The 132,476-nt window shown below is 41.5% G+C and overlaps 10 protein-coding genes across 10 annotated transcripts; 5 read left to right on the forward strand and 5 right to left on the reverse strand.

Annotated features, from left to right (window-relative positions):
• Nucleotides 1-1,578: 1,578 nt before the first annotated feature.
• Nucleotides 1,579-4,117, forward strand: ndufb11 (NADH:ubiquinone oxidoreductase subunit B11). Its single transcript, XM_033969667.2, has 3 exons — nucleotides 1,579-1,794; nucleotides 2,265-2,395; nucleotides 3,929-4,117. Exons 1-3 carry the CDS (start codon nucleotides 1,624-1,626, stop codon nucleotides 4,053-4,055), a joined length of 429 nt encoding a protein of 142 aa, XP_033825558.1. The 5' UTR covers nucleotides 1,579-1,623; the 3' UTR covers nucleotides 4,056-4,117.
• Nucleotides 4,118-5,989: 1,872 nt separating this feature from the next.
• Nucleotides 5,990-27,176, forward strand: rtel1 (regulator of telomere elongation helicase 1). The gene is made up of 34 exons (XM_055223374.1): nucleotides 5,990-6,128; nucleotides 6,399-6,597; nucleotides 7,365-7,458; nucleotides 8,689-8,770; nucleotides 9,070-9,130; nucleotides 10,464-10,539; nucleotides 10,608-10,692; nucleotides 11,618-11,683; nucleotides 12,179-12,335; nucleotides 12,422-12,460; nucleotides 12,534-12,609; nucleotides 12,693-12,790; nucleotides 15,628-15,683; nucleotides 16,045-16,116; nucleotides 16,866-16,944; nucleotides 17,086-17,218; nucleotides 18,169-18,282; nucleotides 18,773-18,813; nucleotides 18,891-18,976; nucleotides 19,055-19,132; nucleotides 19,203-19,280; nucleotides 19,787-19,933; nucleotides 22,546-22,661; nucleotides 22,906-23,029; nucleotides 23,094-23,286; nucleotides 23,375-23,529; nucleotides 24,290-24,385; nucleotides 24,634-24,841; nucleotides 24,935-25,069; nucleotides 25,251-25,337; nucleotides 25,668-25,787; nucleotides 25,865-26,053; nucleotides 26,130-26,252; nucleotides 26,901-27,176. Exons 1-34 carry the CDS (start codon nucleotides 6,027-6,029, stop codon nucleotides 26,963-26,965), a joined length of 3,630 nt encoding a protein of 1,209 aa, XP_055079349.1. The 5' UTR covers nucleotides 5,990-6,026; the 3' UTR covers nucleotides 26,966-27,176.
• Nucleotides 27,177-27,635: 459 nt separating this feature from the next.
• On the reverse strand, nucleotides 27,636-31,588 carry icmt (isoprenylcysteine carboxyl methyltransferase). Its single transcript, XM_033969470.2, has 5 exons — nucleotides 31,329-31,588; nucleotides 30,887-30,975; nucleotides 29,187-29,356; nucleotides 28,672-28,889; nucleotides 27,636-28,471 (listed from the first exon to the last, which is right to left on the reverse strand). Exons 1-5 carry the CDS (start codon nucleotides 31,545-31,547, stop codon nucleotides 28,292-28,294), a joined length of 876 nt encoding a protein of 291 aa, XP_033825361.1. The 5' UTR covers nucleotides 31,548-31,588; the 3' UTR covers nucleotides 27,636-28,291.
• Nucleotides 31,589-31,775: 187 nt separating this feature from the next.
• On the forward strand, nucleotides 31,776-38,084 carry LOC117373423 (60S ribosomal protein L22). The gene is made up of 4 exons (XM_033969445.2): nucleotides 31,776-31,813; nucleotides 32,210-32,320; nucleotides 32,425-32,549; nucleotides 37,912-38,084. The coding sequence occupies exons 1-4, from the start codon at nucleotides 31,802-31,804 to the stop codon at nucleotides 38,054-38,056; spliced, it is 393 nt and encodes a 130-aa protein (XP_033825336.2). The 5' UTR covers nucleotides 31,776-31,801; the 3' UTR covers nucleotides 38,057-38,084.
• Nucleotides 38,085-38,944: 860 nt separating this feature from the next.
• LOC117373433 (solute carrier family 2, facilitated glucose transporter member 1-like) lies at nucleotides 38,945-53,490 on the forward strand. The gene is made up of 10 exons (XM_033969459.2): nucleotides 38,945-39,025; nucleotides 41,772-41,864; nucleotides 42,156-42,316; nucleotides 42,474-42,714; nucleotides 43,116-43,278; nucleotides 44,152-44,339; nucleotides 44,876-44,980; nucleotides 49,890-49,991; nucleotides 50,575-50,778; nucleotides 53,143-53,490. The coding sequence occupies exons 1-10, from the start codon at nucleotides 39,008-39,010 to the stop codon at nucleotides 53,341-53,343; spliced, it is 1,476 nt and encodes a 491-aa protein (XP_033825350.1). The 5' UTR covers nucleotides 38,945-39,007; the 3' UTR covers nucleotides 53,344-53,490.
• Nucleotides 53,491-61,725: 8,235 nt separating this feature from the next.
• On the reverse strand, nucleotides 61,726-71,947 carry mthfr (methylenetetrahydrofolate reductase (NAD(P)H)). Its single transcript, XM_033969475.2, has 12 exons — nucleotides 71,794-71,947; nucleotides 70,440-70,698; nucleotides 69,664-69,902; nucleotides 69,464-69,574; nucleotides 68,052-68,245; nucleotides 66,979-67,229; nucleotides 66,726-66,860; nucleotides 66,385-66,565; nucleotides 64,198-64,380; nucleotides 63,409-63,510; nucleotides 62,724-62,843; nucleotides 61,726-62,037 (listed from the first exon to the last, which is right to left on the reverse strand). Exons 2-12 carry the CDS (start codon nucleotides 70,682-70,684, stop codon nucleotides 61,777-61,779), a joined length of 2,022 nt encoding a protein of 673 aa, XP_033825366.1. The 5' UTR covers nucleotides 70,685-70,698; nucleotides 71,794-71,947; the 3' UTR covers nucleotides 61,726-61,776.
• Nucleotides 71,948-72,387: 440 nt separating this feature from the next.
• clcn6 (chloride channel 6) lies at nucleotides 72,388-107,005 on the forward strand. The gene is made up of 23 exons (XM_033969474.2): nucleotides 72,388-72,477; nucleotides 73,406-73,462; nucleotides 73,582-73,647; nucleotides 74,952-75,017; nucleotides 75,090-75,156; nucleotides 75,821-75,927; nucleotides 76,850-76,976; nucleotides 77,319-77,386; nucleotides 80,586-80,644; nucleotides 80,969-81,101; nucleotides 81,190-81,303; nucleotides 82,118-82,284; nucleotides 82,579-82,687; nucleotides 82,966-83,089; nucleotides 84,931-85,084; nucleotides 86,562-86,718; nucleotides 87,018-87,124; nucleotides 87,620-87,806; nucleotides 88,152-88,309; nucleotides 89,303-89,459; nucleotides 90,583-90,690; nucleotides 92,730-92,855; nucleotides 105,898-107,005. The coding sequence occupies exons 1-23, from the start codon at nucleotides 72,403-72,405 to the stop codon at nucleotides 105,976-105,978; spliced, it is 2,574 nt and encodes an 857-aa protein (XP_033825365.1). The 5' UTR covers nucleotides 72,388-72,402; the 3' UTR covers nucleotides 105,979-107,005.
• Nucleotides 107,006-108,003: 998 nt separating this feature from the next.
• On the reverse strand, nucleotides 108,004-111,070 carry nppa (natriuretic peptide A). Its single transcript, XM_033969787.2, has 3 exons — nucleotides 110,957-111,070; nucleotides 108,894-109,137; nucleotides 108,004-108,175 (listed from the first exon to the last, which is right to left on the reverse strand). Exons 1-3 carry the CDS (start codon nucleotides 111,068-111,070, stop codon nucleotides 108,171-108,173), a joined length of 363 nt encoding a protein of 120 aa, XP_033825678.1. The 3' UTR covers nucleotides 108,004-108,170.
• A 3,530-nt stretch (nucleotides 111,071-114,600) lies between these two features.
• On the reverse strand, nucleotides 114,601-115,748 carry LOC117373758 (brain natriuretic peptide-like). Its single transcript, XM_033969858.2, has 3 exons — nucleotides 115,578-115,748; nucleotides 115,093-115,438; nucleotides 114,601-114,794 (listed from the first exon to the last, which is right to left on the reverse strand). The coding sequence occupies exons 1-3, from the start codon at nucleotides 115,689-115,691 to the stop codon at nucleotides 114,778-114,780; spliced, it is 477 nt and encodes a 158-aa protein (XP_033825749.2). The 5' UTR covers nucleotides 115,692-115,748; the 3' UTR covers nucleotides 114,601-114,777.
• A 1,939-nt stretch (nucleotides 115,749-117,687) lies between these two features.
• nppal (natriuretic peptide A-like) lies at nucleotides 117,688-119,064 on the reverse strand. Its single transcript, XM_033969860.2, has 2 exons — nucleotides 118,944-119,064; nucleotides 117,688-118,023 (listed from the first exon to the last, which is right to left on the reverse strand). The coding sequence occupies exons 1-2, from the start codon at nucleotides 119,022-119,024 to the stop codon at nucleotides 117,730-117,732; spliced, it is 375 nt and encodes a 124-aa protein (XP_033825751.1). The 5' UTR covers nucleotides 119,025-119,064; the 3' UTR covers nucleotides 117,688-117,729.
• Nucleotides 119,065-132,476: the final 13,412 nt, after the last annotated feature.

A 132,476-nucleotide genomic window follows, 5' to 3' on the forward strand; every position in this document is an offset into this window, starting at 1 on the left:
AAATGTATGGGCTCTTGGTGGTGGCGTTAGTAGTAGTAGTAGTGCCTCTAGGAATAGGACTGCTGCTGCGTAAATGACAAGGCTGCATCACCAATGGTAAGACGAGCCCATGAAGGAGCACTGAAATTACCCTGTCAGAGCTGTAACCTCCTGTGGTTCTCCACATCAAAGTCTGTAGCTCAGTGAACTCAACTCGGAGCTATGGAAGACGGAAGACTCGAGTCGCCCTCCTTACGCACAGGCTGAGGTACGTTCCCATAGTCTGGACACAGCCTGACACGAGTGCATCACTGGGGAGTCGTTGTCTAAGGCAAGGAGGAGCACACGACTTCAATGTTAAGGTGTGCAGTTACATCAATCATGAATCAGTACCAAACATTTCCGCGCTGTGCACCCTTGCCTCTGCGCAGTACTCGGTGTTCGGTGCGCTGGCCTCGGGAAGGTGAGCTTGGCTGGTCAATGAACCAGCAGGGCTTGGAGCAGGGCTGCTCCAGGAGGAAAACATGGACTAACACGAAATATGCCTAATTTAAATTTTATTCGTCCAAATGTAACATCTATTGTAGGCTATGCAATTTATACGTCTGGCCACGTGTTCCATCCTATCGCTGCCACTCAGCACCTTTACGCATGGAGGATAGATTACTCCGTGACAATGACAGCAGAAGAGCATCAGACAGACTGCTTAAGTAGGTGCTATTAAACGTATGATTTATTTACTGAAGGTGTTGGCTTTGATCAACGACAGAGAGCTGTTTCTTGCTGTGTGCATAGCTGTAGACTATGGGCACGTACCTCAGTCTGTGCGTGAGGAGGGCAACTCGAGTCATCCGACCGTCTCCCATAACACCGAGTTGAGTTCACTCACACACAGACTTTGATGTGGAGGACCACAGGAGCTTACAGCGCTGACGCGGTCCTTTGAGTTCTCCCTCATGAGCTCATCTTACCATTGGTGACGTAATTTACGCAGCAGCTGTCCACTCCTAGATGCAGTACTACTACTGCTGCTGCTACTAGAGGTGGGGAAAGTCATGCCAACATTAGTAGCAGAACCTAAATCTCGCCATACAAACGCGCAAAAGTGGATAGATCCCCCATTGTTCGCATAGTTCCTCGTTTTACATATCACTATTTCATGATAATTTCTTATCACGTAATGTCATGATAACTTTATATCACGTTTTAACACGAATTTATCACGTAATTTAGTCCTACCATCATATAATTTCATGATAGTATCATGATAGAATTGTATCTTCAGTGTCTCAAAACTCGTGAAACCGTAAATTTCTGTTTTGTACTTGTAAAATTACAAAGCTTTAAGCATAAAACGAAATTTGTAACTATAAAACGATATTTGTAAGTGTAAACGATATTTTTAAGTATAACACGATATTTGTAAGTGTAAAACAATATTTGGAAGTGTAGAAAATAAATATTTTTTGTGTACAAATCAACATTTACACATTCAAACGTTTTGGAACAATTGTACCTTCATATTAAAAGCCCTTTTCAGTCTAGATGAAACACAGCACCCCGTGAACGCAACTGCAACATGTTGAACCGGATGTACAAAATCTTCATTTCCGGGCCAGTGTTCCATTCCCAAACACAAGCGCCATGTTGACCCGAGTGTGGCGGTTCGGGCCCTGTTTTCCCCGGTTGCTCCGCCAAACGCCGAACCGATGTGTGTCCCAGTCAAAGCCCAGCGGAGCGGGCTCGGCCGCGGTCACGGAGACCCATGCGCCCGCGGCCAGCGCTTCGCACGGAGAGGTCAGCCCGTACGTGAAGGTGAGTCCTGCCCACGGTCCGGTCGCAGCCAGCGCAGTCGTGCTATGCACCTTACGCGATAACAGCTACGGTTGGATGCAATACTGATTCCCGCTCTGGTTGTTTTTAAATGTGTGGCATCACGGGCCCAAACATTCTCTGCCCTATAAGCTGCCTCTTCCCCGAGGGTCCCGAGGGTTTCATAGGTCAGCTAAGGTATCTCCAGATCAGGTCAGACTCATAATACCAGCTGATGGTTCTTCAAGGCCTGGTCCTGGAGATATATGTCAGGAATGCTATCCCAAACATAGTTTCCTATTACCTAAATAAAGTCCAGCGTTTACGGTATAATAATAGTGCCTACCTGCTGCTGTTTGTATATTTCCTCAATCTGCAGTGATTTGCAATGTGCATCAAATTATCAACGAAGGTGAAGTTGTGCTATTATTGGAGAATAATATCATTGAAACCATAAATATTGCTTTCTGTAGAATCCGGACTTCCATGGCTTCTCATCTGACCCTGTAGTGGATGAGTGGAACATGAGGATTGGCTTCTTCTTGGGCATCTCTGTTGCCCTGGTGATTGGAGGAACTTTCATCCACTATTTACCAGACCATGGGTAATTGTCTTTGTAAACATGTAGTAGTATTAGCAGTAGTTTTTCATTAGCTATAGTTTTAGATTAAAATTTAACATTATATTAATATTTTCCAACTTGTCCTCTCTACTACTGATCCTGTATCCATACTAAGTTGCTACATACTACATCCATACTACAGTTACTTAAGGGTGCACAAGTAACTTTTCTGATGAAGGGTCTGCCAGCTTTGTCTTCACAGGGAGATAGGCTATTATTGCTTTTCCTGGAATTTTACACAATATGACATCAAACTTGCATATCTCCATGGAGACAAGCTCAAGTCAAGTTACCAAGACTGCAATCCCCCACCAGAAACATTACATAGTGCATGCACTGCATGGTCCTTAAGTACATCTTTAGGTATTTTTCACTTAAGAGAGATTTGGCTTAGAAGCTCTTAACAAAAAATCTTTTGGCTTAGTTAAATAAGCAACAGAGTCAGTCTCTTGTGACATGGTTTAGACCTGTTTGGTAGGTTGATTTGGTCAGTACAATTCTTTATCAAGGTCACTTGATTTGGCTCGAATTGGTTTAATTGGTTACTTACTAAATCATTTATAGTTTTGCACCTGTGTACATAGGCATGGCAAGATAACAAATTTTGAAGTGCGATATATTGCTGAAGTAAATATAGATAATAAATTATATTATTGAAACCAAACCGTAAAGCAAAATGATCCCACAAAAAGTATTCTATTGTACAAAATTGTTAAAAATAGGAACTGCAATAAATAAATAAATAACAGAATGCAACACTTAAGCAGTTAGTTTGTGTCTATATTGAGTCATGGAAGTTCATAATTCGACTTTCTACAGCTCAAATCTCATCGCAGTACAGAAAATGAACCAAATATTTCCCACTAGAACAAAGAAAATATCCCCACAATAAATACTGACCCCCAAAAATTATTGTTCCATCTGTTATGTATTGAACAATAAGTCGAAATAGCATTTATCGTGAGATGCCTATGTGTACACCTGCTCTTAGGTCCAACATTTAGTAGGTAGGGAGTCCATCACCTGCTTGTCACCATGTGATCAGTGTTATTGCTTTACCTGGAATGTTCCACAAGGCAACATTAAAATGTCCATCTTGCATTTATTAAATTACAGGTGTTTTACTGCTCAAATATACCTTGAAAAAGATGTAGTCTTTGTGTGATCTCTCCAGAGAGATGATCTAGGCTATAACTTGGAGGAGTCACCTTCTTGTCTCCATGGCTACCATACTGTGGAACTTTTTAGGCAAATCAATAACTTCTCCATGGAAATGGACAGGTGGCTGTCAAAAAGTTATATAGTACATATTAAGGTAAAGAAATGTTTTCTTCCATGTCTGCTGCTTTCATTGTCTCCTCCACTGCCTGGTAGATTTGGCCTCTACTCCATTGCCTCTCTCTCCTCCAAAACGATGTAGTCTTTATTTATACTACAACAACTTTAAAAAAAAAAACAACACACCAAATACCATAATTGTTGATGATTTGAGGTAATTGTTTGTCCTCTCTTCAGAATGCGGCAGTGGGCCCGGCGCGAGGCTGAGAGGGTCATTCAACAGAGAGAGAGGGATGGCCTCCCTTTGATTGGAGAGAACTACTATGACCCCAGCAAGATCATCCTGCCTGCCAAAGAACAATGATCTCAATTTCACTGTATTTAATTTGTTGTATTGTCCATTTAAGTAAAAGATTAAATATATCAGTTTGGGTTGTGTAGTTGTATGTTGTGTATTGACAAATCAACGTTTATATCGGTTACATTGGCTACATTACAGTGTAGCATGGCCACGAGAAGATAAATCCTCACTTCCGTCCCCCAAGCTACAATGAATTAACTTTTCTCAACACTGGTTGAAACCTTTTAATGAAGATTATTTATTATAATTGTTGCCATTTCTAGATCTTTAGTTGAAAATACTGTCAGCTAAAGAAAGTTTGACATAGCTTAACATCATTTCAGACAGATACTGTATTGTAAGTCTATGATCAAATCAAAGTCAGAAACTCGCACCTGAATTATGTGTTTTAGATCATCAAAGTTAACAAACAACTTAAAGCTCCTATAATACACATAATTTACTCTTGTCAGCTTTGGACACGCTTGGAGTTGTGTTTTGTTTCATTAACACTTGTTTGAGTAATCTTTTATTTTTAAGTCTGTCTCCAAGCTCAAAGTGCTGTGGTGGTAGTGGTGGTTTTCAAGTTAAGAGCTACCTTTAGCCTTTTTGTTCAGTAGAGATTGGCAGTTCCCGGGCTGAAATGATCCAAATAATTTTAGTGAAGGTGTATGGAGTTTAAAAATGTACATAAATTAGAGAAAATTCATTATTACAATGATAAAATACAGAACACAACATAAGAACACATAGAATGCCAGGGGGGAGGCATACATAGAAAGGGTTAAACAGTTTCACTGTTACATTACACAAAGATGTTTAAAGATATGCAGCCTTCATATGTTAATACTTTATAGCTTTATTTCTTTAAACTTTTGGAGATATTGGATATGTGTAATTCTAATTGTTTAATTAAAACAGGAAATGCTCAAATTTTAGTAAAAAGTTAGGGTCAGTATGGTATTTTTTTAATTTTAAGCAGTCTTTCCAAAAAGATTTTGTAATAGTGCATTTCCAAAATAGATGACTGAAGTTTCGGTGTATTCCTAGTTTAAAAACAGAGAGGAGAACTTCCTGTATTACCACATGACATCACAAGGTGAAATAGAGTGTTTTCAGTTTAAAAGAAAAATTCAACGTAAATATGCTGGGTTTGTGTGTTAAACGTGTGAATGAAATAAAACACAACCCTGGGTATGCATTTGATGAGGAAACAACATTATAACAAAGATCTGAAAATAACGTAACATGAACCCTTTAAACGGGGGAACATATAAAAATAAAATTATATAAATTAAACCATTAAAATAAAAGGAAACAAGTGGGTAAAACTTAAAAATCACATAATTTGAAGCTACTTTTTTTTTTTTTTTTTTTTTTTTAAATTTAACGTTCTTATTACAAAACACGTAGAGGAAATAACATACAAACAATCAAACATGGGGAACACAGCTTCTGTAAGACACAAAAAAGGAGCACACCATATCTAGACCATAAAAACAAAATTAAAACAAAAGGACCTGAGACATCGAATACAAAATTTTCTTGGCACAGACAGATTGAAGAAATTTCAAGGAGAAGTAAAATAGTTTAAATTCATTCATAAAATGTTACAACAATGAATATGGTATTAAGCCAATAAGAACACAATATTCATATTGTCAATTACATTTCTATTCATTTGAAACTATATAACATATACAGTAATGATAATGTACAAAGGTATTGGATTTTCATACACCCTTAAACGCTGCACGTTACTGCGCCTGCGCACTATGCATAAACGAAAACCCGCGACTTGTGTGTTTGGTAATAGTTTGGGGCGATTCTTTTCAGTATGTTCTGACCAGTAAAACCGCTCCCTGCTTCACGTGTGCTTATAGACCCGTGTGAAACGGACTGAAGTGGACTCAGACGGACTGAAGTGGACTGAGGCGGGCTGAAGTGAACCTAGGCGGTCTGAAGTGGACTGGAGTTACCCGAGCCCGCGGCATCATGTCGGAGCTAAATGTGCACGGCGTCACTGTGAGGTTTCCCTTCACTCCGTACGACTGTCAGCGGGACTACATGAGCCGAGTCATCGAGTGTCTGCAGCAAGTGAGCCCCCCACGGACACACACACACACACAAACAAGACAAACACAGCCTCCTGGACCAAATATATAACCTCAGCAACCTGAACATGTTCCAAAGTAAAGCATAAAACTCAATGTTAAATCTCCATGGAGACAATACTTAAAAGAGAGAGAAATGAGAGAAATCAGGGGAGAGATATTATGGACATGAACTTAATGAATAGACTTATACCTGAAAAGTTACATAGAGCAGGTTTAAGACCATTGTGGACTGGTGTATGTGCTCTTACAGAAAAAGAATGGCATTCTGGAGAGCCCCACTGGCACAGGCAAAACCCTGTGTCTGCTCTGTGCCACCCTGGCCTGGAGGGAGCACTTTAAGGACACCATCTCTGCCCGGAAGATCGCAGACCAGCTGAAGGGGGCCGAAATGTTCCCCAACACTCCACTGGCATCCTGGGGCAACGCAGCCACTGATGGAGACTCCACCAGTAAGTCCTGCTCCTTCAAATACTGTGATTGTGAACAGTTGAAAGCATGTCTTAGGATTCATCCCAGTCCAGCTCAGAACGAATACAACTGTGGATTTTCTGTTAAAATTATTGAATATTTAGTGTGATGGTATGTAAATGGAATACAAACATGAGGAAAAATTAACCATATAAGTATAGCAAACAATGAAGTTAAATCTGTCAACTAGACAAATCTTGTAGGAGTGAAGACGTTTCGCTGCTCAACCATATAAGTGTTTATGATCTGAAACAGAAAAAAATACCAGTATGAATGTCTACTCTCCCGTTAAGATGCTTGATTTTAAACAAAAAAAAGTGAAGGGGGCTTACGGGAAAACTGCTATAAGTTTGCTTACTAATGTCAGCTTGTGCCTTGGAATGGCGCTCAAACTGATGATTCCGACTGGTGAACTCGGAGATGATGGAAGGGCACCCACTGCACATTTCTTTAGATTATGGTTTAACCTAAGTAAATTCAGCTGGAACGCTATGAGGTTGTAACTCGTAATATTCAAATGGGAAATAACCCACCTACCCCAGTTTCCTGGAACGCAGCATAAAGTGTTATTTGAGAGAGATTTTTGAGTTCCAACTAAGTCAGTTCTTCATGGTCAGTCTAAGTTGACTAACAGAGCTTCCGACAAAGCAGTGCTCACAGTTAGCTTTACCCCCCTGTTCTCCATTTGAAATGATTATCAAATTCTTGAATGTTGTGAACATGACTCATTTGTCTTTTTCATCCCCAGCTTACTATACAGATATTCCCAAGATCATCTATGCATCACGAACCCACTCACAGCTGGCACAAGTCATCAGTGAGTTAAAGAACACCACATATAGGTAAGTACAGACAAAGCAGTGCATAGTGGAATTGTGTAGATGAGACTACTTTGAGATTTTTGCAGCTATGTTTGTGACTTTATTGAACCCTGAGGGACATCATTGGGACTCAAACATACAGTATAAATGCCATTCTTGATCACAAAAAACAAATAAAAGCAAAACTATGTGCCTTTTCCCCCCCACACACACAACCAACAAAAGTTAAAGGTGCACTATGCAACCTTTTTGATTGTTTCCATGGAAATGTACTTGCCTGGAGTGTTACTCAAGGCATGTAAACTCTATGGCATTAAGCATATCTATTTTGTTTATTCAGCCAGAGGTGTTCTTATTGCTAACAAATCCGTTCAAAAGAAGCATTGTTATTGTGAGCAGGCTCGCCTCTACAGAACAAGAGCCCCATTTATAAAGCTTGCTTACGCTCTACGCATTGTATAGGCGCCCTCTGCACCAGACACACAATTTATATTAAGTGCAGCACTTTGGTTATCTCTACGACAGCTAGGATCCTGGCAGAATAAGAGCACCTGATATGTGTCTGATGTGTTGCATCCTTAAATTCTGTTCTAACTGCACTGTTCTGTGCCTGGGTGTTGATGTGCTTGTCCCTTGGCTTCAGACGCAGGGTTTTCTAAATTTGGAGTTTCCTACGCAATCCTTCCTAAATTGCAGCCACTGACCTGTAACCTTACTGGGTGACTTTACCTGCTTATCTCTATGGAGATATTTTAGATTTTTAAAAATCCATTACTGTGGAAGATTCCAGGAATAACATCTCCAAGGAGACAGGCAGGTGGTGGATCCTCAACCAGAAGTTATGTAGTGCGCCTTTAATTAAAAATGTGTCATGGTAAGAATATGCAGATTTGTGTTTGTACAAGTAAAATGTAAGTAAATGTATAATTATATAAAGTCAAGCTGTACAAATAAGAGCCCATGAACATGACAAAAGGTCAAATGACGGTGAGAGAGATGAACTCATGACATTTAAATCGTACTCAGCTTCTATTGGTTGTATTGTTTCATAAAGTCACTTTATTGGCTGTATTGTTTCATAAAGTCACTTTCTTATTGTTGCTGTGCTTTATATAATATTTGCTGCGCATGTTTCCCTTTTATCAGTTGTAGATCTTTATAATGTGTAAATATGAGGGGCAGATAAAACATTATTATTAGCAGTATTTCGGTCTCCAGATAAAGAATGTCTGCTCTGTTTGTGCTGTCCAGGCCCAAAGTGTGTGTGCTGGGATCCAGAGAGCAGCTGTGTGTCAACCCCGAAGTGATGCGTCAAGAGAGCAACCATGTCAAGGTGCCCCACCCCAAAGCCTTTTTTGATGCTTTGCAGCTGATCCCAACATTCCTGGGGGTGTGATGCTAACTGTGGGCTTTGCTCTGTCTAAAGCTGTTAGACTTTGAACACCTGGCTTTAATCAGGGCAGTCCTGTGTGATGTTACATAGCAATTGGAATTGCAGTGGCAACTGGAGGTAGCACACACTTGGTTTGTGTTTTTGAACACAAAGCTGCAAATGTTTGCATTAAAATCACCAAATATTAATATTTAACTCTAACACACTTTAAGTGTTTATTTTTTCTTTTAACTTTCCAGGTTCACATGTGCCGAGCAAAAGTTTCTACCAGGTCCTGTGTCTACTACAATAATGTTGAAGGTATCACTGACACTTTTGATTAGTCTAATTTCGAATGTGTCTTTCAAGTGTGGATTGATACTTGCCTGGGAAATCCAGAAATCTCTCTGTATTTTTTATACAGATTGATATCCGTCTCGTCCCCATGTCCTCCTTTGTGTCTCAAGCCCGGTCAAACGGGATTGTGCAATCAGATCCTTTTTTTTTTTTTTTTTTTTTGTGACACATGGAGATCAAAGAAAGGTACACTTTGAATGAGATCATTGGTCACATGATTTGCAAATAAAATCAAATGTCTCTCACTTTAGATCAGGGGTCCCCAACCTTTTTTGCACCACAGACCGGAATAATATAGGTTTTATCTTCACAGACCAGCCATCTACGCATGGCAGATAAATATGGCAAAAATAAGTTAAGTGCAAAAAAAATACAACTCACTATATCGCTGAATCAGTGGGAGCCCTGCACTTGTTTCTTCTTTCCTTCTTGTTAACGTTTGTTTCTTTCAATAAACTCTAAAGGCTTATCTTTTAATCCCAGGTGCTTAGTCACAATGTGCCAAAGCAGTTTTGAAGGTTTCATTGCCTCGTTTGCTTTTCCTTGGCAGAGCGGACTCTGAGAGAGAAGTGTGAGAGTCACCTGTAGCGACAAACCCATATTTTAAGTAGGACTCCTGGTATTGTCTGTTAAATTTAACTTCCTTTTTCTTGGAGGGTGTAGGCTCCTCTTCTGGCTCCTCAGTTGTCCTTTTCCCCTTTGCAAAAAAGCTCTCCAAAGACTTTTGTTTTTGGCACATTTTTGGCTACCTTTGTACGATGTATTATACGTGATACGTCATCATGGAGGACAAGAGCATAACTAGCACAGACGTACTATACCTGCCATTGTATCAAACGGATTCTGATTCCTATCAGGATTTTCATTATATATGTTTGGACAAGCTTATTAGCGTGTCATGGGGAACGGGTGAAAGTTACGTCGGAGAAGATGCGGTCACTGATAAAGTATTTGCTGTTTTTGTGCGGCTGCAAATGCGTAACAGGCCGGTACTGGTCCCTGGCCTGGTGGTTGGGGACCACTGCCTTAGATGATCAGAGTTTGATTCTGCAGAAATCTGCAATGTTTTTCAGCCTCCTGTGATATTTTGTTGCTACTTTATTATTTCTGATATGGACCCTGATTGGCTAATCCACCTGTCAATCACGCCCATTTGAAACAGATTCATTGTTGACCAGACTCACATCTTCTTAAAGTACTGAAGTGTCTATTCTGGATCCCAGGCAAGATTGATAGACAGTTGCATTATTATTTTTGAAACTTGATCTTAAAGTTTGTCTTGACTTATTAATGTTAGAAAAAAGCACTGACTGCAACCTGACGAACTCCATTTTGGACGTGGAAGACCTGGTGAAATATGGCTCTAAGCAGAGGTAGGTCTAGTGCATGTGTGTTATGTCAGAGCAGTGCAGTCTTTGAGAGGCCTATTTGTGCTCTTCAGAGTTTGCCCCTATTACCTGTCCCGCACCCTCAAGCAGCAGGCCGACATCATCTTCATGCCCTACAACTACCTGCTGGACCCCAAGGTAAAAAAAATTACCTACAAGTCACATTTTGTAATTAATTAAATGTCCATGTGATTTTGGTGCATGCGGGCTAAGGTCAATCACGAAACAATGAACTGAATCTTTGTTGGCGCTTGTAACAGTGTGCAGGGGTGCCCACAAGATTTTTTGGAAGGTACGCACGAGGTGACAGGCCCTCCATGCGCATCTGTGTGCATGCACAGCTCAAAGCATGCACACCCTCATATATGTGCTTGCAAAATAGTCACATACATCTAGTTTAACTTTTTTCCTGGTTATCCCTACGATTCGGTGCCTTTCCTCCAGGCTCACCCCTCCGTCTCTCCTCTGCTCCCAGTTTGCACACTTCCATTTTACACCTGACACACGGGAGACGAGGACAGCGAGAGAAAGGAGACGCGGACCTCCATCTGATGTCCGCGGCATTTAGTTTTGTATCCCAAAGAGCTGTTGCTCAGTTTTGTGGTTTACTGAATAACATCATCTTCTCACTTTGTTTAGGATTTCCCACTCTCAAAACTAATGAAAACATTTTATTACACGGGGCGGTGGATGCATCCTGACTGTCCTGAACGCATTCATTGAGATTGGTGACAGGTCCACGTTGCACTGACAGACAGGAGGGAGCGAAAGACATAGACTGGTTATTGAATGTGCGCACTTGTTTTGTAGGGTTATTATCATGGCACCCACGACTGGTGTTTGGGTGACACTGGGAGAGTAGGCTGCTCCCTGCTTCAAAAATCACTCTGCATGCACATTTAAAACAGACTGATTCATGATTTCTCCCCTTCTGTAGCATCTGACCAGGCCAAACCACTGTTTTTCATATCTTTCTGCTTTTTCTTAACTGTTTGCATTTTGTTGAAAAGATGTACTCAATATATATTAAAAATATGCTCCGGCACATTTGTTTGTCTTCCAGAGTCGCAGGGCACACAATATTGAGCTTAGTAAAGCTGTAGTCATCTTTGATGAAGCACATAATGTGGTAAGTCTCTATATTTCTTTTAATTCTCCTTCCAGTCAGATCAACTTCTGGAATAATTTCACTAGGCATTTTTCTCATCGTTATCCAATAGTATGGTTTCATGTGGCACGGTGGCTGAGTGGCTAGCACTCACGGTTCACAGCAAGAAGGTTCTGGGTTTCATCATTTCTGTGCAGAGTTTGCATGTTCTCTCTCTGGGTGGGTTTCCTCCGGGTTCCCCCATCAACCTAAAAAATGCACAATAGGTCAAATCATCCAATGAAGGTCCTCCTGATAAAGACTACCGGTAGTTTAAGATTATGGAGCACTGCACTGCAGTGCTCACTACTCCGGAGGTGCCCCAGTGGCATTGAAGGATGGGCGAATTGCAGAGGACAAATTTCCCTACGTGAACAGCAAAATGTTTTCAAAGTGCTTCTTTAATTCTATTGTAATAGTGGATCTTTGACGATAATAAATCAAGTACTGTGGGTGTTACTTGACTGTGTCCTACAGGAGAGGACATGTGAGGAGTCCACATCCTTTGACCTGACCCCGTACGACATGGCCTCTGCTATCACTGCGGTGGACCGGCTGCTGGTGGAGCAAACCAAAGAGGTGAGCCGCGGGGATGGCCCCTCAGAGAGCTTCAGCGCAGACTTGCTCAGCACAGGTCAGACTTTACATGGGTTTTATGCTGAGGTGCCACCACACACTGCACACACTGCTGACACTCTGCTTCTGTCTGGGCTCCAACAGGTCTAAAGATGGATATCACCACCATAGCCAAAATCAAACGTGAGCATGTCATCACAGTATGATTCCCATGTTGGCCTATAGGTGTGCTCATCATGTGCTTTATCTCCTGCAGAAATCCTTCTCGACCTGGAGGCTGCCATAGACTCATATGAAATCCCCAGTGGGAAGGGCGTCACTAAACCTGGCATGTATGTACAGTCAGTGTAGTATAAAGTCACTGATACAAAGTACACAGTCCTGTCATCTGTTTTTGTGTGTCCCATGTGCTCAGCTTCATCTATGAGCTGCTGGAGAGGGCTCACTTAAACTATAATACAAAGACCCCTGTGTATGAAGCGCTGGAGCAGATGACAAGCTACCTGACTGGACGTGAGTCTGTCTCACCTATTTAGACTCCAGGTCATTTCCTATTTCACACATATAAAGGAGCAGAAACATAAAGGTTGTATTTCATCTTCTGTTCATTTAAAGCTACAGTATATCACTTTTCTTCTAAGGGGTTATGCTTTTCTTGGAAAGTTTAACAATATTTTAATATATAACATACCTTTAAAAAATGCCTTCTGACTGTGTATGGGCTCGCCTCTGACCTGTAATTTGGCCTGGTGGTGTCATCTGCTTGTCTCAATGGCAATAGATAATTTTAATTTTAATTCATTAATTAACCATTACATTTATATAGCGCCTTTCAAGGCACAAAAAGCGCTTTACAGAGCATTATTCATTCACTCATTGGTGGTAAGCTACGATTATAGCAATAGCTGCCCCAGACTGACAGAAGGAAGGCTGTCAATCTTCACCAAACCTCACCAGGCTCAGCCCTGCTTAGTTTTTGAGATCTGATGAGGTCAGGCTTTAACAAGCCTACTGGCTTGGCCACAATAATGTGGAAAATTCAAGGCAAAGCAATCCAAGTTGTAATCAGTGAAGCTCCTCCATGTTTTTAAAGCCAAAAAATATAGTCCCTCCAACGTGTTCTGGGTCTTTACCAGAGTTTCCTCTAGGTGGGACGTGCCCAGAACACCACGAATGCCTCCAGATCCACAAAGCACATGTGGACGTGTTTTTGGAAAACTCTCTTGAACCCTTGAGCACCCAATGAAGCGTATAGAGCTGGTCCAGTGTTCCGCAACCAGCAAGAAAACCGCATTGCTTCTCCTGAATCTGAGGTTTGACCATCGGTCGGATTCTCCTCTTCAGTACCCTAGAATAGACCTTACTTGCGAGGCAGAGGAGTGCAATTCCCCTGTAGCTGGAACACACCTTCTGGTCCGCCTTCTTAAACAGAGGGACCACTGCTGGTTTGCCAGTCCAGAGGTACTGTTCCAGACTGCCACGTGATGTTGCAGAGATGTGTCAGCCAAGACGGCCCCACAACATCCAGAGACTTGAGATACTTGGGACGGATCTCATCCACCCCCGAAGCCTTGCCACCGAGAAGCTTGCCAACCACCTCATTGACATGAGCTTGGGTAATGGATGAGTCTGCTTCCGAGTCCTCAGTCTCTATTTCCTCCTCGGAAGACGTCAGGTTCAGCAGCTCTCTGCTCACACTATAAACAATGTTGGTGAAGCACTGCTTCCCCCTCCTAGGGTGTCGGACGGTTTGCCAAAATAGCGTTGAGGCCGACTGACAGTCCTCCTCCATGGCCTCCACAAATTCCTCCCACCCGAGTTTTTGCCTCTGCGACTGCACGAGCTACCTGTCAGCTGCCTCCAGCTCCTTCAGCTGTCCCACAAGCCAACAAGGCTCAATAGGACTCCTTCAGCCTGACAGCATCCCTTTCCCTGGCATCCACCACTAGGTTCAGGGATTGCTGCCGCGACAGGCACCAGTGACCTTGCGACCAGAGCTTCGAGCTCAATGTCCCCAGCCTCCCCCGGGATCTGAGATAAGCGCTGCAGGAGGTGTGAGTTGAAGGCCCTGCTGAGAGAGGGTGGTGCCAGACGTTCCCAACAGACCCTCACGGTATTCTTAAGTCTGCCAGGTCTGTCAGACTTTTTCCTCTACCAGCAGATCCAACTCACAACCAGGTGGTGATCAGTTGACAGCTCTGCCCCTCTCTTCGCCCGAATATCCAAGACACCCGGCCGAAGGTCAAATGATACAACAACAAAGTCAGTCATAGGGTGTCCTGGTGCTATGTGCACTGACTGACATCCTTGTGCATGGACATGGTGTTCGTTATGGACAAATTGTGACTAGCACAGAAGTCCAATAACAAAACCCCACTCGGGTTCAGATCAGGGAAGGCGTTCTTCCCGATCACCCCTCTCCAGGTGTCACTGGCTTCCAAGAAGAGTTGAGACCTGTCCCGACCCAAAGGTGCAAGGACCCTCTCATTCACCAGGGTAAACTCCAACATGTGGTGGCTGAGCTGTGGGGCAGTAAGGAAGCCCACACCAGCTTGCCGCCTGTCCCCGAGGGCAACGAAAGAAGTGGAGGGTCCAACCCCTCTTGAGTTGGGCTCACGTCCTCACACACCTTGGACTCCGGTAACAACTATATCTAGCCAGTGTCAGTATCACACCTCCTACACGAGCTCAGGCTTCTTCCCCCCCAGCGAGGTGACATTCCACGTCACGTGTGAACTAGGTCATTGACTGCTGCAGAGTCCTCTTTGCACCTGACCCCTATGGACCCCTCGATGAGTGGTGAGCCCACAGGAGGATGGACCCATGTGGTCCTTTCGGGCTGAGCCCAGCCAGCCCTGGCTTATGCCAGAAGCCCCAACCTCAGGCCTGGCGCTAGGGTGGGGCCCTTTTCTGCGTCATACCGGACAACGTCACAATGCTTGTTTTGTCACTATTCCTAGAGGTATTGTGAATTGTCTGACCTGCCACCTAGGACCTGTTTGCCATGGGAGACCCTACCAGGGGCTCAATGCCCCGGGTAAGCAAACTTCCCCACCACGATAAGCTGTCAGTTCAAGCGGGAACATACCAGACTTGTTGTTCTGAATTTCTTCAAACCTCCTTCACCTATGCACCTTAACAAAATTTGTCTCAATCTGATGCTGTTTTTAACATGGTTAAATCTGATCAACTTATCCACCTTAATTGTGTAGGGTAGTTTAAAGAGCATAAATAATTTATTACATAAACCTTTTTAATACTTTTGAATACACTACAACAAAACCACCTCAGTATCCAGAGTGTAAACCGGTCAGGATGCTCAGTCCCTCAATCCATCTCTGTCTCTTCAGAGCAGGGACTCTTCCTGAACACCACCGGGCTGCAGAAGTTGGCTGACATCATTCAGGTATTGCACTTTGCTACACAATATATAGCGATATCTATAGCGATATCTTTATCTGTGAATATGAATTTGCCATAAAATAATTTATTTTTACATAACATGGATTAGTGAGTTTGCTCTAGCAGACTCCACAGCTTGTATAAAACATCCATAATATTGTAATATTTTATTAGTAAAATGAAAATGGGCCTTACTACTGAAAAATTAAAGCAAAGGGTACTCAGTTAAGATGCAAAGACAATTGAATTTAGTGGTTAGTTCCACATTATTTTATATGGGATTGATCTGAAAAGGTAGATATTTTCATTCAGTGTCCTATTTATGTAAATTGTACAAATTTTATTTTCTAATTCCATTTTTATAGCTTGTGTTTTGTGGTGAACCAGCTGAGAAAGACCAGCAGCTGCTGATGCAAGCCAATACTGCACATTTTAAGGTTTGCTCTGCCCTTTTTTGGGCACACTGTCTCATTTGATATTTCTTCATGTTTACAACTTTAAACATTGTAGATGCAGACTGACAACATCAAATATACACTGTCTGGCCAAAAAAAAAGGTCACCACCAAAAGACAAGGTCACTCTTAATATTTTGTTGGACTGCCTTTGATTACAGAACTCATTCGCTATGGCATTGTTTTGATAAGCTTCTGCAATGTCACAAGATTTATTTCCATCCAGTATTGCAATAATTTTTCACCAAGATCTTGCTTTGATGATGGTAGAGTCTGACCGCTGCGTAAAGCCTTCTCCAGCACATTCCAAAGATTCTCTGGGGTTAAGGTCTGGACTCTGTGGTGGCCAATCCATGTATGAAAATGATGTTTCATGCTCCCTGAACCACTCTTTCGCAATTTGAGCTCGATGAATCCTGGCATTGTCATTTTGTGATATACCCGTGCCACGAGGGAAGAAAAACTCCATTGATGGAATAACCTGGTCATTCAGTATATTCAGGTAGTCAGCTGAGCTCATTCTTTGAGCACATATTGTTGCTGAACCTAGACCTGACTCATACCTATTTGCTTAGTTAAATCCAGGTGGTGACTTTTTTTTTTGACCAGGCTGTGATGATGATGCGAGATGTATAGAATTATGTAGTAAAGATTAAAAAAAAACATTGTACATAGTCAGGAAAATAAAGTGTGAAAGTGTTCTTTATTGTCTTTACCACTTTCATTCTCCAGGTTCATATTCATCAAGACATTTCCCAAAAGAGAAAGCAGCCTACAGATCTCTGGACCTCCTCTACATCAAAGAAACAAGGTGAGAAGGCCCTCTTCAGCCTCTGTGTCCTTCTATAGTAGGTTCTCACCCTCTGTGTGTGTGTCCCCAGAACATCCCTCTATAGAAGGTCATCCTCAGCCTCTTTTCTTTGTCTCCATGTGTCTCCATGTGACTCCATAGGTAACATATTGAGCTACTGGTGCTTCTCTCCGGGCTTCAGCATGCAGGAGCTGGTCAATCAGGGCGTCCGCTGCATCATTTTGACCAGTGGGACTCTTTCACCTCTGTCCTCCTTCACCTCCGAAATGAGAATGTGAGTTACTACATGTTACTCAGTGTTTATTTTGTCTGAATTATTTTATTTTTTTAAATTTTATTTTAAAATTATTTTTATTAGTAGTATTAGCGGCTATAACTATAAGTGCATATGACAGATTAGACTACTAATTTCACTAAAATGTAGTTAATATAAAAAGTTTATAAATGTTCATAAACTGTTACCTCGCAATCACAATGTTACCAAGGGCCAAAACTTGTATTGCACTTGATTAGAACACCTTTATTTTGGTAAATTAATGTTTTAAACTGAATTTTTTTGTACTTTTTTTTTTTTTTCTCAAACTGACACATAACTGATGTAAACCTATGCTAAATATTTGCCCTTAGGTATTATCTCACCAAACCAAAGAATATTTAGAAATACATGAAAACCTGTTATATTTGCTGAAAGGCACCTGGCTGCTCACTAATGTACAGGTTTTGACACTGTCTTGGTACTAGAAACATGCATTTGTGTCTATAGAGGTGTTAATGAAATGTTGCCACAGTATGGCTTTAAACCCCTCTATCTTGCGTTTATTCAATGTAGCTGATTTTATTGTTCCAAAGAAACATGCGTTCCAACTATGATCGGACATATAACTTGGCCCAGTATCTATGGAGATGGACAATCTTAATGTCCAGGTAAAGCATTAGCATCTTGGAGATGAGCAGGTGGTGGGACCTCCACCAGAAAAATCACATAGTACACCAACAAACACAAGCAGAGAATCAACACAACAATATGTCAATATCAGCAAAATTCTGAGTCCGTTTTTAACACAATTGTGAAATCACTCTTTGACTAGTGACATTGTAAAACCAGCAACAAGGGTCAGTAAGCTCAAATATTGACATTAAGCCCTACTTAGATAAATCTTGATAATATTTCTGTATAAATTATTGAATTCTTCTGAGAGCTGAGTGCTGAGTGCTCATGTTTAGAGACTTCCCCATTCACCTGGAGAACGGTCATGTGATTGAGAGAGACCAGATCTTTGTGAGTGTAATCGAGAGAGGCCCTGATGGAGTGCAGCTGACCTCTGCGTTTGACAGGAGGTGAGTCTCCTCCTTATTTTACCTTTGGACAGGTGTCCCATACATTGTTCATCATACCTTTGGACAGGATGCAGGGATTATTAAGAAAATACTATGTCCTTTACAGTCTTCATTGTGCATAAAAATGACCATGAAACGTGATGTGCCGTTGTAATTGCTGTAATTAATTTTAGTTGGGCAGCATGGTGGTGCTGCACGTCACAGCAAAAAGGTTCCGGATTCAGCTCTCATGCTGCACAGGGCCTTTCTGTGTGGAGTTTGCATGCTCAATCTGTGTCTTTGTGGGCTTCCTCTGCCTCTAAATACACGTACAATACAACTCTCCCAAACATGAGATATCAAATTTCAGAATAAATGGATTATCATGTTATTTCTATTTTGTAATCATGCTGCTTAACAGTTAAACGATAATAATGCTTTTTTAAAGCAACAAATGAATTAATGAACGAAATCTTTATGTCCACACCTAACGGTACATTTTTTGTGCTAGATTTCTGCCTGAAAACATGGCGTCGTTGGGTAGCACTGTAGGTAAGAGATTTTATAACACAACAGATTGATTCGTCTCTTTATTAATGGTGGATCTGCCCTTTTTTATTTTCCTGCAGCTAATTTGAGTCGAGTCGTTCCCCATGGTCTCCTTGTGTTTTTTCCTTCTTACCCACTAATGGAAAAAACTCTTGAATTTTGGAGAGTATGTTCTAATATTAAATGTAACATCTTTTTTTCATCAAGTTTACTTTTTCATAAACAATCGTGAGTGTTTCTCCAGGAGAAGGGCCAGGCCGACCGTATTGAGCACGTGAAGCCCATGTTTGTGGAGCCCAAGGGCAAAGGCACCTTCACAGAGGTACTGGGATAGATCCAATCTGCTGTCTCTGGATTAGTTGGTGTAACTCTGTCTAAACACTACCCTGCAGGTTATTGAAGGCTACTACAACAAAGTGGACAATCCAGTGTCAAAGGGAGGGAGCTTTTTTGCCGTGTGTCGGGGAAAGGTGGGTGTTCTCTTCTTTCTGTTGTATACTTGGGCCTTTACTTGCTACTTTTGAAGTTGGTCATTGCTCACTGTAAATGCAAAATGCTTACTTGTGGATATGTTTTAGCCTAAAAAGCAACGGTTCTACTTGTATCCAATGTGGTAATTCTGCAACTCAAGGCTGAAAATTAATGGTTGCATTTTAGAAGGCATGTTTTTCTTCTTTCGGTCAGGGACACTTCCAAACTCTTTCTGGACTTTGCATGAAAGGACTTTAGACAAAACAATACATGTACTCATGAGTTGAAAATCAGACAACAAGTAAAAAGTTTAAAAGCCTTTATTTCATCTTGGCTATTGAAGTTAAAAACACAAATATGAAATAGAATTGTCAAAACTGTAGAAAGTCACAAAGGTATATAAACCTAAATTTTACACAACTGTATGACTTCTACATTTCTAATCGATGTAAAACTGAACATCCAAGTCCATCCCAGTGTGCTGAGCTGTGTGTTGCTCCTCCAGGCCAGTGAAGGTCTGGACTTCGCAGACTCGTACGGCCGAGGGGTGATCATCACTGGTCTGCCCTTTCCTCCAAAGATGGACCCTCGCATCATTCTCAAGATGCAGTTTCTGGACGAGATGTGCCGCAAGAAAACTCCTGGTGTCAAGGTTAGTGATATGTGCCTCAAAAAGTTAGAGTGGGCTGTAGGACTGGGCAATATGGAAAGGAAAAAAAGAACCAGAAACCATTTTTCTCGATTTTTGATTTGATTTTCTTCCAATTGTTGAGAACATAGACATATGGACTTCAGGCATAGAGAGCAGGGTGTCAGGATCAGTAAAAATTGACCACTGGCCAATAATTCTGGAGAAATCTACATTTAAAATTTAGAGTGAGTGTGTACAAAATTGTAATGATATGGTATTTTGTGTTTAGCTCAGAGTTGACACCTTTTTTTGTTTTTGTAACTTTTTATGTGTCGTTAATGTAATGTTTTGTATGTAAAGTTGATAAGTTGACATAAATTGTGAACGTGCACTGCTTCAGTCACTGGTCTGTTTTGGAGACCGGCTCAAGTGAGTTGACAGTGCTGTTATTTTGCTCTTGTTTTGGTGCAGGTTATGGCATACAGTAGCCCCTATGTTCAGAAAATGAAGAACTAGAAGACATTTGGCATGTTTCCTTACACTAGAACACTACAATATTTTAAGACTAATAGCATGTGCACATTAGCAGAAACAAGTGCGCATGCGCAGTGTCTGTGCGCAAAATTAGGTCTTAAGTTTCACTCATAAATGGATTGGAACTTCCTGTAACTTGGATTATTATAATAAGCACCAGACCTGTCAATTAAAATGTGCATGTCTTATCAAGATTCACCAAAGTTTAGATCATGATCTATCGGTCTTTCGATTTTTGGCACAGCCCTAGTGGGCTGTTTGTCATTTGTTCCTCATACTTCAGATGTAAACTACTACTGAAGCCACAGCTGCCCCTGAGCTGAATCAGGAAAACATGGTTAACAGTCTGCGCTGCTGTCTCCTGAACCATCACTCACTCTCACTCGATCTCACAACACATTTGCACAAGCAAGGTGTCTTACTCAGAGACACAACAGCAGTAGGTGTTGAATAGAGTAGGACTGAAATGTTGCCTTATGCGGTAATAACAGGGCTCCAGACTAACGATTTAAGTTGGGTGCTGCTTATTTAAGCCATTGTAATATATTCTCCTTAAATTGTTTCAACAATATGGGCTAAATAAATAACCTGGTTAGTTACTTTTAGCCACATATACAATTTATCTACAATCTGTTGGAAGTTGTTTATTTGATCAAATAACATTAAGAATTACCTTCTCTTTAAGTTAAAACAGAATGAGTTGGAAGCCTATAAATTTAATAAAGAGCTACTAAATAAATATTGGCTTCAAAAACTAGTCAGTCACAGGTGCTCTTTACAGTTCAACTATTGAAATCGAAAGTAAGATGGCTCATTCTGCACCTAATAGTGATCTTTGATGTCTTTTCCAATCTAAATATATTTTTTTTACTTCGCGCAACAGCAGCCTGATTTAAGTAACTAAACACTGTGTAGAGGATCTGCAGGTTTGATGCTTCTCTTTTAAAGGTAAATACTGTGTTTCATCCAGCAATGGATGAAAAAGCTAAACTTATGAGTTCTGTGGTGTGTATTAAGCTCTGCACAAGAGCTTTAGCAGTCTGATCAGATTGAGTAAATTAACACTTATTTCGTTTAGTTGTCAATTAAACAATTTAAATGTGTTTAAATGTTATATAACTTGTATTTATAATTGGAAGAGAGGACATTGCCGCGGGAGTGTAATTTTGGATGGGGGGGCATTTTTTTTTATTTTCCAAGGAATGCAGATTTTGCCTGTGTTATTAGCCTCCCTACTTAATAGCCATTCAGCCTATGTATTTTTGTGTATATGACAAAGTGAAGGTACAAAAAAAAACTTTGACTCGCGACGCGAGCAAGCTCAGCCTCTCTTTATCACACATGACACACGAGCACGTGTTAGAGTAAAATAATGAAACTGGCCCTCTACATGTGGAAATAATCACACTGCTGACCACATTTGCAACCTCCTGAGCCTAACACATCCATGTCATGGATGCCCACTAGCAGAATCTGCGCTACAGCATCACTGACACTGCCTGACGTCTTTACATATGTCTGTGTCCAGCCCATAAAGGCAAGCGACGCAAGTCCAAACTTTTAGGGATCCACGTTGTTGTTTGTTCCTGTTAATCCAGTCCGGGGTTGTTCTTTTGCCAAAAATCCTCCACAAAATAAGAGGTTTGCGTGCCGCATTTGAATGTGCTGCATATGAGCGCACCTCATTGCATTCAGGTTTGGTTTACCAGCAGCTTAACCTTCAGGCAAACAATTATTGCAGAAACAATTAAAAAAAGTAAAAATGTAAATGTATTTAAATACAAAATGTGAACTTTTAGAATTTATTTTGATCTTATTTTTGTTACGAATAGATCTAGTTTTGCTCAAGGGCCTTCTTGCAGCTCCCTAACTCTTCATCTCCCCTAGTTCCCGCAATTTTGCATGAGAAGGAAGTGATGAGGATCTGACAGGTGCAAAATTTTAGGCACATGTGCACCCCAAAGTGGTTGCACTCTGGAGCTATGTAATATAAGATTTAAATTGTGTTGGGCGTTATAGGGAATATACATACATTATTGTTCAGCTTGCATTGAAAGGCCTCCTCTCTGTTGATCTCAATGTCCCTGTGTTTGGAGCAGTATCTGACGGGACAGGAGTGGTACCGACAGCAGGCGTTCCGGGCAGTGAACCAGGCTGTGGGAAGAGTCATCCGCCACAAGGAGGACTACGGAGCCATTTTTCTCTGTGATGAGAGGTTTATAGATCTCAATCTCCATATATCTTTTTTAATTACTTTGTGATACTCAACTTTAAAGATAAGTGTGAACTGTACTTTCAAGTTACAATTTGAATAGTTCCACTTTTTAATGGCTTTAAGAACAATGATTGGAGAATAAAGTAAATAAAGCAACCAAACATGCTTTTGTCATGTGTCATGTACAGTATAGGATGGTTATGCTATAAAGTATTCAGATAGTTGCAATTTTCTCTTTTTCCAGGTTTAAAGGTGCTAATGCCATCGCCCAGCTGCCTAAGTGGGTACGGCCATACGTACGCCCGTATATAGCTTTTGGAAGTGTGGTTCGGGATGTGTCGCAGTTTTTCCGTGTGGCACAGAAAATAGTAAGTGTGTGATAGGAATGATCATAAACAATGACCCTCTAAATGTTTGGTTTACTCTGTGTAGAGACCTTCTGTACAAAGGAAGCTCACAGTCCTGCCTGAGGCCACAGCATATGTAGCAAACACTTGCTCCAGCACAGTTCAGGGAGCACAGGGTCCACACAGAGCACAAGGCACACAGGACACACTGGGCTGGCAGCCACAGAAAGCCAAAGCTTTGGATGCTCACATACCCAGTCTGAAGAGGAAGAGGCTGGGTGAGTCCTTAGGGCTTTACAGCTGTCATGTGAAGTCAATATTTCATGTGAAGTCAATATTTGTTGCCACTCTTCTGTGTGTGTGTAGATGACCCCAGTGGGTCGAATGGGTTGGCCAAAATCTGCATCAATTATGAGTCCGGAGCACCAGAGATCCACAGGAGGCCCACCTCTCTGCTGGATGCCCTGGAACAAGACCAACTCGGAGGGCAAGGTGATGAGTCCTGGGTGGGCGAGGAGAAGGTATGCAAGTCACTAATGGGAAGGCTTTGCAGTTAGGCTTTGTCTTAAATATCTCTTGTTATCCGGAGTGTTACTCCGCAGACATGCATGCTGCACTTTACTGGAGTTGGGGCGTGTTGTGTCTGTTAACTTTCTCTCACACGCAATATTACAGTTAGGGGTGGGATGTGATAATCTGGGTCACACCAGATTATCTGATTCAATCTGGAATGGCTCTCTGAAAGTGATCAGAAAATGTGGAACTCATGAGAATGATTTTAATCTGATTGGTTGAAGCGTCACAACAACCAAACAAGCCAAAAATTTGAACTTTGGTTAAATTCTGTTGATTTTTACATAATAATAATAATAATAATAATAATAAATTATGCACTCCAGTTCACAATTTTGTCCTCACCATTTTTTATTCACTTTAATATTTTTGCTGCCATTGTAGCACTGCTTTTTGGAATTACAGCTTCTCAAGGAATGAAAATTGCCACAACAACCCCCTTTTTGTCAAATCACAATGCAAACACAGGGAAAAAAGTCTCATGAACGTTTCTCACATGTGCACAAGTGTGTCAGTTTTGTCTTGTGAGACCTTGTCCCATCCCTATTATAACTACTGGAAATCAGGTTAAATCTGCTTTTCTGTTGCTCTGTTTTTTACACTGTTTGGATTATTTTGTGCATGTATTAGCCTTATTACCACAAACATTGGGCAACAGAATCGGTTTTCTGTTGTGTGAGTTCAGCTCCAACTGGGTTCTGTGTGTAGGCAAGCAGACTGTCCACTCTGTCACTGCAGTACGACAAGAGGATCGACGAAGAACTCAGAGGAGGAAAGCGCAAAATCAAACTAGTCCACGAACAGGTTTGTACAAAGCATTGTTCATGTGAGCTCGCCATCTTTGGGAAATAGTCTTTTATGAGTGAAGTGTAGGAAAAAAATTAACACAAAATATCTGTTAAAAAATTGAGTGACTGGTAGAGAAGAACATGACTAGCAATCCTCTCTGTCCGCAGTTGTTTACATGTTAACATTTTTACACAATAACTGTGGCTTCAAGGTACCTGCACAAATGCTAGTACAAAATATGAACATGTCTTTTTTTTGTGCAGAAAAGAAGCACCTCTGACACTTGTGAGAAAGGCAAAGCCAGCAGAGCCAAGGGTTTTCTGGCTGAAATGAAGAAGACTCTGAGCCAGGTGCACTTTGAGCGAATCATCCAGGCTCTGCAGACCTACAAGAAGACGGATGACCTGGACACACTGCTGGTGGAAACGTCTGTGTTGGCTGAGGATGCCAACACTCACACTCTTCTGTGTGGTAATAATTTGCTCATTTCTGTTGTACTGCGAGACTGTTGATGTGCGACCCATAAACACAAGCGCTGGCTGTTGTTATTTGTTGGTGCTACAGGTCTTTACCAGTTTGTCCGTCCTCATCACAAGCAGAGGTTTGATGACCAATGCAGGCAGTGCACAGGACAAAGCTGTGGCTTCAAACCAGACCACTCTCTGTCAAAAGAGGACAAGAAAGCACTTATTCAACAAGGTCAGGGAGGTTTGATCATTGTTTTTATTCATTGCCTGGCTCTCCATGTGGCTTTCTCATAGTTTACTATTGCTCCAAAGATACTTGAGTTCCTCTAGTGCATTATTGGCCCAACATGGCCCGGTGGGTAAGCTTTTACAGCAGGAGATAAAGTTGTACTTTTCTTTCTCTCTTGCTGCAGAAAATGGCTTGTGTCCTGTTCCCTTGTCCACCTGCAGCCTGCTGAACACACAGCACCTGAACCAGGGAGGAGCACACCTCAGCCCAGGTCTGAACTCACAGCCTGCCCCTCCACACCTCACAACCTACCCCTCCGCGCCTCACAGCCTGCCCCTCCAGAGCTCACAGCGTTCACGTTACTTCAAAATTTGTTTTGACAGAGAAGACCTTGAACTTTGCGCTAATTTGGTTTCATGTAATGCTCCTGTAATTCCATAGATATTAATCAGGACAAAACATTTTCTTTTAAACAGTGTAAGTACCATAATAATTCTTAGCTACCCTCCACCTTTGGCAGATTGAACCTGTTCAAAAGTGTGCTGCTGTAGTAAATGCATGTATCTCCACTGCTGCCATGGTGACCTCCTCTCTTGTCTAGCAATGACTGCGCAGTCGTCCTCATGCAGCCATATTAGCACCCAGCAGCAGCTCAGCACCCAGCTGCTGAACCAGGGACAGGAGCACCTCAAATGTGGAAGTCTGATTCCCTCACAAACTGGTATATTCAGTATCACACTTCCTCTACTGTATTAACTTAAAAAAATGATACTTCATTTTACAGTATTTTTGTCTTAGCTCCTGCTCCGAAGACTGAAATCCACGCCACATTCTTGGCAGATTTGAAGAAGGCTTTGGGAGCTGAGAAATCTGCTCAGTTCTTCCAAGCCATCCGCAGCTACAAGCAAACTGACAACTACGAGCAACTGGTGAGCGTGGTGGTGAGCCTGCTGACCGAGAGGGACGAGGACTTCCACCTCCTTGCCAGTATGTCTCTGTAAAGTGCTTGTGCTCGGTCTAAATTCAGAGGACTCAAATCTAATGCTTTTTATTGTTTTTAAAGGATTTAGAATGTTCCTCCGGTCTCACCATGTTGCACAGTATAAAGACATGCTGGACTCACTGATAGGTCAGACCAAAGTTCCCAGTGAACTCTGTGTATTAAAAGAACAACCTGCAGACAGTGGTGAGTCATTTTTCTTCCTTTCTCGCCATACCAGAAACTCAGTATTTAATGTAAAAATGAATGTTAAGTCATTATACTTCTAATATGGAGATAACATAAGAGACAACCATGATGCTAAAACATTTAAGTAATGTCTTTTTGGACCGAAGTTGACATCAGCAGGGAATTTGAACATGCATTTTTAAGTATCTCAAGGGTAAGGCACAGAGAGACAAGAAAGTGAACTAAATTTATGACTGAAATGTAGATCACTTGTGCCCACTCTAATTCTGACCAGTTAACAGTATATCGCCCCCTACCTATCCATGTTCAACAGAAAGAGGCAGTTTTACTCCATGGGCTGTTGTTGTTTTTTAGGTTAGATGCATGTTTAACACCGACTGCTTTTTTTCTGCCTGTCTCTACTAGCGGAAATTTGCCATGTCATTTTTCAAACTATCAATACGGCTATGTGAGAGTTTCAGTATTGCAGAAGTTGTCAAATTAAACCTGTATTAACATTTTTGGCACATGTCGGGGCGAGGGCCTCTTTTACTGCTTGTGGCTTTCTTTTTTTGGTTGAAATTGACTTTCCATATTGATCTCTCTCTCTCTCGCTCTCTTTTTAAGTCACTGAGTTATTGAAGTTGAATTTTTTTTTTTTTCCAGCACCACCTTCAGTGAAGACTCAAAGCAAGATCTCTACTTTCTTCTCACGTAGTCAAAGAAAGTGATGTGCGTTTGAACATGCAATGGTCGGACTTCTAAACAGAGATTTTAATTATGCCTCTTCCTCCACGTCAGACTGACAGGGACCAGTGAAACTTGTGCACATTCTAAGCACCACAATGGAAGTGAATGGAAGAATTGGATTATGTAATTTATGGTTTGTTTTATCAATGTTTAATTTAAAGCATTTTTATGAAAATAAATTGTTGAGTATTTAAATGTTTTGTGTTGGCTCTGTGGAACAAAGCTTCTTCTATTCTGTCCTTTATTACTCTGAACCTTCAGTCTTAACTTGGACCTGTGCAATCTTTGATTTGTAGGGCACACAGATAGCGGTATTTCATATCTGCTCAGATCCAGGAAACATCGATCTAGGATATTGGTTCAGACCATAAATTGATGTAATAAGACTATTGACTGTGACGTTGGTCTATACGGATTCATAATGCTGTTTATCAGCCAAGTGGTCCGACTAAGCCAAACTCAACATCTGGAGATGGGTCCCTGGAGGCCCATCACTCCTGATGGGTTGCCCGAGCATGGAAAGATGGGTCAAATTTTATGAATAAATTTATAAAGACTATGTTAACCTTAATACTTGCAAAGCTGGATCAGTGCATCTCATCATTTTTCATGCTTGTGTTAAATTCTAGAGGTAGACAATTTGGAACGTATGAAAAGTTGTTTGTTTTTTTATTCATATCTTATAATAAGGAACATTAAAAATGTATGTAAACCTAGATTGTAAGCAAGCCAGCGACCCTCAGATATCTTGCTTATATAAATACAGCACTTTATCTTTCATACAACAGGAAAAAATGGTCACCATTTTGAATGAGCTCACCATACAACAGCAAAGGGTCCCCTTAAAACTGGAATGACGCAAACTGAGTGCATCCATCTGGACTCTGGATCAACACATAGTCAAACTGGAGACTGTCTTTGGAATCTGGCTGTGGTTTGGTACACCCTCACACAATGTCCCAATCCTCACCTCCTCACACACACACACACACACACATGCACACACATGCACACACAGCAGACAGACTCCAGTGAAGTGAAGTGGACATGACCTGAGAGCCACAGAGGCTAGAGCTACAAGTCTGAAGTGTGCACTTGTATAACTGACTTTCTCTAAAGGACAAAGACAAAGACAAAACTATAGAAGTCCTTTGTCAAAGCTGTGGTCTCCCAGCTACTCCGGTCCTTTGCTACAGGCAGCTGTAGAGATGCTCAGTGTGCTCTGCAGTGCACCACTATAGTCTGTGGAACATGAGCTCAGACATGCAAAGTGCACAAGTGATGTGTCCGTGTAGAGCCAGGAGGCATTAGTTCACACGGATGCCTGAGATGAAGGGCAGTCCTGTGGGCACCTTCTTCTTGTACTCCACATAATCCTCAGCAAAGAAGTGAATCAGGGACAGCTCCTCCTCCTCAATGCGCTCCCGAAAGAAGCGCCAGCTAGCTATTGTGTAGCCCACGATACACACTGGGTTACAGAGAATCACCTGCAGCAACACAAACGAAGCAGTTATTTAGACATGCTCCATATTGAAATTCATGGCAAAGAGGAAGAACGGCAGCTAGCAACCAAAACATGGACAGTAGGTCATTTCACATCTCATAACTCATTTTCATCAAGAAACTTTGACATAAGGGTTCCTTGGGGCTTCTATCAACATGCTGATGAAGAACACTGCAAACTGACCTGCGTGCCTATACTCCAGTAGAACCAGCCTACATAGGAGGGGTGTCTGAAGAAGGCGTAGACCCCACTGGTGACCAGGACATGGCTTTGGGCTTTCTCATTCTGGACAATGTGGTTGAAGTTGGAGCCAGCAGTCAACATAGCAGCTTTCCTCAGCGCTTCACCACACAGCACCATGAACAGCCCCACCACACTGATCCAGGTCAGCTGCTTCAGCTCTGAAGACAATCAGTGCAAGTACAAGCACTTCAATATGGGTGAAATTTAACTAAGCTACAATAGATCATCTCACAGAATTAAGCACAGGATCGTGTCTGAAATAAATATTCAAGAAGTACATGCACATTTTCTTTGTCAGCAATTGGCTGCACAAACATGCCATATCAAGCAATTAGTGAAATTGAAAATAAACCCAGTCAAACCAACATTTTGACAGTTTTGGAGTTTCCATCCCACTGAAAAAATGATGGGTTCACATGATGTTATGATGTTATGATGTAGAGAGCACTCTGTACCTGGGACAGTGAGCTTCTCCACAGTGAACTCGAGCCATGAGGAGAGAGCAGCCAAGCTGTACTCCAGGCTGTGGTTAAGCAGAAATGAGTCCAGAGACAGGCTGCGAGGGTTAATCAGGGCTGTCACCAGATACTCCGAGTAGTGGAAGAAGGACAGAGAGCACATGTACCTGTGGGAAACAACAGTGCCGATAGATCTGATTTTTTTTCACACACATGTCAAATACACTGCCTGGCCAAAAAAAAAGGTCACACACTAATGTTTCTTTGGACCGCCTTTAGCTTTGATTACGGCACGCATTCACTGTGGCATTGTTCAATAAGCTTTTGCAATGTCACAAGATTTTTTTCTATCCAGTGTTGCATACATTTTTCACCAAGATCTTGCATTGATGATGGTAGAGTCTGACCACTGCACAAAGCTTTCTCCAGCACATCCCAAAGATTCTCAATGGGGTTTAAGTCTGGACTCCTGGAGTCTCATACTCCCCGAACCACTTTTTCACAAATTGAGCGCAATGAATCCTGGCATTGTCATCCTGGAATATGCCCGTGCATACCTGGTCATTCAGTATATTCAGATAGTCAGCTGACCTCTTTTTTTTTTAGCACATACTGTTGCTGAACCTAGGCCTGACCAACTGGAGGAGGCTCGTACCCATTTGCTTAGTTAAATCCAGGACTTTTTTTTTGGCTGGGCAGGGTACATCATAGACTATTTTCACATTTTATAGTTTGATGATGTCAGTTTCAGATGGAGGGCATGGGTCTATATAACTCTATGGTAGATTCACTGTTTTTCAAAGAAATATTCAAACTTATGATCAACAAATGCTGAACCTTAGTATTTATTTGAGCTTGGCTACACAAGCTTATCATATTGTGCGCTCTGCTGAGAAGGTGATTGGCTGCAGCCTCCCATCTCTCCAGGACTTGGGGGCAAGCAGGTTGGAACACAGCTGACCCTTCTGACCTACTTGATAGCTTTTGCACTGTTGTTCTGCCCATACTTTATACTTTGTATTTGAAATAATTTTTATACCTTATTTTAAGGCATGCCCTTTTTTTAATTTTATCATAGTTTATACTATTGTTATTATTTGTTTGATGTTGCACCATAGCGCCAGAGCAGTTCCTAGTTTGTGAATTTTGTTCATTGACAATGGCAATAAAACAGATTCTAGTATTAATCTTACAGCTTAAAGTAATTTCAACTGTCAATCACATCTTTGAGGTTCAATAATGGCACCACTTTCTGAAGCTATTGTGTCATTTAAGCAGGAAATGTAAATTTTTGTGTCAGTTTTTGTTTCTTGTGGATAGGCTCACTAATTAGAGATATTAATCATAAACCAGGCCAATATATTTGGAATCTGACAGTTGGGTCAGAATTCTATAGTGGAATTTCCTGTTTCTCTTCTAGCTCAATTCTATGGTATGTTTATTGACTTCAATGTCATACTCCCAGATGGGGGAAAGATCACGTTTTTCCACCTGATTACGTTGTACATTTTACTTACCATGGACTATCTAAAAGGCAAATTCACAAATGTTTAACTAGATGATATGTGTTAGTGAACAGACCCATTAACGTCTTGTACTACAAAAACTTAAATTAAACAATATTCATTTTAGATGCTCCCATAATATCTTGGCCAATAGACTGTCGTCTATCTGAATCCCAGCAATATGATTCTTACCAGCCAAAGTGGGTCCAGCTGGTTTCAGAGAGACTTATAATCAGACCAGAACCAAACACCAGTCCCAAGAAGGAGGCCCTCAGAGCAACCTGGGGAAAACTCACATTTTATACACGTATAACATCAATTTGACGCAATGCAAATAAATAATAATATACATTTAAAAAAGAAGTATTACACGTGAAGTTAACAAGACATTAAAACCACTCAAGCACAGCAGAAGAAAGTGCAGCTCCAGTTTAGGTTCTATATTGGGATGGCCTCACCTCAAAGGGATTTAAAGATTACAGCAGATAAACAGCTCTCCATCAGCTCCTGTTTCTGACCGATCAATACTGAACACAGTTACACTGCACACGAACAGTGTAAGACAGTTTGTATTCAGTGAGCCCCGCATAAACGCCAGAGTTCGGCCGTACAGAGGTGTTGACAGTGAGCTTACCTTATACAGAGGTCCCCTGTACGTGACGAGCAGGAGGCCATTGATCAGCGCTACATGCAGACAAATGGCAATTTTCCCAGGAGTTTCCGTGAGATAGTCAAAGACCCAATCTATATGTCCAAAAAAGGTTCGGATAAGCGGGATTGTGACTACGCTGAGTCCTAAAACAAAGGCTTTCACACTAACTCTTCCTTCCAGTACCAACTTGCTGCCTGCCATGATGAACCTCCTGTCCAACGGGACTCTCGCGGTACTATGGCCAGGGGACGCAAACCTCGCGAGAGCTGTCACTCCGAAGCAAAACAATAACAGTTTAGATTAAATAGTGGGAGTATATTTTTAAGAATCTTATTAAAGCAGAGATATTGGAATTACTTAATTACTTTGTGTTAAAAACACACTTTTATTTATCACAGCCCGACAATGAGTTGCGCATGCGCGATACGCTCTGCCTCTCTGCCCGACTCTCCGCCATGGCGCCTGTTGTAAGTACGAAGCACGAGCGCGTGTTCACCAAATTACTTACTTTCCTTAGCCCTAACTTTACGAACAACTCATCACTATTAAAGGGGGTAGACATGGGGCTCTACGCGAATGTGCATTGTGCCGAGTTAGCTCTTTGTCACAAAATATAGCTTCACAATAAGGGTTGGATTTGTAGCTTATGGCTAACTGCTTAGCAGTAGCTTAAGAACAGTAGATAAAAACAATCGAGTTTGCCCCACGTCAGCTGCAGTGCACCCACACAGCAGATCCTCTGCACCCACACGCTCAGACATTAGATCCTCTGCACACACAGAGATCCTCTGCACTCATACACACCGACACACTGTAGTAGTTGATCTCGTGGTAGTTCTCGTGGCTGACTTGCGTTTCTGCAGCAGAGGAAACCGAACGTGGGTAAAGGCGGTAAGAAGAAGAAGCAGCTTCTAAAGTTCACTCTGGACTGCACTCATCCTGTGGAGGATGGCATTATGGACGCCGCCAACTTTGTAAGCGTCCTGACATCTCTGAGCACTTCATTCTCATAAACATTAACTGAGGTTTGTTATAACAGTACCATGTTCTTACCCTGTCAAACGCTTGTCTGTTCTAGGAGCAGTTCCTTCAAGAGCGCATCAAAGTGAATGGGAAGGCGGGGAACCTGGGTGGAGGAGTGGTGTCCATCGAGCGAAGCAAAAGTAAAATCACAGTGTCTTCTGAGGTGCCCTTCTCCAAGAGGTAAGCCTCAGGATCTGCTCAGTACTCTGTCAGCCTACACGTACTCTGAATCTGATATGCAGGACAGATCTGGACATTTTATTTTATTGCTCATGTCACTGTCTTTGTTATAAATGTAATTTTGATTTCAAAATAATGAAAAAAACGTACAGACTAAGGCAATAAAGCAATATAATTCTGCGCAAGATTTAAATTTGGCCATACTGTAAATATCCATATAATGTAATCCTTTGACAATAGAGCTGTGCTGTGGTTCAGTCCATATTGTTTCCCCAGCTGTCTTAGTTCTTCCTCTCACCCAGAGCACAGAGCTGCAGCCTGGTGTGTGCCCGTGTCACAGGCTGCTCCTTCTTTATGTTGGATTTTTTAATCAGGAACGGGCATCACCAAAACAGGCCTGACATTTCATTTTGAAATTTTTGTAAGGATGCATTTCACATAAAACTGATTGATGTATATATCTTAGATCAAGATATGAAGCTTATATGAGGCAAAAGATGGAGTGGTAGAGGGACATAGAGGTGCTGTGAAGAGGTTTTATATCATGATATGTGTTACAACAAAACATACAGAACTCATTAAAGGGGGAATGGATATTTTGCTAAATCTTTCTGCAATGTTATGTTCCCACATCATCCCCATCGAGTATTTTGGCAATCTCTCCCGGGCCCTATTCGAACCTTCCTTACAATCATCCATGCTTCCACATGACAATTCACCATAAATGATACAAAACTGTACACAGCAACTTGATAAACATGATGCGATGTGCAGTAGTTTCATTAGTGGGATGCATGCCGATAGTGTTGTGATGGTGAAGGTGAAATGACTGAATAAATGAACACAGAGCGCAAAGGGAGAGGAAATGAAACAAAACTTATAAAACATGTTAATAAGCTGTTTTTAGCAAATGTAGTATTTTCAAAACAATAAAAGTTAACATTGTGTGCTAAATATGTTATATGTTAGCAGTTGGTACTCCATAGAATTAAAATACCCCCTATTTAAACAACAGACTCCTTTGTAATATTATGGGACTGAAGTCGTCACAATGAAGATGTTTATTTTAAACATTTGGAGTACAATTGTCAAGTGAAAGTGACCACACACTGCTAAAGGATGTAGCTTGGATGAGTCAAACCTTACCATAAAAGTCTGCAATGGATCTGCACGCGGTGATTGCAAATCGCAGTATATTGTCCCCGTGGAGTGACTGGTGTCTTCCTTGGAAAAGCTTGGTGCTCACTGGAGCATCAGCCATGCTCCAAGCCACAGTCAGAGACAGGAGTCACCGCAACGTGATCTTCACCCAAATTCTGCACTTCTAGCTTTGCTTTGCTTCTCTGTTCTAAATGTGGGATGTCTGCACACAATCGCAGTTTATAGTTTTATGTGCTTTTTGCGGAGACCTTTTACAACTCGGGCCTTTGTTATGGGCCTGTGGACGCATTCACAATGAGAGAGCCCCTACTTTACGCATTGATTTTTTAAAATCTAGCCTTATCCCTCTCAGACATTAAATTGGTTTTCCACAAATACCAGTACATAGCTGGACAGCATGTTTTTATAACTTTGTTTTTACTCATACCTAGAACAAAATGTAGTCACCATTTTGTCACTATTGGCTGAAGTATATGTTGAATGAATCCAAATGAGTCTTTCACTTCGCTCTGTCACCTGCCCTACATTACTTGTCTCATTAACACAGTGTCAGCACAACGCATTGAGAGAGCTGAGAAGAAGGAAAACAAATCACATGAGACACAAGTGTAAATATCACAGCAATGAAAGCCAGGAATCTCTTCATGTCTAAAGAAATAATGACGCAAACAGAATATTCTGACGAGATCACCATGATTCTGGATGCTGCAAAGACATTCTTGAAAGTGGAGTCTGACCAAATGTCAAATTGAAAGAGGACAGAAAGGCAGTAAGTCAGGGCACCACTCACAGCATCATGAGTCTCTCTCTGTCCCACAGTGTCTAGGGGGAGCCGGGTGAATACATCAGGAAAGGCTCTTCTAAGCCTCACTCACTCTGCTCTGTTGTTTCGGTTTGAGTATTTCCTCTGGAAGGCCTTCTGTCACATTTATCTATCTTGTCTATAGCTTCATTAAAAAAATGGCATTTCATCCAGGGGTGTGGCTTAGCGTTCCATGTCAGTCAAAGTTAACTAACCGCTGCTTACTGTATTTTTTTGAGTTAAGTTCATAATGAGCAGATGTAATTACAGTAAATATCAAGGTTTTGCAACATTGACAGTATTTTTGTCATCTTTTAAATACAGCTAACTAATATGATAGCTTTATTTATGATTTTATTTTGTCTATAAAATTATAACTGTTTTGCCAATATCCAAATTTACCTGTTCCTAAACCTAACCGTAATCCTTCCATCCATCCATTTTCTTCTGCTTATCTGGGGTCGCGGGGGCAGCAGTCTGAGCAGGGACTCCCAGACTTCCCTCACCCCAGACACGTCCTCCAGCTCCTCCGGTGGGACCCCAAGGTGTTCCCAGGCCAGCCAAGAGACATAGTCTCTTCAGCGTGTCCTGGGTCTTCCCCGGGGCCTCCTCCTGGTGGGACATGCCCGGGACACCTCCACCAGGAGGCGTCCAGGAAGCATCCTGAACAGATGCCCAAGCCACCTCAGCTGGCTCCTCTCGACATGGTGGAGCAGCAGCTCTACTCTGAGCTCCTTCCACGTGACTGAGCTCCTCACCCTATCTCTAAGGGTGCACCCAGCCACCCTGCCAAGGAACCATTTTGGCCACTTGTATCTGCGATCTTGTCCTTTTGGTCATTACCCAGAGCTCATGACCATAGTTGAGGGTAGGAACGTAGATTGACCGGTAAATCGAGAGCTTTGCCTTTGGACTCGGCTCCTTCTTTACCACAATGGACCAATACAGCGACTGCATCACTGCAGACACTGCACTAATCCGCCTGTCAATCTTGCGCTCCATCCTTCCCTCACTCGTGAACAAGACCCCGAGATACTTGAATTCCTCCACTTGAGGCAGAGGCTCCCCACCCACCCGAAGAGGGCAAGCCACCTTTTTCCAATCAAGAACTATGGCCTCGGATTTGGAGGAGCTGATTCTCATCCCAGCTGTTTCACACTCAGCTGCAAAACCGCACTGCTCCTCTTGAACCCGAGGTTTGACTATCGGTCGAATTCTCCTCTCCAGTACCCTGGAATAAACCTTACTGGGAACATTGAGTGTGATTCCCCTGTGGCTGAATCACACCCTCCGGTCCCCCTTCTTATACAGAGGGACCACCACCCCAGTCTGCAAATCCAGCGGTACTGTCCCCGACTGCCATATCAGCCAAGACAGCCCCACAACATCCAGAGACGTGAGATACTGAGGGCGGATCTCGTCCATCCCCGGAGCCTTGCCACCGAGGAGCTTGCCAACCACCTCAGTGACTTCAGCCAGGGTGATTGTCTCTGTCTCTGCTTCCTCCTCGGAAGACGTGACTGCGGGATTGAGGAGATCCTCAAAGTATTCCTTCCACCGTCCGACAGCATCCCCAGTAAGCCAGTAAGTCAAGGTCAGCAGCTCTCTGCCCGCACTGTAAACAGTGTTGGTGAAGCACTGCTTCCCCCTCCTGAGGCATCGGACGGTTTGCCAGAATCTCTTTGAGGCTGTCTGATAGTCCTCCAACATGGCCTCCCCAAAGTCCTCCCAACCCTGAGTTTTTTCCTCGGCGACTGTGCGAGCTGCGGCACGCTTAACCTGCCGGTACTCGTCAGCTGTCTCAGGAGTCCCACGAACCAACAAGGCTCGATAGGACTCCTCCTTCAGCCTGACATTCCTTACGTCCGGTGTCCATCACAGGGTTCGGGGGTTGCCGCCGCTACAAGCACCGCAGACCTTACGACCAAAGCTACGAGCAGCCACATCGACAAGATGGTCCACTCGGAAACCATGTCCGAGTGGATCAGCGACCGCAGCACAGATGAATAGGAAACGGTGTTTAAAAGACGGTTGCCATGGCTGCAATAGAAAGTTAAATGCCACACCCTGACAAAATGTTTAGTGAGTCCTCTACATCTAGTTCCTTAACTAGCCACTTGCACAGTCTCCATGAAAACAGGAAAAACAACCTTACTTGTGCCCGTTGAACTTTATCTGCTGCACTTATCCGTTAAAATCCCATGATATGTTTAAAACTGGAGCCACAAGAGCAGCCAATCAATCCATGGATTTTGTAGACCAGGGGTCGGCAACCTTTAATACCCAAAGAGCCATCTGGACCCGGTTTCCACGGAAAGAAAACACTGGGAGCCACAAATACTTTTTTATATCTAAAATGAAGATAACACTGTATATATTGTTTTTTTACCTTTATGCTTTGTATAAACAACTATGGTATTTGCAAAATGTCAGCATAAATATTTATTTTACCTGGTTAATGGGACTTCTGTTCCAAAACCTCTGAACAGTGTCTACAGATCGGGGGCTCACTTTCATCTTTACGCAGGACTGTTAGCATGTCTCTTGGATGTGAGTGACGTTTGTTTTTAACATAGTTCAGTTCATAGTTGCTCATAGACATATCTGATTTTCTGCACTATTTTACTCCTGTTTTTAAAATCCATGAATAGGTTCTGAAATCTTAATGAATGACTTTCATATATTCTCGATTTGTGAACGGCTTCCCATGCCTGATAATTTCCAGAGTGTCCAAAAAATGTGCCTATATAGTTGAATTTGCAGACTTCATCCACTTCTTGAGTCGATTTTTCCTTTTTGATGACTCAAACATCAGCATCAGTTCCAAAACAGCTTTTTTTCTCTCTTCTCCTTCTAGATATTTTTCAGCTAAGGCTGTGTTTATTTTGGAAATGTCTTGCAATAAATGCACAGAATTTTGACAGGTATACAAGCTTCTGCGAGTGATGCTTATTTTGAGTAATGAAAAATGAAATATAATTTTATTTTAAAATTTCAAGATCACAATCTTCCAGTTTAGAACTACAATTAAAAGAACTAACACAAATAAGACTTCAATTAAATACTTATAATTTATTTTCACAAGCCACACGGAGTTGCAGTATAAGGGTGAAAGAGCCATATGCAGCTCCGGAGCTGCGGGTTGTCGACCCCTGTTCCAGACAGATTGCGTTAAAGAGGAGCTGCCACTGGCCTGGATGCACACACCCACTGTAAAGAAAAAAAAGTCCATTCTACATTTGCGTTACAAGGGTCTAAAGCAGGTCCAAACATCTAAATGTGAAAATGTTAGTTATGCTTGCTTATTGACCAAAACCATTGCCTCATGATGTGTTAGTCTAAGTGTAGTACTTGTACAGTGTGCTCTCAGCTTCTCTAAACTGCATGCCTTGTCCACAGATACTTGAAGTACCTGACCAAGAAGTATCTGAAGAAAAACAACCTTCGGGATTGGCTCAGAGTCGTGGCCAACACAAAGGAAAGCTACGAGCTACGCTACTTCCAGATCAACCAGGATGAGGAGGAGGAGGAGGATGAGGATTAAATATTTCTTAATAAAATTCTGTTTACACTAGATGCTGTCTTTTGTGTTCTCTCAAAGCACTCCCAATGTACAGATGCGACTGTGTATGCAAGCTAGCAATGAACCATACCAAGATTATTATGCATGTTCCATTTATAATGTATAAAATATTCAAGTATGTTGGGTTTCTGATGGCTATAAATTTATTTATTTTTTTTCAAAAATACAGTATTTTTGTCATTCTGAGAAAAATGTCATTACCTTCACACAACAAAAAAGGCTTTTTAATGAAAAATTAAATGCGTGCATACACAACATTTATTAACCTTCAAAGATGTACAAGAAAATATAATTATGCTTGTATTTCATTTTTTAGCATGTTTAATCCACTTTTTAGATGTGAAACACCATGAGTCTTTAATTTTTATGTGTTGAAAAGTTATCAATTTTTTGACTTGAAATGATATTCCACATTTACTATTGCAAATACATTTTGATGGTGTGATTTTTTTTTTTTTTTTTTTAAATATGTACAATTGCTGACTGGAAATGACTCCATACACACTTAAGCATTTTTATTTAGGCATGAAAAATGTTTGAAAGGGCAGAGACCTGCTCTAATCCAACAACTGAAGAGCTAAAACCCATAACGGGTTTTCTGTAGGTGCTCTCCATGGGTACCCTCTGTTGGTGCTCTGGCTGTTCTCTGTGGCTGCTCCTCCTCTGGGTGCACTTCGTGGGTGCTCCTCTTCCATGTCCACTTTGTGGGTCGTCTCTCTGGATGCTCTCCCTAGGTGCCCCTCCTCGGCCTCAAATGGTCCTGAGCAGATCCACTTAGCCATGCTGACGTTGCTAAGAGGATTAAGCGGCAGGTGAATGGAGATGTTTACACAGAGCTCCTGCCTGTGCGCTGAATGAAGCCTGATTCAGGGGGACCTTCAAAGGGACCACTGCAGACACCAAACCGGAGCCATGGAGGGCCTTGAGCAGGTACTCCCTTTACTCATGCTGTCCAGACACTACAGACATACTACATAACCCTGGTTCACTGAAAGTCCAAACTAGAGCTCTTAAACTCGATTGCTAAAAGTAGTCTTTGTATGTAAAGGCATTTTAAAGGTTCACCACTGAGTAACTTCTGGTCAGGGGTCTGCCATTTGCTTGTCTCGATGGAGACAAATGTTTCACAGTGTGTCATTAAAAGTATATCTTTCCTTTATTGTCCAATTAGCTTCATTAGGGCTTCACATTTTAGTCATTTAGAGTTAGACCTGTGCTTTTGTGTCAGACTTGTTTCAGCTGCCCTCTGCTGGCTTCCTCAGAATCTGCCATAAGTGGAACAACAACAGCTCATGTCCAATTTCTGCCCACTGCACCAAGTGCCATATGGACTGATGCTAAGATCATAGGCACAAGGATCAGGGAGGTCATAGAGATCTGAAAACATGCTCTGACATCTGCCTATATCTATATATAATGTGTGTGTGTATGTGTATGTGTATATATATATATATATATATATATATATATATATATATATATATATATATATATATATATATATATATATAGCATCTCCTGACTATGCATACAACCCCACGCCATGGGCACTAACACACCCCCATACCATCACAGACGCTGGCTTTTGAATCCAGATGGTCCTTTTCCTCTTTGGTCCGCAGGAAGACGTCCATGATTTCCAGAAACAATTTGAAATGTGGACTTGTCAGACCACAGCACATATCTATAAAAAAATACACATTTCATTACTATTACATAATAAAATCAGCTCATCATTAACATTAGCAGTTAAATACAATAAAATGGCCCCATGTCCAATATGTGGTGTCCTACAGTCCATCCAGTATAAAAAAATCATTATGTGCATGTTTTTACAGTTTAACAGAACTGTACAGATGAACTAGACTGATATCGACACCTTTGATTATCTAAAATGTGCTTTTTCAAATTTCCAGTAAAATTATTCAAATCTACAGACATTTTCAGAGTCTGGAGCTGATTCCACTGATGGTTTGAAATTAACAGAATGTATGAGCAAAGGCTGAGAATCTTTTTGGAACTATGCAATTACAGTTCACAGAGACCAAGTGGATCGGGTAGTTTGTTTTTTCAATGTAGGTGGAGCTGCATTATTAATCATTTTGAAAAACTGAATTGTCAAAAACTGAACATTTTGTATTTACTTAGGATATTACAGTGGTGATAGTGAAGGGGTATCGAGTGCCTTTATAGATGGATGTGAGAGGTTTGAGTGCGCTCTCATTGGCCTGAGACCAGCAGGACCCACAGTAAGTCATGTGTGGGATAATCATAGCATTGAAATATGTGAAAGCAGCTTCGACTGTCAAGCTGTTCCTCATGTGTCTTAGGGAAGATATTGTATCGGACTGAGTTGCGTTGTTTGTTTATGTGTTTTTTGAAAGACAAAGTCTGGTCCAAATGACCTCATAACATCATGTGACTCTTCTGAAGAGTGCAACCTAAACTGTGAAGGTATTACACATTAATACAGGTCGGTTAGGTATACTTAAATTAGGTCACCACCTTCATGAAGATATTGTTTTGCCTTGAATGTTCAACAATGTGGTATTATTTATCTAGTATTACATGTGATTTTATTGTTCAAAAAACACTTGAAAAACGTTTGTTGTTGGTGCAGTGTCTGTGGACCCTCCTGATCTCTGCACATAGAAATGTCACACTCAGCCTGGAAACCTTCTTGTTGTGTTCACCTCTCAGTGGTCCTTCCCTTATACCCCAAACATCCACCTTCCAACTTTTACATGTCCTACATGAGATAGGCGAAGACTAGAAATAAAACTAGAGGAACCATGGATTCTGTTGTGGTGGCTTATGACCACAGGGAGAGCAATATTCTAACAGAGAATAATATAAATTATGTAATGTTTACTTATCAAAGACAAATATTAATTAATAATGGCAGTTTTGACTTCCCATTAATGTAGGGAACTCCAGCTGTGTCCATGAGGACCTGAATTATGGAACGAATATTTACCTCAATAATGTTAATACTATTGTAGAATAAACTGTAGTAGCCCGAGAGTTGAAGAGAAGAGGCATGACGCTGGAGTTTGAACGAAGGAGAAGTTTATTTACCATTAGTATAGAGCCCAGCATCCAGAAACATGTAGAAAAAGAAACACATAATAGTGTTGTCCATTTCAGTCTAGTGCAGTCTAGTTTTTACAGCAAATTTGCTGTATGATTATTCTGGTTGTTATTTTCACCTCTTTGCACTGTATTATTATTAATTGTGCTGTATAAATAAAGTGGCTTGGCTTGGCTATTCAATTTACTCCACATTCATAAATATAAATGAGGATTTTTATTAGCGAAATTGGAAAAAATTAAATCTTGAACATTGACATTAGATAAAGGTCAAATTCAACAAAGTCAAATCAACATAAAGTAGATTGATATACTCTCCCTATTCATGTATTTCAGTCAATTTCTTCCTGATTTGAAGGACTTTGTCTGGACCCAGTGAGGACTTTTCCCAATTCAAAAGATAATATTTTGAATTTAATTGGTTAATTGCTATGATGACGAAAATGGTTGCCATAGCTTGAAACTCATTAATTAGTTTGTTGTTGACTAGAATGTTACTGTCAGACTGGATGTTTGTTTTTATACACCTGACAGTTGTATTGTAGTTGACCTGTGCAGGCTTCAGCAGTGACAGTGTGCTCCACAGGTAACCCCCGCTCTGCTGTTGTCTGTGAGTGCCGCTGTCATGGGCTCACTGCAGTTTGGATACAACACCGGAGTCATCAATGCGCCTCAGAAAGTCAGTACTATTGTTACACTTTTACACACTCACACCCACTCCCCTTTGAAATACAAGGAAAGATGTAGGATTACACAAAGCACCAAACCATGTCTCTCTGAGACAAGTACTAGATCTGTTTTTAGCAGGCCTATCGGAGGATATTTATTTCTTAAATTATTAGCCATAGTAAATGGGTAAAGTGAGCTTATCATCAAACATGCATGAGGTGGTCTAATATGTCTCAAACACATTAATCCTATGAAAGGAAAAAGATGGCATAGTACTAAAAATTACCCTGTGCTATTTCAGATCATCGAGGACTTCTACAGTGAGACGTGGAGCAGACGCTTCACTAAGCCTATATCTCAGCCCACCCTTACTGCCCTCTGGTCCCTCTCTGTGGCCATCTTCCCAGTAGGAGGCATGATTGGCTCCTTCTCTGTCGGGCTCTTCGTCAACCGCTTTGGCAGGTAGGCTCTGTCTCTTCAATTAGGCTCCATATGAGTGTGTAGGACCTCCCCAGAAGCCCCTCCCATCAGGTCCATCTCCACAGACCCTTCCTCAAGTCCCATGTGAGTGTGAAGGCCCCTAAAATGCGTGTCCCCTGATGTACGTGTTTGTGTGCAGGAAAAACTCCATGCTCGGGGCAAACATCCTGGCAGTGCTGTCTGCAGTGCTGATGGGTTTCTCACAGCTGGCCGGGTCCTTCGAGATGCTCATAGTGGGCCGCTTCATTGTGGGTGTATTCTGTGGACTGTGTACAGGCTTCGTGCCCATGTATGTGGAAGAGATCTCCCCGACCTCTCTACGCGGAGCCCTGGGGACGCTACACCAGCTGGGGGTGGTGCTGGGCATCCTGCTGGCCCAGGTACAGGCCTCACACTCCTGACATTCAGACTTACACAGCACTGGGTGAGCCTTTTTCACAAACCTACTGTGCATAGTGACAAGGACTCAGAGACAAGCTGAACCTCTGAATCTGAATTGTCAAGGACAGAAGTGCCTCGTGTGTAGTAGTGTGCTCATGGCTCAGGCCTCCTCCTCAAGTGCAGTGATTAGCCCTTTGGCAACCCCAAAATTGTGAACCGAGGTCATCCAATTAGAGCCTCATTAATTAGATTACATTAAGCCGATAAGGATCTGATCAATCGGCAGTTGCTGGTCACGTACTAACTAGACTAGGAATCTACTAGACAATGTGAATGAAAGTAAATAAAGTATTTTGCTGTTGTTTGGTCATGCATCTCTGACTGAGTGTGTGTTTTGCAGATCTTGGGCATAGAGTGGCTCCTGGGCGGCTCTTCGCTCTGGCCTCTGCTTCTGTCCTTCACGGTGCTACCTGCACTGCTGCAGTGTGCCCTGCTGCCCTTCTGCCCCGAGAGCCCCCGATATCTGTTTATCAACTGTGGCCAGGAAAGCGAGGCCCATGAAGGTATCAACACCACATTGCCACACCACCACACCGGCACCCCTCGACAGCTCACGGGACTAGGGTTAGAGAAGAAGCCCATGGGAGAAGGGAACAAGGGCTGTTCCTGAAATGCAAAGTACTTTGCCTTGACTCTTAAGTCACTTCCTCTGAAGTCAGTTCCTTCCACTCCACGGAAAGTGTCCTGCCTCAGCCCAAACAGACGGGTAACAGAACAGTGATGATCTCAATGCCTTACCACAGCCAGATCCCATCAGGGCAAGCAAGACGCCTTGCATTTAAGAAACAGCCAAGGGTCATTTGGTCATGAAAATGTAAGTCATGATGTGAGAATCTCAGTCAGAGGACAGGAGCCACTCTTGCTAGTGTTCAATAAATTAGCTCAGTCTGTACTGTAGGACTGATTGTGCAGGAGTATGACAAACACACTGTAAAATGTGTGAATGTGGTGTAAGAGTGAATACAGTAACCCAAAAAACTTTTACACCCTCTTTAAGTTCTTACATTTTATCATGGTTTATAGTGTCATTCTAACTTGATTAAAAGTTTACACAAAATGAACATACACTGCAAATTTTACATAAAATAAACATAGAATTCTAGTCAGTTTTGTGAAAAAATATAAATAAATAAATAAAATGAAGAACTACGGGCTAAAGGGTATGAGCGATGGGGTCTAGAGAACTAAAGAGGAGTGTAAGTGGGAGGAGGGGCAGGGTCTGGAGCTGTGATGTCACAGGCCTCTCTTTTAGTCCACAAATGTGCAAATTAACTGAACTAAACTGACAAAAGGACTGGGAACGGTTAGACAGTGCTTAAAACACCCGTCACATTAAGCTCAGACTGTGAGGTGTCCATGTGTACTTTTGTGCCCAGTTCTGGTGAAGCTGCGTGGCACAGAGGAGGTGGGTGAGGACCTACAGGAGATGAGGGAGGAGAGCCAGAGAATGCAGAGGGAGAGGAGCGTGTCCATCCCAGAGCTGCTGCGCTCGGCCCAGTACAGACAGCCCCTGATAGTGGCCGTCTTGCTGCAGTTGTCCCAGCAGCTGTCTGGCATCAACGCGGTCAGTCCAACCCACTACTACATAATAATACTACAACATACTACCCTCTGTACTACACAACAATACTACATACTATCCAATGTACTACCTACTGTACGTGATGTGACTTTAAAGAATGCATATGTGCCAGAGACAGATAAATCAAGGTGGGTAGTAATGACTGAAGAGTACTTTTTATACTTTACTAATGTTATTTTGAAATAACAGTACTCTTGCACTATGTAACTTTTTGTACCCTGCTTGTCTCCATAGAAATGTTATTCCTTTGCCTGGAATGTTCCATAGTATGGCTTTACATGTATCACTGTTCATGGAGACTAGCATGTGGAAACTCAAAGCACTAACATAAAAAAATTACAGGGTGCACCTTTAAATAAGTTAGCTACTCCACCCACCTCTGCAGATAAAAATTATTAACTGACAGAGAGAACCAACCAGGCTATTCAGGATAGAAGCTTTACACCTCAGAGGAGAAGAACATGGCCGAAGGGTCATGTTGTCAAGTTTTGAACCATAACCTAGCTGTTTGTGGGCAGGTGTTCTACTACTCCACTGGGATTTTCGAGAGGGCAGGGGTCTCTCAGCCTGTGTATGCCACCATTGGAGCAGGAGTGGTCAACACAGCTTTCACCGTCATCTCTGTAAGTACCACATGCACAGGAATAGATCCACTGCATTAGATAAAAAGGAAGGCTTGAAGTTTTCTAATATTCTGAAATGCTTTGTTTCTGCTGTGCGAAGAGCAGTTTGTGCAAAAGATCTGTTGGAAGTTTTAGAAATGTTACCAAAAAATAGCACAATCAAGAGTTCTGACATCAACTACTTCCCCACAAAAAACTATGCCTGTTTCACCACCGAAGGCTCTCCACCTATCCTCCCTCGTCTTTCATCTAAATGCCCCCTGTTCCACCTCCTCGACCCTCACCTGGTCCTTCACCCCCTGCTCACCCTTTCCTTTCTTCCCCCAGAGCTGTTATCACCAGAAGTTAGGACACACAGGGCCTCTGTTGTCCCAGGACATACAGTCATGATAAAGATACAGTGGGGCAAAAAAGTATTTAATCAGCCACCAATTGTGCAAGTTTTCCCACTTAAAAAGATGAGAGAGGCCTGTAATTTTTATCATAGGTACACTTCAACTATGTGAGACAAAATGGGGGGAAAGAATCCAGGAAGTCACATTGTAGGATTTTTAATGAATTAATTGGCAAATTCCTCAGTAAAATAAGCATTTGGTCACCTACAAATAAGCAAGATGGCTCTCACAGACCTGTAACTTCTTCTTTAAGCAGCTACTCTGTTCTCCACTCGTTACCTGTATTAGTGGCAACTGTTGGAACTCGTTATCAGTATAAAAGATACCCATCCACAACCTCAAACAGTCAGAATCCAAACTCCATTATGGCCAAGACCAAAGAGCTGTCAAAGGACACCAGAAACAAAATTGTATACCTGCACCAGGATGGGATGACTGAATCTGAATCACAACTTGGTGTGAAGAAATCAATTGTGGGAGCAAGTTATTAGAAAATGGAAGACATACAAGACCACTGATAATCTCCCTCAATCTGGGGCTCCACGCAAGATCTCACCCCGTTGGGTCAAAATGATCACAAGAACGGTGAGCAAAAATCCCAGAAATACACAGGGGGACCTAGTGAATGACCTGCAGAAAGCTAGGACTAAAGTAACAAAGGCTACCATCAGTAACACGCTACGCCGCCAGGGACTCAAATCCTGCAGTGCCAGACGTGTCCACTTGCTTAAGCCAGTACACGTCCAGGCCCGTCTGAAGTTTGCTAGAGAGCATTTGGATGATCCAGAAGAGGATTGAGAGAATGTCATGTGGTCAGATGAAACCAAAATAGAACTTTTTGGTAAAAACTCAACTTGTCGTGTTTGGAGGAGAAAGAATGCTGAGTTGCATCCAAAGAACACCATAATTACTGTGAAGCATGGGGGTGGAAACAACATGCTTTGGAACTGTCTTTCTGCAAAGAGACCAGGACAACTGATCCATGTAAAGGAAAGAATGAGGGTCATGTTTCGTGAGATTTTGAGTGAAAGCCGCCTTCTATCAGCAAGGGCACTGAAGATTAAACGTAGCTTGGTCTTTCAGCATGACAATGATCCCAAACACACCGCCCAGGCAATGAAGGAGTGGCTTCGTAAGAAGTATGTCAAGGTCTTGGAGTGGCCTAGCCAGTCTCCAGATCTCAACCCCATAGAAAATCTTTGGAGGGAGTTAAGAGTCTGTGTTGCCCACCAACAGCCCCAAAACATCACTGCTCTAGAGGAAATCCGCATGGAGGAATGGGCCAAACTACCAGCAACAGTGTGTGAAAACCTTGTGGAGACTTATGGAAAATGTTTGACCTCTGTCATTGCTAACAAAGGTTTTATAACAAAGTATTGAGATGAACTTTTGTTATTGACCAAATACTTATTTTCCATCATAATTTGCAAATACATTCATTAAAAATCAGACAATGAGATTTTCTAGATTCTTTTTCTCATTTTGTCTCTCACAGTTGAAATGTATCTATGATGAAAATTACAGGCCTCTCTCATTTTTTTTACGTGGGATAACTTGCACAATTGGTGGCTGACTAAATACTTTTTTGCCCCACTGTAATATCATGCTGAGGCACTGTGATGGAGTTACATCTGCAGTTACCCCACATAAGACTGTCCAATCAGAGAAATTTAGTTCACATTCCCTGTAAGAAGATAACATCCAGTCCTACTGAAACTAATCTGAAACTTGCTATGCTCAATGTCAGATGATTATGTAAGAAATTATTTTTAATTAATGATGTTATTTCTTATCTTAATCTTGACTTTATGTTTTTAACTGAAACATGGCTTAACAAAAACACAGGTAATGCAATTGTAGTGGAATCAACTCCACCCAACTTCAAATTTGAATCTGAAACACAAGCAAACAAAAAGGGTGGAGGTGTGTGTGCGCGTTTTCTTTTTAGAGATAACTTAGTAACTCACTGGTTGTCATTTGAGGTATTTTCATGTTGTCGTTTGGAGTGTTGAGTATGTTTCTTTTGAAATGGAGCTAAAACAATCACCCTCCATACTCTACTTAGTCATATACAAATGCTTTCAGTTGTGTGCACAGACTTTGATGGTTTAGTCATTACGGGTCATTTTAATGTACATGAGGATAATGTATTTGACAGAAACGCTAAAGAGCTCAGTTCTGTCCTTGAAACCTTTGGTCTGACTCAGCATGTCAGTGAGCCCACCCACAACAGAGGACACACTCTGGACCTGCTCATCACAAAAGGAGTAAATATTTCAAATATCAGTGTGGTGGATATTTCTCTGGTGGTGGAATGGCACAAGTCAAAGCTCCAGGTTCATTATGAGATGAGAAAAGATACACATGTACAACCACAGTTTATGTAGAACAAGGGGGAGGTATTTTTTGGACATTATTGGAAGTTGCAGTAACAACTATTGTGTCCTATTTGCAACAGTAAACAGATTAACAAACCCTCCAGCTCTGCTGCCATTAGAACTAATTTCCACATCCAAGTGCAATGAGTTTGCAGTATTCTGCCATTAGAACTAATTTTCACATCCAAGTGTAATGAGTTTGCAGTATCTCACAAGGTTCAGGGCATTAAAAATGTAATCAATTCCAGAACGCAAATAACATCCCTGCAGCCACCTAGACACTTAAAGCGGACTCACTTTGCACCTGTAACTGACAAAACTGTCCAAGAGATGGTCATCAGTCTGAGTTCATCTACATGCTGCCTCAATGCGTTACCCACTAGATTTCTAAAATCTGTGCTCAACAGTTTGCTATCACCACTTGTTTGCATAGTTAACATGTCACTTCAATCTGGAACATTTCAAAGAGCTTTGAAAGCTATCGAGCCTCTCTTAAAGAAGAGCAGTCTTGATGCCATTAATTACTGACCAATCTCAAATCTGCCGTTTTTAGGCAAAGTCCTTGAAAAAGTTGTTTACCACCAGCTTATTAACTTATTAATTGTTGATCATGGGATCCTCTTACAGAGACTAGAGGACTGGGTGGGCATCTCTGGTACTGCACTAAACTGGTTCAAGTCCTGTCTAGAAGACTGGGAGTACTTTGTTGAAACTGGAAAATGTGTCTCAGATAAAATGTTCCTGATTTCTGGGGTGCCCCAGGGGTCAATCCTGGGACCCCTGTTGTTCAGTCTTTACGTGCAGCCAATTAGGCCAGTTAATACATAGCATTAATGTGTCCTGCCACAACTTTGCAGATGATGAATATGGAGCGGGGGATTCACTCTGCCATTGCACAACAGATCAGTGTGTGGATGCAAAACAACTTTATTCAGCTAAACTCACACAAGGCTGTCTTTGGCCCACAGAAACAAAGAGAACGTGTCAGCAGTCATCTCCTGTCTCTCTCTAAAACCTTCAAATCAGGCTAGAAATCTAGGGGTAATAATGAATTCAGACTTGAACTTAATAGCCACAAAAGCTTTTTACCACCTAAAAAATTTAAAAAGGTATAATCAAAGGGATACTGTCTGAACCAAACTTGGAGAGCCTTATCCATGCATTTGCCTCTAATAAGTTAGACTACTGTAACGTCCTGCTCACTGGCCTCTCCAAACGAGCCATAAGACAGCTGCAGTACATCCAAAATACTGCTGCTTGGGTCCTGACTAGAACCAGAAAGTAAAAGCACATGTGTCCTCTGCTTAGGTCTCTGCACTGGCCCCTGTGGCTCAGAGAATAGACTTTAAAGCAGCTCTGCTTGTGTACAAGTCTCTCCATGGCATAGCACCAAAGTACATTTCCCACATGTTAGTGCCATATGAACCATCTCACACTCTGAGGACTTCAGGGACAGGCCTGCTGCTGGTGCCCAGAGTCAGAACTAAACATGAGAATCAACATTTCAGTTTTCTGCAGCTAAAACCTGGAACAGTCTTCCTGAAGATGTGAGACAGGCCTCTACTTTGAAAATGTTTATATCCAGGCTCAAAACGGTTATGTTTAGCTGTGCATATGACTGAAAGGGTTTTATTTTGCACTTTTCTCTTTTAATGTTAATTTTATGATGATTATTTGGGATTATTTATGTTTTGATTTGTTGTATTGTGATTTTAATGTTTTTCTTATTCTGTTGAATTACTTTGTATACAAATTGTGCTATATAAATACACTTGCCTTGCCTGAAAAAAAACAAAAAAAAACAACAACAAAAAACATTATCAAAGCGTGTCTTACATGGGCTTTTGTAGATTTCGACCGATTTTCCTCTGAACAATTCAAATAATTGTTAATAAACCATATCATAGTGCATATCTGAAAGCCTGTATTCTCTTGGTGATGATAGATTTAAAATGCTGGGGTTTGTGTTTTATGTTAAAATACAAGCTTATCCTCTACATATGTCATATCTGCTGCCCATCCAAACAGGAAGTAAATTTATAACTTCACCACAATGTAAAAATGAGGAAAATATCAGACAATGTCAGAGACATGATCAGCCTGGACCTGGTCTCTCTTTCTAACCTCTCTGTGCAGCTGTTTGTGGTGGAGCGGATGGGCAGGAGACCTCTGCACCTCATAGGCCTCATGGGGATGGCCGTGTCTGCAGTTTTTCTCACTGTTGCCATGGTGCTGACGGTAGGTTGCATATTTAAAAAAACACAACTACAACAATCTAAAAGCCTTCAGACAGCATTTGTCCAACCTTATCTGGTTAGAAATGTATTTAAAAAATCTCAGTGTATAATACAAATCATTGTTTGACTAATCAAAACAATGAAAAAAGTGTTATTTCTTAAAGCCAGTCACAAACTTGGAGAATGTTGATATTAGACCAGAATTTTTTTTTTTTTATAATGAGATCAGTAATAGAGAATTGTTAAAGATGCACCATGTAACATTTCTAATGGGAGTCTGACTCAAGGGAGATGACTTTGTCGTGCTTGGGATGTCCTGCATTAAACATACCTATCTTGCATCTCTTGAGAGCCCCTATTTACTACTGAGTAGTAAATTGGCCTGATGGCATCACCTGCTTGTCTATATGGTGATAAGTTTAATGTCATACCATAAGACCTTCCATAACATCTTCATGGAGACAAGCAGGTGGTGGATCCTCTACCAGAAAATGTCCATAGTGCCCCTTTAAATGGTGATGTTTCTCCTCAGTATAACCCTATATAACCTTGGTTACAGTGACATCTCTGTTGTGCTCCCTCAGGAGAAGCTCAGTTGGATGTCCTATATCAGCATCGCAGCCATCTTCAGTTTCGTAGCCTTCTTTGAGATCGGCCCTGGGCCCATCCCTTGGTTCATTGTAGCGGAGCTCTTTAGCCAGGGGCCCCGACCTTCTGCCATAGCAGTTGCTGGCTTTTCCAACTGGTCAGCCAACTTCCTGGTTGGCATGTGCTTCCAATATGTAGAGGTAAGATTCTCTCACTGATAAAACACACATTCATTTCTCAAAGGGGATAATAGACACAAATGTGACAATACAATCTGTATAGAAGACAAACAGTTTTACGCAGAATGTTACATACACTCTCTGTCTGACATGAAATCAGACTAAACTTTTCCTGTTTTAGGTCAATTAGGATTATCACAATTATTTCTATTTGCTAAATGCCAGAATAATGAGAGAAGGATTTTTGTTTGACGATTTTTCATTACTTTCTTTAAAATGAGAAGTTTACATACAGTAAGATTACTATGCCTTTAAACAATCTGGGAAAACTCAGATGATGATGTCATGTCTTTGGAAGCTTCTGATAGGTTTATTGACAACATTTGAGTTAGAGACACACCTGTAGATGTATTTGAATCACACTTAAAACACATTGCTTCTTTCTGTACCATCATGAGAAAGTAAAAAAAAAACAGCCAATATCAGGAAGAAAATTGTGGACAAGTCTGGTTCATCCTTGGGTGCAATTTCCAGATGCCTGAAGGTGCCACATTCATCTGTTCAAACTATTATACGTAAGTATAAACACTATGGGAATGTCCAGCCATCATACCACTCAGGAAGGAGACGGGTTCTGCGTCCGAGAATTGAACGTGCTTTGGCGTAAAATGTGCAGATCAACCCAAGAACAAAAGCAAAAGACCTTGTGAAGATGCTGCTGAAGCTGGTAAGAGTGTGTCATTATCCACAGTGAAACAGATACTGTACCAACATGGGCTGAAAGGACACTCTGCAGGAAGAAGACATTCCTCCAAAAAAAAAAAAAACATTAAAAAGTCAGATTACAGTTTGCAAATGCACACAGAAACAAAGACCTTAATTTTTGGAGACATGTTCTGTGGTCTGACAAAACAAAAATTGAACTTTTTGGCCATAATGAGTATCATTATGTTTGGAGAAAAAAGGCTTGCAAACCTGAGAGCACCATCCCAACTGTGAAATACAGAGGGGAGTAGCATCATGTTGTGGGTTTGTTTTGTTGCAGGAGGGACTGGTGCACTTCACAAACTAGAAGGCATCTTGAGGAAGGAACATTTTTGGAAATACTGAAACAACATCTCAACACATCAGCCAAGAGGTTAAAGCTTGGGCGCTAATGGGTCTTCCAAATGGACAATGAACTGAAGCATACCGTCAAACTCGTTACAAAGTGGCTTAAGGATAACAAAGTTAACATTTTGGAATGACCATCACAAAACCCTGACCTCGGTCCTATTGAAAATGTATGGACAGACCTAAAAAGGCCTGTGCAAGCAAGGCGGCCTACAAACTTGGCTCAGTTACACCAGTTCTGTCAGGACAAATGGGCCAAAATTTCTGACAACTATTGTCAGAAGCTTGTGGAAGAATCTCCAAAACATTTGACCCAAGTCATACAGTTTAAAGGCAATGGTACAAAATACCAATGAAATGTATGTAAACTTCTGCCTTTGAAGAAATTAGCATTTAACAAATAAAAATATTTTTTGTAATTTGACTTAAAATAGGAGAAGTTTCATCTGATTTCATGTCAGACAGTGAGGAAAAAAAAGTGTATGTGTCTTTTTATATAGTGTATGTAAACTTCTGGCTTCAACTGTATGCTTGAGGGTAGTTAGTATTAAACAATAACCAATGTAGAACATTAATTTACATTTTAGTCATTGTAAAGCACAAAATTAATAAAAACACAACATAAGAACATAAGTTAGTACAGAGTAGTATGCAGACATAGCAGTATGCAGGGGGTAGGTGAAACCTGAAATTTTCTGAGCCCTCGAGCCTCAAGTGGATTATACAAATATGCAGGAATCAATCTAAATACAACTCTAAGTAAGCCGATGATTACACTGTTACAACATGGTTAAAAGTTAGATTTTACATCACATGTCCCATTTAAACACTGAATTAAAGGAGAGGAGTATGCAAAAATGCACATTTCTTTGATGTCATATACAGTTGAAACAGCTACTCAAATATCACTTTACATTTAGGTTGACCATTTTTCAAATCTAGATCAAATTGAAATGACTTAATTTTGCTTCTAAAATGTTCATTATTTTACACATTTTTAGCTCCTGATTGAGCTGACCTAAATAATCAAATCCAAATACTGTAATCTTCCTACCATATCCTTTTATTACCATTAGCTGCTTCTGAAAGTTCACTTCACTGTGTTTGGTTCATCTGTCACTCACTCAAAACATGAAGAATGACCAATAAAAAGAGTGGGAGGGCATGTGTCTGTGTTTTTAGCTGTATTTCACCAAGATAGCAGATTACAATTAGATTTTGATCATTACTGCATTGTCACACTGTCCCTCTGTAACAATGCTGACATTTCAGCAACTGTGTGGGCCGTACGTGTTCATCATCTTTACCGTGCTGCTGCTGGGCTTCTTCGTCTTCACCTACTTCAAAGTCCCCGAGACCAAGGGCCGCACATTTGAGGAGATCTCAGCAGGCTTCAGGAGGTCAGGAGGAGCAGACAAGTACAGTGCTGCAGAGGAGTTCAACACACTACACGGAGAGGATCCAGACCTGTGAGCTGTCGGTGAGACCAGACTCACCTGGACATGTGGCTATAGGCAGTGTACCACTTTAAGACCATAGATGAGAGATTAATCCCACAACTCAAAGCTATTGTCTTCTGTATATTCGCCAAATGCTGTACCAAATGAGGTGTAAAGAAAAGTAGATACCGGTACTATAGGTTACCATGGCAATGTTTTCTTCCAGCAGCCTTGTTCTGACTGTAAAACTCTACTCATGGAAACTAATAGGAGCAGCTATTACAATTTTATTTATAATACTTTTTGTGTTACTGCTTTATCTATGTTCAACCATACAACTGGTAACAAAAAATGATATAAAAAAAAAAACATTTTGTTGCTTAAAGGTCTTATATTATATTATACTCAAAATTAACTTGCCATGTTATAATGTGGTTACATCATTAAAAACATACCTGAAGTTGTATTTTGTTTCATTCACACGTTTGAGAAATCCTACATCGTTTACATCTCCAAAGCTCAAAATGCTCTGTTCCATTTTGTGATATCATGTAGTGGTAGTTTTAAAATAAAGAAGACATATTGTGCTTGTGTCTGTTATGTTATAATTTGCACATTTTTAAATTGCAATATTCATCTAAAATGACTTAAAAATACTTGTGTGTCACCAATTAAGAAAATAAAATTGAAGAACAAAGTAAATACAGTGAAGTGGACATGTACCAATGGCAATTAAAACAGAAGTTGATAAGCAATATTATTCTTGATATCTTCTTAATAATTGACAACAAATACATAAAAAGATTAGGGTTAGCAAGGAATGGGCGCGTTGTTAGGGGGTACTGCCCCTTGAGTGCGGGCTCACCAAAACCTTGCCTCTTTTAATGCATTGTACAGGACACGCATGCACACACATTTTACATTTAAATCTAAATAACCAATACCACCATTAGGACCACAAAACTAACATAGAGCAATATTGACCAACACTGAGTATGACAGCAATAATAAAACCTGTTATCGTTATCTTTACTTTTATTATTAATAAAAATAAAATAAAATTTATTATTATTATTAGTATTACTTCTTTATCTCCGCACACACACTCATACACTCACACACACACACACACACACACACACCCACACACACACACCCACACACACATATTTACAAAGAAAACCAACCAAGACAGAATAATGCAGGTACCGTACTGTACTCCCCCCCCCCCCCCCCAACACTTTTACACATCAACACAACTTTCTCTGTAAATAGTAAGCTGTAAATATTGTATGTGTTTCTATGTCACTGGGTGTTCTTCAAAATAAAATAAAAAAAGAAGTTGATAAGCAATATGATGTCTTGAAAATAAGCAATTAAAGCTCTGACATGCATGAATCACTCCAAATGCCATCTCAAGGGTAATGGACAAGGGGAAACTCTATACTATGGTTAAAAGTAGATTTTGCATAACAGGTACCATTTGCTTTTTGTCTAGTAGATTGGCCATTTTAGGGATTCAATCATCCAAATGATTTTAGTGAAAGTGTAGTTTAAAAACACAGGGGAGTGCTTCATGTATTACTACATGACATCACAAGGTGGAACAGAGTGTTTTTCTGTTTGAGAGAAAAACTAAGCCTAAATATGCAAGGTTTGAGTGTTAAACGCATGTGAACAAAATAAAACACAACTCCAGGTATGTTTGTGATGAGGAAACATCATTATAACATAGATTAGAAAATAGCGTAATATGGTCCCTTTCAACTATTGATGAACTTTAACCAAAAACCAAAATAAAAATAATTATCTAGTTGTGTCTAGCTAATGTGTATAGACATGCAAACATACTGTTATTCTACATAAAAACAGACCAGTGCAGTATAAGCAAATTTCAATTATGAAGTATACATGGATTATTAGGACTAAACCATTACCATCAATAAAATTTCTCACAGTTTTTTTTTAACCTACGCCTGTCATGAGAATTACTGTAAATGGGCACATTTTTATATAGCCCTTTTCCACCTTCAAGGCACTTAAAGCGCTTTATATAAACTATATCAACTTATCGGTCAATATGTGAAAGTGGGAACAATACTTACTTGGGGCTCAGTATAATAACATTTGTAAATTTCTTTGCAATTATTGGTTCATTGTGCTACCCTACTTATTTGTCATAGCTCATGCCTTTTAATGATGCTGTACTGCATATTTAAAAACACTGGGATTATCTTGCATTACTTTTATTGTGTCAGTGACCTGAAGTAGTTTCAATAGTATCATTTATCACAGCATCTCTCTGTAGCAATATATCTTCAAAATTTGTTATTGTGACACGTCTAGTTTTACCATTATTTTCTATTAGAAGTTTGCTCCTCTTCAGTAACGGGATGGCTTCCACAATTGCCACAAGAATCTATAACAAGAATACGAATTTATTATACTTCCATGAATTGCCATAGCAACTCTCCACTATCTTTCTAGTTTTCTTATACTACGAGGGTCATTCAGTAATTAAGGTGAATTTTTCAGTATAAGGACTTTTAATACAGATAGAAGCTTACTTTTTTTTTTTTTTTTTTTTTTTTATATTTACTTGTTTTTCACATGGATTTCATTTCTTTTGCAGATTAAAAAAAAAACTTTGAGAGTTTTGGCGATTAACAAAGATGGCCAACCAAGAAGCATGCTCCAGGATTGAACAGTGGTCAGTTATCAAGTTTTTGGTTGCTGAAGGGTGCAAACCCGTTGAAATTCATAGGAGAATGTCAACTGTGTATGGTGCCACATGTTTCAGCCAAAAAAATATCTACAAGTGGGCTAAATTGTTTAAAGAAGGACAGAGCAGTGTTGAGGATAAAGCAGGCCTGGGAGGCCTACAGAAGTGAGGTCTCCTGAGGTGATCGAACCTTACACATTACATGTATTAGAAGTCCTTATACCAAAAAATTCACCTTATTTATTGAATGACCCTCGTATATTGGTCCTACCTCTGAGCCATAGCACTGCACGATTTGTGCTTCACTAAATGTATGTTTGGACTGTATTTTTGCTCAAGTCAATGCAACTACTGTTAGTAAAAATGTTACCAGGTCACGACCAGTTTGCATCAGGTGCAAACTAAATATTAAATGTATTCCTTCATGTTGTGTCATTGGACTTTTTCACCATATTATTTATGTTTGAAGCGTGTAAAATGAGAAGAAGTCTGCCTGAAGCACTTGGCTACTTCACATATGTAAACAAGTTAGGATCTGACTTTGGCCTTTGTCCATTTGTCCAAAGTTTCATTTTCACTTTTAAGGCTTGTGAAGACATGGTAGAGGTAAAACAAATACTATCTCTGTCATTAATGTTTTCATTGGCTCTAGAACCTCCTCAATGTGTTTAAGCCACTCTGGCCATTTACAACAACAGCTGCACGTTGAGGACGGGTGACTATAGGCATGACTATCCCCGCCCTGACTGTCCCTGCCCCCCACTAGCTGGTCCCAGGTCCCAAGCGTCCCTGTAAGGGGGCTGTAAGGGGGCGGTACCGTATCGGCCTAATGGAAACAAGGCTTAAAAGCTGTATAGCCCGATCTGTTCATTAAACCTGATCCAAGCTGACACTCGCTAAGATCGACGACCGATACCTTTATCGGATCGGGACATTTTTCATAGTGGTCAACGTATGTAGGGCACATACATACACACCTGTAGCAACATATGCATCTACACACTCAGCGTTTACATGCTACATACAGAAGTGTATATTGTACACATATTTCTGTTTACATATGCATGCAGTATATAAATGGCCCTGTGAAAAACATGGATCCCCAAGAAGCTGTAAAGGTTATGGAATGGGGTCCATCACCCTGGTCAAATCACACCATTTGATGGCTTGGCAGGTTGTTGTGTTTTCCTTTGCCATGAGAGAACACGCAGTTTTATGAAAGCAGAAAATTGTAAGAACAGAAAAAAATAAAAAATAAATGAAAAAATAAATAAAATAGAGACAAACAGAAGACATTAAGTGAAAGAGAAAGAAATGTAATATTAGTAAAATAAAATAATAATTAGTATAATTGGTATTAGTAAAATAAAATAATAATAATAATGAAATGAATGAAGATAAGATAATGAATTAATATAATATAGAAAATGAAGATAATAAAATAAGATAAATAAAATAAAAACTAGAATTTATATATGTTTAAATACAGGGTTCTTTCTTTGCGGTTCTTTGGTCACTATATACATACACACATATATATACACACACGCACACATATACATCATATACACATGTGGACAAAGTTGTTGGCTCGGTTAATGAAAGAAAAACTCACAATGGTCACAGAAATGAACAAAAATGATGGTACCCCTAGAAAAGACTGAAATAATGTGACCAAAGGGACATGTTAATTCAAGGTGTGTCCAATAATTAGCATCACAGGTGTCTACAATCTTGTAATGAGTCAGTGGGCCTGTATATAGGGCTACAGGTCGTCACTGTGCTGTTTGGTGACATGGTGTGTACCACACTCAACATGGACCAGAGGAAAGAGTTGTCTCAGGAGATTAGAAAGAAAATTATAGACAAGCATGTTAAAGGTAAAGGCTATAAGACCATCTCCAAGCAGCTTGATGTTCCTGTGACTACAGTTGCATTATTCAGAAATTTAAGATCCATGGGACTGTAACCAACGTCCCTGGACGTGGCTGCAGGAGGAAAATTGATGACAAATCAAATACACGGATAATACGAATAGTAACAAAAGAGGCCAGAAAAACCTATAAAGAGATTAAAGGTGAACTTCAAGCTCAAGGAACAACAGTGTCAGATCGCACCGTCATTGTTTGATCCAAAATGGACTTAATGGGAGACAACCAGGGAGGACACCATTGTTGAAAACAAATCATAAAAAAGCCAGATTGAAATTTGCTAAACTACATGTTGACAAGCCACAAAGCTTCTGGGAGAATATCCTATGGACAGATGAGACAAAAATGGAACTTTTTGCCAAGGCACATCAGCTCTATGTTCACAGACGTTAAAATGAAGCATATCAAGAAAAGAACGCTGTCCCTCCGGGAGTATGGGGTCCGGGGCTCTTTGCTGAGGGCTGTCCGGTCCCTGTATGACAGGGCTGCCCTTTGTCACCAATTTTTAGGCGCAGTCAGGGGATGGAGGGGGTCTGGTTTGGGAACCACCGGTTCTCATCTCTGCTGTTTGCGGATGATCTTGTCCTGATGGCTTCATTGAACCAGGACCTGCAAAAGGCACTGGGGAGGTTTGCAGCTGAGTGTGAAGCGGCTGGGATGAGAATCAGCTCCTCCAAATCCTAGGCCATGGTTCTCGACCGGAAAAAGGTGGCTTGCCCTCCTCGGGTGGGTGGGGAGTCTCTGCCTCAAGTGGAAGAGTTCAAGTATCTCGGGGTCTTGTTTCTGAGTGAGGGAAGGATAGAGAGTGAGATTCACAGGCGGATCGGTGCAGCATCTGCAGTGATGCGGTCGCTGTATTGGCCCGTTGTGGTAAAGAAGGAGCTGAGCCAGGAGGAGGCCCGGGGAAGACCCAGGACACGCTAGAGGGACTATGTCTCTCAGCTGGCCTGGGAAGGCTTTGGGGTTCCACCGGAGGAGCAGGAGGACATGTCCGGGGTGAGGGAAGTTTGGGAATCCCTGCTTAGACTGCTGCCCCCACGACCCGGCTCGGGATAAGCGGAAGAAAATGGATGGATGGAAGCTTCTTAGTTACATCACACGTATATATCAAAACACTGAATTCATATGAATACTGAATACTGTTTAATTAAGAAACACATTGATTTGAACACTGCTTTGATGCTTAAACTCTGAAATCATAATAGGGCCCTTTAAAGGCAACATTGTGTGTTCTGAATAACGGGAGACAGCTGGGTGCTTTGCAGAAACTCCTTTACAGAGATAAAGCAGCCAGAGACGACTCAATGCCGAAAAACAGACTGGTGCAGTCGGGGGTGTCTGGGAGAAGTGAACGAGGTTTCGGTGGAGGAACCAAGGCGTGCACCTGTTCAACATACTATTTGTATATTCAAGATTGTTGTTTTTACCTTTGGGTCTAGGGAAGGGCAGGCAGTCAGAGCGCCTGGCTTAAGTCCTGCATACGTAGGCTGTTAGGGATAACGGTCTGACCCCAGAGCTCTGTATTAGATTGGATTTGTCATGGAATACATTTTTTAGATTTGAACTGATCGAATCCAGTCATTTTTGATAGAACACACCTAACAAGGGAGAGATAGTTTACGTGACATGACCTTTACTCACTCCCTCTGCCGCCATGTTCTCATGGTTTCTGAACCCCAAGTTTAGTGTAAACCACAATATTGATTTAAAATGACTTGATAATAGAAACACGAACTCAGGGCCTCTCAGTCCTGTTCAAAACTGAAGAGTTGACAGACCCCACCTTTTTATAGTGGCAGGGCTGCTCCTGGACTCCACATTGAAGAAAGTGGATCTCTCCTTCTCTGTGGTTCACCTCGAGGATTTTTTTTCTGGGAGTTTTTCCTTTTCGAGGAGGGAGGAGCTATCCATTTGCTTGTTTTTTATGAATGCCAGTTTCACTGTTGGATTTTCTAACTTTCTGTTGGTTAAATCAATGATCTTGTTTAGCCATAAGAGGCAACTGCTATTGCGATTTTGGGCTTTATAAAAATTTATAAAAATTTAATTGGGGAGTGATATGGGGTAAGTAAAACAGATTCTGAGTGTCAGGGAGCTGTCAACCACGCTCTCACCTATCAGGTTTATACCTTCATGTTTGTAATTTATGTAAATATTTCATTTGATGCACACAATTATTACAACCACATCAGATATATCCTAAGTTTAACCATGATTAAATTGCCATGTTGGTTCCCTGTTCACACTTTCATTCCCTCTGAGGTGATTGATGGAGGCACTGATTTGGAAGCGTGCCCTTATCAGTGCAGGTCAGGAGAACACCATCACCCTGACTTGGACTCTGCCAAGTGTTTAGCTGGTAAAATGTTTATTTTTAATTAAATAACCAGACATGACATATTATAAAGAACGTCTGCTAAAACACTGCAATATTAATCTCTGAATGTACATAATTGTAAATAGTGTAATAATAAATTCTGTAATAATTTTCCTACAGCTAAATTACCCGTCTGTGGCTCAGTGGTTTAGGCCATACTATGTTTTTTTTTGTTGTTGCACTGTGGTGGTTGCCTGTCAAATCTGGTTTGGTGTGGTCCATTAAAAAGGTGAAGATGTCACAAAAGTTTTGTTTTTTTTGGGACCCTTTGGATGCTATGGCTTTCATGGGCTAGTAAGAGGCCAGATAACCGCCGTAATCTTGCACTGATGTCTTAAATGCATGACAACACAAGATTACTCTAATCTTGAAAATGTGTGTAAATACACTCAGGGACTATCACGGTGTAGACATGATGGTAATAATAATAATGGCTTACACTTGTAATGCGCTTTACAGGCTTGTCAAAGCCTCTCAAAGCACTACACTATAGTCATTATTCATTCATTTCCACACTTGGTGATGTAAGCTACTACTGTAGCCACAGCTGCCCTGGGGCAGAATGACGGAAGCGAGGCTGCCAATCTGCGCCATCGGCCCCTCCGACCACCACCTATCATTCGTGCACACGCCACTTTCATACTAGGCAATATAGGTGAAGTGTCTTGCCTAAGGACACAACAACAGAACTTGGTCCGAGCAGGACTTGATCCTCTGACCTTCGGGTTGGGAGACCAACACTCTAACCACTGAGCCACTGTGGTCCCTGATAGACGTGCAGTGTATGGATTAGCAGTTTCTTTGAGTACCTCACATACAGTGTAAATTAACTGACCCCATGAATGTGACTACAAAATGAAAGAAAAATCACGCACCAGACATATCACACTCAATTAAAATTTAATAAGCTACAAAAATAATAAATATGTATTAAAAAAAGTGTAGAGGACATTTCATAAATGACAGAAACAGTCACATAATTCTTATATCATTTTGTATGAGTAATCTGATTATGTAAACATGATTGTGGTACATGGTACGAAAACCATGTTTGTGCAAATGTAGTGTTAAAATCCTCTTTCTGAGAGCTGCTCAGACTCTCTGGAAATCAATTAAAAATATTGTTATGTATATAAAAAAATCCTATCTAATGTATATTATATATTCACTCTGCTTGAATTATAAATTGGCAGCATGGTTGGGCATTTCTACCACAATTCTTCCTCAAACAGCTCACAGCAAACTCATGTGCTTGATATCACAGAGATCCAGTATAAAAGGCAGTGGGATAGGGCTGCTCCTCGGCTCAATCGGTGAAGCAGCAGACTCGGGTGGGACAGTCAGGAGCCATGTAGAGTCCCTGAGGTATTACAGTATGTGCATCTCATCTATGACCAACATTCTCTTGGAGTTTATAAGCACCACATAACTGCAGCATCACTCAGGCACTGCCTCCTGGTTCAGTGCCGGGTCCTGTGGCTCCTCGGACTCCTTGGTGTCCAGAGGACCCAGGTCTGACCGGAGCAGCTCAAACATGTCCTCCAGCACTTGCCACAGACAGCTGTTCAGGGGGAAATCGTTGTCCACTAGGTTGACCAGGAAGTAGTTGTCATGGATGTACTTGATGATCATGCGAGAGGGTGATTCGTCTTCGTACAGTTTGGCCCATTGTTCAATCCACAGAGCAAAGGCCTCATCCTGAAACCAACACACATAATTCAATACCCCGTACCCTGGTAAACCCCCCACCTCTGACTTTAGTTTTTTGACACCATAGTTTAACCTCTACTTCCTTTTTGAAGAAATTGCTCTTTTCAAAGTACTTAAGTTCTATTCTAACAGGATTCATATAAGAGTTAAAATTTTGGTAACTCTTCCTACTATAAAAGGTCATCAGATTTTTACCATCTTAAAATGTGAAAAACAGAACTACTTCATTTTAAATGGTTTACAGTGGTCAAAGTTATTCCTCATTACCTTATGCATTCTCGGCATCCTAATTATTCACTGTAATGAGTTTATAAGCACATTTCAAAATTTTCAGAGGCCAGAGCACAGTTTTGCAGCCACAGTAAAACTAACAATACTAGCATGCCAACAGTGCACTTGCTTATTCTCTGACAAAAAAACCCCCAAAACTGCCGTTTTAAGTGTGCTGCATCTCATTTTCAAGCTGCAGCAGACTTAGTGGAAACAAGCAGGTGAAGGACCCTCCACTGGAATAGTTACATAGTGCACCTGTAAAAGCTTTTTACGACTCTGCATCAACTCATGTTATATTTTTATTTGGTACAAATTATATTTTATGTGCAGAGTGTCCTTCAGAATAATCTGATGATCAAACTAAATGTACTGAAGCCTGGTGCAGAAGGCTAGGGCCTTACCTTCCAGAACATGAAGCTGACCGGGTCCACCACAGTGGGCTGGACAATCTCCCGTCCAGGAAAGATGCCCCACGTGACGGCGTTGGGCTGCATGTCTGGAGCATTGGTCAGGTTTCGACCCTGTACACAACACATATCTCCAAGTGCCTTTCCACAAGAGGTCATTTTACAACAAATACACAATCAAAAATATTTTATAGGCAGAATACTTTAAGGTGGGATTTGAAAAGAGATAGTGAGTAATGTGTTTGAGGTCAAACAGGGGACAATTCCAGCTGAAAGCTTGTGTTCCCATGGTGACGGGGCGGGGACTGTGAAGTGACAGTGAGGAGCATAAGAAGGGAGTGGGATGGCGCAGAGACATGAATGTTAGTCAGAGCTGTGGAGACACCAGAGACACGCAAGAGCCATGCTAGTGAAGGCTGTGGGGGTAAGGGGCAGCACTCACATGGGCACAGAGATATGCAGGGGCCATGTTAGTGTGGGCTGTGGAGGGACCAGAAACATGCAGGGGCCATGTTAGTATGGGCTCTGGGGGGACCAGAGACATGCAGGGGCCATGTTAGACAAGGCTGTGCGGGTGCCAGGATCATGCAGGGGCCATGTTAGTGTGGGCTGTGGAGGGACCAGAGACATACAGGAGCCAAGTTAGTGAAGGCTGTGGGGGTAACAGGGCAGCACTCACATGGACGTTGACGATGTGGTAGTTGACACGGGGCTCGTACTTCTTCAGCACTTTCAGCAGAGCATTTACATTCTCGCTGGATGTGAAGAACTCCAGATAAGCCTGTGCAGCAGCAAAGAGAGAACTAAGCAAAAACACATCTTAAAAATCCATATACATACATTTACAGTGGCCATTGTGCAGCAAAGGACAAAGGTGAGGAGAGTGGTTGTCTGGACTTTATCATTGTATTATCCCAGATCTATAACTGAGTTTGAAGCAATTACAAAAGTAATTCCTTTGAATCAATTCCCTTCAATTCCAGTCATAAGAAAAGCTAATATATTCTAGCTAATATATTGTATTCATTTTCAAGCAAAAACTGATTCTGCACAAAAATGTCCCAATTGTTTTTGCACATTTTGGAGGATTACATCCATTTTAATACTGGTCAACAGTGACTGCTAGATTTTCAAACAGGGGAAGATTCATTTAAATTAAATGTTATAGCCTCTGTATTGGCCTAACTGTTCTCAATGAAGTTTATTCTATGCATTACATAGCTACTCCCCTGTCCTGTTTCTAAATAAACCAATTTTTTTTACATTGTCAATTATACAACATAACTGAATCCAGTTCATTTGAATGACTGTCCAGCCCTACAGTCAATCTTCAGAGTTAAACAACTGTTGAGTTGGAACAGTCCGAAGCTCAGACCTCAGTGCAAACAAATGAGGTAAGCACAGCACATGCCGTCCCGCAGCCCGAGCAGACATTAAGTCACCAGCAATGAACAGGGTAGACAAGGACCTTTTGGAACACGTATCCCCCTGGAGGCCCCCAGCCCACGATGGGGTCAGTGGAGGGCTTTCCGTTGATGTTGGGTTGGGAGTTGATGGTCAGGACTCCTCTCTGGTTGATCTTCTCCAGCTCGTTCTTCAGAAGGTTAGTCTCAGGGGCCAGAGGTTCGTCGTTCCAGGGCAGACAGAGCACCTGCAGCACACAGCAGTCACACAGCAGGGTCACACTGAGGCGGACCAGTGATAGAAAGATGTACACAATCACATGTACAAGCTGATCAGATCACAGCAGTGCATCAGTGGCAAAAACTGTGCTGTTGTGTCCTTAGGCAAGACACTTAACCCACTCTGCCCAGAATGACAGTGATATGTGTGTGTGAGTGTTGGTGGTGGTCAGAGGGGTTTGATGGTGCAGATCGGCAGCCTCACTTTTGTCAGTTTGCCCCAAGGCAGCTGTGGCTACAACAGTAGCTGAATGAATAAGGCAAGGCAAGTTTATTTGTATAGCACAATTTGTACACAAAGTAATTCAAAGTGCTTCACAGAATAAGAACGACATTAACGTCACACAAATCAAAATATAAATAATCACAAATAATCATAAAATTAACATTAAAACTGAAGAGTACAGAATACAATCCTTTCAGTCGTATGCACAGCTAAACAGAACAGTTTTGAGCCTGGATTTAAACATTGTCAAAGTAATAAAAATAAAGAAGAATGCACTATTAAGCGATTTGGGTGTCTTAAAAGGTGCGATATAAATCCAATGAATGGGTAACAATTTCAAGAGAGATTAAAAAGATTCTAGATTTGACTGTCATAGAAAACGGCGCATTTTTCCGTGAACCCGCAAAAACGCTACAAATGAAGCAATATCTGAGTTCTTCCAAAGCCATGACCCATGCCCATTATGCCTATGCTGGATGTGAAGAAAAGCCATAAACTGCCACTCTTTAACAACTTGGAAAAAAACAAAACAAAAAAAACTGACATCCAAAGACAATTAGCCACCCTGACAGCAGTCCAGTCCAACTCCAAACAGTCTTCTGCAGTCAAGAATGAGTCAGAGCAGGACGTGTCTATTACACCTCTGAGCACCATCACATAGTTCAAGCCCATAAGCCCGATAGCATTTATGTCACGTAAAAGAAGCCCATATTTGTAAACACTTGTCCTGTGCTCTCTGCTTCTGACCCCAGGCTGGAGCAGGGGGTTGACACGGGGCTCGGAGTGAGTGCACTGATGAAGAAAAATCTCAGCGGCTGAATCAGTGTGTTTTAGGCTTCTAATTATCAGATTAAAATGTTATTATGGGAATCACAAATGTAACATCATAATTGTCAATACTGACTGATAATACTGGTGACCGATATTATTGTGCATCCCTACCTTTGACCATTTTGTTGCGTTTGATCCGTAAATATATTTGGTTTTGAACCTTTAAACTTATTTATTGAAACACTGAATATATCAAGTTGTCATCCTCACTGAATAGCCATTTACTCACTTTGTCTCTGCCTCCTGCATTAATAAATACATATATACACACATTTTCTTATATATATATATATATATATATATATATAATATATATAATATATATATATATATATTATTAACACCAATGCGGGGTCTTGCACGACAGAACACTAATCAAGAAACAATTGAAAAGTAAAATATAAAGTTTTTGGTTCACTGGTTTGTTTACTAGCAGGCCAAAGTGGTATATATATTTTCCATGCATTCATGTCAAATTTTGTGCGTTTATGTAATATGAGCCAGAGCTTATGTTATATTTGATGTGTTTGCTGGTTCTACAGTGTGAACTGTGATGAAGAAATAAGACCACAGTAAAAATCAGTGAAAAGAACTCGTGTCTCTCGTGTTTGTCGCATGTTAGCAAAGCGTATCTGAATAACATATATATACACACTTATATATATATATGCAATGTGATACGTTACATGATGCATGGCAAGCTAGCAATAAGAGTTTCACAGTAAAAGCATGTGGTTTGGAGGTCAGACAAAGGCACGGATTAAACCTGCAATTCCAATAAATCACTATGAGGAAAAGTAATACTGTAATACCCAATAGTAATACCTTTAATCTAATATTAATAATTAAAATAACATACACACCCTTACGATGCTTGCATTGAGGCTTGGGAACTCTTCTTAATCAAAATGAATACCTTGTGGCCCTTGCAGTTGGGCAGTGCAGCAATGTAATTCGTGAAGACCTCAAACACGCTCTGCTCATTGTGCAGCTCCTCTCCCCACATCTGCAGGAGAGCGTCTCTGGAGGATTTGCTCTTCAGGTAGAACAGGTAATAATCATTCAGCTCCCCGAAGGCAGGAGACGAGGAATTACCCCTGGAGACACAGAGAGGGCAAAATATTTCTGCAGTGGATGTGAGCCAACAAAATGTTGTTAAAAGCATTAAAAAAAAAACAACCAAGATTTTCTAACATATGGGGGATAATAATGCTTTTCTGTGTCCGTGTGCGCATGAGCGTACGCATGTCTCCTCACCAGCGTCCGTTGGGGAACTCATCCCAGTCCTGAGTCCTGTAGATGTAGCTCTTGGGTCTGGATGCCCAAAAGATTGGACGCACATCCTCCACTTTCCGCTTGGGATGAGCACTGACTGCCCAGGGTAGGGGCCGCCTGCAGGCACAAACCAAGGACATGGTTTGAACAGAAGACACCCAAAACACCACCTAAAAAAAAGCTTTCCCCACACATTCGCATAAGTGTCCCTCCTGTTTGAGAGGACAGACATTACCTGGGGTCCTCCTGCCACAGCCCCAGCTGCCTCAGCACCTCCATGGTGGCCACCTCTCTGTTTAAAGTGTAGAAGTGCAGACCTGGGACCCTGCCACTGTCCAGCAGCACACGGCACATCTCCACCGCCTGATGGATGCCATAGTTCCTGATGGCTGCATCATTGTCTTTGATGGGCTCAATCACTTTGGTGATTTCTTCTGGAACCTCCAGTTTGGACAGCTTGACCAGCTGCCGAAGAGACTGATAACCCTGCACACAAATACACATAAGCACATGTTTTTAGACCTCTGGTGTTGCAGAGACAAAACCTTGCACAGAAGAGCACAGGTAGGCTGGTCCTCAGACCACAGAAGTGTAGTGGCGATCAGAACATCACTGAGCTTCAGGACAGTCTGTCTCCTCTGGCTTTTGGTATGAACTTTCATTGAAATGGATTACTCTGCTTATACACATACATACGTTTATGTTTATGTTTTATATATATATATATATATATATATATATATATATATATATATATAAAAATGCATAAAATGTCCTCTTAACAAGAAGGTTCTCATTCACTCCAGTTACTTATATTTCAAATTTTATGCAAAATTGACTTGGAGCTTTTAACCATGTTGTTGTCCCCTTATCAAAAACATACCTGGAGTATTTTGTTTCATTAATCCATAAATCCAAGTCGTCTTCTCTAAGCACTCAAAAACATTCAAAAATTGTGTTCACAATGAACCCAAGACAATCTTTTGTGCTGGCCAAGAATGCAAGCTCAGACTTGCATACTGCACAGCAACAGCAGACTAGAAGGCAATATATGCCAACTATAACAGAAATCCTAGAAAGAGTTCATGGCGTTCATTTCTGCGAAGGCTGCGGCAGTCCAGCCACTGATGGTGTGATAAGAGATACCTGTATGTGGCGTGATAAGAGGTACCTGTATTAGAGATGCAGCAATCAGATACTGGTATCGGATATCAGTTGTTCTGTAGTTACTCTTATTTTATTTTTCTTGGTACCTGTATATGGTATGATGTTTTTTGAGGTACCTGTATGTGGTGTGATAGGAGGTACCTGTATGGGGAAGATTCCAGGCAGGATGGGACAGGTGATCCCGATGGCCCTGCAGTCCTCCTCAAATTTTAGGAAGGTCTCTGCTCTGAAGAAGAGCTGTGTGATGACAAAGTCTGCCCCAGCGGCCACCTTCTCCTGTAGGTGCCTCAGGTCGTCCTCATAGCTGTCTGCCTCCGGGTGCCCAGTGGGGTAACCTGCACACGCGCACACACACACACACACACACACACACACACACACACACACAAAGCATTGGGTTCTCATGCTTCTTAGGAACATTACATCGACTTCCATTCATTTCTTGGAGACTGATCCTAACCGTAGTCATTACCTTAATCTAAACACTAACCATAACCTATTTTAACCCATGTCTGAACCATGTTGTTGATCTAACAAAGGATTTATGTCATGAGGACCATAAAGGTAGGTAGGTCCCCATGACATAAATCCTTTGTTAGATCAACAGATTTGAGTCTCCAAAGTATGAGTACTACTCACACTCACACACCCCCCCCCCCCCCCAATCTAAAACCAAAAGATATTGCTACACACATCACTACCTCCGTAGGTCATTCTGAAACCACACTAACATACAAGCAACCCAGATGTCACAAAGTAATCGTCAAACTCCAAGCAGATCAATTCGACTTTTGTGCTGTCCAAGAATGCAAGCTCAGACTTGCATACAGCACAGCAACAGCAGACTGTAATTTCCTAGAAGGCAATATAGGCCAACTATAACAAAAATCCTAGAAAGAGTTCAGGGAGTTCATTTCTGCGAAGGCCGCGGCGGTAGAGCCACTTTGATGGTGTGATAAGAGGTATCTGCATGTGGTGTGATAGGAGGTACATGCATGTGGTGTGATTGGAGGTACATGCATGTGGTGTGATAGGAGGTACCTGCATGTGGTGTGATAGGAGGTACCTGCATGTGGTGTGACAGAAGGTACCTGAAAAATTTGAGGATATTGGCTTCCAAATATTGGTTCAGCTGTTATCCTAATTTGGCATATAAATTGTTGTAAAAATACTATTACTACTACTACAGTTCTCTTAAGTCTCTCAATGACTGAACATTTTATACAAAGTTGTTCTGTAGTTTCTAACCATAGTCATTACCTTAATCTAAACTCTACCATAAACTAGTTTAACCCATGACTGAACCATAACCCATGTTGTTGATCTAATAAAGAATAAAGGACCATAACGGTAGGCAGGTCCCCATAATGCGAATGTGTGTACAGATTTTAGTCTCCACAATGTGTGAGAACTACTTTCACACACTCACACACACAATGTGTGAGAACTACTTTCACACAAACACATCACCACCTGCCCCGTGTAGATCATTCTAAAACCAACAGATATCACTACACACATCACTACTTCATTCTGAAACCATACCAACATACCGGCAACACAGATGTCAAAGTAATCGTCAAACTCTGAGCGGATGAGTTTGACGAGATCAATGGCGTAATTGAAGCCTTCTTCCTCCTCCTCCCAGTCCTCTCCCACTGGGTCTGCAGAAGACAATCGTGATAAAAGTGCACCCACAGAGACCTGGAGATATCCCAAAGGACTCTTGAGCAGAGGCTGAGGGGTTGCGTACCTCCTCTGAGGGCCATGATGTTCTTCAGACCCAGGTGCTTGGCCTTGGCCAGGTGAGCGGTGATGTTGGCCTTGCTCTGGTTGCAGCAGGTCAGGTGGAGCACACTCTCCAGGCCACAGTAGTTGACAGCAGTGCTAGCGATCATAATGGAAGATGTCTCCTTATCAGAGCCAGGGTCTCCAGCAGGGTGCCATGTGATGTCAATGAACAGGGGCCCCCCGGAGCCCATGCGATCAAACCTGTACAAACGTCAAAAGGTATAAACAAACTATACAAATGATTATTACATAGAAAAATGTTATAGATGTATGTGGCCATTTAAAGCCACCATTTGTAAGTCTATTTGAGTTTTTTTTTCCAAATAAAAGGTTCTTTATAAAAGACCAGTGTGTTGTTTAGCCCTCACCTGGCCCCTTACCTGCTACTTACAAATGGTAGCTTTAAGTGAAATTCGATGTTCACTATTTTGTCACAGGGCAGCAATATTCAATGTTAAAAAAACAGACCAAGGCTGCTGACATAAATATAACACTGAACAGTAAACTCTGAAATAATGTTTTTTGGTCCTAGATGTTAAAAATATGTGTATAAAAATGTCCAGGTGTATGCAGGGTCTAGCCAGGGCCTGAATAATTTTGGTCCTGTCATATACAAGGCCAAACTATTTTAAATAGTCAGTCTGGTGTGACTCAGCTAATCTTATTTCTCACTTAAAATTTTGTGCAATTATAAAACATTTTCTGCTGCAATGAACTGCGTGTGTGACTGGAGCTTGCCTGGAGATTAGGTTGACTGCTCCGCTGGCCGTGCGTGGGGGGAAGAACTCCAGGGAGAACCAGTTGTCGCCAGACTCCATTCTCCTACGCATCTTGTCTCTGAGCCTGTCTGCACGGGTCCCGTCCAGCACCGGGGTGGAGCAACGGGAGCTTTCTTTGGAGCTGTCCCCGCCGCTGTTACTGGCTGCGCTGGAGTCACTCCGGCTGCCCCAGCTGCCATCACTGCGTTGGACTTGGTTCACCATCCTGCACTGTCACACTGAGCACAAGACATTGGACCAAGGGATAAAAAAACATTCATCAAATTCAAATAAAATTTAATCTGAATAGAAATGAGTGGTTTGTTTGTGTACTTCATACTCTAGTAAGTAGCTAAAATAGTTGGCTAAAGTGTATCATGTGAAAACAGAGGGCCATTCTGTACCGCTTAATCACATTTGGAGATGATAGGATTGCGCTGATAAACATATCAGATACATTTGCTTTGCTAAGGAAATTGAAAAGAAGGCTGATTTGTGCAGAGATATGGCCTTACATTTTATTTGAGGTTTACAAGGAACCGTATGGAACGTTTTGATTTAAATTTCATACATGATATGGTCTCCAGAGGACAAATGCAGCAGCCAGCGCTGAGGACACGGGAAGCGGGGAAGGGTCAGCCTACCCTCCCTGAATCAGACCCACGGCACTCGCTGTTCGCAGCTCGATTCTAATGTTGTAGCGGGATTTATGCCGGTTCCACACTGGGAGTAAAAGTTACACCGCGTTTACCTGAAGACCTAAACCCCAGCACCTGCAGCCAATCGTGAATCAGAGCTAGTGCAGCCTCTGCAGCTCATTGAGTGAATTTTGGAGGTTCTAAGCTCTTACATGAGGTACGGTCCGTCCTTTTACTCAGAAAAACAGCATGTATACCCTATTCTATCTGCAGGTTAAGGCACTGGCAACACAGGCTCAGTTGTGACTGTAGTACCCCTTTTAAATGAGCAAGAGCTCAGACTACACACAGTTCTGTTGAATACATGTACATTACTACCTCGTTATCGGGTGCTGTACTTGTTCCATTCGCACCACTTGGCAGTGATATGTGCTCTAGCACGTAGCCTAACGTGCTTTCTGCTCTACATATCACTGCCAAGTGGTGCGAATGCCGTATATGTACAAGCATGAGCACGTGCTGATGGGCACCAGTCTATTTAAAGTCTGCATTGCACTAGTCTGAGGCAAAAAAAATCTGCTAGCTCCATGCATCTGTCCATGTGTTGTTTGCTAGCCACGTAACCGATAGTCCTCAATCAGAGGTTCAGACTAAAGCTAGCCTTCCAGTCCTCTTTGGCTCAGTCAAAGCGCTTACCTCTGTCGTACTGGTCGTGTCCTCTCCTTTGTGCTGCTGCCGTGGTGATGTGATGGTGCGATGACGAGTGCAGGTCACGCTTCACGGCACGGTCCGTTTGCGTGGAGCAGGGCAGGAGGGGGGCAGAAGGAGCACGAACACTCCCACGGACAATGACACGAGCGGCCTGCGGGTGGCGCTATTAGGGGACACGGTCTATGGGTTCGATCCATGGCTCGATCTGGTACATTTAAACTTTTATTTAAACATGACCTGTCTGTTCACGTTCATCAATAAGATCACATTTCAGAGATTTATGAACAAATACGAACACAACATTTGTACAACTCAAGTGCAGCACATGCGCAGAACGTCCGCAGCGCCATGCTCGTCACGCGACCCCGCTGCGTTCACAGTCTGTCTTAAATTCATACCAAACTGCAAAGTTTACATAATAATACATCATTTTTAAATGACTCGGTTTAAACAAAGCTCAGTTTTCACATGTCCATTATTTGTTGTAACACGGTCCTATTGTTAAAATTACACGAAATAATTTTCATTGCTCCCCTTAAACTGAAAATAACGTCAATATAAATTCTGTGCGTCCGTGAAGGCAGCGCGCAGAAGATGGCGTGTTGTGGGCACTGTTTTTGTTGTAAGTGCTGCTGCAGAGAAGCAGAGACGCGTACACCTGAAGAACTGGTACGTACAGCGGTATCTGTGAATGTTGTCCCCGGACACAGAGGGACCAGAGGCGGCCTGCTCTTTAGACAGCCTGGCCGCACCCTGGGGCTGAGTATTAAGCTGACACTACATCACTGACAGTTACTTCTATAGTTACTCAGGCTAATAGCTTCAGGTAGAACCGTGTTATTTGTTTCACGTGTATGCATGTGTGCGTGTGTGCGTATCCTCCTTCTTTTATTCTACTCATCAGCTGTCCACCATTTGCATCATGATGTCTAAATTCTGTCTGTCTGTATGTATGTATGTATATATAGTTACAGTATGTAGCCTGAGCTTTTACAGTTTTAAAAAGGGTATTACAATGGCAACTGAAACTGTGCTGCCAGTGCCCTAATTTGCAGATGGAGGACGCATACAACTTTTTTCTCAGTATATGGACAGGCCATGCCTCATGTGAAAGCTCAGAACCTCCAGAATATACTCACTGAGCTGCAGAGGCTGCTGTAGCACCGATTAATGACTGACTTTAGGTAGAGACCATTCAGATTAGCGAGAGTCCTTTTAGGTTTAAACCAACTGAATTTCAGCATTGAAACTGGCAACCCAAATGAGAGACTCATGTGATACCCATTCTGCTTTCTGATTGATTTCAAATCATCTTGAGAACTAAAAACACCAAATAACATGATCAACTTGGCCATCATGTCCAATGTTTTGTAATTACGAATAAATCGGCATTGCAGCTGTTATTAGTAAAAGCAATATTTGATTTGAGCACAGTTAGGTCAGATTTATGTTTATTAAAAATCTTACGTATATTTCCTTTAACTTATTGTAGGCATGACCACTTTTGCCCACCACAGTTGGTAGAGACTGACTGGTAGGTTATGGCTGGCAAAAATTGTTTTGTTCAGAAATAAAACAACTGTTACTTTGTTTGCAGACAATCCTTGGAGAGTTTCAAAGTGAAGATGAAATCCTTCCCAGGAAAGACTACGAGGTATGTGCACACAGCAACAGTCCATAGCTGATGTTTTGGCAGGATTCGGATTGAGTCAGACTGAGTCAAAGGAAGTGTGAGGAGTGGAAGTGAAAGTCTCCACTTGTTTCCTCATGCAGAGCTTGGATTATGACCGCTGCATCAATGAGCCATATGTGGAGGTCCTGGAGGGGATCACCAACGAGGTAAGATCAGAGCAGGGGAGGAAGAGAGTGTAATTAATCACATTAATTGCAATTACTACAATTATCAATTAGAGGTTTGCAAAGAGGGTTGCAAAGGGGCAGAAAATTCCTGGAAAATTTTCCACAAAAACTTTAACTTGGAAATTTGGAAAATAATTTGGAAAATAATAATAATAATAATTAAAAAAACACACATATATATATGTGTGTATATGTATGTATGTATATGTCTTTTTTTTACTATAATCCCAAACCCCACTTATATAATTCTACATTTAATGCCCCTTCCACCAAAGAGGACATCTTAACCTTGTGAAACTAAACCAAACCTGTCTCATCCTTTTGAAGCTAGACTTTGTTTAAAGTTTGGCAGTTTGTCTGAGTGTGTCAGGTTGGTTCTATAGTCTCCAAACTGCCTGTTTTGAGTGTGATTGTCCTATGTGCTCAGATAAGACACCTCTTCATCAGTCTGAGGTGGTTTGAGACCACAGCCCCTGACGCACACACAGAACACACAGAGACAAATAGAACACACTGCGTATATACACGTTTTTTGGAGTCTGTCCCCTTAAATACCAGACTTGTTGACCTCAATGCCTTAAACTTTTTCACCATCAAGCCCCAGTGGTCACATCTGGCAATGACAACTTTTATGTTATTCTCTTGACTGATGGTGATAGCACAGATATTCAAGTTTATTTGGATAAATGTAGGTTTTGGGCTTCTGTGGATCACTCCTACTAAAGTGAAGGATTTACGCCCTTTTAATTCCCGTATATATTTCTGTTTGACTTTGAAAATTCCTGAAATCTGAGTATATGAGTCATGGTTAACACAGTTTGAGTTATATTTTATTATTTATGTTCTTGAAATATCTTCATATTCTACATTTATGTAGGTCTGTGCCAAAAAAATGGAGAAAAAACAAAAATATTAATTAACAAATGAAAATGTAAATGGAATACAAATGTAATGTTTTCACATTTATTCCACACTAATATAAGGATATGAGAGTGTTTAATACTTAATGTTGTCACTGCTGTCTTTGTAATTTTATTGCACTAAAAGGTTAGAATATGTTGGGGATAAAAACAATCCCTTTAAATCCAGTTATTATTTACATTCTGAATGAAAGCGACACTGATTCTTTTCTAATGTACATTAAACATGAGAATGCAAAACTTTACTAATAATTCTATATAATAATATAATCTGTGTATGAAGAATGTTTGACAGTAACCTAAAAAAAATCAGTATTTCAATTATTGCCCAATATTTTGTGATTCTGATTTTATCCTCTGCAGAAAGCCAGGAAGTATGAGGCCGTGCGCTGGGTCCTGGTGTTTGCCATCGGTGTGACAGTGGGGCTGGTAGGGCTTCTTGAGCATTCCTGCACACACTTTTAGATCTCTGCTGGGGGTTGATTTTCTGGTGTTTTTCAGGTGGGAGTATTTGTGGATTTCTTCGTTCATATTTTTACTCAACTCAAACTCAACGTGGTTGGAGAGTGTATCCTTTCATACAAGCCATACATGTCATATCTTACACAAATGCGCAATGCTAGGGCATCTAAGATCCATAAACTTCTCATGTTACATTTATGACTTAAAGTGCTGACTATCTAATGTTGACACAATGGTAACGTTTCAAACTCTTTTTTGATATCAAGGAATAGGCTTGATACTCAATACTGGTTCTTATTGTCTTTCTTTAGACAATAGAATGTCATCTTCAACATTAACTCACACTAACAGAACACTAACTGAAACACTGTTGGCTAATGCTAGCTAGCTTGTGACTGTAATTTTAAGTGTAAGAGACTTGTTTAAGAGGACAAATCAGCTCACCTGTTGTAGGTCCTGCTAAATCAGTTCTTTATGATCAAATTCTGTTAAAATAAAGCTCAGATTAAAATCTAACATGAGTAACAGAGCTTCAGACAGAGCAGTTAGTATCACACCCCCAGGGAATATTGATGACATCAGCTTCAAAGTATCAATAGGACTAAATAAAAAAAAAATTGGCTTAATCCTGACTAAAACCTGCTTAGGGCTGTGCATTTATTATCATTTTCATTGTGATTTAGAATTATTGCTCAAATCAGTGAAAAATCTTGTTTTAAAACAAGCATGCCCCTGTGATGTGTGCCACATTCCTTAGCCCCCTGTCTCAGCTGTGGAGCGCTGCACAGACAGAGGCTGCCTGGCTCTGTCCCTACTCGAGCTGCTGGCCTTCAACTTGACCTATGTACTCCTGGCCAGTGTGCTGGTCCTTATCCAGGTCACCCCTGTCTTACACTTGCACACTCTTTGAACATGAACAAAACATTTATTAAGCCTATTCAGGGTAGGGCGATATGACAATAAAAACAAAATTGTGATCTAATCCCTGTGATGATCTCTCATTTTGGTTGTATTGCCATATCGTGATTCCCTACTTCTCTGTTTAATAAGGGTTTTATGTCCCATGAACTCAACCCTACCCTGATAACATAAGATGATCTTTATTTGTCACACAATGGGGAAATTTCAGTGTTGCAACGCAGTTTATGAATGGAAGAGAATAGAAATAAGCACTCAAAAATCAGAATAAATAAATATTAGAAAAAAGACTTAAGCACAACTCTTATTATGACTATTATTGTGTACAGTCCAGTATATGAACAGGGTGTACAGCAGGTGAAATGTATTCCACAAGAGATGATTGATATTCTGTTAGATTATTGCCCATGATTACTACAGGGTACTATGCTCTATGGTAAAAAACCCCAAAAAAACAGACTACCCATTCCTATTGGTCAGCTTCGATCTCTGATCTCAGCTCGGATTATATCCACCTGTCATTCACTCAATCACAGTGAAGAGTAAACTTTCAGAAACAGCAGAGGCTTCAGTTAGCTCTTAAAGACTGAATAAAAGAAAACATGAATCGTGATCAAATTGAAATCATGATCTGACTCTAAAGCTGCATTCAGACCGCGGTGTCAGGGCATGTAAAACACAAATGCCTGTATTTATATTATTCAAGATCTTATAAAAGTTTATAAAGTTAAACATAAAGGTTTAACTCCAGTGTAGTTACCGGAACAAAGAACACAGTTTCCGGAACGCACTCTTAACAATTGCCAGATCCTGTTGTGACCTGTTCTGACAAATTAAGCCCTGTCTGTACCTAATAATGTGACACCAGTGTGCTCTATTAGCCGGTGGCTGCAGGCTCAGGGATCCCAGAAATCAAGAGTTACCTGAACGGAGTCAAGATCCCGGGCATCGTGCGGCTACGGACCTTCTTGTGTAAAGTGGCTGGTGTCGTGCTGAGTGTGGCTGGAGGTAAGTTTCTGCCCCCTCTGTGTGCTCCTGTGTGCTCCTCTATTTGCTCCTCAGGCACAGCTCTTGTTTGATCCTCTGGTTCAGCTCCTCTATCGCTGCTCTTCTGGCTCTGCTCTTCTGGCTCTGCTCTTTCCTCTCTGCTCCTCTGTCTACTCGTCTGGTTCAGCTCCTATAGCTCAGCTCCTCCATGTCTGCTCTTGTCTGTTCCTCTGGTTCAGCTCCTCTATCTCTGCTCCTCTGGCTCTGCTCTTCTGGCTCTGCTCTTCCATTTCTGCTCCTCTGTGTGCTCTTCTGTCTGCTCCTTTCTGCTGTTTGTGACGCCCCCTTGTGTCTGTTCCACAGGGCTGTTTGTGGGAAAAGAGGGGCCCATGATCCACAGTGGGGCTATTGTGGGAGCCGGGCTGCCTCAGGTCAGACACCACTAAAACTCTACAGCAAGTTAAAATTTGTAATCAGCCCTTTTTGCTGCTTTTGGATCGTTTGTTTCAGGGTTGCACAATTTTGGGGAAATGTATTTGCTGTTTTTTTTTATTGTGATAAGTTTTGCGATTTATCTTTTAATAATAGGATTCAGTTCAAAGTTCACATTTTAATTGTGTCCAGAAGAATTAACTAAAGAAGACTGAAATATGAACTGACAAACTAATACAAGAATCATATTTCAGAACATTTAGGTACAGATCTAACATACAGGTTTAGCAGTTTTTATGCAGAATAAAACTGGAGATTTTTTTTATTTGTGTAGGAAATTGTGGTAAATCTATTTTATTATTGTGTCTTGTCTACAAAAAAGGCAGAGCCCTTTAAACTACGATAGGCCATCTGCCAAGTGTGTGTTACAAACACCAATGGACTCATTTAAACAAACTCATTTGCCGCTTCGTTTTCGCTTTACAGAGAAATGATGCTAACTTATAAACATTAGAAACAACCGTTGCATCTTGTCGTCATTACACCAGAACATATCAGGGCATTAGGTGAACATTTCATCAAATAAAAGATTTCTAAATTCATCACGAAATGGACATTACAACAAAAAAAGTAGCTTCACTTTCCACTTCTCCCAACTCACCTAAACCAAAAAGTCTTTCCTCTTCAGGGGCTTGAGAAAACTTCCCAGTTTTTAAGTCCAGGGGAAGGATCCCTGTATTCAGCTGTGCCATCAATGATCTTTGATTCCTGCTCAAATTTGGTCTGACATAAAATTCAGTATTAAAAGTATCCTTTAATTGAATATATGTTCGCAACTTGGGTTTAGCCAAGATCAGATTCAGCCATTGCTCTTCATAATAGGACACCAGTTTTGCTCTTATTCTGTTGATGCTGCATGGCAAATTGTTATGGAATACATACTGAAGTTGTGCTTCAGCAAAAACAGCTCGTAGCTCTTCTACTCAGGGTTACTTGGGTTTACTCTACTCAAAGACCTTTTAAGATACTCTATTATCAGGTAGATTAATAATCAGATTCCAATATCTAATCACCCTGTGCTGCCAAAACTGAGACAAACTTGTGCACTCCCAAGAAACAGCGGATAGCTCTGTTTTCCACAGCATCCAAGGCTGAACGCTTGTCTGTCCCACCCCACACCAGGAGCATAGTTTAGAACGGGAGATACACAGACCTCGTACAACTTAGAATATGTTTTATAACCAAGATCTTTACACATTTCCACCTTGTTAATCACAGAACCTAGAGCTCAGCTGGCTGAAGCAGCAAGGATTTTTACCCCACTGTCAAAAATCAAAGCATACTCTTCTGTGTGAGCCATAGATCAAAATGTCCACAACAAAACAAACAAAATTGGGCTTATTTTCAGACAGTCGAGTTCTCATTATGGTTGAAACTATGTAAATACGATGAATACAAGCTCTGTTTTCTAAAAACATTTTTCTCATCCTCCAACAATTCTGTGTCTGTGTCAATCTGGCATTTAGGAATAGATTTTATAAACTGTAAAAACTGATTCCTCTATAATTAAGCGGCACTTTGGTGTCATCTTTTGCCAATTTAGGAATGGGTATGATTATGTATTTATGCCATGTTGAGGGGACAGTACCATATTCAAAACAAAGATTAAATAAACAGAAAAGAACATTCAAAAGATGTGGACACTTTAACACTTCATTTGGAATTTCTTCTACTCCCCTTAGTTTTGCCTTATTCAGAGCATTGCTTACTTCCTCCAAGGTAATATTAAAGTTTAGGAGCATATTTGAATGCCTCATAATTGACAATAGATCCTCTTTTATTTTAACTGAAATCTCTCAAAAAATCGGATCAAAATCAGAAGAAGACAGTCACCAGCATAAAGATCTCTTTATCTTCCCATTTTTTAATCACTTAATTTATTGCTCTTAACTTTTTGAGGACGCAGTTGATTTATCATTTTCCAAAATTGTTGTGGGTTACTTGTCTTAAGATTATCTATTTTTAGTGCTTGGCCTTTTCAAAATCTTCTTTTGTAAATTATTATAATTGTCTCTCAAATCCTGTTTATTTTGATTTAGCATTTATATACATCATTTTGCACATTTTTGCACATTTCTAATTTGTCCATTAACTCAAGTAATGTCATTTGACAATTAGTAGATGCAAGAAAGATGTCAGGGAGCAGTCCTAGTCTCCTTTTGGGCAAACTAATAGGGCTATTTTCTTGTGTTATTTGAGTGCCCACTTGAAAAGTCAACAGCAATAAGGAATGGTCCGGTAGATGGCAGCTATCTCCAATAAGAGGAAGACATGCTGCTGCATTTTGGTCCATAAGATCTGTGGCTGTCATCACTTTAAAACAAAGACAAGACTCCAAACAGTCATGCGATGTCACTATATAATCCATTAGTGCTTTACCTTGAACTGAAACAGAAGTAAAATTATCATCATTCACATTAAGCCTGCTGTTCAAAACACAACACTTTGAATCTCTCAGGAAATCAAGAAATTAATCACCATGACTGTTACAAATGAGATCTAACGCCACTCGAGGTGGAACATTGTCTATCACTTATAGAGTCCTCTTTATTTCCAATATGACTATTGAAATCACAACAGATGTAAAAAAAAAAATAATAATAAAAATTAATAGGTGGGAAAAATTTATTTTGATTAATTTTGCAGCCCTAGTTTGCTATTTTAGTAGTCAAGATACTCAATGTTATAATTTTACATTTCTTCCAAGCAACAATTTAGATTTTATACATAATAAGACAGAATGAAACCTTTGAGATGCAGCCTTAGTGGCTCTCCCTATACCCACCCTTCATTACCTTTAAAGTATTTAATAACAGATCATGATAATGTTTTCATTGAACATAATGGAACAACTTAGTGTGTTTATGTCTTTGTGTTTATAATTAATATTCAGAAGAAATCCAATTAGACTGTTTTATATTTATACAGTATGACAATGCTGAAACGATCACGTTGATGCTTAGGTCAGTGATGGCCATCTCCAGAATAATCCATCAGTTTTACTTCTTTGCTTATTATTGACATGACTTCAACAATAGCCAATTTGGGATGACTGTTTAACCTTTATCTACTGTTTGTCATTCCCACTACACTGATATAATGATATACTGTTTAGTGAATACTGTCCTCTTCTCTCAGTTTCAGAGCATCACGTTTAAGTGGATCAAGTTTGACTTCCCCTACTTCCGCAGTGACAGGTCTGTACAGTGTGGGGCTAGTTTAAACTGCACTTCTCCAGGTCTGGCTGTGAAGTAGAGTTTGACTGATATGGGTTTTTCATGGAGGATGCAGATTGTTAAAAATCCAGAGAAACCAAAAGCCGATAAACTCTGTTTATGTTTTAAGGCCAATTCTCCAAATAAGTTCATTTGAATTTAGTAAAAACTCATCCACAAGGGGAGCAGTACAAATCAGATCATTCATATCTTAAGTGATTTCCAGCATCACTTGGATACACACAAATGTCCTTTTACTTCTTTGTATCACTATATTATATTTGAATCTCGTGTCTGTCCCTTCAGAGATAAACGGGACTTTGTGTCGGCCGGAGCAGCTGCTGGGGTGGCTGCTGCTTTTGGGGCCCCTATAGGGGGCACTCTCTTCAGTTTGGAGGAGGGCTCTTCCTTCTGGAACCAGGCCCTCACCTGGAAAGTGGTATGTGCCATAGCTCCATACTAAAAAGATTCCCTACATGATTTATTTGAAATAAGTTTTTTACTCATTTTGTCTTGTTGTGCTTCAGCTTTTCTGTTCCATGTCGGCCACTTTCACTCTGAACTTCTTTCGTTCAGGGATCTACTTTAATAAGTGGGGCTCCTTCCAGCTGCCTGGGCTGCTCAACTTTGGAGAATTCAAGGTAAACTGTCTGTGTGGAGTAAACAGTCTGCAAGGAGTCAACTGAGGCGTAACCTGTCTGCTAGAAGTAAACTGCGAAAAGTAAACTGTCTGCAAGGAGTAAACTATGAGGCGTAAGCTGTCTGTGAGGAGGAAATGAGGAGTAAAATGCCTGCGAGGAGTAAATTGTCTGCGAGGCGTAAACTGTGAGGTGTAACCTGACTGTGAGGTGTAACCTGTCTGTTAGGAGTAAACTGAGGAGTAAACTGAGGAGTAAACTGAGGAGTAAACTGAGGAGTAAACTGAGGAGTAAACTGAGGAGTAAACTGAGGCGTAAATTGTCTGTGAGGAGTAAACTGTCTGTGAGGAGGAAATGAGGAGTAAACTGCCTGCGAGGAGTAAACTATGAGGTGTAACCTGACTGAGGTGTAACATGTCTGTGAGGAGTAAACTGAGGAGTAAATTGTCTGTGAGGAGTAAACTGTCTGTGAGGAGGAAATGAGGAGTAAACTGTCTGTGAGGAGTAAATGGTCACATTTTTCTATAGCGCTTTTCTACTTTCAAGGCACTCAAAGCGCTTTACAACAAGGAACCACTCACCCATTCACACACACATTCACACACCAGTGTACGCAGACACTGAGGGCAAGGTGGGTTAAGTGTCTTGCCCAAGGAAAACAACGACAGCATTCATCTGTGTGAGTTAGAATCGCTGGAAAAAACGGTCTATGAGGAGTAAACGGTCTGTGAGGAGTAATCTGTCTTTAAGGAGAAATCTGTGAGGAGTAAACTGTGAGGAATACAGTTTCTGAAACGGATTCATCTTTGTTTTACAGTGTGTTGATGGAGACAAGCAGTGCCACCTGTGGACCGCCGTGGACTTGGCCTTCTTTGTGCTAATGGGGGTGGTGGGGGGCCTGCTGGGGGCACTCTTCAACTGCATGAACAAGTTTCTGGCCAAGTATCGTATGAAGCACATCCACCCTAAGGCGCGGGGAGTCAGGTGAGCCCTGTAAGACAGGTGAGCCATGTTAGGCTGGTGAGCACTGTCGGGCACGGGCAGCGGGGGTTTGGTGAGCCATGTCAGGCAGGTGAGCCCTGTCAGAAACAGGTGATCAGGTGAGCCCTGTCAGGAGAGGGTGGTCAGGTGAGCCCTGTCAGGGTGGGTGATCAGCTGAGTCCTGTCAGGAATGGGTAGTCAGGTGAGCCCTGTCAGGGTGGGTTGTCAGGCGAGCCCTGCCAGGTGAGCCCCATCTGACAGAGGTCTAAACTCCACTCTTCACATGTCTGTGCCTAGGGTGCTGGAGAGCCTGCTGGTCTCCATGGTAACATCATTGCTCATCTTTGCCTGCTCCATGTTGGTGGGAGAATGCCTAGAGCTGCACACCCGTCCACATAACACAACAGTATGTATGACACATTCACACTGTCTTCTACAGCTGGGTATGGTTAGACTGACAATTCTCTCAGTGGAGTCTTTACAGAGAATGTTGTGTCTGGTATACCTCCATAGAGGTTTGATTTCTTGCAATTGTATTGTTTGTTCCTGTAGATGCTTATATTTTGACAACTTTTCTTTGAAAACAAACCCAAAAGACATTTGCAGCCATCTGCTTTTGCAAAACATTGTTTGTCCCTCAGTGTTATCCCCCAGTGCCCAGGCTGACATTTGCCTGTGTTCCAGGCTGGGGACAGCACTAACTCATCCGTGCGCCAGTACTTCTGCCCCAACAGCACCTACAACGACATGGCCACACTGCTGTTCAATCCCCAGGAGAAGGCCATCCACCAGCTCTTCCACCAGGATGGTAACCACTCCTCAACTCCTCCACTCCTCCACTGCTCCTCTCCTCCTCTGTCCCTCTCTTCCACTGCTCCTCTCTTCCACTGCTCCTCTCTTCCACTGCTCCTCTCCTCCACTGCTCCTCTCCTCCACTGCTCCTCTCCTCCACTGCTCCTCTCCTCCACTGCTCCTCTCCTCCACTGCTCCTCTCCTCCACTGCTCCACTCCATTGCTCCACTCCACTGCCCCACTCCTCCACTGCTCCTCTCTTCCACTCCTCCACTGTCCCTCTCCTCCTCTGTCACTCTCTTCCACTGCTCCTCTCTTCCACTGCTCCTCTCCTCCTCTGTCCTTCTCCTCCACTGCTCCACTCCTCCATTGCTCCACTCCACTGCTCCTCTCTTCCACTGCTCCTCTCCTCCACTCCTCCTCTCCTCCACTCCTCCACCCCACCACTGCTCCTCTCCTCCTCTGTCTCTCTCCTCCTCTGTCCCTCTCTTGCTCTGTCCCTCTCTTCCTCTGTCCCTCTCTTCCACTGCTCCTCTCTTCCACTGCTCCTCTCTTCCACTGGACCTCTCTTCCACTGGACCTCTCTTCCACTGCTCCTCTCTTCCACTGCTCCTCTCTTCCACTGCTCCTCTCTTCCACTTTTCATCTCTTCCACTGCTCCTCTCCTCCTCTGTCCCTCTCCTCTTCTGTCCTTCTCCTCCTCTGTCCCGTTCCTCCTCTGTCCCACTCCTCCTCTGTCCCTCTCCTTCACTCCTTCACTGCTCCACTCCTCCTCTCCTCCTCTGTCCCTCTCCTCTTCTGTCCTTCTCTTCCTCTGCCCCGCTCCTCCTCTGTCCCTCTCCTCTTCTGTCCTTCTCTTCCTCTGCCCTGCTCTTCCTCTGTCCCACTCCTCCTCTGTCCCTCTCCTTCACTCCTTCACTGCTCCACTCCTCCTCTCCTCCTCTCCCACATACAGAGAAATTTGCTGAGGTTGAGATTGAGATAGAGTTGGGGGATTTGTCAAACAAGATTGAAATGGTGATGTACAGACTGTCCATAAAGACTCTTTACAATAAAAAAAAAAAATGATTGCAAAGGAAATCGATAGGATATCTTAATCAGACTTGTTCTATTGTACTTGTGGTTTCCAGAGTTTTTTTGTTTGTTTTTTTAAACCCCATTTAATACACCTCTATATGGGCACCATTAATTGTACGAAGCACATCAAGACAGTAATAGATTTCTTGCCATGTTCAGTCGTCAGTGGTGGCAGTCTCATCTGTTATCTTTTGCTTTAGTTCATTAATGTCCCCTATCTTTGTTCAATACATGATATCTTAAACATAGCCCCACAGAAAGAAATCCAGAGGTGTGATATCTAGCGAACGTGGTGGCCACTGAACTGGTCCATCCCTTCCAATCCAACTGTCTGGAAATGTTTGATTAAGGAACTCACAAACATGTAGACCCCAATGTGGTGGGGCACCATCTTGCTGGAAAATAATGGTTGGTTGAAGATCCTGCAGTTGTGGTACCACATATTCAGTCAAAAGGGCAAGGTAGGCATTTTGTAGTGATTGATCTTTCATGGAAAAAATGACCAATAATTCGATTGCACATGTGATTAAAAACCTTTATAACCACAGAGTACGACAGAACAATGAAATGAAATTATTCTGTCTAATCAAGGATCAAATCTATCTAAAACATATCTCACATTATAGTAGATTAAGTCAAGGTTAGGATTATGCATACAATTCAACTGACCAGAGTGACTAATGAGAGTTAAAGTGACTGGATTTTTCACAAAATGCTAAATAAAAGTGTGTGCGTGTGTGTGTGCGCGCGTGCGTGTGTGTGCATGCATGCTGTGTGCAGGCCTGTTCAGCCCTCTCAGCCTGTCGGTCTTCTTTGTGCTGTACCTGGTGCTGGCGTGCTGGACCTATGGTGTCTCTGTGCCTAGTGGTCTGTTCGTGCCCTCTCTGCTCTGTGGGGCCGCCTTCGGACGCCTGGTGGCCAACGTCCTTAACGTGTGAGACACAGCTGCATGTGCACACTGCATCACTCCTATGTGGACTGGTCTTATGTCTGGGTGTGTTACTCTACACCCAGACATAAGGTCTTAGATAGTGTCAATGATTTTCCATGGCCTTACATAATTTTCTGGTTAGTAAGTACGTGAAACAGGAAACAAGACTAACACCGCTAACATGACATGAACTTCACAAAACACAACACAATAGTCATCAGTATGCATCAGTGTGGACATGTTTATGTATTTAACAGCCATTGTCTAAATGTAAGCTTTATACAGTGGGGCGAAATGGTATTTAGTCAGCCACCAACTGTGCAAGTTCTCCCACTTAAAAAGATCAGAGAGACCTCTAATTTTCATCATAGGTTCACTTCAACTATGAGAGACAAAATGGAGAGAAAGATTCCAGGAAATCACATTGTAGGATTTTTAATGAATTAATTGGTAAATTCCTCAGTAAAATAAGTATTTGGTCACCTACAAACAAGTAAGATTTCTGGCTCAACTGGACGATTGATGATCCCAATGATCCCAAACAGACCGCCCGGGCAATGAAGAAGTGGCTTCATAAGAAACATTTCAAGGTTCTGGAGTGGCCTTTGGAAGAATGGAGAAATGGCCTGGAGAAAATCTTTGGAAGGAGTTTAAACTCCGTGTTGCCCAGTGACAGCCTCAAGACATCGCTGCTTTAGAGGATATCTGCATGGAGGAATGGGCCAAACTACCAGCAACAGTGTGTGAAAACCTTGTGGAGACTTATAGAAAACATTTGACCTCTGTCAACCTCTTGCCAACAAAGGGTATATAACAAAGTATTGAGATGAACTTTTCTTATTGACCAAATGCTTATTTTCCACCATAATTTGCAAATAAATTCTTTAAAAATCAATTAAATACATTTTTTTCTCATGTTGTCTCTCATAGCCGAAGTGTACCTATGCAAATTACTCTCATCTTTTTAAGTGGGAGAACTTGCACAATTGATGGCTGACTAAATACTTTTTGCCCCACTGTACATGGTTTGCTATTTAAAGTCTTCTGGTATTGGTATCACAAGTAACTGGCCACACAATGTTATGGACTGTTGTAGTACATTATTATTAAACATAAGGCACATGCAAATTTGAATGTCTTTTTCTGGACTCTCTGGGCTCGTGATTTGCATACAGTCTGCACTCACCAGTGAAACAAACAGGCTTATCATCAGGTTATGTTGTTATCAGTAGCTTAGCTAAAAGAATGAAGAAGGAGAAGATAAGTTATAGTTAAGATAAAGTCAGTTCTGATGTTAACTGTAGTAGGTGGCTGACTCTCCATTACAAAACTTACACAGTGCACCAAGTCTTGACTTTACTCTTACCGAAATAACTCTGATTATGATTTAGTCAATAATTGTGCATCCCTGTTGAATATGATTGCATTTGATTCTGTTGTATGTCACTGTACTGTACTGTGCTGTCTGGTTGGTTGTCAGAGAGCTTCACATGCACGTGTACTCTGGGACCTTCGCTTTGATTGGGGCAGCAGCTTTTCTAGGGGGTGTGGTCCGGATGACTATCAGCCTGACAGTCATCCTCATCGAGTCCACCAACGAGATCACATATGGACTGCCCATCATGATCACGCTCATGGTAAAAGCCAGTGCTACGGGTTTTCATTATTTGCTTATCTTATGTTTCAACTGTAACGCTATATCCAATGGAGGCTGACTCTCCACTTTAGTCCTCCAGACCCCGCTCTGTTTACTTGCTTTATTTGAAATGGAATGGAGTTTAGGTGTTTAATTCCACTTTAAATGTGAAGATACCATTAACATTTTAAGGTTCAGCATTTTTTTTTTTTTTATTTGAATATTTTGTTCCAAAAATATTGAATCACCATCTGTGGTTCTGACCTGAACTAATATCACTACGAACATTTTTTAAACCAGGTGGCCAAGTGGACTGGAGACTTGTTTAACAAGGGCATCTACGACATCCACATCGAGCTGCGAGGGGTCCCTCTGCTGGAGTGGGAGACAGAGGTGGAGATGGACAAGTATGATTAGCCAACACCACCAACATCACCACCAGCACCACCACCATTACCACCACCTCCACCAGCACCACCACCAACATCACCGACACCAACTCCAACATCACCACAACCAATATCACCACAAACACCACCAATACCACCACCACACCATCGGCTAGAATATTTAGTTTGAAATTTTAATTAAGCTAGATATGATATTCCATTTTAGAGTACTTTGTATCACCATAGCACTGTCATTCATGGTTTATAACTTCAAATAATAAAAACAAAAAAAAAAATGTGGGAAAAGGAGACACCTCGGGGAGAACCACAGGACTGGACTGCACCAGGACTAAACCAGGACTAAACCAGGACTAAACCAGGACTATAAACCAGGACTATAAACCAGAATGCACAGGCTATAGATGTGTCTTCTGTCTGCATCCATTTGCAGACAGAAGAAGTATTATGGCCTCTGTGGAGTGTCGCTGAAGTTATCCTGTTAATTGTGTTTAGGCTGACGGCCAGTGACATCATGGAGCCCAACCTGACGTATGTGTACCCCCACACACGTGTGCAGTCCTTGGTCAGCATCCTGCGCACCACTGTGTACCATGCCTTCCCCGTGGTAACTGAAAACCGCCATAACCAGAGGGACTTCACAAAAGGCAATATACTCGTCAGCAACAACATCCACTTTAAAGTAAGTCCTTAGGACCCCAGACAGTGGCTTCACAGCAGGCCCTCCACACACCCCAGGCCCACCACACAACCAAGCTCTCCATACACCAGATTCACACTCCAGCCTCTCCACGCCAGCCTCTCCACGCCAGCCTCTCCACGCCAGCCTCTCCACACCAGCATCTCAACGCGAGCCCCACACACCAGTACACCACTTTTGTTGGCTCACTAGCTTTGACAGTTTATTCCACGTGATGTGGAATATTTAACAGAATGTAATCACTCATCTGAGGAGAGTGTTTTTCATTATAACAGCTATATTTGCTCGGTATATAATAATAATATAATAATAGAGCTGTGTGTACAGAGGTCCAGTGTGGTGCCTCGGGCTGGGGAGCAGAGGCGCCGCTGTCAGTCCATGAAGTCTTATCCATCCAGTGAGCTGAGGAACATGTGTGACGAGCAGCCCCCACAGCCTGAGCCTGAGGAGGGGGAGGACCTGCTGCAGCAGATGCTCCAGACCAGGTCAGTGCCACCAGCATACATACTGGCACTTTCACACTCTGAGTGCTATGGCATCATATGTTAGCTTACAGCACTGTAATACGATGGGAGTGGCATGGTAATTGGAACAACAGGCAGTTCATGCATTTTGAGGCTTTATTTCTACATTACTACCTAGAAAATGCTAACCATGTTTCATTATTTCTTGCCCATTTACTGGGGATAGGATTACCGTAATCATATCACCATGATACAAAGACACCCGAATAAACTTGTGTCCTGTTTCCATGAGTAATTACCATAAAATATTTTAGCATGCCGTTTGCATAGTATTACTAGGGCTAGGTACCATTACAGTAGAAAATAAAAAGGAAAACTTTTGGATCCAAAAGAATATATTCTATATTCTTGGGAGAGTATTATAGTATAATGTATATATTATATACAAGTGTCAGCACAAATGTGAACTTCTTTTCTACAAATAAATAGTATTTAAAGCTACGCATTTAGACTGACCGATCCACTAGGTGCTATCTACATTACTGCTGTCTGTTCAGGCCAAAGCTGGCATACTATCAAAGGCCAGGTGAGGGGCCAGATGACGGTACCAGAAACCTTATTGAAGTACTAGAGCCTGACTGTGTCTGTTAATTGTCATTCAACTATACCTATGTGCAATACTGAATACCATGTAAATCTACTGAAGTCACTTTACTGAGATTTATTCTGTTTATATGCTGCACTGTTACTCTTATTGTACATAATAAGAAACGGTGTGTTACATTAGAATCTATTTTAGTTTATTTTTTAAGTTTATTTTTAAATTATTTGAAGCTATTATCTATTATCTTCTTTTATTGCATGTTACCATTTTCCTGCTGTTCTTGAACTGTGCGGTGCAATACTGTAATTTCCCCACTGTGGGACTAATAAAGGTATATCTTATCTTATTTGTTAAACACTTCCACATTTTGACCTGCTCATATATACGTGTGTTCTCATCTGTGTGCCCAGGCACATGCCCTACCCAAACCTGTACCCAGATCAGTCACCCAGTGAGGAGTGGACCATGGAGGAGCGCTTCAGGCCTCTCACTTTCCATGGTACCATTTTGCGCTCACAGCTCGTCAGCCTGCTGCTCCGCGGTGCCTGCTACTCCGAGAACCAGTCGGTCAGTCTTTAACACATGCTTTAACACATGCAATTTACCCACTTCCAATCCCAGGTTTCATAAGAACAGACCTATTGTGCTTGTGTTTGCTACGTATATAGTTATAAACTTTGACACCCGTGGATCATTATGTTGTATTTTCCACATTTTAAAATCACAATATTCCTTTAAAACAAGTAAAAGAAACAAGTCCACTGACTTCCATGTTAGAAAACTGCCCAATGGTAGCTGATATCACCATAAACGTCATCATAACAAACATCCCTGCAACTGTGAGCCCCTACTATGCATAGCTATTCATTTGTATCAAAATGACTCTGCGATGCTGCCAAAACCTAAGTGTATCACCGATTAAGAAAATAAAATTTCTTTTGCTATTGATCATTCCTGGATGACAGGGATTACACAGACATTAGAAGTACCTATTTACAGAGCAGTGGGAGAATGCCGGTGGCAGCAAAAACAGCGGTAGATCAGCAGAATGGCTTATTAAAAATAAGCAATTAAAGAACATGCACAAATTGCTCCAAATACAACTTTGAGAGGGTAAATGAGAAGGGAAAACAACTTAACATGGTAAAAGCTCTGTAAAGTTGATTTTGTATAATAGGTCTGCTTTTAAAATGGCCATCGAAGTTAATAACAATTTTGCGACTTGAATGGTATTTCAAAAACTGCTGCTTGATATTTCATCAATATTCCATCAATAATGGCAGATAAAAACGCAATTTACTCTGTATGAAACAGGAGGCTGTAGTTTAGACCTCTACAAATATTTTCTGAAATTCATAGAAGACTGAAATAGGAACTGTTAAACTGACATAAAATAAGAACATAAACTAAGAATCCTCTCAAATAATGCTTAATGCACCTGGACATGCTGGTAACAACTGATACTTTTCAGTGACCTCTTACTAGCTAGCTTGTTATTTGAGAGTGACTTGTTTAACAGCACAATCAGCTCACCTGTTGTAGTTCCAACTATGTCAGTTCTTTATGGTCAGATTGTGTTAAAACAAAGCTCAGAAAACTAAGTTGAGTAACAATTTCATACACAGCAGTGCCTCCAGCTGTATTCACACAATCATACGTTATTCACTGAGCTGTGTGCTGTATGTTCCAGAATGCCTCTCAGCCCAGACTGTCATACACAGAGATGACAGAGGAGTACCCCCGCTACCCTGACATCCACGATGTGGACCTAACCCAGCTCAACCCTCGCATGATTGTGGTACGCACAGCTCAACTCAATTCTGCTCTGTTAAAGGATAAATCCTACATAAGACATAAGTCTGTTATGCAAAAGTCTATGGTGTAAACGTATTCTTTGCTTTGACACAGTGACCTAATATTTCCAGATTTTGGAGCTTTCCACTAGAGATTAATCAATTAATCATCATTTGGCCTATATATCAGTTGGTCGATATCTTGAGACAATATTTGCACCTGTTATTGTATTGGCTATCGGCCTTAAATCTCCAGCTCATATTTAGGTTGAACAGACAACCAGAATAAAGGAGATGTATAACACTTGGTTGAGGCCACTGCTCTATTTTAATGATAAAACGAAAGGTATTGATCCAGTGTCTGAGTCAATTTGTTGTGTTGAGATGTTTGGAAAAGTGGACTGTTCTTATGCCATTTTTGTATGATTTTTTATTCTTTTTCAATGATACGAACTGACTAGTAAATTAGTAGCAGGAGGTCCAGATGAGTAATTATTGGGCCAAAATTAGTCTTTGCTTGTTTGAGTGGAATAGAGGAGTAAATGGAGTCCCTTAATCAATGAGGATAAACTTGATGTGCTTCTATGCATTTTTATGAATATTCACTTGTTGGCATGTCATGGCAAAACCATGATGAAAATGGATACAAAACAAAAGACCATCGGTAGTATTTGAAATTTTGCACTGAAAGACCACCTGGACATTTATGGCATTGTAAAGTAGCTATCGAGACACATAACTGGTTTCCTTTCCATAAATATGAAACCAGAGAGTGAAGCTTTTCAAAATATTTGGGTGATGGAGAGAGGGGGAGCTCTGAGGAGTAAACATTTATAGGTGGCAATATATCTGTTTTTATTATAGAGATGTGAATTTTCAAAGTGGTAGAGAAATTGTCCCATCGTTGTAAATCAAGTGTTACCTGGTTTAAAATGTTTGTATAGTGTGTAGAAGTGATTATATTTAGTGATGAGTAAATTTCCACTCCCAAATATTTACAGTATTCCACTCCCGATATTATGGACAGAAATGATGTAAGATTTGCATATGAGTTAAGCTGAAATAAAGCCAATTATTACCAATATATTTTATATCCAGAGTATGAACCTAAGTCTTTGAATGGTTCAAGGATATGAGGATGGAGGTTGATGCATTGTTTACATATACTAAAATGTCATCACAATATAAAGAGATATGATGATTAGTATTGAAAGTTATAGGATGGATAAAGTTACTTTGTCTTATTTTTTGAGCTAACTGTTCTAAGGACAAGCCAGAAAGAAAAAGTGCTTAATAGGCAAGGCAAGGCAAGTTTATTTGTATAGCACAATTTGTACACAAAATAATTCAAAGTGCTTTACAGAATAATACGGACATTAAAATCACACAAATCAAAACACAAATAATCATCATAAAATTAACATTAAAACAGAAGACTGCAGAATAAAAACCTTTCAGTCATATGCACAGCTAAAAAGAACTGTTTTGAGCCTGGATTTAAACATTGTCAAAGTAGAGGCCTGTCTCACATCTTCAGGAAGACTGTTCCAGGTTTTAGCTGCAGAAAACTGAAATGCTGATTCCCCATGTTTAGTCCTGACTCTGGGCACCAGCAGAAGGCTGGTCCCTGAACGTACCCTTTATGAGACGATTTAGATATGGGGAAAGAACAGAGGAAATAACAGTCAGATGGGACATCCATGGTGACATGGAAAATAGGAAGTACACATTTTATGCTATTGGATGCCAATAGTTTTTTAATAAACCCATTTGGTAACGATTAATCACTTTAGACATATACGGGTCAATGTAGTGAGCCCAGATTCAAGCATAGACCTTAATGTCATTGTTAAGGACAAGCCTAATTACTACATAGAGTTTGATTGTTTTTTTGGTTTAGGTAAAATAGTAATTATAGTCATTTCTAATTGTATAATGTGGGTAAATGATCCAGATGAATCGTGCATCACATGTGACCCTAGCATCACATGTGACTCTCATATCACGTAATGACCATCTTTGACATGTCTTCTCTATGTTCCAGGACGTGACACCATACATGAACCCCGCACCCTACACCGTCTCTCCCAACAGCCGCATCTCCCAAGTCTTCAACCTGTTCCGCACCATGGGGCTGAGGCACCTGCCTGTGGTCAATGCCGTGGGAGAGGTGCCACCACACCACACACACCACAATCCAAACTACAAGCAATGCAGTTGTAAAAGAAAAGACAAAGATAAAATACAGGCATCAAAATACAGGCAGCTGAGCTGCTTTGAGCTAAAGGAAAACTATGCAGAGAACCCCATGTCCACAAGGGGTAGCCAAAGCTAAACATTTAACCACCTCAGAGCAACAGGTGAGGGATTCTCCAGATGTTGAATAGACAGAAGGATATACCAAAAATATTGTATATATATTGTATGAATTTCACTTTTTTTGTTAGTTTTACAGTCAGTTTTATTAGGATAAACATTGTTTTACAGGACACATTAGAGTTTTACTGAACAAATATACACGTCATAAAGAAGCTATTTATAGTAAGATAGGTTTACTGTCTTTCAGTGGATCACTTGATCAGTATCAAACCTGACCTGTTTTTCCCATTCAAATTTTATTTTGGGAAAAACACATATTATACACACACATTTCTTCCATGTTCTTTTGTCCCATCTCATTTTGGTATATTAAAATATTAAAAAACAAAAACAAAACTACTTTCAAGAAATGAGGAGTTTACAAGATAAACAAAATGCAATCAAACAGTCTATATGCAATTTACAGTAAAATAATAATTCTTCACCTGAAATGGAGAAGTCACACAAAAAAATTTCTAGTTGGGGTGTGATATACTTGATCCACTTGTTCCAAATATTATAAAATTTGTTCCTTTGGGTGTTTATTGTGTAAGTTAGCATTTCCATCCTAAATATCTCAGATATTATATCAATCCAGCCATCCACTGAAGGCAGAGCAGGATTTAGCCATTTTTAGTGATGTTTTTTTTACTCGCCGCGAGGAGGGCTTGCAACAGCTTTTTATCACTTCTCCATTCCAGATGAGAGACCCTAGCTAAATACAGAGTTTCAAAGTTGAATGGCATGTTCACTTCAAAAACTAAGTTTAACCTTGCATGGACCTCGCTCCAATACAATGTTAATTTGGGGCAAGCCCAAAGTATGCGGTAGTGATTCCCCTCCTCAGAACCACACTGTCTCTAGCATGCCGACTTATTGCTTCCCTGGACCAGAGTTCTAAAATATCTAATAACATTCTTCCAGCAATGTTCTCTCCATCACAGGGATGCAGTTGATGACCACTGAAATGACCAGATGCTCTCTCATTCATCCTCAGTAATTTCAATTGCTGTCTCCTTTGCCCATTTTTGTTTCACATACAACATATTACACTAGTCAGTCACATAAAGTTCCCGTATACTTGAGATTTTTTTTTTTTTTTAGTAGATAACCCATATGCCGATTTCAATATTTAAAAAAATGCTTCTTCAGATTTAGATCAGGACGCCTCCCTAGGGAGGTGTTCTGGGCATGTCCCACCGGGAGGAGGCCCCGGGGAAGACCCAGGACACGCTGGAGGGACTATGTCTCTCGGCTGGCCTGGGAACGCCTTGGGGTCCCACCGGAGGAGCTGGAGGACGTGTCTGGGGTGAGGGAAGTCTGGGAGTCCCTGCTCAGACTGCTGTCCAGGATTTAAAAACACGATTGTTTCTGTTATGGGGAAACTCTGTATCATAAGCACACCATCTGAATAGAGTAGGGATGGGACGATATACAATAATATCGTTAATCGCTATAAAAAAGGTCCGCAATTAATCGTTCGTGGCATTTTTTAATAATCGTGATCATCGTGCACGATTATAATTGCCTTTACGGCACCAGACTGCCTCATGTTTCCAGTTCCAATACAATGTTTAGATATTAGTTCTGGTGTTTGCCCACTCTGTCATAGCAATGACACTTGTTAGCTTCTGTGCTTATCTCTGTCTGAACTATATTCTACCAGATATTAACAATAACAAAGTCTGAAACGCTCCACAGGAATGTACCAGCGCGCACCTCACCCGTGCGCACAGATGAGATGCTAATGGGTGCACATCTTAGATTTTTACCTACAATAATGCAAACTGCAGAATAAAACAACACCCTTTAAACAATAGACAAATTAAGTCTAATTCATACAGCTGAAAACAAATGTGCCAGAGCGCATGGTCCGAATGCACACTACGTGCACAGAAGCAATGCTAACGATTATACACGGTATATTTTACCTATAATTAAGTCAATAGCAGAATAAACCATGCTTACCGATCGAGAACAGCATCCAATCCATCAAAAAATAAGGTCCTTTACTCCTGAGTCCACTGTGGGATCTTTACTCTTTGCCATGAACCGCTCCAGGTCCAAGATGTTTCTAGTATAACTTGTACAAACATCCACAGTGTCCTCAATCGCGTACTCCCTTTGTTTTGTCCGTTTCATCATGTTTAAAACGCAAAACAACAGTGCGTAAAATGCACCATTATGCACAGATTTCTGCATCCACTCGGCTTCAGCCGTTTCCCAATTCGCCAAAGTGCCTTAATTGCATCGTTCTAAGTGTTCGTCGACAGGCAGTTGCGTCACTTCCAGCACGACAAGGACTGGTCCATTTCGACAACGGCCGTGTCTCAATTTGTCAAAATGGCCTTAGATTCACCATTGGAAATGTGTGTCAAAGGGTAGTTACGTAATTTCCTGCGCGACAAGGGCTGTCCCATTTCAATGCACCCGACTGAATGCGCCAAAAAAGAGAAGAAAATGGAGTCCGCTGCACAATACACATTCAAATGTTCGTACTGGTTTACCTCATCTACAACAGTGCGACATGAAACTGTTAAATCTGAAAAAGATATGTACAGGACATGTGTTTGATGATTAAAAAGGAGGGGAACATGGAATAAAGGAATGTGCATTTGTTGCAAGACAATAAAAATACATTATTATCTTAAAAATAAATTATTACTGCAGACTCTCCAGAAAGGATAGAAGAGAGTCCTGAGACGTGCACAAAATCTTCATGAGTTCTGGTACATTCCATAGGTCTGCGCCCCCTACTGGACACGTGTCATTTGCTTTTGTGTTAGTAAATCAAGATACTAGTTTGATGTAGCGCTGCACTGCTAGAAAATACTTTACAATAACAATATGAAATGAACTGGCACAGCATAGAAGGGAAACAGTGCCCTCTACTGTTAGTAAAGTGGTGTAGCCAAATACCGAATTGTTAAACTGCAATATCCCACTATATGTACAACTAATCAGTGTTCTCTGGTTTATAGACTATTACGTTTTCACAAGGTATATTTTGTTAAAGCTATGAAGTAGCTACAGTTGAGAAAAAAAATCACCTTGAATGTTATATTTGCCTATTGATATTCAATCTAAACAAAAGAAACGGCTGCAATGACAACATCTTGACTTTTCTTCTATTAAATAATAAATAATTAAAAATAACGTACGTAATGTACGTATCGGACGCTCAAAGACAGCGGTGGAAGTGCGGTCCGTGGTGTAGGCCTGTCCCATTTCAGCAAGATGGCGGCTACACTGAGGAGGACATATTCTTGTCCGGAAGCTTCAAACTACCCTTTGAGGAGTACTTCGAAGGGTACCTTCAAAAGGTGCACTTGGCGAATTGAGACACGGCCAACATGGCATTGAGGAGTACACTTCCAGTATTTTCCAGTATTTTCTTCCGGGTACGTCTGTTTACGGAAAACCATGGCATGTGATACATCGTCATGTTCCGCTGCTCATTGGCTGTAAGGCGAAAATGTCACTAAACGTGTAATGTAATTGGTTGATTCTAAAAGGGAAGAGTGGGGCGTAAACTTTGAGTCATCTGTAGCACTCATTCGCTGTCTGGGGCCTCAGTAACCCACAACCCTCACCTTATTGGCCAACACTGGTGTCAATCACAAGTTAACACGTGTGTTTAGCACTTAACAAAGTTGGCGCTGCCAGAAGTTTATTATGTCTGAAATCGTCAAAAGAAATGCAAAGTGACGGAGCAGATTTCATATTTGGAGTACTTTCCTGCATCAGTTTGGACATGGAGGATCTTATTTTGTGGACATAATTTCTTGACTGGATTATATTCTCTGGACATTTATGGAACAAATGAGACCAACTTTGTGTGAATATGTTGATGTTTGACAGAATCAGAGCGCTCAAAGGTAAGTGAAGTCCAAATTCGCATTTTGTGACTTTTCTGTAAAAACGTCTTTCCTGTCAGCACTGTGGTGATTGCAGGTGAAAATGGTTTGCATATCCAGAAAAACGAGCGCCATAGCTTTCATTTGATGTGTAGATTGCCCGGGCCATCGGAACGTTAACAGGTTAATAATTATCGCGATAATATCGTTAATTGCGATTATTTTGGCCACAATAATCATGAGTCTAAAATTTAATATCATCCCATCCCTAGAATAGAGTTATAATTTTCTGATTATTATTAATTTTTTGAGTCAAATTTGCAACTTTTTGCCAGATCTTCAAGGTTAGATTCATCCAGCAGTTGCCTAATTCACCCATCTTTAGTCATTGTCACACCCAAATATTTTATTCCTGTTGCTTCCCAATTCAAATTATATCCTTCCTGTAGCTTTGCTGAAGCAGTGAAGTTTACAACCATCACCTGAAATATTAAGTTTGTAACCAGATAGATTCCCAAATTCTTTCAACATAGTCATCAGCCTGTAAAATGACATTTCAGGATTCTCCATGTAAACTAGTACATCGTCTGCGAACATTGCCACCTTATATTTGACCCCTAAATCTGGGGACTTTGTCTAATCAATTGTCCAAGAGGATCAATGAATAGAGAAAATATAAGCAGAGAAATTGGTTAGCCCTGCCTACTTACCCTTTCCAAATGAAATAAATCTGAGAGATCACTGTTAATCTTTATCTGTGTGGTTGGTTTTGAATATAGTGATTGAATCACTCTGATTATCATGAAAAGCAAATTTGCCTATCACTTTATAGAGAAAAAGCCACCTTACAGAAACAAAGACCTTTTCTGCATGTAGCCCCACTATCAGAACTTCAGTTTTTTGCCATGTTACATGTTCTACAATATATAGTGACCTCCTGATATTTTCCAATGTTTGTCTTTGATGTATAAATCCTTTCTGATCTAGATTAATTATCTCGGGCAAAATATTTTCTAATCGACGTGCAGTATGAAAGTAAATAATTTATTGTCTACATTGAGGACACAGGGTCTATAATTTCCACATTCTTGTTGGTGTATATTTTCTTTCGGGTTCAATGTAATAATGGCTTCACCCCAGGAGGGAGGTATTTTACCCATCTGTAACACCCAGTTAAATGTTTGCAACAAGAGTGGTGCCAGGCACTTATACCACTCTCCTGTGTACCCATCAGAGCCTGGAGATTTACCAGATTTAAGCTTTGTTATGTCTAAGTTTACTTCTTTAATTGTGATGTGCTTCACTAACATCTCATTTTGTCAATCTTGAATTTTAAGCTCAAGGCCATTCAAAAGCCTATCAATACACTTCTCATCAACTGCTGATGGTTGGGTGTGTAACTCTTGATAGAATTCCCCAAAACATTCTTTAATTTTCTCCCTTGAGTCTTCAACCTGACCAGTTGTAGGATTTTTTTTTATCTTATAATTTGTATTCTTTTTTTTTTCTTTTTTTTTTTATTATTTGTCTTAATTATTTCTCTTGGGCAAATGGACATCTTTTCTCTTTGCATAGCCTAGGCAGCCACAATCGATATCAATCAACACAATGATACAAGAGACAAGGAAAAAATAAACAAAAACAGACAAGCAAAACACACACACACTTTCTTGTTTTCGTAATTTATAGGCCAGGATTTTTGCTGATCTCGCTCCAACCTCATAATGTTTCTGTTTCAAAAATTTAAGCTTTTTTTGCATTTCTAGATTATAAATATCATCTATTTGTTTTTTCACAATCCTTATTTCAGACCTCAACTGCACATTGGTGTTTTGGCTGTCCCTGTTTTGTATCTGTTTCAATTTTGCCTGTAGGTCTGCCAGAAGTTGACCCCTACTTTTTTCATAAATGCTGTTAGGGAGATAAGTTTCTCTCTTAAAACTTTTAGTGCACCCCATAAGATTGTGGGTTTAATTTTGCGATCATCATTAATTTCCAGATATTGTTCAATGTCTTTTTTAATTTTCTCCACTGTTGTGGAATCATTAAGAATATATGAATTAAGTTTCCACAAGGTTCTCTTTGTATATTCTTTAAAAATCTACCAACAGGATTATTGGGCTATGGTCCATTGTTGATATTTGAGAATCCTTTATCCTAAGTCTATCAGAACTAAAAACGAAGTAATAATCAATCCTAGAATAGAGTGTGGGCTAGAAAAATGTGTATAATCTCTGGTTTTTGGGTGCATATCTCCTATACATCCATAATACCCAGCTCCCCCATCAAGGATCTAACTGTTTTTGTTAGTGGGTTGCTCTAAGTGCTCCTTCTCGATGAGTCCAGATTTGGGTCTAGTCTGATATTAAAATCGCCACCACAAATCACCAAGCCATGGGACATGGCCATCGACTCAAAAATGCTTTTATAGAAGAGCTAATCACTTCCTGGTGGAGCGTACACATTTATCAAGGTTTATTAGTGCCCTCTAATCTGCAAGTAATCTTAATGAATCATCCTCCCTCATCTATAGATTTAGATCCTTGTTCATATGCCAGTCCACTGGATATTAATGTAGCAACTCTTCTTTTACATGCCTGTTTATATGATGAGGCAAATACATACTTAAATCCTTGCCTCTGAAGCTTAGCATGCTCTAGCCCTGGAGAAAGGTTATTTGGGCCTTTTCTTTTTTAAGTTTAGAAAGATTCTTTTGTTTGCCTAATTGGATTTAATACTCCATTTACATTAAAAGAAATGCATTTCAACACACCACTATGCATATTTCCCTAGTACTTAATTGCAATCAAGACCATTGTGTAGCTATCCCTTTTAACATAACAACAAACACAAAAACTACAACTAAACACTGTATACATTCATACCCACTAAATTAGGTCCAGACTCTATTGGACCTAGTCTCCGAGAGATATCCTTTTTGGCCAGCTTGGTGTCAAGGGCCCTCTAAAACATTATTGTCCATCCATCCATTTTCTTCCGCTTATCTGGCGCCGGGTCCCGGGGGGAGCAGACTAAGCAGGGACTCCCAGACTTCCCTCACCCTGGACATGTCCTCCAGCTCCTCCGGTGGGACCCCAAGGCATTCCCAGACCAGCCGAGAGACATAGTCCCTCCAGCGTGTCCTGGGTCTTCCCCGGGGCCTCCTCCCGGTGGGACATGCCCAGAACAGCTCCCTAGGGAGGCGTTCTGGGCATGTCCCACTATCTAGCTCATAGCGTAACTGAGAATGTCAAATCAAATTGCACATATTACATCTCTCTTCTTTAAGTAAAAGTATTATACTTTCATACTGATAGCTCACGCCCATTTTAACTTTATGAACTTACTTTAACCTTACAATTATTCTCTTGTAATTTACTTATTTTAAATCCATTAAACAAAGTTAGGCTATATTTCAAAAAAGGTTACCATCCTGACAACAACTCTCATGTTTCTTGATCTCTTGAGGGGTTGTTCTTGAACATAAACAGCTGATTCGGATGATGTATTATCCAGGTCCTGATGTTGCTCCGCAGCTTCATCAGCCTGCTGATCTGCTTTGGCTGGCCCAAAGATGTCATGGCGATTCCTTCTCAGCAAAGCACCATCTTCGGTCTGAATGTTATATAATCTTGGTTGAATTTCATTCAGGGTGGTTGCTTTCTGTGCCCATGTGTTGGTTTTCAAGTCTCACCTTGTTGCCAGTATGCACTTCAGGTAAGTTCTGTGTTCCTCTGTCATAGTAGAACTTCTGTTTTGCTTTTTGTTGTTCTTTGTACCCCCTCCTTTCTTTTCAGTTGATTTTCCTGAATAGGCAGGTTTAATCTTGGTCTTCGTCGCATGAGGAGTCTTGCAGGAGACATGCCACACTTCAGTGGTGTCGTGCGGTACACAAGCAGGCTCTGGTAGTAGTCTGTTCTACTGTCCTTGGCTTTGTCCAGCAGCCTTTTCACAGCCTGACCTGATTTTTCCACTAGTCCATTCGATTGTGGGTAATGCGTACTCGAAGTTGTGTGCACAAAGTTCCATTTCTCAGCAGAGCATTTGAAGCTCTCACTGGAGAGTTGCGGTCCATTATCTGAGAAGACCTCACTTGGCACTCCATGTATCGCAAAGATAGCTTTGATAGATGTTATTACTCCCTCTGCTGTTGTAGTATGCAATCTACTAACCTCTGGCTACAGTGAGTAGTAATCTGTCACCACGATGTAGTCACTGCCAACACATTCAGACAGGTTAGCACCCACCTTCTGATATGGTCTCTCGAGCACAGAGTGCGCCTTAAGTGGTTCAGCTGTATTCCTTGATTGGTATCTCAGGCATGTTGAGCAATCAGACACTTCGTTTGCTATGTCTTGATTTATCCACAACTAGTACATCACCTCACAAGCTCTTTTTCTACATTTTTCAATTCTAAGATGTTCGGCATGAATCTTCTTGAGCATGTCATGTCATAGACTTTTTGGAATGGCGATCTTACTGCCCTTATAGATGTCGTCGACTACAGACAATTCTGCTCTGGAATTCCAATGCAAGTGGATCATCATTATTTGGATTCTCAGTGGACAGTCATTGAGTTGCTTTTGAAACAATCAACGGTTTATGATCAGTTTCCACACTAATTTCCTGTCCTGACACAAACTAGTGAAATCTCTCACAGGCGTATGTTATACTCAGCAGCTCTTTTTCTGTTTGTGCTTAACACGTCTCCATGTCTGTCATTGAGCGCGATGCATATGCAATTGGCTGCCATTCATCCAACAGCTGTGGAAGAACAGCTCCTAGTGCACTCTGGGATGCATCGGATGAGATCTTGATGGGCTTGGCTGGATCATAGAATCTCAGTACTGGTTCAAGCGTAAGCTGTGTCTTCAGGTCTTTCCATGCTTTTTCATGTTCATGGCTCCATTCCCATTCTATTTTCTGTTAGTTGTCTTAGCGGTGCCATGCATTCAGAGAGATTGGGTGTGAACTCTGCCATGTAGTTCATCATTCCGTTGGCATGTTTTCAATCACTGATACTTTTCTGGGGTCAGGCCTAACACCTTCACTGCTCGCAATGTCTCCAACAAATGTCAGTTCTTTCATGCCCAGCTAGCATTTCTCCTTGTTCAGTTTTGATTTTACTTTCCTTGTCACTTCTAAGACACTTTTTAGCCTCTTGCCATGTTCAGTTTTCGCACTTCCCCATACAGTTATGTCGTCCACTGACATGTCAACACCTTCCAGATGCTCATAGATCATGTGAATCATTTTATGGTATACCTCAGGTGCTGAGGCTATGCCGAATGATAACCTCAGGAATTGGCATCTGCCAAATGGACTGTTAAACGTGCATAATTCTGAGCTTGCACTGTTCAATTTCAGATGCCAAATTCCAGATTTACGCATCTAACTTGCTGAAGCACTTTGCATTGGCGAACTGTGACATTATCTACTCTCTAGTGGGTAGTTTGAAATGTTCTCGTTTTATGGCTCTGTTGAAATTTCTTGGGTCCATACAGACCTCTAGGCTTGCCATTCTTTTTATTTACAATGACCAGAGAACTCACCCAGTTGGTCGGTTCGTCAATTATTTCGATCACTCTGTTTTTCCATCCTGTCCAATTCTTCTTTCAAGGGTTTTTGAAGTGCAAATGGCAGCTTTGGGCATGGATTGATGACGGGGGAGACCTTCTTGTCAACTTGGATGGTATGCTCTATAGGAAGACAGTCTAGACCCTGAAACGGATCCTTGTACTCTTCCATCAGTTCGTCATAATCTGTATCTGCAGTCTCTCACAAGTAGATAATCCAAATATAGTCTGCAGGTTCCCTGGCACCACTATGAATGCAAGTGTATGCTCTTTGTCTTTCTGTGTCACTTTGACCATGCATTTTCCTTTAACGGGTATTACTGCTCCTGAATATCCACTCACTTTCACTTTTGTTGCATGCAATTTAGGTCTGTGTCTGTTATTAAACCCCGTCTCTGCAACCACATTTGCTTGAACTTCAGTGTCTAACTTCATCACAATGTTTGTGCCATTCGCTTTCAAGTTTAGCATCCAATCTTTCTTATCTGTATTTTGTTCTGTTACTACATCCACATAAAGTTCCTCATAGGCACTCTCATTCACTATGAATGAGAGTGACACTTTGCTCTGTGGTGCCTGACTCTTGCACTGTCTTGCGTGTAATGGTTCTTTTTGTTGCAATTGTTACACAATTTACCATATGCGGGGCATTTTCTGGGAGGATGCTGCGTGCCACATCGACTGCATGCAGTCCCTTGCACGTCTCTGTGCACTGGTTTCGTTTCACTTTTGACGTCGGGAGCGGTGCTTTTCTTCCTAATTGCTCTTCGTTCTTCTCTTCTCACTGCATCGACATTGCAACTCTCACTGACCAGTTCTTTTGCTTGCATTCTCTCCGTTTCTGCTGCCCGGCACACGTTAATTGCTTTTTCTAGGTCCAAATTTTCTTCTCTCAGTAGCCTTTCACGTAGACTATTATCTCTATTATTATTCCGCAAACAAGTCTGTCTTTTATCAACAAATCTGTTAGTCCTCCAAATTCACACGTCTTACTTCTGCTTCTCAACTCAGTCACATACTGGTCAGCTGTCTCTCTCGGTTTCTAAACACATGTTAAGAATCTGTGCCTCTCAAGTGTGACATTTCTTTTCAGAATACAGTATTCCTGAAACCTCTCAAGTATTTGTGTTTGAAACTGAAAGTTGTTATAAATTTCTTGTGCATCGTCACCTACAACATGCAAGAACACTGATGCCTTCACTTTAGCAGTCTTGTCGTCAGCACCAATAGCTAATGAGTACAACTGGAAACGTTGCTTAAAGGTTCTCCAATTCTCAGCCACATTACCTGTCACTTGTAGACTGGGTGGTGGTTCTGGAGCATGCATCTTTGTTAATTCTTTTTTCTCCCACAGAAAACAGGCTAACAATCTCCATTTTTGACTTGGCTTGCTAGGTTTTCACCGCACTAGCATCGGATGTTGTCGGGCAATCCTCTTCAATTCACTCTTATCCACTCCGTACCTGTCAATTTTAGCTCCATCAGTTGCTGGTGGTCTCAGTTGCCTCCTGCCTAAACATCTGTAGCTTTTCCTTAAATCCCTTTTTTGCGTCGTCCCTGCACTAGCACCCAAGTGTACAGCAGTGACTTCACCAGAGAGGAAAAACCAGGCTCTTCACCCTCGTTACCAGTAAACCTCTATCCTCCAGATCTGATGCCGCCTCCTCTACTGAATCATATATCTTCATCTCATCCTTCTCATCTCCTCCGTGCCAACACATCTGGTGCATAATCATGATCCAGGTTGATTTTGCTCCCCTTCCATGTGAAGTCTTTCCTTTGCTAGGCAGCTTTGAGCACTTTGTCTTTGGTCCAATAACTTTGGAATCGGATGATTATAAATCTGGGCTAGCTGTCCACTGGGGCCGTGGCGCTGTGGCTTGTTGCGCTTTTTTATTCTGGTTTTTATTCTGCACTCTTCTCCTTTAATGGTAATTTTATGATGACAAAAGAAACATGGACTGATGGACTTTTATTAGACATAGTAAAGTGACAGGAAAGTATTTGAGAAGTGACAAGAAAGTTTTTTTTTTTGTAAAGTAATGGGAAAGTTGTTAAACTGAGCAAGACAGTGTTTAAAGAGTGCGAGAGAGAGTTTTTAAGGGTGCAAAGGAGTGGGTGAGAGAGTTGCAGATTGGGTGATTATTTATGTTTTGATTTGTGTGATTTTAATGTCTTTCTTATTCTGTAAAGCACTTTCAATTACCTTGTGTACGAATTGTGCTATACAAATAAACTTGCCTTGCCTTGCTCTCTCGGTTACCAAATCTTTAGTGGTTGGGTGATCCAGGTTTTCACGCAGTAACTGTTACACAAAGCCGATAACTGATACAGCCCTGGAACCCTCAGCCCCCTCCGGGACACAGTAAAGTCTTATGTTCTTCCTACGGGAGCGCCCCTGGAAGTCAGATACTTTTAACTGAAGCTGCACTTGCTGTTTCACTAACTCAGTGATGTCGTCCTCCCCCCTGCACTCGATCATCAATAGTTTCGAACCTTTGTTCCACTTCATCCAATGTCATATTTGTCTGTGCAATATCTTTCTTAAAGTCGCCAGTGTTTTTTATTCTTCCCTCGCAGCTCTCTAATTTTCCTTCAGGATTAATCAGTTTCAGAGTATCCTCGCGACCACCTCTGCTGTCATCTTGGCTTACAGAGTTAGTGCCTTCTTCCCCGATATTTTTCTTGTCTGTCAGAGCAGTCCTCCTTGGACCTTTCTTGGATGTCATTTTGGTCCCATTTTAAAATATTACTAGTGTAACAAAACTTAAATTGGCTTAGGGGGATGTTTTGAATCAATTTGTCGCTGCAGACTTTTGACGCCGCCATCTCTGGTGGTGACCCGAAAGCAGTCCTAATCAAAGATTTATATATATATATATATATATATATATATATATATATATATATATATATATATATATATATATATATATAATCATAAAAATGAAGAAGGGGGACAAAAAGTCAAAATGACAAAATTATGTTTACTCTTCAATACATTTTAAATTAGTACCATCTTTAATGCTTAAATTTGGGCAGAATTGCACGGTATGCTACTTTTTCTGCACAATCTCACGTGCAAGTACAAGTTTACCACTAAAAATAAATAATTATTATGATTCAAGTTAGCAGCGCTCCTTCAGAGAACTGCAGTTGTTAAAAGTACTGGACATGGTTTATAGTACAGGAATACCTACAGTAATACAGAGTGTACAAATTCTACCTTCACCACAGAATTCTATCACTATTACACTGGGACACCATGCAAACTGCACAGAAAGACCACACCCAGTCCCACCCAATCCTACTCAGCCCCACTCAGCCCCACTCAGCCCCACTCAGCCCCACCTAGCCACACCTAGCCCCACCCAGCCACGGGAGTCAAACTGCGTTTTTACAGCTACTTTCTTTCTTGTAGATTGTTGGGATCATCACCAGACACAACTTGACACACGAATTCCTGCAGACCAAGCTGCGGCAACATTCCATCACCGTCTGACTGTTGATCCCTTCATCTCACATCCTCTCCTTCAGAAGTGACTTTAGTTTATATCTGACTTGTACTGGGTCAAGTGCAGTTCTCCACCTGAAACCCCACAGCTCAAAGGAAGGAGTCTGGAGTTGTTTTTTTCTGTGGTCTGATCTTTTATTTTTAATTTTAATTTTTTTGTTTTTATAATTGTTCACATTGTATTTTGCACAGATAATTATTTGAGTTTAATGTAATAAATAACATTCAGGCTGCTTTTACTTTATGTAATATTGTCACTGACAGTGCAAAATTAAATCATCATTTGTTATGATTTCAAGTGGCCAAATGTGTTAAAGTTTTACTGTCTTAAAGATGTGAAAAACTAAGTTGTTCCTCATGCATACAGAGCATCCTAATTATCCACCGTGATGAGTTTATAAAACTCTTACTCAGGAGGCCAGTCATGGTAATGCTAATAACAATTAGCATGCTAACAGTGAAAGTTGCCACAGCTTGTTTGTTCAGCTGGGGGCTGCTCCTCTCCTCTGCTTCATCACTATATCATGTTAATTATGTTGTGTTTAATTGTGTTTTAGTGTCTTTGGTTCATAACAAAGTCCACTGTCCTGCTCATATGAAGATGGGCATTTTGTAGTTTTACTCATATGTTTGACTGGTCTTATCTTAATTCTAATGATCCTAATGTTTATGTCCCTGCAGCACTTTTATATTATTTTTATGTTTTAACTATTTTATGGTAATGCAGTACTCCTCCACCTGGATGTTCAGATGACCTCTGACTGACACAGGCCAGTTTTAAGGGAGCACAAGGGAAAGTGGAGTGGAATACATGGACCACTGGACTTTTGAGCTTTTTTATTTGATGATTTCTTGAAACGAAATCAGATGATTATTTATATGAGATGATTTTTGGCACATGATAATTCAGCGCTTAATGGGTTTGTAATATTATGATTGTTGTGACATTCCTCAGGCAGCAGCTGTTTGACAGGGGTCATGCATTTATTATTGGTCAAATAAAGTTTGAACTGACTCAGATGTGTGCTTATTCAGGTTAGATTCACAGAAGTGCTTTATTTTTTATTATTCTTCACTTCCTTATTTACTCCTGTACCACAGCTGCCGTTGGGCAGGTACAACCATGGCTTCCATGCTTTGACCAATGTTATATTATAAGGCCTACATAGAACATGGGTCCTGCTGTTATGGCAATTGTGGCGACCACTGCATCATAATTGCTTATAGTGTTTAAACTGACATTATGGTGTATTTGTCCTAATAATGCAGGGAACTGTATCTGTCTCTTGTCAGGACATTTTTTTATTAAAAAAAACAAAACAAAAAATGATCAGAATTATGCAGAATTAAAGTACGTGACTCAATACACCATATTGATGCAACAATTGATAACTACTCTGTTTACTTTGCTCATATTACTATAAAAAAAATCTTACCAAAATTGTATTTATTTTTGTTCACATTAGTTAAGTAGAACATGGGCATTAGATAAAGTACAAACAGAAAATGTCCTATGGAACTGGACATTCTTTACTATAGGTTACCGTGGTGACGGTCTCTAGTTCCGTATTATAGCTCATTGTGCACTGACCACCACCACTCACCACCCTAAAAATATTGTATAAATATTTTTCATAATCTGGGGGGACAACACTACAGTGGTCTGCTGCCAAACTGTGCTTGACCCAACACAGCAATACAAGATTACAACATTATACAAGTAAACAAGTAAATGTCAAATTATCTACAGGACAGAGAAAAAGCAGCAACAATCGCACTGTACCAGATTTGTGTAAGGAATCTGAAATGCAAGTCTAACCAGTGTGTGTGTTTGGAGGGAGGTTCAGATTGTAGACTTATCCCTGAGCAGTTCTTCAGTGCTGCTGTGTCAGGAACAGTGGTCGCTGTCAGGAAAAGACCTACCTATGAAGATAAGGCCTACCTATGGAGCATATGCCCAGTGTGCCTGATACAGGTGAACCCGAGGATCAACCCACAGACACAGACACACACTGCTTAAGACCAACCTGCAAAATGCGCTTTATTTCATTTGTGTAAAAGAAAAGTTATAAAACAGACATGGGACAAAACACTCAGATATATTCACAAACAGTTGAAACAGAAGAAGAGCACATGTCCAGGGGCAGAGGACTGTGATGGGGCATCCAGGAGGGGGCAATCTAACCTGAAACACACACAGTGTCAGCGCTCTCCTCACACAACAAAACAGCAAATTGTATTATATGCATTTATTTAGTGAACCATTCATCAAACTCACACCACAAAACATAATAAAATCTAGCATATGTTAAAGCTACACTATGTAGCTTGTGTTCATAGCACTGTGAGTGGGCTTGCATCTCCACTAACCTGACTCTTATTTGGCTTTCAGGTATGTCTGCTACTGCTTGGTTCCATGGAAATGTTCCTTTGGTGATAATAATGCACACTACAGCATTTTACCATGCCAAGTTTTAACTTATCCAGCTCTGTAGAGATGTTCTGAAGTGTAGTTTTAACTCTATTTTCAAGTAATCATGCAGGTGACATGCTTAATGTACCTTTAAAATTACTTTGATTCAGAATCCTAATATTGAAGAAAAATTAGTTAGCTTTTTTTATTTTATGTAAATTAAAAACATTAAGTTATTCCAACAGTTCTAGATCTATTATTTTTTGCATTGCAGACTTTATCTCTGAGAGAAAATTCTTAAATTATCAAATGTTCAGAAACATTTGCCCTTATTTGCCATGCCCTCTTTTTTATGCACTTATTGGTTGAATAGATGGTATTCAAATTTGAAAGATGTATAGCCTAATAATGTACTTTTGTTTTTCTCCAGGTAAGCCTACATGATATTGCTTTCCCATAATTGTGTATACAGCTCTATGTGACCTCTGACCTCTGCCACAGCCCAGGCCACTGGCATTCCCAATCCGGTCCATCCGGGCTCCAAAGCATCCAGAGGAGGAGCGGCGTGCGCTGAGCAGGAGGTCCAGCAGCTGGCTCCTCTGGCTGGGCACATCTGACTCTGTCCCCCTGGAGCCCACCCCCTGTGGGCTCCCAGGCTCCGGAGCGTAGTCCCCGGGCTCCTGTTCCTCATCAGGGACCACAGACAGGCTGGCTTCCAAACGCTGCAGAACAGACTGGGGGACATGCGTCTTTGGTCAGATATGTTCTACTGTTAGGATCATTACTTGTTGCACTTATGTTGACACCACACATTCCATAGTATTCCATATTATGAATAAACTGGCAAATGGTTATTTAACACTTCAAGCACTTTACGTCAAGTAACCACTCACACACACACTGTTCACACATACATTAACACACCACTGTATGCAGATACCTGGGGGTGAGGGGGGATATGTGTCTTACCCAAGAACGCAACAACATTCATCTGTATAAGCCGGAGTTGGACCAACCTGTGGTCTATCATTCAACCAATGATGCTTATGTTGAGAGCAGGAACGAACACCAACCGTTGCATCCATGGACTAACACTCTACCAACTGAGCCACTGTTGCCCTCTATGTAATTATAATATATATAAATAATAAGTTACCTCATCAATGAAAGATTTGTGTATGTTGATTTTAAAATTCATTACTCTTATATTTCTGAACACTCAGATTGACTTTATAACTAGATGCACTAGGACATCTGTAGCCACAGCTGCCTTGAGGCGCATTGACAGACACCTGGCTGCGATTGTGTGCCCACAGCTCTATCTGACCCTCTGAAATCACAAAAACATCCATACAAAGACAACATAAGCAAACTGTTTTGCCCAAGGAAACAACAAGCACTGTTCGAAAATAGTGGACAAACTCCTCATCATTTCTGCTTATAGCTTCTTTCTTATGACAGTTCTTCTCTGATGTCTCTGTCACAGCAGAGGTAACATCACCACAGACATGATGAAGACAGAGATGATGTGAAGAAGTGGAGGTGAGGACCATAGGCTGTATATGGACCAGACGATTTACAGACCCAGTGGCTGTCCCACTCTCAAGGTTTGCATTCTGGAGTCCTCTGAGGCCAATCCAACAAACATACATTCATCTCTAAGCTACACCAGTCTGTTTAGGGTTTAGGGCTTTTACATCATTATTGCAAATCCTCTGGACTTATGATCATATGAATCATTTCCTCTGGAACTCCCTGCCAAACTGATCGCAGGATTTATTCTGTTTTGACACTTTGAAAAAAAATAACTTTTTTTTTATTTTTATTTTTTTTTATTAATTATTATTATTATTATTATGTTTTTTGTTATGTTATGTATGTTTTTATTTAATGTTTCTTTATTGTTGGGACAATTTTTTCAGAAAAGTGCTATTTGAATAAAGCTTATTATTAAACTACGTTCCAAACCCAATTTCCCCCAGCTGTACTCTGCCCTACCTGCATTTCCATTACTCTGTAGAATCTCACAACTGCCGACAGCAAATGAATATCCATGGAACCTCTGTGGTAACCCGGAATTCCACTGGCACTAACCAATCAAAGACGGAACCGTTTAAGACACACAAAAAAAGTACATGGTATCGGCTAAGAAGGACTAGTGGAATCACTTCAAACCAGGATAGAGTTCATTAGAGTAGAGCCAAGGGGAAAGGGGCTGGTGGAAATGTGCCTTTAGTCTTCTGGTGAGGGTGTGTGGTTAATAAAAAGAATCACTCATTGGTCTTATGCAGCACTTCTCCAGTCAAAATTACAAGGTCGTATTTCTTCATTCTCCAGAATTTGCTAAGACACATCGCCGCAGCTGCCCTGAGACTGAGAAGTGGCTGACAATTTACACCAATAACCACTACTACACTAACACAGCACACTTGAGCAGATGGGAGAGATGTCTTGGCCAAGGACGCAACCATAGTATGAACCAGCTGAAGAGGGAATCCAGCCTCCAACTCAACCTCTCCATCACACAAGTCCCAGTGCTGCGTGAGGGCTTACCTTGAGCTGGTCCAGGTCGGTGGTGGCTGCTCGTGCCAGGCTGTGTGCCTGAGCCCCTGGGTACAACTGGCAGAGCAGAGGCAGCAGCAGGCCCCACACGAACGCAGCCCTCATGGTGTCCTCCGGGGCCCGTGCTCCGGGGCCCTTTATAGCTCCGCTCTTCTCACACTATCAGGGTACTGGAGTGCTCTGTGACAGCCCAACGATAAGCTGCAGTCAGGTGTCCAGTGCAGAGCTGTGACTGATGAGTGTCAGGGCCCCACATGACCTCGGCTCATTCAACACGCACACACATAATACTGAACACACATGCATACACTCAACACATACACTGAACACACGTACATTCAAAACATATGCACACAACACTTACAGTAAACACACATACATTCAACACGCATACACAAAACACATATACAGTGGACATGCATACACTCAACACACATACTTTCAGAAAACATACTTACATTCAACACATACACTCAACACATACACTTAACACTCATACCCTAAACACATATACACTCAGCACACATACAGTAAAAACGCGTACACTCAACACACATATAGTAAACACGCATACACTCAACACATACATTAAACACACATACACTCAACACACATACAGTAAACACACATATTTTCAACACACATACACAGTGTATGTGATGAGTGTAGACATGCATACACTCAACACATACACTAAACACACATACACTCAACACACATACAGTATACACACATACATTCAACACATACACTCGACACATATACACTTAAGACACATACACTAAACACACATACACTCAACACACATACACTTAACACACATACACTCAACACACATACACTTAACATGCATACACTAAACACACATACACTCAACACACATAAACTTAACACACATACAGTAAACACGCATACACTCAACACACATACAGTAGACACACATATACTCAACACACATACAGTAAATACGCATACACTAAACACATACACCGAACACACATACATTCAACAGGTATAGACTCAACTCATACAGTAAACACACACACACTCAACACACAACACACATGCACTTAACACACATACATTCAACACATACAGTAAACACAATACACTTAACACACATACAGTCAACACACATACACTTAACACACATATACTCAACACACATACAGTAAACACGCATACATTCAACACACATACAGTAAACACACTTATATTCAACACATACACTCAGCCCTTCCTTGAACCACAACCTTAACGTGGTGGAGGGGTTTGAGCACCCAAATGATCCTGGGAGCTAGGTTGTTGGAGGTTTCATGCCCCTGGCAAACAGGTCCTGGGAGACGAGTCACGACCGGATTTTCGGACATGGAGACTGGCTCTGGGGACATGGAATGTCACCTCGTTGGGGGGGAATGAGTCTGAGCTTATGCGGAAGGTTGAGCTAGAAATAGTTGGCCTCACCTCCACACACAGCTAGGGCCCCAAGCGTATTGTGAGGGTCTGCTGGGAACGTCTGGCAAAGCCCTCTTTCAGAGGGGTCTTCAACTCACACCGCCAGGAGAACTTCTCCCTGATTCTGGGGGAGGCTGGGGACATGGACTCTGAGTGGGCCATGTTCTCTACCTCTATTGTCAATGTGACTGCTCGTAGCTGTGGTCGTAAGGTCTGCAGTGCTTGTTGTGGCGGCAACCCCTGAAGCCGGTGGTGGACACTAGAATTAAGGGATGCCGTCAGGCTGAAGAAGGAGTCCTATTGTGCCTTGTTGGCTCATGGGACTCCTGGGGCAGCTGATGAGTACCGGCGAGCCAAGCGTGTCAAGGCTCATGTGGTCGCAGAGGCAAAAACTCGGGGTTGGGAGGAGTTCAGGGAGGCCATGGAGGAGGACTATCGGACGGCCTCAAAGAGATTCTGGCAAACCATCTGACGCCTCAGGAGGGGGATGCAGTGCTTCACCAACACTCTTTACAGTGCGGGCGGGAGGCTGCTGAGCTCGACCGGGGATGTTGTCGGACGGTAGAAGGAATACTTTGAGGATCTCCTCAATCCCACCGTCACGTCTTCCGAGGAGGAAGCAGAGACTGAGGACCCTGAAACGGACTCGCGCATCACCCTGGCTGAAGTCATCAAGGTGGTTGGCAAGCTCCTCGGTGGCAAGGCTCCGGGGGTGGACGAGATCGGTCCCGATTACCTCATGTCTCTGGATGTTGCGGGGGTGTCTTGGCTGACATGTCTCTGCAACATCGCGTGGCGGTCGGGGACAGTGCCACTGGATTGGCAGACCGGGGTGGTCCCTCTGTATAAGAAGGGAGACCGGAGGATGTATTCCAATTACAGGGGAATCACACTCCTCAGCCTTCCCGGTAAGGTCTATTCCAGGGTACAGGAGAGGAGAATTCGACCGATAGTCGAACCTCGGATTCAGGAGGAGCAGTGTTATTTTCATCCTGGTGGTGGAACACTGTACCAGCTCTATACTCTCCATTGGGTCCTCGAGGGTTCATGGGAGGTTGCCCAACTCAACATGCATACACTCAACACACACACTCAACATGCATACACTTAACACACACACACTTAATACACATACATTCAACATGAATACACTCACACACACTCAATATGCATACACTTAACACACACACACACACACACTTAACACACATACATTCAACATGAATACACTCAACACACACACTCAACATGCATACACTTAACACACATACATTCAACATGAATACACTCAACATGCATACACTTAACACACACACACACACTTAACACACATACATTCAACATGAATACACTCAACACACACACTCAACATGCATACACTTAACACACACACACTTAACACACATACATTCAACATGAATACACTCAACACACATACACTAAACACACACACTCAACACACATACACTCAACACGCATACACTTAACACACACACCCTGCAGGTCCCTGGTATTAAAATCACAGTTGAACCTGGGTTGCTAGTGCCTTGGCAGATAGAGGACACATACAATCAGCTAAGGCACGTGCTAATGCCGTAACAGATAGAGGACACATGGAATTTAAAGTACCATTCTGGAGGTGACATGTCACCTGTTTGATTCCATAGAAATAGAGTTAAAAGTTAAAAACCATACTTCGGAACATTCTCATTTAAGATGAAAAGTTTATTCCCTATTGTGTGAAGATAATGTCTGAGGAACATGTCCATGAAAACAAGCAGGAGGAGGGAAATAAGAGTCAGGTTTGTCAAGATGCAAGCCCACTTACAGTAAGGACACATGTTTTCTACATTTTAGTGCAATTAATACAACCAAAATAGTTTATGCATTTATTTTAGACTTTTTTGCCTAAAAAGTTACACATGTTTTGTTAACATTTGTATGGCAAATTATATAGAAGAATTTAAACTAGTATAGTGTGTAGAATTCAAAACAAAATGGATTTACTCTGAAAATGGATTTCTTTTTGGTTGTGGTTGGAGTGTCATGGCCCTGGTATGAGCTGTGGAGCCACACATAGGTCCAGCACATGTCCTGTCTCTTATAAAGCACTACAGCTGACTCATGTCATGTATATGTGGGCATGCAATTATGAACAATCAGGACTCAGATCTCAGATGTGCAAATGTAAACCTTTAATGAACAAAACTTTCATACAATACAATCATCAGAAAGTAAACAAACTATAAACAGCATCAATAAATATGTTATAATATAAACATTCAATAAATAATGGAAATAAATAGTAGGAACAACACTTTTGGTCACGATGGTCCAGAGAGATGAGATGTAAGACTTCACGCTGACTTGGGACCTGCAGCAAAGAGAGAACAGGGTGAGCCAGCAGTGGGACAGAGAGGGGTAGGAGGGAGGAAGGGTAGGAGAGAGAGATGGGGAAAGAGAGGAGAGAGGAGCAGAGACAGGAGAGAGAGGAAGAGAGAGAGGAGAGAGGAAAACGCGGGTGAGAGAGGACGATAGAGGGGGAGGGAGGGGGATAGAGGAGGAGAGAGGAGGATATCGGGGGAGAGAGGAAGAGAGAGAGGAGAGAGGCAAATGGGGGGGGGGGGGGGGTGAGAGGGGGTAAGGAGTAGTATATGTTCAAAGGTACTGACTGTTGTTCCCCACGGTGTTGCAGCCCAGCGAGCTCATGGAGCCGATGCGGTCCATGCGGCGACCGAAGCATCCAGACGAGCTGCGGGGGGAGTTGTTGTTGTTGTTCCGGACAGCCCTCAGGTTCTGAGCAGAGAGGAGCTCACGGATTAGGGCTAGGTTCAGATGGTTCTGGAGCAGGTCTGAGTCTGCTGCCCCATCTTCATAACCCTCCTCTGCCCTAGGTGAGGCTGGAGCATACGCCTCCTCTCTTCTCTGTGACGCTGGGGCATACTCCTCTTCTCTCTGGGTTATGGGGGCCTTCACAGGCCTCTGCTCTGTGAGGGACTCCAGTCTGTCCAGAAGGCCCTACCACAGCACAGCTCATATCAGCCTTTGTACATGTACGCATCAGATTCACAACACTCACAATCTGTACAGTAGGTCCGATAATATTCATTAGTAGTTAGCATCAACAAAGATTGTAAAGTGACAGAAACAGACTAACCTGCAGCTCCACTACTGGTGCCAGGCTGCTGCCCGTGGGGCCGGAGCCTGTAGGGTAGGAGCTGGTGAGGTGTGCCATCAGCAGTGCGCTCACAAACAGACTTGTCACATACATGATACCCTGTCACGTCTGATCCTGGTCTGGTTCTGGTCTGGTTCTGGCCTCGTCCTGCTTTGGCCCAGTTCTGGTCCTGCTCTGGCCTTCTGTGCAGCACACAGTCCTTATATACAGACTCTGTACCGGATGCCAGGAAGCACAGTGACATTCCCGACACCTGCAGCTGATAAGGTGGCCGCTGGAATTTACTCCTTTTAAAGTACTGTCTCTCTGATAGTCTGTTTGTCTGACACTGGGGGCTTCCTCTGGCCAGCCGCAGGACCACAGGGACCAACCGGAGCTCTATCGGAGGAAGTGTGGCAGTGTCATGGATGTGTCGGGAACCAGGGTGCTGACGTGGGACATACTTGTGCACATTTTTGTCACATTACGACAGTTAACCCTGTCTAAAGAATTCACTCCACAGATAGGAATAGGTTAGACAAAAAATTAATAGTAATAGTAATATGGAAAATGTGAAAAAAAGGCTGGAATCAAGTTTTATGACTGGGTTTTAGATGACATCAAAACATTCTATAATCATCATATTTATAATCACCAATCATATTTAGTACAGATTGGGACAACCAAAATTAATATGGTTAAAATCCAGATTTATCTTGTAATACAGCGAGTTCTTGGGTCTAGTCACTAATAACTGTTACCACGTTCAAGATTTGTTCATTTACCTTTTTGGATATTTCATGTTAAAATACAATCATCACTTTTTAGAATCAGAAGACCAAAAAAACACAGCAGCTTGGAACACTTTCTCCTACTGCGTTAGACACTCTGAACAGATGAGAGCAGAAAGGAGGACTGGTTGATTTGGTATTAAAGTGTGTTGCATATTGGATGGGGGTATGCCATTTATGCCCACATCACTTCATTCCAAACAAGGACTGCATCGTTATGAGAGAAATGATGGTACTGCCTTACAATGACAGAAGCAAGGCTGCACCATCAGCTCACACCACTTTCATACAAGGCAAGGTGGGTGAAGTGTCTTGCTCTCTAACCACTGAGCCACTATCACCTGCATTATAATTAAGGGGTTAGAGTTAGGAGTTACATATTGATATTGATTAAGTAGTTAAGCTTTAACTATTTGTTAATGGAGCCCAGGAGGCATAAAGTGGATCATGGAGGCTTACCAGCTATGTGCTAACTAATATCCAAACGCAAGATTTGTCGAAATGTTTGAATAACTTAGTGGTTTACAATATAGCAAAATTATACATCCTGTGGTCATTAGTTAGGACACAGCTGATTAGCCCTGAGCTTTCAAACTTTTAATAATTTATATATTTTTTTGGAAAGACTCGGGAAAATTAATGAGAAATTAACTTCCGGAATTGGGGGTGGGAGGTCACTGCTGAGCTCCATTATCAATTAAATCTTTGTTTATGCTTTATTAAGACAAGAATAAGTGTAGTTATTAAAAAGTGCTACTGAAATTATGATCACAATACTATGAAGTAATTATTTATGTAATCCCTGAGGTAACCTGTAGTACACACTCATTAGTGATGTTTTGTTCTTTATCTTTTAGAATGAGGCAGAATTTTCCATATCACTCAGAATACATTTACATTTATTACATTTATTTACACAGCATTTACATATACATTTATTTTTATGTATTTTACTTGTTCACTTTGTGTTTTCCTGAGAAACCATTTTATATTTGGCTAATTTCAATGTGTTAGCAGCAAACGATATCCAAAGACCAAAGGATTATGCAAAATGTGTTTTACTTACAGTACATTTGATACAAACAATAAGAAGAAACCAAAGAAATAAATACAAATATTATAATTTATTCATATAGCACTGCTTGTGTGAAAACTGTAACATCCCTCCTCCCTCAGCTCATCAGCCTGGAGCTTCTCCTACTCATGTTGGGTGCTCTATGGAGAACACAGGGGGTTACCACACAGTTACTTTTACACAGGTACTTTTCCACACATGACATTTACACAAGCATATACCTTTTCTTGAGTGTGTGTGTGTGGCGCAGTATGACAGCCTGGGGTCGTGCCTAGCTCAGAAGCCCTCAGCAGCCCAGGCCACTGAAGGACCCAATCCTCTCCAGCCGGACCCCAAAGCAGCTCCGCAGACCACCCTTTTTGTAGCGACTCCCTGAACGCTTGGAGACCCTGAGCAGGTCTCGGAGCAACTGGGCCAAGGCGTTCTCTTTGACAGCCAGGGCTGAGTTAATGGAGTCCTCCTCCTCCTCCCAGGGGCCCACCTCAGGAGCCCCAAACACCACTTTGAGTGAGTCTGCGTCTGCCCCCAGCAGCTCCTTAGGGTCCTGCAGCAGCTCCTCCTCCAGCAGTTCCTTCAGACTCTGAAAGGTAATGAAGTCATATTTGTTATTGTTCACTTTCTCAAGAAGATTTTAACACCTCTATTATTATCTCTATTATGTGGCCAGTTTTATTAGAACAATCTTCCAATAAAAGCTAAGAGTTGATTTTTGGTTACATTTTTTTTGTTAATATTGCTCCTAAAATGCTCAGGTGACTTCTATTGTTGCAATATTTAATCAGTTAACCTGTATGTCAAGCGAGTTCGGACTGGCTCATCCACATGTCAATCCCGCCCATCACAACTCGATGGGTGGAGACTAGTTTCCAGAATAATTTTGCATAAAACAGCACAGTTGGTCAGACCATCCCGCACATGTGCTCCTGTTTCTACCTGAATCCTCTCTGTGAGGCATTGCACTCCAAAATAGGAAATGTTGACCTGACATTTTTGTTTCACCTCATTTGAATAGTTTATGATAGGAAAGGTGAACACTGTTTTTGAAATTTAATGCTGAAGCAAAATACTTTATGATGAATCCATTTTAGTTAGTTCAGGGGCTCTTTATAAATCACTAAGTCACAATTGGTTTCTTTGTTAGTACTTATTCAGTTATTGATGAGTATTAGAAGAAATTTTAGAAGAATAGGAAAAAATAATAAGTTGTTGAGTACTTAATGAGCAAAGATCTAATTAGTTAGTTAACCATTAAGTGTTACCCATATATTTTAAGTTGATTCATTTCCAAAACAACTGCTTTGAATCGATAAAAATAATAATAATAATAATAAAATAAAAATAATAAATTGAAAAAGATTACATTATTTAACACAGCTGTCGTCAGGTAATTAAAATAAAACAGTTTAAATTAACCTGAAAGTTTTTAGGTTTTTTTAGTATTTTAGTATTAGTATTTTTTCCAAACATCCTAAAATTTGTGATGGATTCATTGCTACTCACCTGGGCTTCTGCAGGTCTGGCGGATGCAGGCTGGATCAGGAGCAGCGCTGACAGGGAACACACAACCAGAAGCAGGTCCATGATGGCAGGTACGCGTGGCAGGTGAAGGTGGCAGGTGAAAGTGGCAGGCGATGGTGGCAAAAGTGTGTAGGAGCCGAGTGAGCCGGAGCAGACAGGTGGAGCCTTTATAGCACCTGCTCCGTGACGTCACAGTTCGCAGTTAACTGTGCGTGACGGGTGCTCCTCTGGCTAATGAGCCCCCTCTTCCACACTTCACCCCTCCCTCACATCACAGGCCAAAGCAACAAAGACACAAATAGAATCCTCTTCAGCTGACTACATTTGAGTGCTTTATGTACTAATTTATATGATTCCATACATTTTTACTGTCTTTACACTGTAAACTGTACACTGTGTACTGTGTGCTGTGTTTGAGTGGATGAAGCCCTCTGCATTGAGTGGAGTGTATAGAGACTCCTGTGTTGGTGGGGTTACTCCTCAGTGTGGAGCTGGAGGTGGGGGTCAGGAGGTAGAGAAGGGGGTCAGGAGGTGGGGCAGGAGGTGGGGCAGGAGGTGGGGGTCAGGAGGTGGGGGTCAGGAGGAGGGGGTCAGGAGGTGGGGGAGGGGGTCAGGTGGGGAGGGGGTGGGCACGGGGTGGAGGGGTGGAGGGGTTAGCTCCAGAGGGCCCTCATGACGGAATACAGGGGCCCAGGTCACCGACATGAGGTATTTCCCCTGTTCCTCTGACAGAAAAACAGGCAAACCTTGTTATGAGATGAGATGTGCACACACATGGATCACACTGTTACCTGAGGGAATTAGAGTGTTGTATGTGAGATCTGTATGTGTATTAAAGTGTATGTTTGTATATGTGAGATCTGTATGTGTATTTGAGTGTATGTATATATATATGTGAAATCTGTATGTATGTACATGTGAGATCGGCACACACGCATCACAATGCTGCTTGAGTGGAGCCCATAGCCGATTAGTGCTGCCTCTCTCTCTCTGCTGACAGCTATTATTATTATACAAGTCCTAATGGGAGCCACTAAGTGCATGGCTGACTGACACCCAACTCCCCTTCATTAGACCTCCTCATCTCCATGACAGGAGCCTAAGAGCAGACCATAACAGCCCAGAACAGCCCAGAGCAGACCAGAGCAGACCAGAGCAGGCCGGAGCAGACCAGAGCAGACCAGAGTAGACCATAGCAGACCAGAGTAAACCAGCCCAGAGCAGACCAGAGCAGAGCAGATCAGAGCAGATCAGAGCAGAGCAGATTAGACCAGAGTAGACCAGGGCAAAGCATAGCAGATCAAAACAGACCAGAGTAGACCAGGGCAGACCAGAGCAGACCAGAGCAGAGCAGATCAGAGTAGACCAGAGCAGGCCATATCATACCAGAGCAGACCAGAACAGACCAGAGCAGACCAGAGTAGACCATAGCAGACCACAGCAGACCAGAGGAGACCAGAGCATACCAGAGCAGACCAGAGCAGACGATAGCAAGCCATAGCAGACCAGAGCAGCCAAAAGCAGACCAGAGCATACCAGAGCATACCAGAGCAGACCAGGGCAGGCCAAAGCAGACTAGGGCAGATCAGAGGAGATGAGTGGAGACCAGAGCAGACCATAGCAGACCAGGGCAGGCCAAAGCAGACCAGGGCAGATCAGAGGAGACGAGAGGAGACTAGAGCAGACCATGACAGACCTCCATGAGCAGGTCCAGGGCCGCGCTGACATAATCTGCACACAGCTAGAATGCACCGTCCCATTTCAGACTCCAATCCAGAAAACCTTATTTACCCCCAAGGGAAATATCCAAGTTAATGGCCACAAGTCATTACAATGAGAGAGTGTGAGATAAGATCTACAACAAGTGCCAGACAATAAGAATAGGTCACCTTTGCTTTTAGTGGCTTAATTATGTAAGGAATAAAGGAAAGGAAATAATGATTTATTTTGGCTTGAGGCACTATCCGCTGACTTCCACATTAGAATACTAGAGATCTGCAGGAGGAATGGGCCAAACTACAGCGACAGTGTGTGAAAACCTTGTGGAGACTTACAGAAAACAACAAAGGGTATATAACAAAGTATTGAGATGAACTTTTGTTATTGACCAAATACGTATTTTCCACCATAATTTGCAAATAAATTCTTTAAAAATCAGACAGTCTGGATTTTTTTTTTTTCTTCTTTTGTTCATAGTTGAAGTGTACCTATGATAAAAATTACTGGCATCTCTAATCTTTTTTAAGTGGGAGAACACAATTGGTGGCTGACTAAATACTTTTTTGTCCCACTGTATGTAAACATCTGGTTTCAACTGTAAGTACAGAACAGTGGACGTATACTGGGACGGTGAAAACGGGAGTTGATGGGCATCTTGAAAATAAGCCATTGAAGATGGCTCAAATATGCATAAATAACTCCAAATACAACTTCGAGAGGGTAAATGGTGAGGAGAAACAACTCAAACATGGTCTGTTTTAATAATGTTATTGTTTTTCACATGCTATTGATGAATGAGTGGTAGAAATTGCATAATTGGACCATAGACATTAAAAGAACAAAGCTCAACTTGACTCAAACTTCAAATGAGAGTCAAATATGGTGACCAGTTATCATATGAGTCAGGTACATGTGAGCTTGGCCATATAGCTCCCTTCTTGTGAAGCTCTGTGTACAAAATAAAAGAATAAGTCAGACAAGAACAACACAGGCCTGCGTTTGAACACCTTTCAAGTATTGATACTTAAAAAGCTGCATTCACAGGACAGAAATCAACCTTTCCAGAATAGCTTCAGAATGATCTTGAGCTGTATCAGAGCAAGTATAAAACCACATAGTCTAGTACATACCCATGGATCACTATGGAACCTACCTGTACATGTGAGGGATTACACAGATACAAGGCCACATGGTTGTTTAAAAGAAAGTACTATGCTTTAATGCTGAAAAATCACATTCTATTGTCTAAAGAAAGAGTGTTTTTAATATCATCGTAGTATCAAAATCAGTATCAAGTTGATCCTTTGTATGAAAATAGAAGCTCGTTACAGGTCAGATCTGTGTTGGGGCAACTACACTCAAAGCAGGTTTGACAGGGTATTTTTGGTGCTGGGTGCATAACATAACTTTTCTGGGGAAAGGTCTGGTTAAATTGTGCTTGACAGGCTTCACACAGTATCACACTGTGGTCATTATTCATTCACTCTACACTCAGCAGTTATAAGCTGCCCTAGGGTAGAAGCAAGGCTGCCAATCTGTGTCAACACTACCTCTGACCACACACATACACATCACACGTATAGGCAAGGTAGGAGAAGTGTCTTGCACAAGGGCAGCATGAACTCACATAGCCAGTGTGAGTTTTCCCAGACACAGTGGACTCATCCCCATCAGTGATCAGAGCCAGTTTGAGAAGTCACAGTTAATTTGTGACTCTCAATCCAAACACAGTGACGTGTATGCCTCCTGACCACAGTGACACAGACACTAAACAAATAAACACAAGAGTGAAGATGCATTAGTCATTGCTTTATCCATGTTCTATAACTTAAAAAAAAGTTCCCAGTGCAGATATAATGTATAAGAATATATAAAATAATAATAAGTCAAATAAGTGTTTTATTGATAAGATAATAGACAGATAATCAGGAACTGAACAGTTAGCATGCTAGTTGTTGTTACCTTCACTGTGATAGGAAAGCTCTCTGAGATTAGTGAAATGCACTCATTTCATGCAATTGTGGTGAATAATTAGGATGTTCAGAATGCATAAGGTAAGTGAGGAATAACTTTGGACAAGTGTAAACTGTTTAAAATGATCTTAAAGGGCTATATTACTCTATTTTATGATTTATGTTATAATGTGTGTTTCCTCATTAAAAACATATCTGAAAGCATGTTTTGTTTCATTCATACATGTTCAGCACACAAACCCTGCATATTTAGGCAGTGTTCCTTTCTCAAATGGAAAACATTTCACCTTGTGATGTCATGTGATAATGCAGGAAGTGCTCCACTGTATTTATAAACTCCATACACATTCATTTGAATCATTTGAATAATTTAAGCCTTGGAACTGCCCATCTCTACTGAACAAAAGTTAAAAGCTAGCCACTAACTTGAGCTTTAGAGATGTAGACAGACTAATAAACCAGGGTTACTCTCAACTCCATTCATGTGTTTGAGGATGTCTCAGCATTACAATATGGCTTAAAGCTCACAAGAGTTAATTGTGCATGATATGAGACAGTAAAAATCAAGTACAGTGCTTTTAAGACCTCCTCACCAGAGAAGTTGCATAAGGCACCTTTAAGTGAGGACTGCTGCCATAGCGATTAAAGTAAGGACATTTATCTGAGGCCTTATGTTTGAACCCAATGCCAGCAGCAAGAACTCACTGGCACATTAAAGAGTGATGAAATGTTACTTTATGGTAAAATATTTGTGACTAACATAAAAGTTTGCTGTGCAGTGAGGGCATCTCTAAAATAAATGGGCCTGGTGAAGGAGTGGACACCTAATGATGTCGCAAGGTGGAACAGTTTAGCATGTTTCCTCTTGAAAAGGAGACCAACAAAAAACAGAAACTGAAATATTTGTCAAGGAAACAACACATGTCCATCTGAAATCATGGATGGTTAATTTTGCTCTAATTTTGCTTTCGTTGCCCTTGTTCCTGTTCCAGAATAATTATTTCCACGCAACGCTAATGATTGACTGCTGGGCCCAGAATAGTCCTGAGCATGTGGGCGGAGGCAGGGACCGATGCGGGTGACCGGGTTGGAGCACAGTCCGAACAACTGCACCCTAAGGCCATTCTGACTACAGCACTTTTTCTGTAATCTCTGAGGAGGAGGAGGAGGAGGAGGGGAGGGCAGAATTGGAAGGAGTAGAGAAAGAGTAGAGAGGAGCAAGGAGGAGGAGAGAAGAGGTGATAGGTGTAGATGGGAGGAGCAAGGATGAGAGAGAAGGAGAAGGAGGAGTGGAGGAGGGTTCTTTGGCAGTGAGATGACCTGTGGTCAGGAGAGTGTAATAGCTGGTGATTGCAAGCCAAGCCTCTTTAGCCCCACCTTCCTCCTCTTCTTTGTCGTGCTCTCCTTTGCCTCTCCTGCATTTGACCAGCCTCCTGCTCCTGCCCTCCTCCTCCTGTCCTCTTACTCCTGCCCTGGGCTGATCCCTGTATATTACCTCATCCATGTGTTGCTCTATTGGGGTGGTGTCGCTGCTCTAGTGGCACCTGGAGAAGATAAGGCTATTCTGGTGCAGCAGGCCATGCATATGTCAGCTGCATATGTTTAGCATGAGCATGGGCTATTTAAAAGTTACACTTCAGAGCGGGAAACTCGCTCAGTGCACAGTGCAGGACAAAAAAGGCCCTGACCATCACAGACACCATGTTGTCCTACTACAGTTCTGCAGTCAGAGCGTACACAGATGCCATTGTTCTACTACAGTTCTACAGTCAGAGAGTACACAGAAACCACTGTCCTAGAGTTCTACAGTTAAGGCAGACACAAACTCTTGAACTGTTCTACTACAGTTCGACCTTCAGAGCTCACACAGACGCCATTGTTCTACAGTTCTACAGTCAGGACGCACACAGATGCCATTATTCTACTACAGTTCTACATTCAGAGTGCACACAGATGCCATTGTTCTACAACAGTTCTACAGTCAGGACGCACGCAGATGTCATTGTTCTACTACAGTTCTACAGTTAAGGCAGGCACAAACTGTCGAACTCTTCTATTACCTTCAGAGCTCACACAGACGCCATTGTTCTACTACAGTTCTACAGTCAGAGCGCACACAGACGCCATTGTTCTACTACAGTTCTACAGTCAGAGAGCACACAGATGCCGTTGTTCTACTACAGCTATACAGTCAGAATGCATGTAGCTAAAAATTGTTAGTCTGTCATGGTCCGTGTCAATCCTGCCATTTTTTTGCATTTCTCCCTTCTGTGACTGAGCCTGGAGCTGGGCGGAGATTTTGGCTCCTCCCATGCACACCTGGACCTAATCCGCAATCAGCTGCACCTGGGGAGGATAAGAGGAGCCAGGATGTGACACTCAGCACCAGATGATATGCGTTTCTTTATGGTACACTTAGCTTTGCTATGTTTTTTTTAGTGATGGTGAGATGAAGCCCCATGAAGCATCAATACATTCAGTCAACTATGCCGACACATGTACCGACACTTCATTAGGATTCATTTACTCTATAGCGCCATCAAGAGGTCAACAAAATGTACTACAATCTAGTTTCCACCTCAGCACCAACAATTGAACAAATGTACTACAAAACCAGTGATAGGACCACAGTGAAACACATGATTATTACTTAAGAGTACTATAGGAGTACTTCTAATTAAATAAAGTGAATTAAACCCCAATATTTTTCATTGTTTTTTATTAAAAAAAAAAGAAAAAAAAGAAAAAAAGTAGTTTCTCTCTTTTTTGTGAGGATTTCTCTTGCTTTGGAAAAAAATCCTCTCACAAGGCACAGATGAAGCTGGAGTGCAAAGGTACGTGACAGCTAGTGTGAATAAATTTGGAAACTTATTTCTTTGCTTTCTCCAGTTCTGCAGTGGGTCCTGTCTGTCCGTGTTTGGTTCTGCCAGGTATTTCTGTACTTTGATTGTTGCATTTACTGTCAGTGATGTAGATGTGGAAGTTTTACTTTGCTGAATGGATCTGTCTAGGCGATGCCACAGTTTGCTTCCTGAGAAAGAAAACAGTCTGAGTCACGATATCGAAAAAAGTTCATATACCATATGCATTACCTCATGTTTGTGGCTGTGAAACTTCAGATGACAATGCTGAAGCTGAAGTAGAGGCTGAAGCAGAGGCCGAAGTAGAGGCTGAAGTGCGTCTTATAGCTGAAGCACATTCAGAGATCAGTCGTCTTTCTGCCTGAGCAGCTTTGTGTGGACTCAAGAAACCTAGTTTTTTAAATCTTCAATCCAGTATAGTGCTGAGAGATAAAATATTTTGAGATTGCAAATTGAAGATTTTTTCTTTTAGCTGTTTTTTTTTTTTTTAGATGTCCCACTAATGCCATGCCCTCTGGAGTGCCCAAATTTATTTCCTGTTCTTCCAGAGCATGATGGAGCATGGCCAGCATAGGGATGACTTTAGACGCTTTCACACGCTTTTCCTCTGATAACTCAATTCTTGCATCATTGAATGGTGCCAGAACCTTTAAAGAATCTGAAATTATGTTGCTGGAAAGAGAGAGGAGAAATGTCAGTATTCAAGCCAGCTAGGGCTGCTCCAACTGGTTCCCTTTCGTGAAAAGGGAACCGGTTGGAGCATATTAAATGTATGTATTGAAGTATCCAATGATCTTCCTGCTTTTGTCCCTTATTTCTGATAGTTCTTCATTAGAATTAAGTGCTTTTTTGACAATCAGATTCAATGAATGCGCCACACAGATGGCATGGTGAACTACCATTTCTTTAGCACATGCACCCATATTTGCAGCTCCATCCGTGACTAGGCAGGTGACCTTGTCATTGATGCTCCACTGTACAAGAAGGTCTTTTTTTACCCCCCAAAGTTAAGGCCATGTGTGATTGCGGAAAGTGCGCAACATCTAACACAACAGACTGTAACATGTTTTTTTCTTCAAAAAAATGGCTAGTAATGGCAAGGAATGCATCAGTGTTGATGGAGGTCCACATGTCTGAGGTAAGGCTCACTAATGATGCTTTCATCACATCGGCTTTAGCCTTCTTCTTCGAATGATCATATTTTTTTCCACCATCGCTTTCAGGGCCTAAATATAAGATGAAAATCAAAGCAATAAATACAATTCAAAAGCAATAGTAGAACCACTTGTACTCGATATATTTAAATTCACACCTGGCGAGCAGGGGGTGATGATGAATTCAGTGATTACACAAATTTTTGGAACCCACTCCCATCTCCAATAGAGAATGGCAGACAATCCTCCACTACCATGGCAATCAATGCCTCCATTATATCACACTTCTCCCCTGAAAAACAAAAGAATTACTTAAAAGAATACGGCTCAACAAAAGACAATTAAAATAACTTTATAATCTAAGACGTTAAGTACATATACAAATGTCTTAATTTTCTCAAGCAGTGACAAAGTATAATGTGTACTTCCATTGCACCCAGAATAGCTTACCAGAGCTTGAACCAGATGACACGGTGTCCTGATGCAGGGCTCTATGGTGCCTTAGCATGGCTGAGGTATTCCCACTGTACCCCAGCTCGCTGGAGCACAAGAGACACTTCACCTGTGGCAAACACACACACGCACAAAATGGTTTATACTTTGTGAGCCCTGAACAGACATTGTGTAATTTTATAATTATTATATAAGACAAACCTTGTTGGGAGTGATCAAGTCAAAGTACTCCCAAACAGGGGAAAACTTTCTTTTTTTTTTCACTGGTTCCATCTTTTGAACACTCGGATAATAACCAAGCACCAAACACAAGATGTGCGTGTCGACTCCATTGCGTTTCGCTGTGCCTTATATTTCAAATGACACACGGTTCATGCTCCAAGCCAGCAAACCACTTCCTGAATCAGTCACGTGGTACGGTGCTTCAGGAAGGTTCGAACGTCATCGCTTATGTCATCAAACCATGCTCCGAACCACACTTCGCCTGAATTTTTACTGATTACTCGACACCAACTTCAAAGCCTCGACACAGATCGTATCATCACAAGTTTTTTTCACTTTTTGACTCCCGCTGAATTGGATACTTTTGCTCCACACCAGATCCCGCTCACTGGATCCGCTCAGCTCTTCAGTCTCCAACCCTGGTCTTCTCTAGCGGTACCATTCATCTTGTCTCAGACTCTGCTACTCCCACTTCTACCCTTGGACTACAGCAAACACTCTCAACTCACTGAGCGATCTACCGTCATATTGCACTTTGAAAATCTGTAAATAAACACTGTTAAACCTTTCCCCTGAGTTCTGTCTCTTTGGTCCCTCCTGTCAGTCGTTACAACAGAGTCGTAAGTCTCAAGGTGAGACTGAAAAAAGATCAAACTTAAAATTGTTGTATGAACAAAGACAAACTGCAACGGCTATCAAGCGTGTTTGCTGTTTTGAAATTTTGAAGGAGCCATCCTCTCACTGAGTTTGTGATCAATGTTTGTGGCCCACAGTAACCATGCGCACTCCTCAGTAACAGCAGGAGAGCTCCCTTGTGAATGGGATCTCTCACTGATTCCTTTTAATTTACAAACATTATAAATGTGGAAACATTGCTAACGTCTAGGGCAAGCCTCACCTAACCGGTAAAACTGCAAAAACATTACCACACTGAGCTTGGACTCTTTTTTTTGTCATAACCACAACTGATTGTGTGCACCATCACAGTGTGATGCAGTATGATTTAAATTCCATGTGTCGTGTAATGTCATATCCAACAATCTTGTAAGATCACCTTTTTTTTTGCAGTTGACACCTGGCTTTAGACAAGAAACTTCATCCATTTCATGTGATGAGAACCCAAAATTTATATTGCACTTTAGCCAACTGGATAACATTGTATTCACTAGAAAACAGAATAAAATGTCTAACTCTAACATTTTGAAGACATTCTGGATGAAGACCCCTACATGCTCAGGTCCAATGCTGGGACTGGCACTGAGTGTGTGGAAGGCCATTGCTGTGGCTGCAGTTACTGAGTAATGCAGGGTGATGTGCTTTGTGTAGCTGAAAGGAGCTAAATAAAAAGGCGTTCTTCTCAGGAGGTGTGCAGTGTGCAGAGGCAGTGTGCAGAGGCTGTGTGGGAGGAGCATTGTACCTATTTGCCTTTGTGTTTTCACAGAGGCCACAGGAGTAATGAGAGTGACCTACTGCTGATCGCATCATTAAAGCTCTTTATGACGCAGCTATAAAGCAGTGTCCTGCTGGGCTCAGTACCCATGGTACCACACCAGTCACTGTGACATGCAGCATATTCACTGTGGCATGTATGTAGCCTCTGTAGCATATTCACTGTGGTATGCAGCCTCTGTAGCATATTCACTGTGGCATGTATATAGCCTTGGTAGCATATTCACTGTGGCTTGCAACCTCTGAAGCACATTCACTGCTGCATGTATGTAGCCTCTGTAGCATATTCACTGTGGTATGCAGCCTCTGTAGCATATTCACTGAGGCATGTATGCAGCAGGGTGAAGCTGACATGGGTTTAAGAAGGGCTGTAAGCTGTAAGAACCTGTCCTCCAGTCCACCTGTCCCTGTGAAGCTACTCTCTTCAACCTAATTAGAAGGATGTGTCCAGAGGTGTGGACAGGAGACAGCTCCCTGCTCCTCTGTGTTCAGTGCCCACTCACACCACGGCATAATCTACTGCTGATGTCCTTGGGCAAGACAGTGCTTTGCCTCTATTGTGACAGTCCACAGTACAGCTTGTGAGTGTTTTCCTTCACCTGAACAGATGACATCTTGGCTCTCATGAGGATTTGGTGGATTTTGGAGCAGTTTGTGCAAAGTGTTATTTTATAGGCTAAAAGTATAGTAGATCACGTCTTAAATAGTCATTTTTCCCCCCTTCCAGTTTGTATGACACAGACTCGGGTTTTGTAGTGAACACGGCTCCTCTCTCTTGTAGGCGTGGCTTTCTGTCATTACAGAGTCTAATGAGTCTATTGATGAGGCCGTGACCGAATGCTTCCGTCTGCTATCGGGCTGTCTTTCTTTGGATTTGTCGACACATTCGCCGCTACACGGCACGCACACACCCTGGAAAGCAGAGTGAGTCACGCAGAAAGCATGTTGTTGTTGTGCACGTCCACACGCACGTCCACGCAGAGCCTTGTGACAGCTTTATTATCCGGACTGCGACATGACAGCCATTTCCCTAATGACCTCACTCTCCACTGCGACAAGTGAGTGTGGCTGACGGGCGAGAGCGCGCTCCGCGTGGGCGGCACGGCGCGAGGCAAGTCAGAGGGGAATATTTGCACTCATTATGAGTCTGTGCCTGAGAACTCCTGTCTAATACAGGGTACAGGTCATTGTTCTGGAAAACAATGGATACACGTGCTCACAGGGCCATCCAGCAGGCCTCCGCGCGCACAAAACGCGCCACTCATATCAGAAGCACACAACTCAACTTTCTTTTGCTGAACCTAATTCGGTTATTATTGAAGGTGCATTGTGTAACTTTTTCTAGTACAAGATACCTACCTGCTTTTATAAAGTTGAAATACTGCTGTGCTTGGAATGTCCCCTGTATGTATCGTTTCTTCATGTGGAATACAACAAAATGATCCACTCTGCACCAAAAGATGTTTTAATATTTAATTTAATAAACCGGCAGCCACAGAGTTATGAGGGACATGTAGCATTCATGCATTTTTCTCCCCTAGGGACAAAAGAATCACCCCGTAAAACAGCTCCTATATACACACCACACTTTACAGTCGTGTACATAACAAGATTTTGAAAACCAAAAGAAGGATTTTTGATATCTAATTCTCAGTCTGATTTATTAAAGTGTTAGCTCCAAAACATACTAAAATACTAAATAAGATTCTAATAAGATAACTACAGAACAAGTTTCAAATTGATATCTTTAAATTTCACAGGCCTATAGGAGCACCACCAGGCCAAATTACAGGTCCATGATCAATACATTTAATGTCATACTGTGGAAAATTCCCGGCAGAAGCGCGCAGAGGGCCAGAGCGAGGTGTCAAGGTCAGGTCAGGGTCACGGGGGCTCTGTTCAATTGCGCTCAGCTCGGTTCTTTTTAGTCAGACAGCGACCTCTTGTGGTAAAACAAACTGAAAAAACAATCAAAAAGTTCATATAAAACATCAAAAACAATTGCAGGCGATATTAATATCAGATTATTAAATTGCAACTGTGTTACCAACGTGTCCGGTTTTGCTTTTCCTTGGAGTGTATTCCATTTTGTGAAGCGAAACAGTTAAAAGCCTCTTCCCCATTTCAGTTCTGTTGCGGCTCGTCCTCAGCCTTATGCAGTCACGTGATTTGGTATTAAACGTTCCAATATCAGTGATTAACAAGCAGGCGAGGTATTCTGTCAGTTTTTGAAGTAGTCCCTTATAGATAGACTTCATACAGTGCTGTTCTCTTCTAATGTGTTATATTGTAATTGTGTAAGATTTAGGCCATTGCATAGGTCTTTCAAAGTTTCGGACTCTTTCTCCAGCCCGTTAATATTTATATCACCCATTATCAGGGCCTTATAATTTAGTTTAGACAGCATCATGAACAGATCATTAAGAGCATTTTTAGGGGCTGAAGGGGTACGATAAATACCAGCAATAGCCATTTTTTTAATCAGGATCATTTGCATAACTAACAGAAACAGACAAATACTGGAAATATTTAGGCTTTGTACAGGAGAATAGAAGATCCACAGACAGGTGATCTTTGACATAAATGGCCTTTAGATTGCCCGTCACAGCGAAAAACTTTATAGTTTCCAATATTGATTTCCTTATCACTTATTTGGTTTGATTACCAGGTTTCAGAAAATATAAATATATCTGGGTCTGTTTGATCTGCCCAGACTTTAATGTAATCTAATTTAGATATAATACTACGCACATTCATGTGTATAATTCCCAGTTCCTTCCTTATTTTGACGTTTTGCATATCAAATATTGGTAGCTTATTAGGGATAATAGCTTTATTTGTGTTCGATTGAGATTGATTTGACGCCTGAGAATTAGGTTTGTTATTATTAGTAATATTGATGTCAACGAAGTTACACGACCTTCGATAATTTCTTTCATTTCTACGAGTTATTCTAGGTGAAATCCACAAAAGGAATTCCAAGAGCACTGCAATAACCCTTCAGCCAGACGTGAAGTTGGCGGATCCGACTAAAAGTTAATGTCACCGAAACTAGGAGATGGAATTGGACCTGATATTACGCATTGTTTTCCCGACTTCAGCGCTGTGTCTATAACCGATTTGAAATAATTTTCCAACACCTCAGACTGTTATAATTTAATGCCGCTGGAGCCAGTGTGCACTATCACAGTGAATGTGTCCGCACGACTGGAGCTCTAGGGTGGCCCTCGGTTTCAGCCCGTGGGATGGCGACATCACGTACCATAGACGAATCGATGAGATGCTCTCCCATCCTCCTATGTCACTGTGTGTCAGATGCTCTCTCACCCTCCTGTATCACTGTGTGTCAGATGCTCTCTCACCCCCCTGTATCACTGTGTGTCAGGTGCTCTCTCACCCTCCTGTATCACTGTGTGTCAGGTGCTCTCTCACCCTCCTGTATCACTGTGTGTCAGATGCTCTCTCACCCTCCTGTATCACTGTGTGTCAGATGCTCTCTCACCCTCCTATATCACTGTGTGTCAGATGCCCTCATATCCTCTTGTATCGCTTTAGTGTTAAACTGAAATGAGGCAGGTTAGATGTCTGTTGTTAATATTCAGTGTGTGGTTGGATAAATACAGTATAAGAATGAACCCCATGACTAAAACTAATTGAATGACCCCACAGTGATACCAATGAGCT

Source organism: Periophthalmus magnuspinnatus, chromosome 7 (genome assembly GCF_009829125.3).
Source record: "Periophthalmus magnuspinnatus isolate fPerMag1 chromosome 7, fPerMag1.2.pri, whole genome shotgun sequence".
In the NCBI taxonomy this organism is placed as follows: Eukaryota; Metazoa; Chordata; class Actinopteri; order Gobiiformes; family Gobiidae; genus Periophthalmus; species Periophthalmus magnuspinnatus.

Excerpts from the sequence above, each read along its gene's own strand:
- ndufb11 (XM_033969667.2), top strand. The coding sequence starts at position 1,624 with ATGTTGACCCGAGTGTGGCGGTTCGGGCCCTGTTTTCCCCGGTTGCTC. Across the intron at positions 1,795-2,264 it reads AGGTCAGCCCGTACGTGAAG|AATCCGGACTTCCATGGCTT; the intron begins GTGAGTCCTGCC and ends TGCTTTCTGTAG. Across the intron at positions 2,396-3,928 it reads CACTATTTACCAGACCATGG|AATGCGGCAGTGGGCCCGGC; the intron begins GTAATTGTCTTT and ends TCCTCTCTTCAG.
- rtel1 (XM_055223374.1), top strand. The coding sequence starts at position 6,027 with ATGTCGGAGCTAAATGTGCACGGCGTCACTGTGAGGTTTCCCTTCACT. Across the intron at positions 6,129-6,398 it reads TCATCGAGTGTCTGCAGCAA|AAAAAGAATGGCATTCTGGA; the intron begins GTGAGCCCCCCA and ends GTGCTCTTACAG. Across the intron at positions 12,336-12,421 it reads CGCAGACTTGCTCAGCACAG|GTCTAAAGATGGATATCACC; the intron begins GTCAGACTTTAC and ends GGGCTCCAACAG.
- icmt (XM_033969470.2), bottom strand. The coding sequence starts at position 31,547 with ATGGCAGGCAGCAAGTTGGTACTGGAAGGAAGAGTTAGTGTGAAAGCC. Across the intron at positions 30,976-31,328 it reads ACAGGGGACCTCTGTATAAG|GTTGCTCTGAGGGCCTCCTT; the intron begins GTAAGCTCACTG and ends AGTTTTCCCCAG. Across the intron at positions 28,890-29,186 it reads GGAGAAGCTCACTGTCCCAG|AGCTGAAGCAGCTGACCTGG; the intron begins GTACAGAGTGCT and ends GATTGTCTTCAG.
- LOC117373423 (XM_033969445.2), top strand. Across the intron at positions 32,321-32,424 it reads TTATGGACGCCGCCAACTTT|GAGCAGTTCCTTCAAGAGCG; the intron begins GTAAGCGTCCTG and ends TGTCTGTTCTAG. Across the intron at positions 32,550-37,911 it reads GAGGTGCCCTTCTCCAAGAG|ATACTTGAAGTACCTGACCA; the intron begins GTAAGCCTCAGG and ends CCTTGTCCACAG.
- LOC117373433 (XM_033969459.2), top strand. Across the intron at positions 41,865-42,155 it reads TCATCAATGCGCCTCAGAAA|ATCATCGAGGACTTCTACAG; the intron begins GTCAGTACTATT and ends GTGCTATTTCAG. Across the intron at positions 42,317-42,473 it reads TTCGTCAACCGCTTTGGCAG|GAAAAACTCCATGCTCGGGG; the intron begins GTAGGCTCTGTC and ends GTTTGTGTGCAG.
- mthfr (XM_033969475.2), bottom strand. The coding sequence starts at position 70,684 with ATGGTGAACCAAGTCCAACGCAGTGATGGCAGCTGGGGCAGCCGGAGT. Across the intron at positions 66,861-66,978 it reads CTGTGGCAGGAGGACCCCAG|GCGGCCCCTACCCTGGGCAG; the intron begins GTAATGTCTGTC and ends TTGTGCCTGCAG. Across the intron at positions 64,381-66,384 it reads CCAACTGCAAGGGCCACAAG|GTGCTCTGTCTGCCCTGGAA; the intron begins GTATTCATTTTG and ends TGTGTGCTGCAG.
- clcn6 (XM_033969474.2), top strand. The coding sequence starts at position 72,403 with ATGGCGTGTTGTGGGCACTGTTTTTGTTGTAAGTGCTGCTGCAGAGAA. Across the intron at positions 75,928-76,849 it reads GTGTGCTGGTCCTTATCCAG|CCGGTGGCTGCAGGCTCAGG; the intron begins GTCACCCCTGTC and ends GTGCTCTATTAG. Across the intron at positions 87,125-87,619 it reads ACAGAGGTGGAGATGGACAA|GCTGACGGCCAGTGACATCA; the intron begins GTATGATTAGCC and ends AATTGTGTTTAG.
- nppa (XM_033969787.2), bottom strand. The coding sequence starts at position 111,070 with ATGAGGGCTGCGTTCGTGTGGGGCCTGCTGCTGCCTCTGCTCTGCCAG. Across the intron at positions 109,138-110,956 it reads CCGACCTGGACCAGCTCAAG|TCTGTTCTGCAGCGTTTGGA; the intron begins GTAAGCCCTCAC and ends CATGTCCCCCAG.
- LOC117373758 (XM_033969858.2), bottom strand. The coding sequence starts at position 115,691 with ATGTATGTGACAAGTCTGTTTGTGAGCGCACTGCTGATGGCACACCTC. Across the intron at positions 115,439-115,577 it reads CACCAGTAGTGGAGCTGCAG|GGCCTTCTGGACAGACTGGA; the intron begins GTTAGTCTGTTT and ends GTGCTGTGGTAG.
- nppal (XM_033969860.2), bottom strand. The coding sequence starts at position 119,024 with ATGGACCTGCTTCTGGTTGTGTGTTCCCTGTCAGCGCTGCTCCTGATC. Across the intron at positions 118,024-118,943 it reads CCAGACCTGCAGAAGCCCAG|AGTCTGAAGGAACTGCTGGA; the intron begins GTGAGTAGCAAT and ends ATTACCTTTCAG.